Source organism: Tachypleus tridentatus, chromosome 6, assembly GCF_004210375.1.
Source record: "Tachypleus tridentatus isolate NWPU-2018 chromosome 6, ASM421037v1, whole genome shotgun sequence".
NCBI lineage: Eukaryota > Metazoa > Arthropoda > Merostomata > Xiphosura > Limulidae > Tachypleus > Tachypleus tridentatus.
The window spans coordinates 46982166-47104061 of NC_134830.1; the positions used below are offsets into that span (position 1 = coordinate 46982166).

General features: G+C 31.8%; 4 protein-coding genes and 1 non-coding gene across 32 annotated transcripts; 2 read left to right on the forward strand and 3 right to left on the reverse strand.

Annotated features, from left to right (window-relative positions):
- Positions 1-6267: 6267 nt before the first annotated feature.
- LOC143252402 (serine/threonine-protein kinase VRK1-like) lies at positions 6268-49857 on the reverse strand. Of its 11 annotated transcripts, none has more exons than XM_076504462.1 (14): positions 49779-49829; positions 41650-41734; positions 35155-35286; positions 34117-34257; positions 30980-31035; positions 29203-29272; positions 28436-28632; positions 26713-26811; positions 23942-24074; positions 16590-16710; positions 15301-15359; positions 12561-12730; positions 9582-10025; positions 6268-8287 (listed from the first exon to the last, which is right to left on the reverse strand). In XM_076504462.1, exons 3-14 carry the CDS (start codon positions 35204-35206, stop codon positions 8222-8224), a joined length of 1608 nt encoding a protein of 535 aa, XP_076360577.1. In that variant the 5' UTR covers positions 35207-35286; positions 41650-41734; positions 49779-49829; the 3' UTR covers positions 6268-8221. The 11 variants fall into 11 exon arrangements, with proteins under 11 accessions (XP_076360577.1, XP_076360570.1, XP_076360579.1 ...); XM_076504455.1 differs by having other exon boundaries at positions 34117-34260; positions 49779-49826; XM_076504464.1 differs by lacking the exon at positions 41650-41734 and adding an exon at positions 46197-46260 and having other exon boundaries at positions 49779-49817.
- A 5311-nt stretch (positions 49858-55168) lies between these two features.
- Positions 55169-75552, reverse strand: Polr3F (RNA polymerase III subunit F). 4 transcript variants are annotated; one of them, XM_076504469.1, is made up of 11 exons: positions 75065-75552; positions 71502-71599; positions 70717-70781; positions 70145-70262; positions 65452-65519; positions 62442-62509; positions 62176-62288; positions 58187-58330; positions 57442-57549; positions 55553-55741; positions 55169-55279 (listed from the first exon to the last, which is right to left on the reverse strand). In XM_076504469.1, the coding sequence occupies exons 3-11, from the start codon at positions 70767-70769 to the stop codon at positions 55202-55204; spliced, it is 939 nt and encodes a 312-aa protein (XP_076360584.1). In that variant the 5' UTR covers positions 70770-70781; positions 71502-71599; positions 75065-75552; the 3' UTR covers positions 55169-55201. The 4 variants fall into 4 exon arrangements, with proteins under 4 accessions (XP_076360584.1, XP_076360585.1, XP_076360581.1 ...); XM_076504470.1 differs by lacking the exon at positions 71502-71599 and having other exon boundaries at positions 75096-75552; XM_076504466.1 differs by lacking the exon at positions 71502-71599.
- Positions 75553-77055: 1503 nt separating this feature from the next.
- LOC143252405 (general transcription factor II-I repeat domain-containing protein 2A-like) lies at positions 77056-101418 on the forward strand. 15 transcript variants are annotated; one of them, XM_076504481.1, is made up of 7 exons: positions 77069-77177; positions 78486-81564; positions 82267-82438; positions 82868-83043; positions 85072-85135; positions 85776-85850; positions 100447-101418. In XM_076504481.1, exons 5-7 carry the CDS (start codon positions 85082-85084, stop codon positions 100540-100542), a joined length of 225 nt encoding a protein of 74 aa, XP_076360596.1. In that variant the 5' UTR covers positions 77069-77177; positions 78486-81564; positions 82267-82438; positions 82868-83043; positions 85072-85081; the 3' UTR covers positions 100543-101418. The 15 variants fall into 14 exon arrangements, 14 of the variants coding, with proteins under 14 accessions (XP_076360600.1, XP_076360588.1, XP_076360595.1 ...); XM_076504474.1 differs by lacking the exon at positions 100447-101418 and adding an exon at positions 88215-92715; XM_076504482.1 differs by lacking the exon at positions 82868-83043.
- Positions 84910-84973, forward strand: LOC143254664 (small nucleolar RNA SNORD61). The gene has a single exon (XR_013030316.1). It is a non-coding gene; the product is annotated as a small nucleolar RNA SNORD61 (small nucleolar RNA).
- On the reverse strand, positions 95806-110768 carry LOC143252404 (NADH dehydrogenase [ubiquinone] 1 alpha subcomplex assembly factor 3). The gene is made up of 5 exons (XM_076504471.1): positions 110610-110768; positions 102247-102454; positions 101547-101613; positions 99781-99884; positions 95806-97375 (listed from the first exon to the last, which is right to left on the reverse strand). Exons 1-5 carry the CDS (start codon positions 110729-110731, stop codon positions 97214-97216), a joined length of 663 nt encoding a protein of 220 aa, XP_076360586.1. The 5' UTR covers positions 110732-110768; the 3' UTR covers positions 95806-97213.
- Between the last annotated feature and the right edge of the window lie 11128 nt (positions 110769-121896).

A 121896-nucleotide genomic window follows, 5' to 3' on the forward strand; every position in this document is an offset into this window, starting at 1 on the left:
TTCTTGGATACACTGACATAATTTGACCTTGTGACAGTATGGAGGAGCACTGTCTTGCCGCATTTAAAAGCATGGGTTTCCCGTAACTGTTGCCTCTACAAAAAATAACAGACTAGTAATAATGTTATGGGTGATTGCTTCTCAGATCCTTACTTTCGTTTATGTATTCACTCGTTGAAAAAAAAAAAAAAAAGTGTTCAATGGCTTTCCCAGAATGATTTTTCAAATGTGTTTCAAAAATTCTCGAACACTTCATTGTTTTTCTTACATCTTAATGATATAATTTTTCGTGTATTGATTTATGTGTTGCTACACAAGAACTAATGTAGCCTCCATGCAGCAACTGTTGTTTTAAAGTCAGTTTCTGTAATGAGCAAAAGAAAAAGGTTGTTTACATTGTTTGTTTTTCAGCCGTAGCATAACGGTTCAGGCCCGCCATGGCCAGGTGGGCTAGAGTCTAGCCTCACACTGCTAACTCAGGGATGGCTAGCGCAGACAGCCCTTGTGAAGCCTTGCGCGAAATTCAAAAACAAACAAACTTACACCCTTTCGACTGATCTATTTGGCAACGCAAGGTCTTGTAGAATAATTTGTCTAATCCTCAAATGCCGTGACTATTCAGAATTTTCTTTTTTTATGTACCTGTATCAATTTTTCTCAAGGGCAAAAAGTACTTTAAAGATCATTGTAAGTATTATATAAGCTAAAGCCGAATAATAATTTTATTAATAAGCAGGAACAACAGTGGTGGATACAGGAGTTTTTGGTGGGGAGGATGATCGACTAAGTAACAGTGACTTAAACCCGACCCCAAGTAAACTTTACCTTGTTACCGCAATGTAAATTTCATGGAATTAATTTAGAAACAAAGAAAATAAACATATATGACTATGAACTCTAATTTATTGATTTTATTCTAAAATATTAAGTTACAAGTAATCGTACAGCACTATGCTGAATCACACAACATTGTGCATGTGACAATGAACTTTCATATATTCCTAAATAACATGTTACAAGTAAACATACAGCAAAAATATTCTAATTGAGATGATCAGTACTTTATATTTCTGATTTCCCATTAACCTACACAATCTTGGTATGACCAGTGAGGGGATGCATCCCCCCCTCTGTATCCATCCCCGAGGAACAAATAAAAAAAACTGAAGATAAAACCGACAGCTTTGAGTATCAGTTGCTAGATAGACTGATTTGTTCGCATATTCCTTCTTTGTCACAATTTTCTTGTACAATTATACAAATAATACCTTGTACGTTAAAAAGTGGGTTGCTTTCATAAGAATTAATAAATAACTGAGCAAAGCTTTACATTATTTTTTAATTATGTAATATGTTAAGCTAAATTATCTCACAACTTTTTGTGGGATATGAATTTGCACAATTAGAACAAATTTCGCAGGTTACCGATACGCGTTGGTTTTGGGGTAGAGCCCTCCCTATATTTCGGAGCTGGGTTCAAAATACATGCCATTCAATAATACATTACACGCACTCTAAGTTGTCGAAGCATTAAAAAATAACAATCAATGTCATAGTGTAATTTCCTTTGATGAATAATTAAGTATTAGTTATGTTGTAATGCTAAATAAGGAAGCACCAGAACGCGAAATGAACTGCATAACTGTTTAAGATGGGAATTTTCGAAACAGTGACTTTTCGATTAAAAAAATATAGACAAGTATTGCTCATGCGTTCCAGCCCTATTACACTTCTGCCAATATTTAGTTATAAGCTCTAGACAAGCAGCATGTACTAAATATTGATTGTTAGGTAAAAGTTTGTTTGGGAATTTCGCACAAAGCTACTCGAAGACTATCTGTGCTAGCCGTCCCTAATTTAGCAGTGTAAGATTAGAGGGAAGGCAGCTAGTCATCACCACCCACCGCCAAAGGTTAAAGTAAAATTATTAAAATTCATAAAAATAAATTATGATAAAACAAAAAAGTTAATTTTTGAATTAAAAAACATAAATAGCTTTAAATCAAATTTTTATGTGTAGTTTACAGCAGTAACAAAAAAACTATAGTAATACAAGTTGTAAAGGACTTTCTGTAGCATAATTGTAATTACCATAACTCGCCAGGATGACAAACGGGTAGTTCAAAAATCGGCGCTACTCACCTGAAGTTGGCCTTTCTAGTCCTGGTTTCGAGTTATTTGACGTTACGGCCATTTTCTAATTTCAAGTCGAACTAGATGTACTTTAATTATTAAAAGGGAATCACATTAAGAAAAGGTCTAATTTATATACTAAAAACTTAAATAGCATTAAAAAAGATTAATGGCCTTTAAAAAATTGAAAACATTTCTAGTTGGACAGTGTCACTATCGCCAATAACATTGTCTAACGTCATGGATAAACCTTGGGACAAAACATGTTTAAAATGGTACCGTAGATGAGAGTCATAATAAAGGCAAGATAGTAAAATGTGGCTTATTGTGACTTAAGTGTCACACAGACAACACATTGGTGCATCAGACCCAGGTAAAAGAAAACGACGAGTTAAAATACTGTGACCAGTGTGTAGTCTAGTTAGGACAACTTCCTATTTCCGATCCTTATGGAAGCAAGACGGCCGAAGTCCAATAGAGGGTATTATTTGGAAAAGCTTGTTTTCACGTTGCTCACTCCAAATCGATTGCCAGCTGGTACGGAGCCAAGCTTTGAATACAGGACGCATAGAACAGGCACAACAGTGATAGTGCCAGAGCAGACAGATTTAGCTGTGGTGTTTGCGAGCCCGTTCCCACGAATACCAACGTGGCTTAGATAGAAGTAAATGATAAAGAGAAATGGGCCAGTCGGTTTTGAATATTGGTTAGAACAGGGTGAGAACTAACGTGAAGTGATTCCACGGCCAGTCGAGAACCAGAGATGCCAACTATTTCAAATGACTGAGCGTAATGATTGTAGACAGAGCCCTTTCAGATTTGCCAGAAACAAGACAACCTGGTGAACGAAGCCTCTTTTTTTCCAACTTGTGAACGATTACATTGGTGTTTCTATGCCACTTGGAAAACGAGAAACACCCATCTACGTGAACGCTGATTGGCTGACAAGCACTAAAGACGTAACTATGGGTTCCCCCACGTACCCAGTATGGAGAAGCACCGCACTCAAACTATTGGTAGACGTCGGATATACAAATTTTTTATATTATTTCAAGCACAAACATGGTTATCGCAAGTAGCCATTTGAACTATGTCTTTTATTTATTATCAAAATTTATTTGTATCTCACTAGAAATTTTCTTTTCACCCCTCTCATGCCCTGGGGGAATAATTTATCACTTTATTGTATAGGCCTATATAATATATAATAATTTGGGAGTTGCAACAAGTGGTAATATTTGTCTGTATGAGCGTATAGTCGTAATGTATACACCAAAATCACAATGATTACGCTCAAATCGTAATGGTTGGCATCTCTGGAGAACTAAGCGTGTCAGTACAAATAGTGCAGTTTGAGTACTGCTTAGCTTCTGTGTGATCCAGGGTAAGAGAAATGGCGTACAGTTCAGCAGTAAACACAAAATTGTAGAGGGGATTCTGCTCACAATCACTCAACAACAACAAACCATGACGGAGCCCACAGCGTCATCTGATTTTAAACCATCCGTATAAATACGAATGGACGGATGGTTCGAAAGATGTTCAGCAAATAACAAACAGTGCTTCCAATCGAGAGTATCTGCTTTTCTCAGATGACTTGAAGATAGGTCACATTTGGAAACTGTAATAAGCCATGATGGGATGGGCTGACCAGTGGATATAGCAATGTTACTCAAGGACAGACCCAATTCATCCAACTGCACCTGGATATGAAGGCCAAATGAAACAATGGAAGATCTGTTCTGAACAAGCAGTACCAACCGAGGAAGGAAAACACAACCCCAGGTGGGATGCTTTGGTAAGGATCAAAGTATCGTAGCATACAGTAAAGACAGTTGCAAACAGGTGGAAAGGAGATTCATGAGACTCTGTGTATAAGCTCTGGACTGGGGAAGAGTGGAAAGTCCCAGTACAGATCTGAAGTCCGTGATGATGAATGGGGTCCAGCATCTTTAAGGCCAAGGTCCTGGCAGAGCCATAGACCAGTGACCTATAGTCTAGTTTTGATTGAATAAGAGCACAATATATCTTTAGCATAGAACATTGATCTGCTCCTCAAGTGGTGGAAGAGAAGATACAGAGGATGTTCAGTGCTCTTGTACATTTGATTCATAGTTGCTTGATGTGTGGTATAAAGGTCAGCTTATGGTCAAAGATAAGCCCCAAGAATTTTGTCTCAGGGACCACAGGTAACACAACTTCATTGACATGGAGTTCAGGATCAGGGTGAATATCCCATTGGCAGCAAAAGTGCATGCAAACGGTTTCAGAGAGAGAAGTTAAAACCATTTGCTATGGTCTGCTTCAGTAAACGATTGAGGACAATCTGTAGCTGCTGCTCATTATACCTCAAGTTCGACAACTTGCAAATGATATAAAAACAGAAAATTTACTTAGGATGTAAAATAATAAAAAATAATTAATAGAGCAATATTTAATGCATTATTTATTTGATTGAAGCACTCCAATTAGTTAATATGAACATATGAACTTTTTCGACAACTAAATTGTAAACTGGTCAAGTGGTGCACTATATGTACAAAAACCATAGAACTTTATAGTACCCACTAATCCTGTACTTGTGTTGGCTTTTCTATATATGTGTATAAATAAAACAAAAGTGTGACTGTATGTTGTGATAAACAGAGCAGTAGTTTCAAGAGAAAGATTTGAGGTATTTATTAAAACTTTTGTGTCTAAATATATGAAGTATGTTTTACAAATATATTAACATGTTCAAGTTAATTTCTGAGCACAAATTAACAAATCATCAGTTACTTTTTACTCAACTGTAAAAATCATTTTGTATATGGTATCAACAGCTATTTTTCTGATAAGATGACGTGTAAATAAATTATGTAGGTGTGAAGAAAAAGCATTTGAAATCAGTTGTTTAAATAATACCTTCAATTACAGAATTATTCTTTAATCCTATCATTTGAACAAGCAACCTAATATTTCATTTTTTGCATGTCACAAGCCATGTGCTACTTTGTTTCTTTTCTTATTGAACAAGGTTGTGATTAAAGTTGATTTTGATGCCCATTGTGTCTTAAGCCTAATATTTAAGAGATAATTAATCATAAGACTAACATTGAGTAAACAGTATTTTTTACTGTGATAGAACTATAAAATATTTATTTTTAGAACAGTTTAAAACTTTTCTCTATTCCAAAGGGACTTTTAATAAAAAAATGTGTGTAATTTGGTGACATTTCAAAATTACGGGACCAGATCTCTTATAAAAATTACAACTAAATGTGTATTATTTTAAAACATTCTTTGACCAAATTTAATAAACTACAGTCACACATGAAAAATTTAGCTAAAGAACAAAACATGGAATATTTTTAACTGCAGTATTTGAGCATTTTTATCAGCTCATCTAAAAAAACATAATTTATTATGTTTTAGTTGGTAAGTATATTTTATCAAACATCCAACAAAAGTATTCAACCTTCAATAAATTTACTTTGAAAGCTTTTTATACTTTCAAGATAAAAAATTGAAAATTTGTTGCTAAACATGATTTGTAGTATAAAAAAGGCTCCTGATGTATTTTTAGAACTGCAATTAAAAAAATGTTTATATTTTTTATAGTGTATAATTATCAGTGCTTAAAAATGTCTATCTTACTAGCATATAGCCAATCAAAAATTATGGGGTAAAACTACCAATCCTATACCATACTATACTCTGACTTCACATTTCATAACTGACTGAAACAAATGAATTTTGCAAAATTAAGAATAACCAATAAAGAGGAAGAAAAGCACTTCTTTGTGAACCAATAAAAATTATGATCATTCATGAAAAGAATTTGTAGTATATTCATATAACAATTACTGGTTTAAAAAAATCAAATGAACAACTTCTAATACATAAACACAGTGCTTTTTGGTAACACTTTCAACAGTGAATTGTATATCATTTCACTTTGAAACAAAAGTATAATCTAATACTATTATTAGTCTGTGTACTGAAAGTATAAACTGAAATGTATGGACAACAAAACTTTCTTAATTTAGAGTCTCTGTCCATTAAAGTGTTTTGTTTTTTATTAAAAATGTTGGTAATATAACAGAAAATAGCTTGATTTAATATAACAGAAAATAGCTTGATTCAGAAACTATACAAGTTTAATTGATTTTTATTACTTTCATGATAAATTTCATGCACTTGGATCCAGACTAGGTGATGCAATACTATGTATTAAGCTTTAGGCTAATTATACCAACACTCACTACACTTACATGGTTTCCAGTACCTCCCTCAAGACCCCATCACCAAAATAATAAGGGGTAGACCATAATTGAACAGTTCTATTTGGATAAATGCATTTTGGCTTTTATGACCCTTTCTATTTCAAAAAATCAAGTGTGATGTGACGCGCACACACACACTTGTTTTTATATAGGTAAGTTTAATTGTTGTGTGAATTATCACTACTGTCTGAAGTCAGGTTCTTCTTGTTCATTTCACATCTCAATATTCTCTACTTATTTCAATGATTTTGGAACATATGTCAAAGAATTATAATGAATATAAAATAAAACTTACGTTATGAAAGCAGTGTTTGAATTTGTTCAATTGCATAACAAAAACTGATGTCAAAATAATTCAAACAATTCAAGTGGCCATTGTTTAGTCTCATTTCCAAAGTAAACATTTTATAAAGAATAGGTAAGGCAAACAGTTCCTCAATTTGTTTAATATACTCCTACTTGACAATATTGATAATTTAAGACAAAATTGTGACTTCTTCAAACTAGAGTATAGAGGGATGAGTATGTTACATTAAAACAATTTTTAATATGCAAGTCACATGACAACCACAACTAATATATATACAGAATGTATCAGAACTACATTTTGACATTTGCTTTTCTTAGGTAGTGTGATGCCATTGAAAACTGGTCACTTTTGGGTAGGGTATATAACCCTTCTACTTAATAGTAATGAAAAACATGGGAATATGAATCAATTTGGAGCATCAACACCATCTACAAAAAAGCCTGTAACAAAGTGTGTCACTGTGTTCATATCTATAGTAAGCAAAGTGTAAAATCTTGTAACATATGAGAACACAAACACATGTCAGTGTAAAAAGCCATCCAAATTCTCCTTGCAACAGTACACAACACAATCAAAAAGTGTATTTCAGGGAAAATTAAGTAAGTCAGAAACTAGTAAGGAGTGGTTTTGTTTCAGACATGACATCCTTACAATAGAGCTTTTTGCAATGTTGCCAGTATAGTGGTAAAATATGGTGACATTGACTACAACATGGTGATGCTCCAAATTCATTTTAATGTAACATACTCAACACCAATATATATATTTATATGCTTGGAAATTAAATTTTAATAACTTTCACTAGTATTTAGATTTTTTAAAAGTTACTCTACTTTTAGAGTGAATTTCAAAAAAGCTAAGAATTTAAGCTGCATTTAATACAGAAGCAAAAAAATGAACTCAGTTTATTTCTAAGACACTTTTTATACAAACATCAGTCTTAAAAGTTGCTTGTAACCTGAATAATAGTTGTTTACAAGGTGGAAGAATCATTCACAAATGAGTTAAAAGTACTTTAGATAAACAGTCTCACATGCACAAAAATGACATTTACCTGAATGTACATCGAAATTTACGTGTGTATGTTTATACATGCTCATGGAAAGATGTTGATTAGAATTTACCAAAGAATAATCAACTTGGTTGGGGAAAAATGTAAAAAGTGTACACTAAACTTATACTGCGAGTTAAAAAAATGTTAATTGTAGCAGTAATTTGATTTAAAACAATTTTTACTTCCATTTTATTACTATGGTCTCATTCTACCTACCAAATTCATTTAAGTTAGGAAATTACTTCCCTTCATCACATTCACACTAATCTTTTGAACAATATTTTGGCATTTTAACTTATATTTAAAACAAGTTAATACAAAAGACATTAAAAAGTCGTGCTGAGAAAATTTTCATTCATGTAGCATATTTAAAGCTGAAATATGCAGAAATTTCACTGTACATTATGCCAAAAGACTACAATGTCAACAACATTACAATACCAGAGTACAAAAAAATGATTAATGGTGCTGTGGACGCTTGTGGTGATGTTTTGGAAGTGATCGCCATTTTCCAAGATTTAATTCCTATAACAAATAAACAATAGAAAGAAAAATGTTAAAGCTAATATCTTTTGTAAATACAACATAATTCAAGAAAAGTTCATTCTGGTTAATGATATTAAAAGTTAAATATATCTCAATATGTTACTCTTCTCTGATATCAACATTATTTGTAATATATTTTCAACTTTACACTTCTTTCCCACTATAAAACTTGAATGATTTTGTTTGTTTTATACCAATTATTTAGTAATAGTACCATATCATGTAGGTGTATTTGGAAAGTTAAAAATTATGTCCAGTTTGTAGAATATTAAACTTGAATTAATTCCAGAATCAAAAGGAATATAAATTTCATTTACTTCAATTTATTTTCAACAAAAATGCAGACACTTAGAATAAATGCTTCCTTATAACTGGATAAAAATGTAATAAGACAGATACAGAAAAATACTATTTAGTGTAATACCCAAATTTTTCTTACCACTCAACAGAATACAACAGAACTTTTCTACTCAATAATTTACCACATCCTTTCAAATTGAAAACTCATGTATATATGTAAAGTATTAGAAGTTTCATTCACCTGTTTGGGTTTTATACATCTAAAATTGTTATCACTCTTTATTTAGACCTTATGGAAACCTGCATCAGTTGAAGCATGTGCTCAAAGTTGAATTTTCCAAGATGAATTGCTAATCATATTCATCCATTTAATATTATTTATCTTACACCAGTTGTTAGTATTTTGCAGTCATAAATGAAATAACCTTATTTCTACACATTTATATCACCTTAATTCAAGTATTTTGGCCCAATTCACAAACATACACATTTAAAACAAGTAAATTAATACAAGATTTTATATTTTCATCTCATAAAATCAGCATGGAAAAATACTCAGATTTTAAAACATACAGTGTTAATAGTTTTATTAAAACTTCTGCTAATTTTGATGATTTAAACCAACAACCTGACTTTTAAAAAGATGGAAAGATGTACTCTTGGATGTTGTAAGACTGACTGTAGTTTAAATACAAAATCCAATTCTACTATGATAAATGCATCTGCTAAACAAAATCTAAGAATTTTCTAAAATGAAACTTCTCACTTACTCTTTTAAAAATTACACACTAAATACAAAGTTTTAAGAAATTAGTTTGCTTAACTTAATTAAATATTTTAACCTTCACAAAATTACACAGCATACATTTTTTGCTTTAAGTACAAGAGAAACAAATGAAATACACTTTTCTGAGTTTTTGAAAATAAAAATATCCTATACAAAATATATTCAAATAAAAGATTCCATTCTTACATCTTTACTGATATTCAGTTGGCTTGAGGTTTTAATTTTCTTTGCCTCTTTCTTCTGCTGTTCTAACTTTCGCTGCATTACCATCATCATGGCAGGGGTTGGATTATCTATTTCATTTTTAGGCTTTTTTTTCTGCATTACCATTACCATGGTAGGAGTTGCATTGTTTATTGTAGTTTTGGTTTCTTTCTGCTTTTGTTGCTGTTCCAATTTTCTTTGCATTACCATCAGCATAGCAGGTGTTGGGTTTTCTAAAATGTTTCTGCTTCCGTTGATATGATTTTCTGAAGGGGAACGTGACATCAATCCAGGTATGTCTGATGCTGCTTTCTTTGTTCTTGGTCTTTCAGTCACAACATCCTCCCCAAAATCTGAAGAAGCAATTCTCTGTGCTCGTTTCATTCTAGGGGAGGTTTCTTGCTTTTTATATCCTGCTAGTCTTTTCTACAAAATTAAAATTCCTAAAGTTATTATAGTCTTTCACTTACTTTTGTTATGACAGGCATACAGAAAATAATAATAAAAACATAATTATCCAATGGAAAATAAAGTAATTTGATGAATAGCCAAATGTATAGAATATTTATATATGTTTGTGTATCAAGCACACAATTACAAAACACTTAATATGACTTTCACTTGTTAGAAATGTTCAAAATACTCCTAGCAACATTCATTACAACCTTCAAAAGAACAAAAGTATGTTGCATAAATGACTAATTCATAAGTCAGTAGGTTAGAGTTAAACTAGTTATAAAATTACCACTACAATGGAAGATTCTTCTTCTGTTGAAGAAAAAGTAAGCTAGAAGTGTAATGCATTTACTAGATGTGTGAATGATCAAGAAAATGAGAAGTTATATTAATAATCTATCCTGAAAATACTAAATAGCTAACACATCAGTATGTAGAGCACCGATGTTTTACAAAATTACATCTATTTTCATAACAGGCTTCACAATTACGCACTGCAGTAACTTCCATGCTTAAAATTATGATAAAACTGACACTTAAAACTTTTATCATATTATATAATAGATTGATTTCTTTTTTCTTAAGTTACTATTTTTACATGATTATTATGGTTAAAATGTATGTATGTGTGTATGTATACGTTCATAAAACATGACTACAATATCATAATTTTTGTCATGATTCCTGCAATTTAGCATAATATTAAATACTTCAAGGTCTTTAAAAGATATATACCCCTTATACATTGCATAATCAGTAAATTGCAAATAAAATTACAACGTTTGCTTTCCAAAACCATTAATACAAGAAGCTGAAGTATGATCACTCAATATACAATGTTTACTTTAGAAGAGTTTAATACCCAATACTTTAATTTTATTATTCTATACATAAATATTGTAAACTTTATTTAACTGTTTTAAAACCCAGGGAAACTTGAGCAGAGATCACTGTAACTGTTCATTTTTATAAGTATGACAAAAATGAGACTTTATCATCTCATGTATGTATGTATATATGTAGTTTATAAAATTATTATATGCTCTTGCTGTGAGTTCAGTTAGTTACGAGCACAGTAGCATATTTCACATTTTATAAAAATAACCAGGTTGATACAATGCAAGTTTTCCATAATCAAACTATTGGGCCCACTGACTGTCAATGTGTTGAGACTCCTCACCATTACTGAGGATGTGTGGGGCACTTGATTGATTGTTGTGTGGCTGCACAACTTAGAGAGAACATTGATAAACAGCACTGTAATTCTGTAAAGACATTCAGTACCTGCGATATATAGACTTTATTTTGTAAGAAACCACACCTATTCATCCTCTAGTTGTGGCAGGGTACCATTTGTTTATGTACTGTTTGGTTGTCATACAAATTTCACATAATTATTTAGTTGCAACTTGATACTTTAATATGCAATTTTAGTTACTTTTAAGTATTTATTATATAAATACAGCAACAACATTGCATGAAAACATCATAAGTACCAATTCTTACAGTTGTATTCAGTTTTGCCTCCATGGTACACATATTGTACAGTATATGGAAGTGCTCATTTCTTTCACACAAATAAGACTGTGAAACAGAAACTATAAATGTTAAAACAGCAAATTGTTTGTGATTTGTATGTACCAATTCCTTGGTTTCCATCAACTTCTGTAAATTGAAACAAAATGCTATTATATAATGAACTAACTTGAATATCAGTTCAAATACCTAACTAAAGGTGCAACTAGAATTTTCACAATAGATAATAGACAGAAAATGCAATGCTTTCTCATTACATGATGGCATGGTAATTGTTCAATTTTATGAGTTATGTTTTCTGTTTTGTGGGACGTCTCTATACAGTGCCCTACGTGGCATAAACAGTAATGAAATATAGTGATGTCAGTGATAAACAAACACATACTGTCAATAACCAAAACATGAAACAGACTATCAAAAGAAAGTTTCAGTACCAAATGAAATGTAGGAAGCTATTTACAGGCAAGGGTTTTTCTTCTTTATAAGTAATTTTAACATTTTATCTTTTAAGAGTGTAATAAGTAATATGAACAGCCAACTAGGAAAGTATACGAGACCTGTTAAGGGAATCATCTAATCACCTAAATACTATAATCTTGGAATAATAATTTTAGACATATATTTTTATGTCATTTTTTACATTGTATGCAAAATATTGGCGATGAGCAACTTGACATTAAACTCTAAAAAAATAATAATTTGACTAACATGAATTTTTAATTTAGGGAAAGAACAAATCAAATGATTTAAGCAATAAATTAAAGTAGTGACTATAATGTTTATTTTATAGTAAAGAAAACCACCTTTTTAATAAGATACAAAACCAATAACCTCATTTTAAAGCCTATTTTGTAATTGAGTAGCATGGAAGTCTGTTTTTGAAATTAATAGAGAAATATTACCATAATATAAAATATGAATATCAATTATTTCAATTTGTAATGTTTTATTTTAAGCAGACAGAATTACCTTAAAAGATTTATTTGGTATAGATTTTGGAGAGGTAAAGTCAAGTTTCATATCATCCTTGTAGCCAGTTCTTCTGATTGACTGCCGAAGAATCTGCTTGCAGCGTTCATAATTTGGATCTGCTTCAAAATGAAGGCTTGCTACATACAGTATATATTCTTGGATTCCTTCTAAATACTCAGAAAAAACATATAAATACTAATTGAATATCAAAACAACACTAATAAATGACTAAAAAAAGGCTGCATTTTAAACATTAGTTTTATTTAAATATACTGTTCATTTAAAATAACGAATATTGAATGTTATTTCAATACCTTAAATAAATAAAATAGACATGTAAAAAGCTGACTTTAGGTAAAAATGAAAACTGCAAATTAAATTCATGATGTATATGCAGTTTAACCTATGGAGACAAGTATACAGTAGTCTCAAAATCAATCATTATACAGCCCAAGAGGTGGCTTAAATATGTTGATACATTTGTAAAATGGTAACATATTACAGCCTAGATTCATGAACCTAGGAAACATATGAATAGACATCCCAAAAATTAATTTACAATTAAAAAAAAAAACAAAAGAGAAAAGAAGATAAATTCCCATTTCTTACTGTAAAGGTCTGTCTGAATACATATAAAGGATATATAAACAACAGAAAGTCAAAAAGTATTTGGAAGCCATAGCACATAACAACTGCAATTAGTACAGTACATGCCAAACAACCGAAAGATCCAACAGAGAGGAGGAACACCACTTACAGCATTCTCTGTGAATATAGGTATTCCAATACACTGAAGAAACAAACAAACCAACATAACTCAAGACTACCAATCCATCTGCAATTACTCATCATGCCAGAGAATATAAACATACAATAAATCAGAATAACACTCATAAAATAGTAAACAAATGTGAGAAAAAGAATGCTAAAATAACTTCTTCTTAATGCAAAACACAATCAACCTAACACAGAAGCCAGTAAAAACTGAATTCTCCTTTTACAAACATTCAAGTTCTAATCGGAGAGAGCTTCAACTGGATTCCACCAAAAAGATCCAGGACTAAATTCCCAGCCATTACCAACACAGAGAATTGTCATTCTTGGGACTTCTCTAAATATAATTGCAATTAGCAACCAAATCAGATATTAAAGACTTGTTAGTATTTAGTATATAGCTCAATAAAAGTTAATAATTAGAACTTATGCCATTATACAGACTACTAATCACAACATATTTGTTGTTGGCAGAACAAAAGATTTTATTATCACACAATAAATTTTTATTTCAAGTAACAAAACTGGTAGAATTGTAATTACATTATCTCTTACAAACACAAAATATATGTTTTAGTTTTAATTTCAACATAAAACTTATTACAGTATACTTCAAAATTTTAACATGAAAGCTGTTTTCCTTATTTAAATAACATGTATACATAATATTAAGTTCGTTTGGTATTTTTTAAGTTATTGGGTCTTTAACCCTGCATTGAAACAACATGGGTAAGTTCATCACAAAGAGTAGTCTTAAATAAAATTTGAAGTTTTCATACAGTAGATCTCCCAATTTATGAAATATTTGGGATTTATGTTGTCTGATCAAGGGTAAAAATATGAAATTCAACCACAATATTTTCAATCATACCAGTAATTAACTACACAGGTTGAACATCACCAACTCTCTTGTTGTAATTCAGTTAGAATTTGGTGATTTGCAAGTGCAAATAGTGGATAAAAGTGACCCTTCTAGTAGGTTTGCATTATAGGACTTTTCATTGTAAAGCTCTCTTACATCGCAATTATAAAAACAAACAAAGCACATACTTCATTATCCTGTATACATTTAACCTAGTATCAAATACCATACACAGAGCACAAGAAGGCACAACTCCAGCAGAAAAATATAGTACTTTATGACCAGCTACTGGTCCCCACCCAAAGTAGAAGAAAAAGGTTCACACCTTCAGAAGGAACTTTCAAACACAGTGGCACAATGCAGTTAAACAAAAACCTCTATTGGAATTATAACCAAGATAAATTACACAGCTTCAAGTCTACAACAGTAACACACGTGCAGTGTTTACTTGCTTCTTTCAAATGAAAAATAATTGTCAAAAGCAGAAGTGCACGACATTTATCTTCGTGGCAAAAGACTTCAGCAGTGAAAACTGCAGAGCAGAACAATTCCAAATACCACAGAATATTAATGGTGGAGGAAGAAAGTGCTGTAAGATCTATCTTACCGTAGATCACATTCACCCTTCTTCAGAAAGGCTCAAACCTTTAACTGAATGATAGTTTCTTAAATTGAGATTTTTAACTTCTAAACCTAGATCTTTCCTTTTTCTGATGTTATAACGAGTGCCTAAAAAATTTCCATATGAAAAATAAAAAAGCATGGGAAGCGTACATTCACTGAACTGAAACAATTTAACTAAGTCTGCAATCCCCAATAAAATCATGTCACAGCTGTACTTGTTTGCTATTAATTTAAATCTGTACCAGACAAGGTGATGTATACTTTTAAAATAATTACATTAACTCAATGTGGAGCTACATTTTTATAGTGTTTCAAATTTCTTAGTAGATTTACCCCTTAAGATACATTAGTCACATCTGTGTCTAAGAAAAACTGTTAACTGGATAATACAAGCAAAAACAATGATGGAAAAATAATACTGGCTAATAGTCATTATTTACATTTATTATGGTTATGGAAAACAGATAAAATTCGTACCTGGACAATGATTGGTTCCAAAACATTTCTTCATGAACAATGGTATGTTTGACATGTACCTGCAAAATTAAGAATTAAAAAATTATGGCTGTCAGCATAATAGGTTTATTGCTTTTAAACAATAATGATTATTAACCTTATAGCTAGTAAATCAGGAGAGTTCAGACTATAGCTTCCTCCTAATCTATGCAGAAAAATACTTAAAATGTTTTAGTACTTTAATTACTGGAGAAAAACATAGCTAGCAGAACTACAGTTTCTGTGTACAGGAAAAAGTCTTAATGTTATTGTTTTTGTTTCGTTGTTGATTGTTAAGAACAAAGCTATACAATGAGCCACCTTTTACTTGCTCTTAAACAAACCTGAGAACCATAAACACCCCACCCCACCCCCAACCCACAAAAGACAACATTAAAGTGTTGGCTTTATAGATGGGTTATGCATGATATTCATGAGAAAATAGAATGAAGGTGAAATATACAACAACTGCCTCAATCAGGACAGAAACTGTTGAAAAGATAGTGTATGGCTTAAACTTTACAGAGCTAGCAAAAAAAGAGTGCCATCATAAAGAGAAAAGGTTGTCAAAACACCATTACCCTTCTTGTGATATATCTGTTGATTTTTAATAATCAAAGATCTTCTCTACAACTGTTGTCTTAAGCTAAACAACTGTTACCTATTTTACCTTCCCCTTTGTTTTATGATATTTTTTCCAATGATGTACACAATGTCTAAGATCCAAAACACAAAACAAAAAAGGGACTTAAACTTATCATTGAGTTTCCCAAATCTAGGTTGACCAATTATTGAATTGATGGCAAACATGCAATTCTAAGCTTATTCATGTATCTTATATTTGTAAAGTACAGCAAAAACTCATATTTTACTGTAATTTCCTAATTTCTGCTTTAAGGGTTTTTTTCACACATATTCATTTCTTTTGGGGTGGCAGTAAGGGGATAGTCTATGTTGCCCCTTTACATAACAAAAAGCTCTTAATGTTCACTTCCTAAATTCTGCAGTTTGCATTCCCAAAAGATACAGAGTGAATCAGTCGAGTTAATCACCAAGATCTATCAGCAAATGACTTGCACACTCTCTTCCACAGGTCTCGAGTTGGAACCTGTAATGTGAAGATGATCCATTGTCAAAGGATACTCAACTTGGATAAATCTGTTTTTGAACTAGATCTTATAAATATTCCCATATGCAACAGCTACACAAAATAAAATAAAATTACCATTCTTGTTGTTTAATTGGAGAGTTCACCTTATGTAATAACTTACCTAGACTTTTCTTTACCAACATACTCTGCATCTTTAAGATCATCTTCCCATGGTAGTCTCCTACAAAGCCATTGCAGCATATTATAGCCAAGAACTTCCAAATCACCCCGTCTAGAATGGGCTGTAACACAAATATCATTTATATTTAAGCGTTCTAATCATCACTTAAAGACAACTAAGTACAATCTGACAACTAAGTTGACAAGTGCTACTAGAAAAAGATAAACTTGGAAAAACTTGGACAAGTATCTCGTACATAAGAGATACAATAATAATCTGAACTAATTTAATGAAAATGTTTTTGCATCACCTTTATTGTCTCAACTTCATCTAGCTACTAATCTCATGTGGACACATTAAAAAAACAAAATAAAACAATAAGTTTTAACCCAAAACGTATCATTGTAAGTGAAACAACAAAGCAATTCTTTTTAAGATAAGACGTATAATAAACTTTATCACAATTTTACATACTTTTATTCTGTCAAATTATAACCACACATTGTACAATTAAAACAGCAGAAACTTAGGACAGAGTAAACATCAGTTCTTTGGTTGTATACATTTGTGCTTGTCTTGTGAATGAACAAATATAATAGTGTATTTGTTTCTATTACTTACTTCTATTAACTATTCATAATAAATACATAGCTACATAAACACTACATATTTGTTTAATCCTAAAGTTGTAACAGGATAGAGGTAAAGGTGTTGGAAAGTAAGATGAAGAGCTGCCATCAACTTTGCCACACTTATATTTTACACCTATCATTACTTTTGTTGGTAACAATATCCAGCAATTTGAAATTTTTGTTTTTTTTAATCAAAATTTAATGCCCATAAAGTCTAAATTGCAATATTTTATTCACATTGTAGTTACAATATGGTGTTTCTTTATCGCAAGGTAAAATTGTAAGTAGACAATTTCATTTGCTTACACATAACATGACAGTTAAACAAGTAACAAAATAATTAAACTTGCTCCTAGTTTTGAAAATTGGAAACAGAATTTCATTGTTGACAATGTTTTTGGCTTCAACTTTTTGAGCCATGACAGTCTCTGTAACTGCTGTCAAATTTCATACAATACTTCTATGAATTTCTTTGACAAATATTGAACTGAATACGAGGAAATACAAGAAGCAGTCAGAAATCCTTTATAAGACAAATTTAACCAAATGACATTAACACACCTAGCCTTCTTCTGCCACAGACTAGTCCTAACAAATACACTGGATATGATGGTCATGTTGTAGGATGTAAACATATGCTGCCATTTTATAACATTTAAAAAATGGGTTAGACTACTGATCAAAAGTAGCAAAAACACTAAAATGTGCTTGAAAGTTTTCTAATAAAAATAAATCTTGCAGAATATAAGAATTTTTTCCACAATTGGTTTTAACTGTGATTATACTTGCAATTAATGAAGGTTCTTTTATTCCACATAAGTTATAAATACTTCGAAGTTCAACTGTGTGTGGACTTGATACTGACCAATGTGCTAGAACATTTTAACTGGCTGGCTTTCTTCTGAACTGGCAAAATAGTAACTAAGAACAGTGCTATATCATTGTTTTTGGCTTAAGGTTTTCCAAAGAGTATGTATTGAAATATTATTCTACAGTGGAAGTGATAAGTTTTAACACCTATTGGTAGCTTTAATAGTCACCATTTTATTTGTGAACTAACAATATAAAGATGTATGCGGTTAACTGAAAACCAAAACAACTTGTTTTTGTTATTCACCAACAAACAGTTGGTGACAGTTAAAGCTGAGTTAAAGAACTATTAAGTTCAATATATGATAAAATGTGTGTCAAACTCTCACCCGCATGTCATATAACAGCGAAAGAGAGAATTCAAGAGAAGTATAAGGCCAAAGATACGTCATTTGTACAGATTAACACACTTAGTACTCCACCAATACTAAAAGGTTTATAAGTTGTCTCATGAAAGTATAAGCAAAAGATTTGACTTCAAGAACTACAGTATACTGATAAGAAAATAGTATTCATCAACTAAAATCTTTTTACTTGATACTTTAATGAAACTGGTTAAACTCAGAATAACTGCAATTAAACTGAATCAAAATGAAAAATGAAGAACAAAGACTTAAAACAGAAAGAAAGAAAATACACAAACCACTTGTTAGAATCTCTAGAGAAAATAATCCAAGTCCTTCTGTGTTGCACCTTCACTAATAATGGAGTTAACTGTTACACTTCATTATCTAAAGTAGGAATAACCACCTTTCTTCATGTGTATGATGGTATACAGGTTAAAGACAACTTCAACACAGTTGTAAACAGTAAAGTGATGAGCATTAGATTCCTGTGAACTACTTCTACCTTTGTTCTGGGTTTGAAGACAAAAATTCTCTTTGCAAGAGCAGGGGTCAAGGTATGACTGCCACAACATTTAATAGTGACATTAGGCTTCGGACATCAGGGTAATAAACTATTCATTTTACTGTACACTGTTAATTTAGTGATTGTTCATGGTAGAAGATATTAAATACCACGTACAATATACAAGAATATTGAATAAAAACTGCAGATACAATTTTGAAGGTTCTAAAGGTTATGTGAAAAAGCAAAAATCTGTAAGGTGGACATAAGTATTCTTCAGATGAACATCATGAACTGTTAGAGTTTATGTCAAAATTGACACTGGCAATTCACAAATTTACACTTGTCACAAATATTTGGGTAACACACAATTTTTCTCTGTACAAGAGACTTGAAGATTTTATTAAAAGATGCCAACATTTTGCACAGATACACAAATGAAATTCAGAATTATATTCAACATTCCTTCTTCAATACACTAAAGGTCCTCACCAGAACAATCTCATGCACATTCAGTGAATACACACAGGGATAATCTTAAACACATATTAAGCATATTAATATTTATCAAGTGCAAGATCCTCAATATATTGAGAAATCAAAACAAGGAGTTTAATTTTCACTATATTCACATCAGTTCAACCTAGTCTTAAATTAAGATATGGGTGGGAAAATTCACTAGCTGATGCACACAACTATCAACTTATTTGGCATAAACAGGATAATTATACGTATTTAGATATTATTCAGTATATTATAGTGTATACTATAATGTGAATAATGTAAGTACAAGCTCAAGGCTAGTGTGGCTCTGTTTTCACAAACCACACACTTGCATTTCATGATCACAAGAAACCCACTTGAAGTAAAAATGTATCCTTAAGATGGCTGGTATAGAAATTAAAACTTTAATTAAAATAAAGTACAGAAAAATGTTTTAACCTTCTTGATCTAAGAAGGAAGATAGACAACTCAAACTCTTGTGACGACTTACGGTGGATGGTTCACTCTTATCCATAACTTCTTCACAGGGTACCAACATCACATGAAGTCGGGATGCTGGCTCCCAATCAAAAGAGTGAATTGTAATTTTGTCATCTCAACTCCCACAGTTGGGTAAATGGTATCAAGAGGCAACATCAGTTAGTAAGGTGACGGCTCACTTCCAGTCATGATGTTAGAAAAACATGAAGGTTAAAGAAGTCTCAGAAGAAATGAATAAAAACCTTATTACCCAATTACATTAGAAAGGTGAAGTGTGTTTTTCTTATAGCAAAGCCACATCAGGCTATCTGCTGAGCCCACCGAGAGGAACTGAACCCCTGATTTTAGCGTTATAAGTCCGTTGACTTACTGCTGTACTAGCGGGGGGCTATAAAGGTGAACCTTTCTTCTTCAAGGGAAACTGTTCGTCCACATTTCGAAAGCACCAAATCATTATAGCCATCTTTTTTTGTGGAACACATTCAAGAGGTACAGGTGGCCAAAAGAGGGACAACTTGGTATACAGGCCCATGACAAAGGCCTCCACTTGGGAAGAACATCATGGATGACAAATTGATTAGTACATACCCAAACATCAAGGGAGGGAGGAAAACCAAGAATGGTTGGAAATCTTATTCAAGCAATAAGGAAGGATGGGGTGAATAAGATATGGTGAAAAGGGATAAAACATCACATACTTGAGAGACAAAATCAATAAAGACCAAATTAGGTCTAGATGATTCCTCAGGCTTTCAATGGAAAGGAATGGCAAACTGTGGAAGCAGAAAAAGACAAAATCTTCATCATTTTGTGCAGGCTTAGCCAATTCAGGAGGAGCCTGGGCAACATCTTGCGATGAAGGCTGGCTCATCTAATGTTCTATTTGTGTACTGCAAAAACAAATAAAAATCTACAAAACTAAACTGACTAACTGTTGTTCCACACTAATTTTCACAACTTTCAGATTTTTCCACTGGTTAATAAATTCCATCAACATTCATCTGCTTCACTGACTGATTCAATAACCAATCATCCATCTACTCTAGCCTATCTTGCATTTTGTACTGCTTAACTCTTTCTGTACATGTCATCTTATTTGTTGACTCAGATGCAAAATTTTATTAACCAACTACTTCATGAAAGTATGTCCTTAAGTTTGGTATCAAACTGTAAATTATAATTCAAATTTTCATATTATACATTATTTAATTTCTTAGTTTAAAAGTAAACACAAAAAACACAAACATTGATTTATGTATGCCATGTGATATGTTGAGCACTGGCTCAAATTAGATGTTTCTGATTTCAAAATAAAAAATCTATAGTTTTGTATGAATTAGGATCTCAAATCACCAATATTGAAAAATGAGAATAAGAAGTGAGAACTTCCTGACTTTTATATTTGTTTAGGATACTGCTTCTGTACTAAATCAAACACAATGACCCCACTCATTTGTTTCCATTTTAGGAAATGATCTCTTATATGCACTTACTTTTCTATATGACATGTGAACAACCAATCAAAAGCTCTGAATATCCCCAAAGTGGTTTTATCAGCCATTTTCAAATGTAACAACAGTGTCTTTTTCTTTCAAGACAAACCTTCGTGCTGGTAAGTTGAGTCTTTAGCCTGTTCAAACTTTCATATTTTTTTCAACCCAAACACAGCTCAGTTACTACTTGGTAAATTATAATGAAATTCAGTGGTATCAGTAGAGTAATTTACAGTTTTGAGATATTCAAATGTGTGTGTGTGTACAAATAAAATGTGTTTCACATCCTCCATGAGCAAAATTTCTTAAGGCTTACCAACCTATGACAAGCAGCAACCAAGTATAAAATTCATAACTAGAAGAGGTAATTGTTTGTTTTATATCATTACTTACTATTCTATTGTTAAGAAATATATGTTTAAAACTATATATACATGTATGTACATTATAACTGAAATTTGACTGTATTTTACAAAATACTAGCCCATTAAAACACAGACAGGACAGGTCACTTTAGAAAGATCAGTTTTATATTCTTGGATATGGTAACATGTGTGCATATGCACAATGTCATTGTAACTTCTGTGATGCCAGCTAGCAATGGCTGAAAGTCAAGATAATAAAAATAATAAATATATATAAATATATAATTTATGACATTTAAGCTATTGAGACTGTGTTCTCAAGTTATAATCTGTAGTCATTCTTGAAAGAAAAAGTAATAAATTATGCTTATTTTCCAATTTTGTTATGGTGGTTAGGGGATTGGTCAAATATATCAAACACATAGAGATTATGATTCAATAGCAAAAATTACATAGAATATAAAGTTTTTTTCTTAAAAAATATTTGTTGATGTTGTAAAGATTTCACTTGTGAAATTTGAAATTTTTCTGTTGCATATAAATATTTTTAACTTTAAAATGAAAATTACTCTGATGTTGGATAATCAACATTCTGAAAGAAAAAAATTACAATATTTGATTAAAATATCTTAAGAGTTAATTCAAAAACCTCACATTTTGTGTATGAAAGTCTTGCAATGTTTACTAATTATCTGCAAAAATTTGAAAAGATATGCATACATTACAAAAATTCATAGTTTAAAAACTTTCATGGATACTTTTGTTGTCACCTGATGGGTGGATTCTACCCAACACATAATGAAGGGGTTAAACTGTTCCAAAATTGTATAATATTCCAGACATTTTGCACATCCTTCAGCCAAACAACTATACATAAATCTGGAATTATCTACAACAGTTTGCATCAGTATAATGCTTTGTTACTTAGAGAAAGCTGTAATTTTATGTTTTTGTTGCTTAAGATATCACAGCAAATAGAAATTAAATTAAACATTCTCTGCCACCTTAGAATAATAAAAAAAAAAAAAAGACAACTGCAACTTCTAAACATAACCACATACAGAAGTTCTGAAACTCAAAACAAAATATTGTAGGGCTTATAAATACAGTGGAGCACCGTTAAGCCACGGTATTTGAGGGGTCAACCTGCTTAACCGCGGCTTAAGTGGTCCGTGGCTGAAACCTTTGTGACTGAAAAGCCGAAATCACCAACAGCTGCGCCGAGGAGCCTCATCCGGGCCATTGCGTGATCATTATAATATTAATGTATAGACTATTCAGATACAATTGACAAGTGCCATTTTAACACAAACGACCAATGCATTGTGATGGTTCGCTTTTCCCTGCAAAATTTCGTCTTCCCGTGTTACATGCAGGCGGCCATGTCAATATGATATGCTCACTATTAATTCAGAAACTGAAGTGATTTCTATTGGGTTTGTGGCCAATATTTATACAATTCCATAAAAATATCGGATTATTGAATTAAAAATAATACTTTAATTATTGATCACTTTTTTCATGGACCTACCACGGATTAACTTTAATGTATGGAGAGGTGTGATTCGGTAACAATGGCGGCCTCCATAAAGCTGACATAGAGAGCAGATAAGGTAGATTAACGGTCAATTTCTATTGTAACATATTTTATTTATTCCCCAAATTAAAGCAAATCCTTTTTAAATATCCCCTTGAAGTTATAAAGACAAGGAGAGCGTGAGAAACTTTAAAAAGCCAGGTAGTAGATTTAATACATCAAAAATTTTGGGACAAGACTTGCTACAGCGGCTTAAGCGATTTCACGGTTTACTGGTCTGCGGCTTAATGGCGCTCCACTGTATCACTGCAATGGCATGACTAAGCAAAAAAATTTACAAAAATACAACACTTTTTACCATTACTTAATAAGTAATGTATGCCATTTAGATTTAATCAAGTTTGAATTTGACAAATATTGGCTGATGTATCTGTTCAATGCACAGAGAAGACATGGTGGTGGTGGGAGGATGACAGATCCAACCCCTTCCCCATGTCATTCCCTGTGGGGCTTAAAAACACATGTCAGGTTTGGTGGCAATTGATCCAGAAGCTAAAAACATGCATGTACCAACATTTTTTAAATAGCATTTGGTGTCTTCTTAATGTGTAAACTTACATACCTCCAATGTGGGCATCTCGGCTAGTAAACTCGATAGTACCATCGTGAGCTTTACGAAGATCTTCCTTGTATTCTTTATGAGTTCCATCACTATTATTATATCTACAAGCTAGCCCATAATCTACAAGGTACACCTAGAATATGAAGAAAACACCAGCTGTTGTACAGATACACAATCAGAACATGCTTGCTATTCTGTGGCACCACAACATAAGGTTAATTTGTAGAAATGTATTACTATTACATTAATACTATTTTTTTTATGTGTATAAGTGTCACAGATTCCAGGTGTGATGATGTTAACATTATGAAAAGAATTTAATTATAAAATTTTAATTAGGATTGTTAATATAGATATTTTCAAGAAAAATAAAAAAGCAATTAATTCTTAATATAAACAACTGATCAGGCATATTGTATTTATTATGGAGTCAAATATTAGGTTTGAAAAACAAAACTAAGTTGCATTATGCTACTTAATCCACAGTGTAGATGTCTCTAATGCTTCCATTGTAATGCACACGTAATTCTTTTCTAAAGCACCACCATACACGAACACACAATAGTCTTTGATTTAGTCTCAAAGTGTAGTATTAACCACACCTAAGTCTAGAATTTTGTTCTACTTTGAAGAAAGCATATTCTCCTTCAAACTTACTCGTTTCAGGTTTTAGATAAACAAAGAAACATTAAAAAATTATTTTTGTTTTTGACTGTGTATCTAAAAGTAAACCTAGCACTCAGAAAGTTGTTTATCAGTGAACATTACAGTAAAAAGAGCTGATGTCAATGTGATGCTCAGACAACATCCTATCTAAATAAACAATAAATTTTGTTTAGGCTTGCTATAGATAAGTTACAATTAAAATTCTTGATGTACAAACTCAAGCTGTCCTGAAATGCACTGAATATCTTAAGATTTTCAAGATATTATTTTCACCAATAAGTGCCAAAAAACCTTTCAATTAGGGCTTAAAGAAGTGTATTTGGAGATTTTCGATTAAACTCTATTTAATCAGCTGAAATATGAAACCTATATTTCAAGTGAAATCGCATAAAAGCAAAATACAAAGTTGTCTCCTAACCAAATAAGTACTCTTATGAGCCATTGTCAAAGTTCTGCATTGTTTTATTCAAGAACTGTTGTGCCCATTCCTGTAAACTACAGAAAAAGGCTAAATCCTCGAGTAAGTCAAGTTATACTCTACTTAACATAAAATTAAGAATGTTCTAAATATACTAATCTTATTTTAAAAAATTGCTTATTTTTGTAATCAAGTGAATTGTGCATTTGTATTTCTTTAGTGAAGTTTTAAATGTTTTTATATTGTGAATCTTGTTTATGTTAAGGTTTAATGTAAATTACTTCAAGTTGGCAAACTTGTAATTGTGACAGGCTGTAATTTTAAATTAATACTATCTATAACAGTGGTTAAGACAATGCTCATTTCAAGCTGATGAATAAAAATAAATAGTTAATTTAATACCATGCCACTGAGGAAATTTTAATACTGCTTACAACTTTTACATTTTAGTGTTAAAAAATAGATTAACTGATTTTATTATTTATTTTCACTTACAATGCATTAAATATTGGTTGGTTTTCCTGCAAGTTTTAGCATGCTAGACTACAAGCTAGCTAGCACTTTCTCCAGTCCAATCAATGAGTAGTTGTAAAAACAAAAATTTCAAGATAAATCTTTACAAAAGCAATAAAATTGCACTTCCTAAGTATTTTGTATTTATAAAACAAAAAAAAATCAGTTTTTGTTTTATCACTTAGAAGTTCATGTAATGTACATTTTAATTATTGGTGTTACTATCAAAGCTAGTGTACAATGGTACCTTATGCCACACTAAAATTAACTAAAACTGTTATCAGTAATTATATTTCTTGTTTCATTCTGATAAAAACTTCTATAATATGCTAATGACAAAAATCACCCAGAAATGATCAAAACTCTACAGGTAGAAAATGAATTCCACATATTTAAATAAATAAAATTAGAATTTCAAATACTACTTCAGTTTAAAAACTTAACTTTTAACTAAACTATATCCAAACTAAACCACAAATCTAGACAGTGCCAGATTAACCTACCATGGGGCCTCAAAGCACAAAATGAAAATGTTTTGCATGGTAGTTGTGAATATCTTATGTGAAATCAGTAATGATTATTCTATTATCTTATGGATTGACTTTATCAATAACTGATAATATAAGCTATTTACATATAACAGATGAGATACTGAGACTTCACCTCAATTAGATGACTATAAAAAGTTTTATTTTTAATATTATTCAATAATTGTTTTTAAATATTTTTTTTTATTTTTAAGATACAAGCAAAATTTTTTGACACATCCAATTCTTATTCATTGCTACAGAAAAAGCTTTTATAGGCACAGTGCTTTATGGTGAAATTCACAATGTGCACTTGCTAATATGATGATCAAATTCTAAACTTCATAAGATCTCTTACTGAATGTTTATCATACATTTCATCATGATGTTAAAAGTAGTTTATTTTTTACTAAGTAATCTGCTTTCATCAGTTTAAATGTTTTGGTTCAATTTAATCAATTATATAATAATATGTAGTCATGAAAACACAGAGCCCTAGGCAATGGCATTGTGTGCCTTATATGTTAATCTGATCCTGTATTTAAGAATTACTAATAAAGCCATAAAAAAGAATTCAATACACAAAGATTCACACACCTATCTGTCCAATTTGAAAACATAATAAAAATAGTAATTCCTTTCAGTACCTGATTTTCCCTGCCCTTTCCATAACCTAGTAGCAGATTAGAAGCCTTAACGTCAGCGTGGATGTATCCAAAACTGTGAATGTACTCCAAAATGTCTAACTATGCAACAAAAAATTGTCAAGTGTGTTATAAACTTGTTCTCTATTAATACATTACAGCAAAGATATATAAACTTTCTTTGCACATACATTCAAATTACAACAGTAATACTATTTGTCACCACATAACTATTGTTACTGATAAACAGTGAATATAATATTGCAATTATCTGCTTTACTTTTAAAAGGATATTAAACAGCACTAAAACACATTAAGCTACATTACACTGAATTCAGAAACTGCATGAAGTTCCCAGCTAAACTGCTTTCAATTGTAGAGATTTTGGAACATAAGTTTTAGCTATTCTCAAAAAAAGGTCTGCTAGAAAGGAATTTTTTATTCATGCGGATGTTTAAAAGATTAGTATAATAACAAGACATTAAAACATACAAATAACATGTAAAAATGGAAATAAAACATACAGATGTGATCCATACAGCAAAGATATCCTAGTGTTAAATTATTATATAAATTTATATAATCTAGTGTCTCATATGAATTACAATTATTCAATTACAGTCACAATGTTCTTAGTACTAAAGTAATTGTTTGTAGTCAAAGCTTTTTGAAACATTATAACCTTTGCAAATGGGAAAACAAAGCCATATTTTACATGACACACCAACATAATTTATAAAATACAATGCAACAACTGTCATGACTTCTATATTGAAGAAACAAGCAGAAAAATGGAAACTAAATTCAAAGAACAAAAAAAACACACCTTCACACATTTTTGAACATGGCAAGTCAAATAAACACAACATAACCATAGCAAACACCCCGATATTAAGTTGGGAATCAAATATAAACAAACACAAAATTAAAGAAGCCCTACTTATACAGCAACTAAAACCAAAATTAAACCAATATAAAGGAACACCTAACTAACAACCTAACATCCAACTGCAATTCCCTCTACAATCCCATACCCACTTATACTGTCTTCCCTAAGATGTATATGGCAACGGTCAGCTGCAAACTCTCTTTGCTAACCTGAAGATGGCCTAGGAAGGTTGAAACATTGATCTCTGCTTACCAATAAGTGTTAATACCCATACCAACCTTTCTCAGATATGAAAACTGTTTTTGCCAAATGCCTGCAGCTGACAATACTTACAATCTTGTCATTAATACTATTTTTTCACTACAAATTCAAAGCATACTATATACAGATGCATAAAGATGGCTACACTGATACATCCACACACTCATATACAAATTGCTACTGATAACTAGATGAAGCAAACAATGAATTGTTGATAATTTTCTTTTTTATGAGTAACTAATCTAATTATTATAAAAATGATAGACATGAGTTTTACTCTTATTTTTGAAATTTCACAATTCTTTCTAATGATAATTATTATTACAAAGTTATCTTTAAATTGAATGAACAAATTCTCAGTTATTAAAAAGGGTGTTATAATATACAATATATCTTTTCCTGAGTACGTTTCACACACATACTCATTTTTTACAACATAAATACCCACTGCAATATACTAATTCTAATAATTAGATTCCAAAAATATCTTCATTAACTGTATTCAACTAGTGGCTCAGGTCTAGTCAAGAAAAAGCTTAATGTATCTGAAAACAAAACAGGAAGTTCACTACTTACAATTCTAATTCCTAATGTGTAAACAGTTTTTTCAGGAAACATTTTATTGCTTCTGTCAAGAATTTTTTGTAGGTCTTCTCCAAATCTTTCCATTACCATGAAACGATATTTGATCCCATGATATTCATGAGATCCTGACCCTATAAACCTTGGCATTCCTAGAAAATCTAAGTCCTTTTTCAAGACCCACTCATCAACTGTAAACAAAGAAAAATATTCCAAACAAATATTTCCCTGTAAACAAAAAAACTGTCTTTTTTGTAAACTTGGTTCAATATTAGCAGAAACAATGCCATCAGTAACACATCTCATGTTAAATATTCCATTACATTAATAACATATCTCATGTTAAATATTCCATTACATTAATAACATATCTCATGTTAAGTATTCCATTACATCAATAACACATCTCATGTTAAATATTCCATTACATCAATAACACATCTCATGTTAAATATTCCATTACATCAATAACATATCTCATGTTAAATATTCCATTACATTAATGAAACACATTTTACTATCACTCTACCAACACACACAGACATATATACATATGCATAAAATTAATATATATAACAATAGTATATCTTTTATAGTGGAGGTGTAACTGTAACTGCTACCTTCAAGTTTTGCTACAAATGACTATGTCACAGTGTTAGGATTTCGAAAAAACAACAACAGTTGTACAGAGAAAAGATTATTACAATTTGTTTTCTACACATTGTGTTAAAAAGGATTTTTTACATATGTATCAAACTTACTTTGTTCAGTTTTTGCCACACGATGATAGAAGTGCATCTCAGAAAAGAGTGGTCCATTCGTGTGATGTTCCTGCTCAATATTTACAAGAAGTGAAACATTAAGTACATTTACTTATGACAACATGAAACCTTCACAGATTTTATTCAGAAGGATGAAATGAGGCACGTAATTGCTTAAAAATCTACACCATATCAAGTGACAAAGAGAACCCATTGTTTTCACTGGTGTTGAAGAAATAACTTATAATTATAAGGGATACTTGTAGATCAGTGATTCATTTTTATTCAGTGAAATAGTTACTTGTTCAATCTGAATGAAAAAAAACAGTAAATATATGGTTTGTTTTTGCGTATTTTTTAACTCAACAATACATTTGATTTGTAGGAACAAACAATTTCCAAACTTTGCAAATATTAACAAATGTTTTACTTTGGTATTATTTCTAAGCATAATAGGAATTCTATGTAAATTTTAACTAAATTTTGTTGTAGTGTTACAGCATAACTTTCTTTTAACTGCACAAATATAACTTAAATTATTTGTGAAACTAAACATGAATTTACTTGTTCACTTTGAGTACAATTAACTTGCATCACGAAGCATGATGAAGTTATTTGACTCCCAGTGTCAGGGGTAATTTGAATTACAGACACATGGAACCAATTTGTAGACTTTACTCTCCCCACAAGTGAATTCAGGCTTTGCTAAGGCAAGCAGATACTGGAAAAAATTACATTCCTGTCCAGCTGGAAAAAGCTAACAATTTCCCAGAACAAGCTTAGTCCTGGCATGAAATACAAGTCTTAACAATTACCCTAAAACCTGCTGCATCAACATACGAAAAAACAGGATGCATGCATACACTTGTGCTCAACTTGTTCTGCCTGTGACCATCTAGATGCATCCTCAAACATATGTTACTGACTCAACTTGAGTCACTTGTGGTCAAACAACCTTAACATTAGGGAGTTTGACAAGTAAATGAAACCACAAGTCTTCTGAACCACCTGACAACTGTTGTACTCATAAGTGGGCTTCAGTACACCACACAATTTACCTCTATAGACAAAAATTAACACTGTGGGCAACAGCTACAGCAGCTGAAGTCACATCTTTCAGATGTTTACATGTTTAATTGTTGATGGTACTTTATGCACCTACTACACTTAACATAGGAAATGGTTGATTAGGAATCTGAAGAATAGCAACCAAAAACATAGGACATATTTGACATTTTGGAGAACTCTGATCAAGCTTTTCAGTTTTTCAAATATTTTCACACCAGACATGGCAGTGTAAAGGTTACTGTGCAACATCAGAAAAACTATAGACTGTTATACCTGAACACTTTAATCAGTATTAATTTTGACCAACTGAAGTGTGACATGTACTAAAATACAATTAGACTACCACAGTTTTCCATTAATTCAAATGTATAGCTCTTTTGCACTACTTGTAATTATGTTTAATGCTTAACCCCTTATCTGCTACTTGAATTTAATTAATGCGTTATATGTCTGTATAAGTGATACACTGTTGAATGGCCACACAATATTACTTTTTTATCTATACATAATTGTTTTTATTACACCTGTTAAAAAGAATCAGAATCCAACAAAAGTTAAAACAAAAATTTATCATGAAAATGATGATACGTTGCTACTGATAATTACTAACAAATATACCTATAAAACAAGCTAACAAATATGGCTTCCAATTTTAACAGTAAAGATCCCATTAAACCTTAAAACTAACAAAATTAAAAGAATCACTTACAACTTTAATAACATATGATGCTTCTGGTCCTACTGTTTTTGTAATGTTGTCTGAAGCTAAAAGATAAATAAATTGAAGGTTTAAAGACCAGCACATTTTACTTTATTTTAAAATTTCAAAATACCTTCCAGTGTTAGTATTCAATTTCTAGCCTCATTTTACATTATCAAAGAAAACAGCACTATGTTAGTTCTATTCATCGGCATAAAACCGTACTAAACAAACATGTTTAAGAGCTTAAAAGTCTGAGAAGATACATAATAACAATACACAACCGTAACATCTTTGTTTAATAATAGTACTAGAAGAAAAAATGCCTCATTAATAACGCACTCATTTGAAGCAAGTTTTTTTTTTAATGTTTAAAACATAAGACTACTGTCAATATTGCCACTGTTTTGTTAATTTGTTCATACAATATAATTTTACATAGCAAATTTCTGTCAACATAAACATAATCCAAATTTTCAAGCAGTGCATACAAGAATAAAAACTAAAATTATCACAAAACAAAATGCAATTATTACAACTATCCAGTAATCAATATTATGATTAAATCAATCATCATGAAAATAATTAATCAAAACTAATATTTCTGATTACACAATCTTGTAAAGTTGAACTTCATAAATATTGTTTTGGTTTTAAAAAATGGATTTGCCAAAATTTAGCTATGCAGATTTGGAAAATAATATTCTTTTTTTTTTCCCTATCACATAGATTTTTTTTACAAATAGTTAATAAAAAGAAAACTCTTACTTAGGTGAAATTATTTTTTTTACCACACTGAACAATATTTATTATTATTTGTTAAAAAACAACAAACAGACTAAGAAAAGGGAAGAACACTGATGTTAAATGAATATGTGTCCTTGTTCATCCTGATTTTTGTGTGAAACCCACATCTGTTAGTTTCAGAACTGTATGTTATGGTCTTTCTTTTATGTAATTGTGTATTGAACATGTATTTTTCAATGACCAGCAGTAATCAGTCATCATGCTAATGTTCCACCTTCCCTGATACATTCTCTCCATTTCCCTGATGTCTTAATAAAACCTTTCCCCTTGTTTTTTGCTGATGGCTCCAAGATTTTCAGGGAGATAGTCAATATGTGGGTGTAAGAAGTGAACTTTCAAGCTCATATTACAATCTAAGTCTTTAAGATTATCAAGTACATTTTTGACAATATTTTCATAATTTGGGTCCTTGTTGTTTCCTAAGAATTTGTCAATAACATCTTTAAAGGCAATCTGTGCCTCTTTTTTCAACTTTCTTCATTGTCCTTTTAAACTGTTTATCCAAAATAAATTTCCTTATCTGAGACCCAACAACAATTCCTCACAAAGATACTTGAAACAGTTGCCATTTCTGTCTGAGGCCTTTACAAACTGTTTCATCAAGTCCAGTTTTGTGTGAAATGGAGGTAATACGGCTCTTTCTGTTTTTTTCAGTAAACTTTTACATTCAATGTTTATTGATCCTGGTATCAGACTGACTCTGTGTGGCCATTACTTCCTTATCCAGTGCTGATTTTGTGCTCCACTGCCCCCTTCACACAGAAAACATGGAAACTGTATAACCAGATTGTTTACCCAACAATACACAAAGGACTTTTAAGTCTCCACAAAGTATCCAACCTCGTTCTTTCTATTTGACCTTATTAGAAGAAGTTAGATTTTTATACCTTTCCTTCAAGTGAACTTAGATGAGCAGTAGGAACAGACATATATTATGTTACTATTGTAAAGGAGAACAACTTTTAGACTTCTTTTAGAGGAATCAATGAACAATCTTGGTCCACAGACTGCAGCTCCTAGTGTTGGTATTAATTTAGCAATATTGTTAAAATAAACCAGTGAACCTTCTAGCAGAATGTATGGCTATAAACTCTTTCTTACAATTTCTGTACAAGTAAAATGATATCCCTGTAGAAAGTAAATTATTAGCCCAAAGTCTCGATTCTAAAATCTCTGAAGAATCCTTTGGAAGGCTCTAATCTTTCACCAAACCATTAAGTTCACCTTTTGTAAAAAGTTGTGGTTTACCAGACATTTCAGGTTGAAAACAATCTATATCATCATTTCTACTGATATCAGATTCAGAATCAAATGAAACTGCATCAACAGTCTAAGGTTGAGTAGGTGCAGATATACCAGGCTCATGACAACAGGTCTTATAAGACAATGAAGGTTAAAATAAAAAATTTCCTTTTTATTTCAAGTGTTGTAGCCTTGCACGTTACACAAGCAAAAACAGCAGTCATCTCCATGTTTTGTAGGTTTATGCTGGACCTCTGGAATTCCAAAAGGCAAAGCCATTTTCTTGGTTTTAGTCCACTGTCTCAACTCTTTGATACAAAGAGTCCAAATTTTGTGCAGAATCCATGATTTATCTTGATCCTCAAATTTAATTTCAAAATGTGCATAATATGTTTTTTGGGCAAATTCTGTAGTGTTTTCCTTTTGTTTCTTTACAACAAATATATCACAAATATAACTAAATATGTTTGGATCATTCACATAACTTTTTCTCGCTATCGTGAAAAATATATAATAAAGAAAAAAAAAGTCAGTGTACACACATACAAATACTATCAAGTAATGATACGTCATGCAGCCTGTTAACCGTTTATGTACTAGTGGTCTGTTTGTCCTGAATTCTAGAATGATCAATAAGACTCTCATGCCTGTAACTAGTGGTTGTCAACATGTTAAGCATAATCAAATATGATCCAATTTCAGTGAAAATGATTCACTTATGTAAAAGTACACATTTGTTGTTCTGGAAAAAAATCTGTTCATATGAAAAAAAATGGATATCATTTTTGGATTAAATGCACAGGTATCCCAGTAGAACATGTAAAAATTTCAAGATAATAAAACTATCACAAGTCTGTATCATTCTAATTAACCAGTAAGTTTCAGTACTGTTGCTTGCAGGCAGTACAATAAAGTGTGAAAACCTATACTCAAGATTTAATCCTGGAAGATCCAAATAAAAACTAATACTTCTATCTTGCTAATAAAGGAGTTTTCACATAGCAAAGTAACATATTCAAAGAACAAGAATGTTCATGTGAAATTACTAAGCATCAAACACATTTAAAACCTTTTAATACCTAAAAATATTCACACACCTAAGTATATTTCACCAAAGCCACCCAAACCCACTGAGCTTCCTAGTTTCCACTGTTTTTTCATAACATCAGTCAGCACTTCCCCTGGAGGAATAGGATCAGGCAGACGATGACCATTTGATGCAACTCGTGGTCGAATAACTGCTATAATACATGAAAAATAAAAATATTATTCACATTATATAGTGTCTAGTAGTAAGAAAATGGCACCCAATTGCACAATAATGTTTAAGAAATTGCTAATTACTATGTCAAAAGTTGATCATAACAAACCTACAACATATATAGAGAGAGCTGTATTTTTTTGTTACAATAAAGGGTATTAATAAGTACTCAATAATGTACTGTCAGTTTTTTCAAAGTATTTTTGCATAAATTTCACCTTTTCATGTTCCAATGTTTTTGTCAAAGTAGTTAGTACCGAGAAGTACTCTATATATCGTGTAAGAAATGTCTTGCCACAAATCAAATGGTTTCTTTTGTTGAAATTTTGGTAAAGTTACTCACTGGCAATCTGTGCTAACTGTCCCTAATTTTAAAGTGGTAAACAAAAGGGAAGGCAACTAGTCAACAGAGGCCCCCACTCACCCACATACAAAGAAAAGCCAAAAGTGAAAAATATGTTAAAAATAGTTAAATCTGAATAAAAATCTGAATGTGTGCATATGCAAACAGAAATTCAACAGTAATTATCTTTTATGATTCAAGGTTTATTTGTATGTTCACTTTTACACAAAGTTACTTATTGGTTATTTGTGCTAGCCATCACTTAGTTTGAAGTGATAGTACAGAAGGAATGCAGTTTGTCAATACCACTAACTCGTTATCAATATAATGCCCTCAAGGTTAAAAGTGTGACATTTTTGGTTGTATTTTACAATTCCACAACCCACAGATTGCAAATTGGGCACTCTAGGCCATGTGCAAGGTACATGTATTTGTTGTTTAAAACACTAATTTCAGATACATTATATACTTAAAAAACATAAACTGTTAATATTTATCAAAATGAAATTGACTGTTCTCATACTCCCATACCTTTCTTTTTCTCATCTGGCCCTTCATTCTCTCGGCTTCCTCGTTTGGGCATCTTCAATAAACTTACAAGGTACACTATTTGTAGCAAAGCCTCAACAGCTCATAAAAACTACTCCATAGACTTTATATGTTCTAGATGAAAATAAGTAAAAATCTAATATTTAAACAAGTACAAACTATGTCATAAAGTAGGCAAGACATCTTGAAAGCATGGAAATTCATCACAAAGAATAAATTCATGAAAAATATGTAACATTTCACTGCATGTATGAAAAAAAACAGATACAAATGTAGAAAAATATTGCACTCAACAGTGCAGAACTGAGCAATTATATTATTAGTCAAGTCAAATAATCAACTACTTTTTCATATTATTCTAGCTATTCAGTAATCAAAATTAATTTTCTGATTATTACTGTTTCTACTTTTTCCAATTAACCAATAATCAACATGTGATCAAAAATACTTTTGGGAAGGAAATAAAAAAAAGGCACATTCAAATAATGATTGACTAGGTGACTTAAAGGAATGAAATCACATGTGACAGCCAGGAATTTTAGAGCAAGTATCCATTAGTTAGCCATGCCACATTTTCTTGTTCAACTTGGAGAAAGATGGTGGTTAAAACAAAATACAAAGCCTAGCTAACTAATAAATGGATATCAATTCTTATCAATGCTTACATGTAGCTACCAGTTTAACTGAAATGCTCAATTCTTTTTTTGCCACATTTTTTTTTCTTCATCTAAATTGTTCCTTATTAGATATCATGACTTTCTGTAAATACACACCAACAAACCACAGCAAGAAAGTGATACTTGACAGTAACCAACATTACCTTTAAATTGCAAACTGATTATTTGGGACTGACCTATATAGAATCAACCAGATTCTTTATAAAATAGAGTGGTAGTTTTCCTCTCTAAAATAGTGTTAACTTCTTTTATAGTAACAACACTGAAAACAGATTAAAAGTTTCTTGTCATCTCCCACATGCACTCAGGTAGAGCTGTATCAAGTATCATTATTTATGATAATTTTGTGTGATGCTAAATGCTCTTTAATTAATAGTCTCATAATATTTAAGAAATTTGTGCTTAAAAGATGGCCATGAATAATACCTGTAGGATTCTTTTAAAAACTTGTTCCAGAAACTACGCATCTAGTTTACTTGTCCTATCCAATATTTATATATCTGCACGTTTTCACCCTATAGTTTTGCTGCTCTAAGTTAGCTGTCTTTAATCCAAATGCCAAAAACTAAAAATGTTCCAGTTTTTACCCTAAGATAAAGCTGCAGTAAAAATCTCAGGCAGATAGCTCATGACTTTTTGCATAGACATGTGCAAATATTCTGACCAAAACTAACCTGTTTTTGTCAAAAACCTTTGCAAATATTGCTTATATTTAGACTGCTTTCACACCTAAGTTATAAAACATCTATAAGTGTATTAAATTTGAAAAATCCATGAAAGTTAAGTGTTTTTCTATCAAGTAAACTTTTTGCATTTTTGATGCAAAGGAAAAAATGCAATTAAAACTGGAGACTTTATGTCTCGTGTATTCCTTAATGGATTGCCTTGAAATTTTGTATGTGAAGTAAAAATCCAATAGAGCACATCCAATTAAAAATTTATGATAGTTTGAATTACCACAGTCCAAGCTGAAGAAAGTGGAAAACTGCTAAACTATCACTCCTGCTCATCACATACACAAAGTTCTACAAGTTATTTTGGCCACTTAACATACACTTTACCTTGTGTCTTGATATTACCATTATAATTTTTCATTATTATTTTCAATTAATTCAAGTTTATTACATTTAATCAATTAATGTCAAAGTTCACATAAATAATAAACTAGCTAAAATCAGGGCTTTCAATTATTACTATTTTAAATTATTTCAACCATTCAAGTCATTGACGTTTTTCCATTCTGCTTGTTCTGATTAAGAAGTTAACACACAGGATCACACATAAAGGTTGTAGTGGTTTTCAAATGAGACCCAAAACTCAAGCTTTTTCAAATAGTTTACTATTATTCTTTGGGAGAATAAAGAGTGAATTATCCTTGTTTATTATTAAATTAAAAGCTGCAAAATATCCCATGTCCTATTCACTGAAGATATCAAAAGTATATTTATGGGGTTATAAACATTTTACAGACAACTCAAGAATGTGTTTTGTTTGTCAAATTTCAAAGCTACAAAAGTAGCTATCTGTACAAAACCTGGTTTTCAGTAATTATAAAATATAAGACTTATCACTGAGAGAATATTCTTCATTGTTTTTGTTTGTTCTGTGTATTTAAATAAATACAAAAATTGTTTAGCAAATTTCACTAATTCCAAACTCTATCTAAAAACAGGTTAAACATGAAAGTTACTACTATCTCAACTAAAGAAAGGACAGGATTTAACATTTTTCCAAAAAAAATTTATTAGAATAAATAATATAGGATATTTCATAAGTGCCATTTATTTACATAAAAAGTAAAGAATTATAAAGTGTCCTCAGTCTCAAGCTGATGAGACTCGATATCTGACTGAATAAAGCTTGTTTGGACAAAAATAAATAGGAAATACTCAGTAACAAGTATGGTACTCCACTGGCATTAGTATGTTACATGCACCTGCATGACATACTTCTGGTTTGTCTATGAAAAATGACAAAGAATCTTGTTACATTACTTAATTGGTACAAATCAATTTTAAACTCTAATCCACAAATGATTAAGGCACTGCTGTGAATATCAGTGAAAGATATCCCAGATGTGTCCTCTGATACTTACATTTTTTTGCTAGCCAATCCCCAACTCCTATGTTATTTGTTCTAGGCATTCCCTCAAAATACTGGCAGTATAACACCATGCAGTACCCTGCATCAAGTCAAATAATTTGACCCAGATATACCTACAAAAATGCTTACAACTACATTAACCAACAGTAAAGATACATTTTGGAAGCATAGTGCAACTAAGCAGTTGTTCAACAGTAGCATTATCTGACATGCCCCAGGCATGTAAAAGTTTGGCAAAAAGACATGAATAAGCTAACTTGTATCCTCAAGCCATGCACTTAAGTCTTCTGAACCCTAAATATTACATATTTAATCTACCATATTTGCACCCACATGCATTGTTTTTCATGATGCTGTTGGTAGTTCTACAGTAAAGATGGTATTGAAGGCATATAATATGTATCCAAAAGCCACATAAGTTCAGCAACAAGGAGTGATTAAATTGGACCATGTCTCCCAGATAAGACAGTCAACACAATAAAATTATTACTATCAGAGATACATTTTTGTACATCAACAAAAAATGTAGTCATACTTCTACTTAGAATCGAGATCATTTTACCCTTTTGTAATATGAATGTTTTGACAATTGTTTTAGAGAAAAAATAAAACTAAGTCACAGAGTTAATTACAGGATCCATTTCCAAATTCAAGATGCCAGAATGGTAAATGTGTGCACATTCTATGACTGTTAAAAGTTTTAAAAAAAAATCATAATGCACAATACAAAAAAATACTATAAAAGCAATCTTGTCATAATTGATGAGATGTACAGTTGATTGTTTAAAAAGTTATTTTTGCCATTAAAAGGTAAACAGATTCACTTTGAAGACAAGCCTATATGAATTTGTGGCCAATGTGAACAATTTCTTGGTCATAAATATAATATTTCTTCATTAACACCAAAACTCATCCTTGTTTACATCCTGACTTCTCTAATTTTCTATTCCCTACTTGGTTTCAAACTTTATAAGTAATTATAATGCTACAGTAATTAAAATGTGTATACAACAGAATAAACTAACATTGTTTTAACCTTCATATTTCTTTTAGATTACCTCAATATTAAATGATCAATAAAGATGAATCTAATAATAATAATGTTTTTCACAGAGAACGTCTCTTCCTTCATGAAAAAAATACTGAAATCTTGATTATGCAGCCAACTCTGAAGACATCAATACATGTTATATCATCATCATAAAAATAAAACATTACAGCAAGTACCATGGAGAAATTAAACACATTTGTTAATACAATAATATTATACTATCTGAATATGCTTTCTAGTTTTATTTCCTAATGTTTTTTCAGATTTTGAAAGATGGACATCACTATCAAGTTTTGCTTTAAAAATTATATGTTTAAATTTAGGTACTTGAATAATATTCAAAAACCTAGGTTTTTTAAAACTAAGCTTGCAATTGCCTGATAAATAAACAAAACTCATTTTGGCTATTTGTTTCTCTTGACTCTTTAAAAATCTGCTTTAGTATCCAAATAGTTATGAACATAACACTTGTGATCCAATATTCTTGTAAAAACTATATAATTATTAAAAGTTATACACTTTTAAAACCACAATTAGTTATTATTCCAAAATAGGTATTTGTGAAAATTATTTCTGGTTTACAAGGTGTAGTTTATTGATTAAATGCCATAAGATATACAAATAAATTAATCAAGATTAAATACATTTATGAAATTGTAAAATAAACTCAATTGTTTGAAATAACAGTAAAGAAAACTACATAATATTTTTTGTAACAAGTAATTACTAAATGAATGAATTTGTTAATTTTTTTCAAAAGTTCAATAATGCACATACTTAAAAGATTGTGGAAGTGTCCCTATTATTTAACATAAATATAAAAACTCTTTTCAATTTACAGCAACTAAGTAAAAAATTGAAACAAAGTCCATTCAAGAAAAGAGAACAAATTAATTTATTTCTTCAAAAATATTTGCTACAGGCTATATTCACTGGTAGGCCTAATTTCACAAATAATGTTTCACCAAAAATTCCAATACAAATACACACCTAAATTTCTTGTAAAATTTCCTCACTAATCACTTAACAAAAAACATGATGACTCATGTACCTTCCAGTTTGCTTAATTAATCACAAGTGGATATACAAATTCATTAACACATGAACAAACAAATCCACTATCATGGTCTAACTCACTAACTGACACTGAGCCTATCAACATAAACTCATTCAGTTTAGTTTTTTTTGTACGCTTGTTTGTTTTATTAGTTTTCTACAATTTACAGGAAGGTTTGAGATTCTACAAAGCTTGTACTTCACTAAAATTTACAGAATTCACCAACTATGAAAAAAAAAAAAAATAGTGAACAAAAACCATCAAAATAACAGCCCACAACACAATAAAATCCAAAAAATAACATTAACTGGCACACCAATTTGAAACTGTTAAAACTAGAAATTAAAGCAGTCATTCTCATTTAAAAAAAAAAATCACAAAAATGCTATAAGCCAGCTCTTCTTAAAACATTTATCATTAGAGCAGGGTAAGCAATTCAGAAGTCACTGGAATCATTTCAAGCACAAAAATGAGCAATTTAAATAAGGGTTAAATATGTTCAGTCCAAAATACCATGGTTTAGCATATCACTATCACACTAATATTAACAATGTAAATTGAAGTTCAGATGTTCTTTTGGGGTATATTAGTATAGTAATTTTGTAACATATTACTTATCAGGAATAAAAATAACACTGATAATCTTATTATTTATCTGTAGGCTTAAAATAATGAGCCATAAACAACACAATAAAATGTAAAAATAGTTATATACTTTGCTACAATCACTGACTGGTTCCTCAGTTGCTTACTTCAAAGGTAAGACTTTCCAATGTAATATACAAATACTGAACCTAGTATGGGATGTAGTAAAGCACCATGCTAGTTGCCTTTAAAACTAATCAAACTATAATGTACAAATGTTAAGTCTAGATCTGGCTCTAGTAAAATCCCATGCCAGTGGAACTTTAACTGGTTTAACTGTAATATATAAATATTTAGGTTAGTTTTGGATCTAGTAAAATCACATGCAAGCAGCCCTCTAACTGGTCAAATTGTAGCATACAAATAATTATGCTAGTTTTAAATCTCGTAGAATTCTGTACTAGTGGACCTCTAAAATTGTTAAAAGTAAAATGAATGAAGTCAAAATTTATTTCTTAAAACATATGCATCAGAAAACATTTTCAGATAGAATAAAGATCTTTCCAAGGAAAGTTTAATTTTACAGATTAGAGAAACCATACTGCAGTGTTTTCAAAGATACAAACAGTTTAAAACTGTAGAGTTTCTGTAGTTACTGCACAATGCAAAGTACTTATCTAGTAATAATCAATATTCTATTAATACACCTGACATTAAGTGATTTGTTTACTTTTACTACCTTTACAATGCAATGCCACAAAGTAACCGAGAATGTTTGAGCTACAAACAACATATAGCGTACGTGCCAATGTATGCCAAATAAAATACAATTTTTATAGTTTTGATGAAACAGATAGTAAATTCTATCCAACTAGTCGATACTCAATCATAAAACGTAATACCTTTGAAAAACAACATATGCTTAAATAACTAACAAACATAATTGAATATGAAGGTGATGAAACTTTGAGAATTTAGTTTTTAAACTATACATTTTTAGCTACCTCTTTTGAAACTTCAAGTTGCACTGTAAGGATGAAAGCCTTCATAACAGAACATTATATCCCTTGTGGAAAATTTTTGTTTGCCCTAAAATGAAACAATAAGGTTAACTATGATAATTTAATTATCAGTCTCCAATGATTGTACCTTTGCACACTTTAAAATATTCATTTTAACTAATAATAATGAGAAACATTTACTTCATCTTTCTTCTTACAAGGTGTTGTTTCAACTCGTGACTATTGCTATTAATGGAAAATCCAAAGTATAATCAAATCACAATAAAATATATATTTTTTGTATAATCACATTTGAGTAAGAACACCTCACCTCAGTTAATTGTTTGTAAATCACAAAGAAACTCATAGAAAAGGTTAAGTGGGTGGAAAATTGGCTTCATGATAGAAACTGTGTGTGACCAATGGAATCATCAATGGATCTGTTTTAGAACTATTTTTGGTACTTACATTAATGACATAGAATGCCTTTTGGACAGTTATATTATTCAATTAACTGATGACACAACCGAAGATACAATAATTAACTGTATTAAAAGTATTTCTACTAGACACAAGGTCATTAAATCATCAATTTAATGACTGTAGTAATATGCAAGAAAATTTCAATATTGGAAAAGTGATGCACTTGGAATATGTGACATTTTGAGAGGTCATACTTTTCAACTGAAAAAACACAGATATTGCTAAAAAAGCCTTTAACATAAGACCATTTGGTCTTTAAAGGCTGCTCCTGCACAACCCATAGGAAAGGAAAAAATTTAAAACCATCCTTTACTTTTCAGGATGTCAATTCTTCTCCTATACACTTGTTTTTAGTATTAGCCTCCATTATGCTGATGGTAACCTATTTCATAAGGAACAAAAATGTAATGAAACTGAAACTATCAAATACATTTTTCAGTGTAAACAAAGACAGAAAACAGGGATCAATCAGTTACCATTGGTTATTAAAATTAATGTTATTAAACATGGAGTTTAAAACAATATAAACTTTTGATTTCAGAAATTAATCTCTACACATTAATCTTCTTATTATAAAATCACATTTTATCCACAATTTTAAAATCTTTTTATAATTTTGATAAATTAATGTTCTATAAAATGTTACTCAAAAATTACTATTGTTTCGCATGTCTGGCAAAGTATATATTTATTCCTTGACAAAACATAGCCGAAATTGACCAAAAATTTTCAATAAGTACAAAGAATACCAAAAAAATGTGAGAGGTAATCTCAGCTCACAAGATGAAAATTTTTCTTTATTCAAACATAAATATGGCTCTAATGCAGCTTTGTACATTATTGATGCTTGTAGATATACTGATATTCTCTTACAGAATTACCAAGGTTTTCTTAGCACAAACAAACAAACTTATCATTGATCCTCACTGCAAAAAAAATTATTTCATTACAAAACACTAATTAGCTTTTGGTATAGAATTTGTCAATCTAAGATTTGAGTTAATAGTTTTTAAAAAATAAGTTTAATTTTGAAGTTACAAATATTTAGTTTTCAAATAGAAACATTTAAAACTGTTACAATGTTTACTATTCATACCTTATTTGGTAAAACACAATTTGTTCAACACAAGATTTCATGAACAAATTCACACATTTTTCACAAGTGAAGTTTCTTTTGAGGCTTTTTCAACACTTCATTAACTCACTCTTGAAGCAAATTCAGCTAACTTCTTATCAATTATAAGTGTTTTAAAGAATATCTCCTTGAAACCTTTATGTCTACAAATTTAGTTTAAGGTAGTAAAGACCCACTATAGCATACTGACCATTATTTACCTCTTCTTAGTGTAAGCTCTTAATATACTTAATACAAGCTATATAAAAGTCTCCTATATAGTACAACAGTATGTCATTAGTTAAGTCACATCAATATTATAAGGTAGTTATCAAAACTAAAGTTAAAATCACTATTTTTTTCTAAGGTCCCCGTGTGTCAGCCATAAGTTTACGGACTTATAATAATAAAATCTGAAATTTAATTCACCATAGTGGATACATCAAAATAACCTATTGGTAGCTTTGGGTCAAAAAACAACCACCATTTTTAAAGTCTTATTATTATTAAACTTTCTTGAATCCTATCAAATTTACTTTTTGACCACTACAGAGGATTAAACTTTTATTGCTCCATTACTCACATCATGTTTGATAAAATGACAAAGATTAAAAGTGAATCAGTTGTGTCAAGTACATCTTATCATATATTAATTATTTTTATTTCATTTCATTTCACTTAGATATACACATATTTTAACTACAAATTGTTGTTGTTATCTATTATACAATTAAGTTATATATTCATTTTGTATATTCACAAATGTTAGTTTTTGCCGTATGATCTGTACCGTTCTGCTATTCTACTTATACACTAAAATGTATTTTGTCTCATATGAAAGGCTACAGTTACACAAAAGTCACTTAATAGGCTTTCAGTGGTCAAAAACACTGTCAGAGAAGACTGTGTAAAGTTTTACTTGTACTTTTGTTTAAGTTCTTCAATGAACATTTGATAACGATATAACATGAAGCAAACCACCAGTATTTATGAGCTCCATATGCAAGATGTACTTTATTCATTATTCATGCTACTTTTACTACATTAATGGATGGAATGTTTACTTTTATTAATAATATTTTTTGGAGTGGCTATATACCTGGCAGCCAGAAATGATCTTTATATAACATACCCAGTAGTCCAAATATTTGAATACTGACAAACGAAAACAACAAGAATAACGATGATAATACTAATAGTAATTCAAAATAATTATCACACATTATATATATATATATATATATATACACACACACACTATTAAAAAAACAAAACTGTCAAAAATGAAAGGAAACTATTGTTGAATAAATAACAAAAATTAGAGAATCTAATTAAACTTTGTATCTCCAAAATGCACCTATTCTTTGCTTATTTCATGAGTCTCAAAGTAACTATATAATTCACCACATTTTTATTAAAAACTACACAGAAAAATGAAATGTTCTAATGTATAAAAGTACATGTGCTCTCTGAAAGAGACTTAAATACTACTTTTGGAGCTTTTCACTGTATTCTAGATCAGGTGGCAGAAAACGTATCACCAATGTTCCAACACAAATTTTCAACTCCTTCAACTTTACAAAGCATAAAAGACATTTTAATAAATAAATAATTTATAATAGTAATAAACTTTTATTTTTCATGTTTTTAAAGACCAAGTAGGTAATATATGTGTGTGACAATACCAACAAATCAATTAACATTTATTCACAACTTAAAGTTTTTTAAACACTGGCTATAATGTTAGTAATAGTAGGCCTATTTTTTGTCTAATTTAAGAAATAAATATAACATAAAACTTAGTTGAAACACTACTTCATTTTGGCTACAAATCAATGTCCTAAAACTTATAAAATAAGCAATTTTACTGTTATATCACAAAGTTATAAAAATTGCAGAATAAAAACAAACCTTTCTAACAAATCAACATGAATATTTAGCATGCACAATAAACACCACTGTTGGCCTAACATCAATAAGGTAATAGTTTGTTGCTATGTGATGATGTATATTGTTAAGCATTACTAAAAAAGGAGTGTGAAAGTATTCTCTACAGAGTGGCAAAGGGAATAAGCCTTTTATAGTTAGTGATATATTAATTATCATATTCCAAGCTTATCAATATTTATGATAATGAAATTACATAGTGTTAGGTACCTATTATTGTAAGGATCATGTTTATAGCAAACACACACATCAATAATTGCTAACAAAAGAGTGATGGTTAATATCTTTTCCAGTGCAAATGTTTTATTCATATCATTTTATCAAGCTTAAAGACAGCTCATAACTTACTATTATTAATATTTTAAGTCAAGCGAGTTCAACAACATCCCAATGTTTCGACTGCTGGGTATCCAGTACTTGAAACATTATTCCCAGCTACCAGGTATGTAGCCATTGGAAATTGTTTTGTATTATAAATATTTTGCTGCACTTCTACCTTATATAGATTCAGACAAATATAATTTTTTTATACTAGCCAAACCTTGCAATATATTACTAGGTCTATGGCCAAATGCAGCACTTACAAGAGTATCCAAATTATGAAACAATGCATTCTAATCTTCATAAGTAAAAATTTACCATATTTTTTTGTGTATAAGATGCACATTTTTTTTCCAAAAAAGGAGTCTCAAACCCTCCCTGCATCCTATACACCAAAGGTAAAAAATTGTATGCCTCCCTACACATACTGTACAAGTGTGTTCAATCTTCACACTTCCCTGGGTTTGTTTTCTTTCTCTCATAGGCTAAAGAAAATGGGTTATTATTGGAAACAACTGTAGAATAGTGTTCTATTAGGGAAACCTTTCTTTAATTTAAAATTAGATATCTTACTAACAATACTAGAGTTGTATCCACAAAGAACACAATAAAAACATGCAAGTTTTGAAAGTGATAGTAGTTGTGAGCACAAAACTCTATACAAACAGCTTATGTGAGCAATTACCTTAATAGCACCAAAGATGATATTGTTTGAGGACAAGTGACAGTGAACTTCCAGAACTTGTTTTCTGTGATCCAAAAGAAGATTTTGAAAGTTTTCAAAATGAATGAACAATGTTTTGATATAAATGTACAAAACAACCATATTTTATTTTATTATGGACACTACCTTTGAAGTATTCTAAAGAATAATAAAAGATTATGCTGTTGTTGAAGATACAGATAAATGATAACTGTGAAAAATAATTATTTCCTTAAAGATAACCTTGAAACCAGGGGAGCATCTCATACAAAGGTGCATCTTATACACTGAAAAATACTGTAGTTACATTCATTATCAAGTTTATTTTTAGTCTACATCTAAAACCTAGTGTTTCTCTTCCAAATATTTGTTTCCTCATCCTACTTTCTTCAAAATATAGCATAAACAAATCAGTAGCTTTTATTCTATCAATTCCTAAGATGAGATTGTAAGTAAAAAACAAGTTCTTTCCCTTCTTTTATCAATAAAAAGTTCTCAATATAACCCTACAACATTACCTTTCACCTGAATCATCATTGCACTTGGTATTTATCCCCTGAACCCTTTCAAATAGATAAAGCTTTCAAACACAAGGAGACCAAAACTACACACATTTTTCCAAGTTAGGCCTAAGTAGTGAGTTCTGTAGAGGTAATTACCTATTTAAGTTTCTTATCAGTAAATCTATTAATACATTTTAAAATTGTATTAGGTCAAGTACTAGCATCACTGTACTACAATTACAAGTCAACTGAGAACTGACCTAATTTCATTCTATTGTACTACAGTATCCTCAGTACACACAGTCTGAAATATCCAACAGTTTAATGTCATTAGCATCTTCACTAATTACACCTCTACCAATATTGCTAATCTAAATAACAAAAAACCAATGTTATAATCACTAGCCTTTGAGGAACTCCACTAATCACATGGGTCCAGTTTGACTAAACTCCATAACTTTTTCCTTTCTCTCATTCAACCATTCTGTTAACTTGTTTTCCACAACCCCTCCTACTGAAGTGAGCTTAACCTATGGTAACTCCTTATTAGAAAGCTTTTGAAAATACACACACATCAAGTTTTCACCTTTCCTCTCATCAGGTCACAAGTAACAACCTTAAAAATGTTACAGATTTCTATCTGGTGAATCCATGTTGATTTCTTTTCATGATACAAATGGTCTTGTAATGTTTCTTTTGTTAGACAGATGTTTTCTACTAAAGAAATAAAACTGACCCATAATTGTGAGAGTAACTCTTATTAAATTATCATTCACTTTAAGAATATGAGTAAAAATTACAACCCACCAATGCTGAAGCACCTCCCCACTGGTCACTGACCTACTATATATTCAAAGGTTCATACATCTAATCTTTCACCTCTTTCAAGACCCTGTATAGACCTCATGCTTTAATATCTACACACAAATTCCTTTCCCTGCTGAAATGGAATACTTTTTTTTTCTTTTTACACCATATTGAGATACCACAATTACAAGGAAAGACCTGGGTAAATTGATAAGTTAAACAACTGTTTAAACAAATAAATTAAAAGTGAAGCATTTGGGTTATAATAACTTAGTTGTACATTTAATACAGATAGGAAAATAGGCTCAATAGCATCACTAAGAATAAATGATTTAGCATTGCATACTAGCAATAGTAGTGTAACTCAACTCAAGCCATCAAGGCAGTGTTTTGTTGCTGTCAATAGGATTTTAGGGTGTAATCCCTTACAATTCCAGTGAAAAAAAAAAGTTATCAGCACATAGATCCCTGATTAAGTAGCCCTTGAAATGACGTGTATAGTTTGGGTTTCATTATCTACAAAATACCAACTAACCTGAAAGATTTTATAGGAGGAATAGTAAAATAGAGGGATGGGAGGGCTATCATGTAAGTTACAGAAACAAGTTACAAACCTATCTTTTTTTTTTTTATATACAAAAATGGGAAATAGGTTATCTTACTGAATATACAAAATATCAATCAGATAAAGACCTCCAATGACTTTATGCTTTATTCTAAAGACCACAAGGTAAGGGAAACCAAATCTAAAATTTGGAAAAGATAGACTAGGGTCCAGTTAAAACAGTTTTATTTCTTGCTTGTGGAATAAATTTGGCATTTATGGAATCCAGCACCTTACAAGCATTTAATAAGAGAATGAATTTGCATATCAGGACAGTTGGTATGGGTATTAACACTTTTACTAATAAAGCAAAGAACATTGTTTTGATGTAAGAAGGACAAAACATTCTCTGCTTTATTGGTGTTAATAATACATTTTTATTTCACGTGGGTTTCTTGTCATCACGAAGAGTATGAATTTCCTGTAAAATAAATAGGTTTAAAAGAACCAATGTATAAGATAAGCTTTAGAGATTTAAAATGGTTCCTTGGTGTCCATTTGTTATATGTTAAGTTGAATTCTTTTTTTTGGGGGTTACTGTCATTTAAATATTTTTCTATTTTTTAACATATTCCTACCAATGTTATATGTTTAGATAGTTATAATTTTTACTATTTGATAATTAAAAGTCCTCCAATCTTTTGTAATTTATATTTTTAAGTACAGAAGACATAAGTGTGAAATATGGAATACCCAAGTTCTAATTAAACCCACTGCCAGTGGTAGAAGTAAAGAATGGTACTTTGCAAGACTTAAGAGGGCAGTTAATGTTGTCTTTAAAAAATAAAGGGTAAGTTTAATTTTACTTCTTTTTTTTTTTTAGTTAAATGGAGTGTGATTAGCTAGTATGGAAATTCAAAAGTCCAGACAGTCGCCCTTCGTCCATATGTTTTTAATAAGTGAAACACTGAAGTTTAGACACTGTCTCAATATTAGTAACTCAACAAAAAACTTTTACTATCCAAGATCTTAATAGCAGCAGCATAATTTACTAATAATGTTATAATATTACTAGTGATTGATAATATTGATTACAAATTACTTCTACAATTATGCTTCACAAACTGTAGTTTGATTATTACCAATTTACACTATTGAAAGTGACAATAGTAACACTGAAAACACCAGTAACAGACTTTCTACAATGTAAGGATACTAGTAGTAGTAGCACTCCTGCTACTAAAACTAACATTTTTAGTAATAATATAACAATTAGTTAGTATGTTAGGCTTAAGATATGAGAAATACTAACTTATTTGTAGAGAATACTATAAAATACAGTGTATCGTGTAAGTAATAAAACATTAACGTGAAAATAAAGAACCAAGTGAAGACAATACTTTATTTTACGGGTAGATTATTGTGTTAATTTTGCAAGCTTAATATCAATGTTATTTCAATAATTAATAGTTGCTACACAGTCTAAAGCCAGATTTGCTAAGAGCTAGAACTAGAAGCAGTAGATGTTGCGTAATCTCGTCTGTTCCCATAACGATCAGAACAAATGGAAAAGTACTATTTCTGAACTTGTACTTTTTTACTTTTCGGGCTTGATACTAATATCTGCGTGTATAAAATATACCTGATAAATCTTCTTTTAAACAATCTCCATGAGAAATAAATAATTTCTGAATATATAATTCATCGTACCTCCTTTCTTCTCTACCGCCATTCATTCAAATAACCTTGTACTAAATATTCTCGAACCCCCTTTTTATGTCGGTGTTTGTCGTTAGAATAATAAATTATTTTCAAAGTTTAACAATAATATGTAGGATTTTTAAAATTTTCGAAAAAAAATTAAATCAAATCATAATAACTGTGAAATCAAACCGACTGATTTAAACATAAATAAATAGATACAAAATAGTTTTCGAAAAAGTACCAAACTAATCAGCTGATACGTTATGTTTATTACTGACAATTTATTTTTTAAAGATTACCAAATATTTAATTTTTTGTGGTATGAATAGATGCTAAGGTGTACTTGATACGATGGGACTAATGTTTAGTGTAAATGTTAGGATACACTTACAAAATCGAAGTTATCATGACTATATTTACTATTATAGCGTGTTTTGTTTTGGGACGAAGACCGTCAGTATTATTACAGAAAAACTTTCGAGCACTAAAAGTTAGAACTATACTGACTGTAAATTACAGTGTAAAAAAGTTTGTGACTTTTAATTTTCTCGTGGTGAGGAGTAACGTAAACTTTTAGTGTTGCATATTATTATTATTATTTATTAAAATTAAGTTATGCAGAAACAGGAATTTTCGAACATAACTTTGGTAACATTGGAAAGAAATTTTAAGATTTAGAAAACCAGTTGAGGCCCTGGTTTGCTTTCAGTTTTTATACGGTTTTGTTAAAAGTAAAAAAAGTTATTAATATTAAAAATTAACTCTGAACTCATATTCAAGGACCTGATTTTTAGATTAGGGATATGATAAGAAAATTAAAGTTTAGTCTGTGTATAAGGAAGAATAACTTAATTAGCATTGTGTAAACATGAATAACATTTGTTCTTATAAAAAGCATAAAAGATAAACTGAAATTATAATTATGAAAATTAAACCATAAAATAATTGATTTTTATGTTACTAAAATTTCAAGTTAGGCAAGAAAAAAAAAAGGAATTTGACTGGCAATAGGACGATACATAATTATTCCATACTGATATTGATAGGAAGTTTTATGTGAGAAATGCTGTATAACCATATTTACTTTTATATTCTTGAAATAAACAATATAATGAATTCTTCACCAAAGTTACTCATAGTTTTAATTTTTTGTTATTTGGTATATATCCTCCTCCTGTTTGTCTGATAAACTGTTCTTTCAAAACTTGTTGCTAAATAAATGAGTTTGTTGCTAAAAAAAAAAAGAGTTATTGTGGCAAAAACATGATGGGCCCCTAAATATGACATTACTGATGATAAAACAAGGGCCCATTGTTTCCTATGTCTGCCCTTAATGTTGTTTTTAACACATTTCTCAGGAGCCAAGGGGTGTCTTTATGCTACAATTTGTTAAATATTAAAAATAAGTTTAATTCAGAAACTTCCAAGGAGAGTAATTTTAGATGTATCTTCTCAACACAACTTCTTGTTTGTTAATATATAAATGTTTAGGTAAAATGCAGCATCCTTCAGTTTCTGTACTAGCTAGTACTATGATTTATCCACTTGGAGTAAATTCATTACATATTAATAAAGCCACATTCCTAGCATTATTAATTAAGCAATTACCAACCTTTTATGCTTCTGCTATCACCTTCTTATGTTTAGCTTGCAACTGAGACACAAATGATTTGGTAGGGAAGATTGAAACATCATGATAGTAAGCAGTAAAATAAGCAGACAGGAACACCTTGAAAGCAGCTACAAGCATAATACTGTACATGGTTTGCTGCACAATATCTATCAAGGAGGTTCTAAATAGTTATTGAACACCTCTATATGTCATTTGGAGACTTCCATGCTTATCATGTTTGACTGTTAAGCTTTTGATGTGCTGACAAATTTTGGTTACCTTACCATTTCAAATAACTTTTCCTAGACTTACTGCTAAAAGAATGTGAGAAATACCCTCTTTTTAGCTATTAGAAATGTACAGAAAATTTGAGTTCAAATAACAAACAACACCAACTGAATTAAAGTTTTTTTTTCAACAAAAATGTTTCCCACTGGTTGGTGTTTGCCTGTTGAAAATATCATCCTCTTTATATAGCAACAATATCTTAGTCATATGAAATTTCCAATTAATCATCTCAAGCATCTTGAAAGATACAAGTATAAAAATATTTAAAAACAACTATCTATTTGCTATTCTCCAATATTTTAATATCAGTTTCATCAAGGCTAGTTTATTTTAAAATTACTCTAGATTTTCCAAAACTTTTCCATGTTCACTTCATGAAAGTAGAATTTAAGGAAATCTTTTCACCATCTTTTAAAGAAATAAAATAGTGAATAAATCTCTTTATAAAAATGACAATATGGCTTCAGCAATGTCCTTCCTCAGGAATCACAACAGTCAGTATTTTCCTCTACTCTCTTCCTTTTTCTAAAGTAATGTAAGCATAAGAAGTGGAAGTAAGATAATATTTGATTAAAGGTAGCTTTTGTGGCCATTTACATAGTAACAATATTGATAAGGTTCATTTAATTTGAATATTTTGTAAGCCATAAATTGGCCTTTCTTTGAACAGTATTTTCTGTCAAAATTAAAAGATGTTTGATTCTTGCTCATCACTTGTCAGCATGCATAAAGAAATACTCAAGAATTTTCATCAGCAAATTTTACTAGTTTACTATGCAAACCTGTATGGTAGTAATAACAGTTCAGTTTTAGAATGTTAGGAGGGAGAAGATTCTTGATAGATAGAAGAACTCTTCAATTTACATGTTGTTTTTGTGGCATAACTTATCCATTTAGAGGTTCTAAGAATTCTAAGCACTTTATTTTGTTAGGTTCTATGTAGTTTCTGCTGTACGAGAGCTCAAACTTCTTAGTTTGAGTTTTAAATATATTTGTCATAGGATAAAATAGGTATCCTAGTATTATTATTTGAGTGATTTGAACCAAACAATTTCTTTAGTCACATTTCAGAATATATATATATATACACACACACATTCATTCATATATGTATGTATATAATTCTTAGTTTTTAAACTTTATATTAACCCTTTCGGCACTGAATAACAACTTTGAATGTTTGGCATGGTGCTGAATATATATATTTGATACTTCAACTAATTATGGTATCAGTACTAAAAGCATGATATCTTGGCAATAACTCAACAAAAGTCCCTGAAATATTCAGTGATTGTTCCCAATATTATATATGTTAAATTCAATACATAAGGAATAAAGGAAGGTCGCTTACCACGCTGAACCTTCAAGTCGACAGGTGTCGCCAAAAGGGTTAACCTAATTCCTTACATTATTTTCATCTTAATTGCTGAGACAAGCTATCTGCTTTAGACTTCATACTATGGTGATAGAAAATATATTTTCAAGTTTTATGACTAATAAGTATTTTACCTTTAAGCAAATTTTCCTAAATTTTTATCCTAGTGTTCACATAGTTCTGATTCCCTTATAAACTGCATATACAAATATCATTAGCTTACTAATCCTGTTTCTTAAAGGTTACATGTCTCGGTGATTTTTACACAAGACTTGTACTTTCTTAGTCCTCTATATATGTTTTGAACTTTATGAGTAAAACTGCTTTCAATCTAAGGGTCTTGTACAAGTTAGTAACAGTTGGGATTTACCTTCCTTAAATATGTTTAATGGGAAAAACTGTTGCTGTAGGCAATCTAAGGACAATGGGATACCACACTGAGGCTTTGGTGTGACAGTAAATGTGTTATCTCAATAATTGTTTATTTTATTAGTCATAACTGTGTTTGTTAACCATATATTCTAATTACAGCTGGTTAAAATTCATTGTGAATCAGATGCTTGTCAGTCAGTCACAAGTTACACTATATGTGTATAAAATTTTGTGTATTGGTTCATTTATGTTTGCATAAATTTCCTTACTGATAACTATTTTTTGGATATATTTCTAGAATACTTGAAACTATTTGTAAACTAGTGTGTTAATACATTAAAAATATCTACCAAAACAGTCATAACCACTTGCATGTTTTGTCATATGAATCAAAGTACACTGTTGAGTTTAATAGTTATTTATTTTATTCAGTGATTTAATATTTATGTATTACTTAATTTTCATAAAAATAGTGTTAAAATTTAATTATTTTAAAAATGATAGTTGTGAAAAGTTTTGTTTTATTGTTGTACTAGGCTTTAGTAACATTGTTGACATCATCTTTCTCCAAGCTTCCAAGTTTTTCTAGTCTTGTCTAATATTATTGCTACTAGAGGGCTGGAGATTTCTTGGTTATTCTGTTGCATGTTACAAATACGTGCAGATAAAGTAAGTTAAAAGTAAGAGATAAAAAGTGAAGTTTGACTTTGTGACTGTCAGTTTAGCTGTAATAGGCAATATCTAAAGTGAGCTTCACAGTATCTTTATAACAACCAAGATTGAGTAAGTGTCTTGTCAAAGGATGTTCTAAATTAATTGAAACCACCTGTGTGAACTCTTGACAAAAAGGAGACAACTGTTTAAAGCCCTGGATACAACTGTGGTAACCTACAGGGTAATGTAAGAAAATTCATCACTGATTTGATTTGACAAAGAGAGAGATAGAAGAATAACTGGTCTTGTCAGTTGGGTTCTAAAACAACTGAACCAGTCTGTGTGGGTTTTTGTCAAGAAAATAATTATTTAAAGCTTTAGATACAACTGTAATAAGCAATAGCATAATGATTTTTGTACATACATGACTTGCTTTGAATGCATATTATATATGTATTATTTTAAAATGTGGATTGTGTGCTGTCTATTTATTGTTCAAATTTATTGCTAACAAGTCACAGACACCTATGTAAACCTGAGATATATTGTTGGAAAAAAAACATCCATGTTTAAAATGTCTTAAAACAATGTTAAAAATTTTTTTCATTAGTGAATTCTGTGCAAAGCTACTCCAAGACTATCTTATTTAGTCATCCTAACTAAGAGGGAAGACACTTAATGAACACAACACACCGCAAACTCTTTGGTTACACTTGTCAGAACGAATAGTGAGATTTAACCATCACCATTACAATGCATCATAGCCTCACAGTGCAGAATGTAATTTCTATTACACAATAATGGACCATGGAGCCTCGGATCTAATGCCTTATCCCAAAGATATCACAACTTTTCTGTATGTAGTTAGTAATGTTTAGATGATATATTACACTCTGTAACATCTACTTTTCCTGGATTATTCAAATGGACACTTAAAGACTTTGTTTTACACAGCTTACTAAACAGCTGTTCTAGTTTGAAACGGGTGTGATATATTAAAATGTTTAAAACCAAGTTCTAGAATATAAATTTTTCAAAGTCACTAATAATTCAGAAGTTTATGATGGATTACTTTTATACAGTAAACACAATCACTTTGAATATGTACAATTTTTTTATTTCATTTCATCAGTAATCTAACCATTCCTTCATGTATAGACAATTAGATGGTGAAATGGCTCCTCCTTCCTGACATTCTTCCATTACCTGAAAGATAAAAATGTTACAACATTAGTTAAACAGACTTACAATAAAAATATTTATGTTAATAAAATTAACTGAAATATCATATTGTGTAATTAATTGTCATATTTTGTACAGATACATTTATAAACTTTCTTTTCATGTAAAAAAATGTAGATATTGGTTTTCTTGATAACAGCTACAATACTCGACTTTAAAATTATCACAACCTTAGAGAATATTTGCCGTTTCATTGAAGACTTAGATATTATTCACGAGACAATGTAAATTACTCACTGGACACACTCCACAGGGTAGTCGCATCAAGCCAGTACTTTCTATTAAAGGTTCTACAGCTCGATATAACCTTGTCATTCCAGCAGTTGAACCTGATGTGACCTGAGATGCAACAACTGTTTTCTCTACTTTACCATCATATATTAATGTGTCCAAGATAGCTTCAATGTCCTCTGCACTCAGTGTTACCTGTAACAGATTAAAATGTGTCTTTGTTGCAAAAATAGAATACAGAATATGCCACTTTTCCCCAGGTTCACTGCAACGTTTCATACATTATTTGTCTAAAATTCCAAAAGTTTTTTTTTTAAGTTAAATGTCTCAGTTAAATATTTTCTTACATAACTAAGAACTTGTAAAATGATAAAAGTTTTGAATAAAATAAGAAACAGGGTCTGATTTTGATGTAGTTTTGGCAGGTGGAATCAAGTAACTAACAAGCATCGGTTCTGCCTGGTTATTAATATTTTTCTACATTTATAGGAAATTTGTTAATTAAAATGATTGAATATTTATTTTCTACCTATTTTTTCTTACTATCCAGTTTTGCTTTGTGTTCAGTAAAGAGAACAATGTCACAATTACCAAAGATGTACTATAGTAATATATCTAGCAAACAAAAAATTCCTGCTATAATGGTTAATTCATAACTATTACTATTAACATGCATTGTTTCTACAATGAGATTATAAGTAAGTAAAATGGAGTTAAAAGTTGTGACATTTGTGATAACTATAACAAACATGAATGCACATTGTGTGCATATATAAAGGCTGCAGCTGCACACAAAAAAGTGTATTTCTAATTTCAAAACTTGTAACAAATAAACTTAAGATTTTAACTTAGAAATACGTACACTGAAGTCATATTTAAATCTTTCCCTCTAAACAAGTTCCTCAATACGTTAAACACTCAAAACAAAGTAAAATATTGATTGTTTGGAATTAAGCACAAAGCTACACAATAGGCTATCTGTGCTCTGCCCATCCTGAGTATGAAAACCCGGTTTCTAGCAGTGCAAGTCTGCAGACATACCACTGTGCCACTGAGTAGGGTCACTGTAAAATAATGAACACTCTTTATTAATCCTGTGCACACATGTGGGATCAAAATATGCCTACCACGATTTTTACAGAATGCCATTCAACATGGTGTTATATATTTCATATCAGAGTTAATATCCATTCATTTCACTCTACACTGCTGATTTAGTAACAGTTTGTAGTAGAGTAAATACCAGACACAATATACAGGGATAATACAGAAACTTTATATATGCATTTCAAAGGTTCTACACATTGTGCAAATGCAAAATGCAAGCTTTACAATGGACAAAAGTATGTGTTCTTGATATGAACATCACTTTGAGTCACACTGACATTATCAATTCACAGACATATCTTGAGTACAAACACTTCTGTAACATCAGATGTTTTGTGTACAATTTACTAAAACTTGTAAAATTTTAAGTAGATGCAAATAGTAATTTTGGAATTATAGTCGATTTATATTTTCTAATGGAGAATAACTACAAATGAACCAATCTTGTGCACATATGGTTAAAAAAAAGTTTTTTTTATATTAATCATTTTAAAGTTGTGACTTGCTGGCCTGTAATACATAAAACCTTAGATTACTTAATACACCTGGTTACAGACAATTAATCTGGTAACCCACTTATTTTACATGATACAACTGCAATAAAAAACGTAACCCAAAACCTAAATTTTAAATACATTCAAGAATCTAGTGTTATAAAAACTTTCTAGTAAGGTGGTGCCAAACAGTACTGCACACATATATTTTAAATTTGTAAAAAAGGTAAAGAGATTTAATAAGATTGCAAGTTGCAATCTTTATACAAGAGATGACACTGAAGTCACAGATACCTTGCTAATACCAAGTTCATTGATGAATTTCCAAATATCTTTAGAAGAAGCATATGAAGCATTTCTCTCAGAAATTGGGTCATTGGTTGTCTCTCTAGCTGTCATCAGCTGTAAAAAATATGGTACCTTTTAAAAATACTAAGAAAAAACTTCCAAATAGACTTAAATCTATTCAACAACAACAAAATTACATTCAGATAATTTTGAATTAAACTGAAAGTAAATGAGTAAGATATATTTTCAGTAAAAAAAACTTATTACCAGAAACTATGAAAAAACAAACAAATGTGAAATGTTTATGTACACTCTTTGTAAATGAAAAGCCTTGTTCAAGATGGTAAAAAAAAAATTAATTGTTGGGTAACTTTTTATCTTATTGCAAGAATATTTATCAATATGTATTAGTTCAAGATTATTTTATTATTTGGCATTTCCTGACAATCCTGTGAAACAGACAGCACAAGTATAATAGCTTGACATGCCTAAATGGTTGGACAACATACCAAGGAAAAGAATATATAAAAAAGAAATTTAATCAAACAAATCAAGTATTATAGTAATAACAGTTGATGTTATCCCACTGATCTCCAATACCAACACCCAAATCACTAATATATACCTAAATCAGTGGTTATTAGTAATGTTAGGCATCATGAGTTTGCAAGATATTACCCTGCACCATCTATTTTCCTATAAAATTCTGGGTGAATAAATAAGCCACTGGTAGTAAAAGCCTTTGACACACCTTTTGTTGAAGAAATTTAAAACACTGCTGGTTCAAAACCTCAACAAACTCAGATTCAAAGTCTTGGTCACTGTACCAAGCCCCACCAGTGATAGAACGATCTGGCTCAAGGTTATACAACATGTACACTTTTTTCTTGGAAGCCTGAAAACAAATATAATGCTTTATTAAATTAAGCATATGAAAACTATTACATCTTAATAAATTAATACATCATGACAATAATCAATTTAAAAACCTCCCCCTTCATATTTCAAAGACAAAGCAAAACATTAAAACTTCCTACCAATTATTAGGCCTATGTTATCATTTCAAACTTACAAACTTTCAGATTTTTCAGAAAGTCCATCATCAGGTATTATAACTTACAAGAGTCTAAATGTGTATATTAATAATACATAGAAAACTTTTGTTCATACTTCACAAGCATAAATTAGCTATTGAACATATTTCAATGGGTTGATGTCTTACCCTGTTCATTATCTTTCTATAAGTTAATTTCTTTCTTTAAAATTCTGACTGTCATATTAAAATGATGGCAAAACAGGAATGAACCCCTTAGCAACCCTAACTAATGCACATTAAACTTGTATGCAAAAACTAACTATAGCAATATATGTTTATAAGGACAGATCCAGCCAAACCAGGGGTAAATTATGTGCATTTGCACAGGGTACTAGGTTTTTGGGAGCATAATTGTGTTGAATTCTTAGGATTTCAAAAGTGTGAATGGGTGGTAAATTCAGCATTTGTACAGGGCACTAAAACATTTCCAGCTGGTCCTATATATAGGAGATTATATTATAATTATAATTATAGGAGATTATAATTTGTTAATTAAGAGTTTAAAGAAATTAATAACACAATGTTGTAGAATGAAGATGATCAGTTGGTTAAGAATCACATTCAGATGATGAGATTAATATATTGTACATGTGATTCTATATCTCATACCCCTCTTTACAAGTGAAATATGGTTGCAAAATTTTTGGTATCAGTATTTTGTAGGATACTGGCAAATGCTCAGTCATCAGTTAAATTGATGCAAATATTTATGAATAATGTTTGACTGATTTCCAGTTATATTTATCTCATTCCAATTTCTGGTAAGTCATAGTTTCACCACATTTTTATCACTTTGAAAACTATGGCCTTTTCTTCCACATGCCAATAACCTGGTAAAATATATCCAGATCTAAACATGTTGTAGTCCATTACAATAAAAAACACAATTTTTAAGCATGCTCGTGTAATATAACCACAAACTAGAAAAAAACAAAAAACAAATTTTTACATAGATAATAGACAAAACAGTGAGATTACAAACACTGAGCTTACTATATATTTTGAACAGATTTTTCTATCTACAACTAAGTTTCAAAAATTGTCTCATACATATATATTTTGTTTTTAAAAAAAACTTTTGTCACAACTATTATAATTGTGCCAGTATCTCCCATCAAAAAGTTTTAAATGTTATTACAAGCTAGTTTGTTTCAAGATATTGTTGTGATTTTACTAAATAAATATTTGTTGCTTTTAATTTTCAAACTAAACGTGTATTTCCTGCACCATTAATAAAGAAAGAAGACCATGCTTGACCTAATCCTAGAGATAAAAAAAGTTCACATCTCCAACTATATATAGTAGATCAGTATCTACAAAATATGTAGTAAACTCACATGTACATTATTCTATCAATAATGCTGCATAAGAAAAATCAGAAATACAAAGCATTTAAATAAGATAAATGTGTTGTAACATCCAACAGTCAGTTAGTTATAGTCAGGAGGAAGATTGAATTTGTGTGAATAAAAGCTTGTGCTAAGTTAATCTCAGAAACAGTTTTACAACTAACAGAATATTTTTAATGCAGCTAAACATGTTTCCTCTCTGTGTGTATGTGTCTGTCCATCTCTCCCTCTCTCTCTCTCTCTCTGTGTGTGTGTATCTGTCACACGATACAAGCTATCTAAATGATAATGCTTGCATTAAACACAAACTTCGTGGTCTTAAGCACAAAAAGCTTCACGTCACAAAAATAGAACTATAAAATTATTATGAGTTTGAGATTTAAACATTTTTGTAGGCTCTTACTTTCATTCAAGAAAAGAGCTGAAAGTTGTAGTAATCTTAAATCTCCCTGAAACTTACTCGCTAAACGAGGAAGTGTGACTCGCAAGCAGTATCAATTCACAAACTTATGCTATCAAAACTCACATAAAAGTTTTCTATCTCTGATAGCGCACAGGCTACAGATTTTTGTTAACGAATATTTGCCATATCCTGATATTTGTGATTAAGAACATCAGTGATAAAAGACAAGATGGCTTTATATATCTCTCCAGGACAGGCTCCACATACTGATTAACTACTTAAAAACAATTGTTTAACCTATATTTATTGCAAAATTGCTATCAGATTTAATCTATTTTTTGAGACATTTTGTAGGAGGGCATGCTTCCAGACCTCACAGAATCAGATTTTGATCTCATTAATTAAAAAAACCACAATCTGTGTACATAATTGTGTGTAATTACATGAAAATTAGGATTCATAAGAGTTTTGTTTTTGAATTTCGCACAAAGCTACTCGAGGGCTATCTGTGCTAGCCGTCCGTAATTTAGCAATGTAAGACTAGAGAGAAGGCACCTAGTCATCACCACCAACCGCTGACTCTTGGGCTACTCCTTTACCAACGAATCGTGAGATTGACCGTCACATTATAACGCCCCCACGGCTGAGAGGGCGAGCATGTTTGGCACGACGGGGATGCGAACCCACGACCCTCAGATTACGAGTCGCATGCCTTATCACGCTTGGCCATGCCGGGCCAGATTCATAAGAGACTGCTGATAAAAGAAAGGGTTACTTTAAGTATGAAAGTTCACTGCTACAAAGAATAAACACTTAACATACTAACATGCAAGATATTAAAATGCACATAAATGATGTACAGGTACATAGTACATGATAAAACATATAAACTAAATTAAACATTATTCCATCTTTGAATATTTTATCCAAATGATTTGATGGGCTATTTTTCTTTTTTACTAACCCAGAGATGTTACTGAGATATACTAGTAATGAAATCTGATAGATGTGTGTAAGATTTAATTTCACATTTTATATATAACTTTTTCATTATTCAGAAACAGAACTGACAGATAGAGCACGTATTCTGAACAACACTAGGGTAGGTTTTCAAAAAAAAAAAAAACACACTAAATACATGTAATAATCCATAATGACATGAACCTCACAATGATCGAAACGTTGTTCACTCCTCTATTGGTGCTTTCTCTATCCATACCAGCCATTTTCAATTATTTCATACGTAAATATGTATTCTGAACAACAGTACAGTAGTTCTTGAAACATTACTTACATGTAAAGATATATTCTGAAAAATAGTAGGGTAGTTCTTCAAAAACAAAAGAAACACTAAATACATGTAATAATCCATAATGACATGATCCTGACGATGATCAAAGAAGGTCAAAACGTTGTTTGCTCCTCTACTGGTACTTTCTCTACCCATACCAACCTTTTTTTAAATATACTAAATACATGTAAAGATGTATTCTGAACAACAGTACGGTAGTTCTTCAAAAACAAAAGAAACACTAAATACATGTAAAGATGTATTCTGAACAACAGTATGGTCATTCTTGCAACACTATTTACTTCTAAAAATGTACTGTGAACAACAGTACAGTAGTTCTTGAAACACTATTTACATGTAAAAATGTATTGTGAACAACAGTACAGTAGTTCTTCAAAAACAAAAGAAACACTAAATACATGTAAAGATGTATTCTGAAGAACAGTACGGTAGTTTTTCAAAAACAAAAGAAACACTAAATCTTATCTGTTTTAAGGCAGCAAAATACTCAAGTAGAAAGTTTGGATAATCATTACTTCACAATTAACATATCAAGAAATAAAACACATGACTAAATTAAAAACAATTTCTGAAGACCTACTGATACAGATTTAACAGCTTTGATCAGCTTCTTCCCTTCTAGACTTTTCAGAACCTTGTTTACTTGGGTGAGAAGTAAATTACTTTTAAACCTGATGTCTCGAATCCAGATTCCTAGTTTAAAAAGAACAGAAAGTGGAGTTCTTAATCCACAAGTTAAACATCTTTCAAGTTACTAAAAACTCCTACTTTACTCTTGGAAATTATTAACATTTAGTATTAAAGCTTTTTACAACTAAAAAACAATTAACTTTAAACAATAACCACCTTTATTTCCAGCATCTTCAATAATCTGAAACACGATCTTCTCTTCATTGTCCGCTCCCTTAACTTTCCTGTTAAAAACATCAGAAAAAGACCCATTGTTGTTGTTGTTGTGTGAGCATAAATTTACACAATGGACACTGTTTATAATAGGGAACTTTACTCCATGTTTAGTCATTGTAAGTCCATATATTCACTGCTAATCCACCAGAAAATGTTTGTTTCCTTGAATTTCATATAAATCTACTCGAGGGTTACCTGTAACAGCCATCCTTAATTTTGAAGTAATAGAATTGAGTGAAAGCAGCTAGTAAATATCATCCACCACCAATTCTTTGGCTATTCTTTACCAGTGAATAAAGGAATTAACAACCACACTGTAATGTCCTCACAGCGAAAACTGTTTCAATCCCATGATACAAAGATTGTGAAATGAGAGCCCTAAACACCAGGCAATGCTAGGTCTTCTGTGGTACTTATACACTGCTGGCCAAAATCTTAAGGCCAATAAACATGAAGAAAAAATATGCATTTTGCATTGTTAGACTCAACCACTTACTTGAGTGGAGCTCTGAAAGATGAAAATAAGAAAAGGGAAAATAAAAATAAAAACCTTTTTTAGCATTTAATAGGGAAAATGTAAACACTATGAAATTTGCCTAAATACTAGCTGGTCAAAAGTTTAAGATCATACTGAAACGAAGCATTAATCAGTAAGCACGTAACGAAATTTAGTCACTTGTGTTCAAGCATTAGCATTGTCAACATCTCCCATAAACATCTCCTGTATTACATTGGGTAAAAACATGGCAAAGACTAAAAAGTTGACAGAGTTTGAACGTGGCAGAATTGTCGAGCTGCAAAAGCAAGGTCTCTCTCAACATGCCATCGCTGGTAAGATTGGGCACAGTAAAACTGCTGTTGCAAATTTCTTAAAAGACCCTGAGGGATACAAATGAGAATTTTATGTGGTCGGCTTAAGAACATTTCGTCGATGTTGAGCAGGAAGATTCGACGGGTTGTCCGGCAAGACACCAGCCAACTGTTGAACCAGATTAAGGCCCTTACGGATGAGAATGCAGCTGAAGAACAATAAAATAGCATCTTCGAGAGAAAGGCTTTAAAAACCGTAAATGTCTTCAAAGGCCACATCTCCTTCCACACCATGAAACAGCTCGGTTAAACCTTGCTGAGAAGCACCAAACATGGGACACAGAAAAGTGAAAGAAGGTTTTGTTCTCTGATCAGAAAAAGTTTAAACTGGATAGTCCAGATGGCTTCCAACGTTACTGGCAAGATAAGGATATCCCACCGGAGACATTTTCTACACAACACAGTGGAGGAGGTTCCATCATGATCTGGGGTGCTTTCTCCTTCCATGGAACAATAGAGCTTCAGGTTATACAGGGGCATCAAACAGCAGCTGGCTACATTGGCATGTTGGAGAGAGCATCCTCATTGACTGAAGGCCCTCGCTTGTGTGTAAATGACTGGATCTTTCAGCAGGACAAAGCTGCAATCCACAATGTTCGAAGAACAAAGGACTTTTTCATGGCGAATAACGTGATTCTTTTGGACCATCCAGTGTGTTCACCCAAACTGAACCCCATTGAAAATGTTTGGGGGTGGATGGCAAGGGAAATCTATAGAAATGGACGTCAATTCCAAACAGTGCATGATCTTTGTGAAGTCATCTTCACCACTTGGAATAACATTCCAGCCAGCCTTCTGCAAATACTTATATCGACCATGCCAAAGCAAATATTTGCAGTTATTTGCAATGACAGCCGTGCAACTCACTACTGAGACCTCTTGTTGGGCATTTCCTAACCTGTTTAGGACTTCTTTTTGGTGTGGTCTTAAACTTTTGACCAGCTAGTGTTTAGGCAATTTCATAATGTTCACATTTTCCCTATTAAATGCTAAAAAAAGTTTTTTATTTTTATTATCCCTTTTCTTATTTTCATCTTTCAAAGCTCTACTCAAATAAGTGGTTGAGTCTAACAATGCAAAATGCATATTTTTGCTTTATCTTCATTGGCCTCAAGATTTTGGCCACCAGTGTATGTAAATAACATCATAGATGTATTAAATGTAAAGAGGACAAAGATCTCTGAAAGAAAATTTCATGATACAAAATATTTCTCAATTTAAATAACTTAGAAGTACCATATGTGTGTTTTCATTTGGTAAATGTGTATTTCATTAAACACTGAAACTATGTCACCTGCAGGTGGTTTGAAAACAACAACCTTTCTGAGCATGCATATGTGATGATTTGTTGCTTTTACACAAATTGTTAGGATTAAGATATATCCATTTATTTTATTACTTACTTTAATAAAAAACATTAGGAATATTTATAGCATTTAATATACGCAATTGTTACAACTTTAGTTCACACTGAACAGTAAAAGTTATATTTATATGCAAAAACGGCTCATTTGGGTTGAGAAAATATTTTACATAGAAGAGCGAACAACGTTTCGACCTTCTTTGGTCATCGAACCTGACCGAAGAAGGTCGAAACGTTGTTCGCTCTTCTACATAAAATATTTTCTCAACCCAAACGAACCGTTTCTGCATATATATTTTTCTACAAGTGGGTTTTCTCAACATCACTAAGTAAAAGTTATATTTGAATATTTCATTAAGAGTAATCAACTTCAATGAGCCACTCAATAAACCTTCCATACTCTGATCATTTCACATTTATAATACTGAATTATTACTATGATCCATTATCTTCATGGTGGAAAACAGATTAGAAGATGTGAAAATTTATTAAACAATAGCTGTTTACTTCACTTTATTGAACACAATGACTTATATGTATACATAAAACAAAAAACATGGATTAATAGAATCTGGTTATAAATTAAAGATATACATAGAAACAAAGCACTCACTGAAACATAATAAATATCAAAAAGATCTGTTAAAAAAACAAAACAAAAAAGTCACATAATTTCCCACACATCACATTAGTAATTCATGAGGAATGTTAACTTACTGAGAGCTATCAGAAGTCTTTAGGCGATAAAGCAATTGTTTACCTTGCTTCAGAACTTCTAAACGATCCTAAAAACAAAAGGATGTGTGAAGCAAGAAGCAATAACAATTTTATTCAACTTACTCAAAAATGTTTTTTATAAGCCACCAATAATGGGTGATCAATTACAATTCAAGGTAAAGTATGGAAACAGTTTCTACAATAATAAAATTAACAGTAAGGTAATATTACGACAAATACAAGGTATAACTAATCAAATCAAAAGTGTAATAAAAAATTTACTCCTGTATTTAAACCATTTAATAAAACTGAAAGCTATAATTTTCCTACATTGAAAATGTATTTTGTCAGGTACTTCTGCTCCCATACAGAGCTATTCTTGTTCAGTGCTGCCCTCTATTGGTATAAATATTTTTGCATGCCACAAGCCTTTCACTACCATGCACCCCTCAATTCACATCATTGAACTGATCCTCACATGCATATTATCATGCTGAAAACCTCTACAAACAGTAGCTGCACACCAAAATGGCTCACCGACCTAACTATAACTTTGAGTTTAGGCAGAAACATAAGAACAGGTTGACAATTGGGAGAAAGGGTGGGAAGTGTGAGAATAAGTACCTATTGGAAATACATTTTCAACATAGTAAAATTAAAACTTCCAACAAGATAACTTACTTCCACTTGTACACAGAGCCAGAATCCTACATTGAATATGAGGAGGGACAGGTGTGAGAAAGGAAATAAAAGTATCTTTCAAAAAGATCTGAAGGACACCATAACAAGGAAATTTTCTGATAAATTGATTATATGTGGGCAACCACACCACTTCTGTACCAGGTATACTCTTTGCTCAGATGTAGTGTTATGAATTCAGGCAGAAAACTGTGAAAAGCACACCCCAATGGGAAAGAAAATGATTAGACAGTGATCCTAACCACAATATAATTTAAATCTCCCTGATGAACATAAGGTGGGTAAAGTAAGGGCTGTGCTCCAAAGTGTAGATCAATTCGAGCATGATGGACTGTACACTGCACATTGGACTGCTGCAAGTGCCAGGGTGTTAACATAGTAAGAACTTTCATCTGTAGACTATTGTTCTAAAGCCTTCTGCTGATTGACCTATGATACCCAACTTTGGAGATGGCCGTCAGAGAACAGAAACAAATCCTGATGAGATGGAAGAATTGGTAAACCCAATGACATGGAAAATATGACCAACACAAATGCATATAGTTAAAGAAAGAAAGAAAAAAAAGAGAAAAATTAAGAGAAGAATCCAAAGGAACCCATCATGAGACCATTGGTTGTGTAGCATTTCCTAAAAAAGGCACAAATGTGCTAAACCCAAAGGGAGAAGTTCTGCCATAGAAGCCACATACCCCAAAGCATAAGAGCCTCGTTAGCTGCAAGATAGTGAACTGTAATGGTATGGATAATAGAAAATTACATCAAATGAATTTAAGGAGGGGAAAGAATGGTCTTGATGTAGGGGGTGATTGAAAAGGCAGTCCCTAAGTAGCTGAGATTAAGTAAGTGACAGGAAAAAATTTATCCCCCTAGAAAATCCAACCACCCAAGAAACAGATGAGTATGTTATGACCAACCCCATTTGGAAGGAGCTAACCAAAGCCAGACATTAAAGTAGTGGTGTTAGTAAAATCCCCCAAAAAGCAGAAGTCCAGTAAAACACAGACCACCTGATAAAACGACATACACAACTAAAATACATCCGAAGGGCAAACCATAAAACTGGTATTAAATAACGTGGTGAAAAAAACCTAAGATAGCATTAGAGAAATGAAAAATAAATACTTGTACTGTGAAAATGTTCAGTCCTGCATAACGTTAAATAACAGAAGTATCCCCAAAAATAAATGGGTGGAAAAAAAGAAAAGTGTTTCACTCCAGAAGATCCCAAAAGCCACGTGCGAAAGGAAAGAACTGAATATGACAAATGCTTCAACATGGAGGGAAGGAGGTGTAAGGTAGACATTTCTTGTAGGAGAATCAATAGTGTAAGACAAAGCTGTAAAACTTGTGGGGGATAAAATGGATAGGATTAACAGAGACTGCCTCTCCATACAGGTGTCAGAGATTCTAAGTACATAAAATCAAGGAGAAAATCTGTCTGATATTATGCTAAGGCAGACTTAACCAAAAATGTATTCTCAAGATGGCTGATATTAGCACTTTAATTAAAGTACAGAACAACGTTTAGAGCTTCTTAGGTTATCTTCAGGTTTCTCGTCATCACAAGAAATTGAACCAAAGCTTCTGAAAGGTGAGACATGCAAGTACCCTCTCCCATAAAAAAAAAGAAAAAATGCTCATCATGAAATACTCTCTGGAGAAGAAAGAAATAATTACACTTTGAAATGTGTCTAGAAAAGGCTGAAACCCATAATCAGTTACAGGAAAACTAATAAAATCTATATCATTCTAAACAGGTTTGGCAGTTGTCGAAGAAGGTAGGGCAGGGATACTGACAAACTCAATTGTAAGCATAAATTATAAAGAATTATGGAAATAGTCAATATAATTTAGAATGAAGTAAGTTTGTAGTGAAATAAGCATATGTAAAAGATGTTATGTGTTGCACTTCAACTTGAAGAAAAAATATTTAACTTGATTACCAAATTACTTGCAAGATGAACTACAGGTAAAGTGAAAATAACAGATATCCATTAAACTTAAACTATGTAGGACAAAATACAGAATTAAGCTCAAATTTAAAAACATTAACTTAACAATAATGTGTATAATACAGGGAGAAGTTTATGCAGACACCACCACCAGGAGTCCACACAAAAAAAGATTAATAAAAAGAACTATAAAAGACAAATAATAAAGAAAATGAAACACATATTATGCTGTAAAAATTAAATTTGTATTTACAATAACACATGAGATGTGATGTTTTGAAGTAAATAAATACAGTTAAACAAATTTATGATATACCAGTAAAATGGATTAAAGAAAATTCTAAAATATCAGACCCATGTCAAGATTAACATAATGTTACAAGACAAAGTTTTCAACTAAGCCCTGAACTACGAGCACTGACCAAACTAAACTTATGTTATTGAATCTAACAGCAGATAGAATCAACATCAAAAGTATTCAAAAACCCTAACACATGAAACACATTATCTTTCCAAAGTCAGTGGACCACATTTTAAAATGTATGGGCCCTCAAACTCAAGTCAAGGCCCAATAAAGGTCACCTCGTCAGATGATCACTCACCTAGTGAAGTAAAATAAATAATTTCCTGGTCAAGGACCACCACCTGAAACCTGTGAAAATGTACTGAAAGAAGAAATAATTTCTAAAGTGGGAACTGAGTATTCAGAAATTAAAATGCAAAAATTAATAATCAAACACAACCATGTTGGCAAAATAAAATAAAAATCAGAAAAAAAATTGAAATGAAGTATTGTATTTCATAACTGCATAGAAATATCAAATAATTCCATTTCAGAATAAGTTATAAATATCACCGTTGTGTAATAGTTGTAAACTTGAGACAATCTGATTTAAAAATATGAAAAAAAAAATCCTGTAGAGAACAGGAACTAAATGCCAGAACAGAACACACACACTACCAAAGGAGAAGTTACAGTTAGGTTGAATAGCAAAGGGGTAGTCACATGGGTGCATGGCACTACTATTGGTGGGGGTTTGTTGCATGATAACTTGCATGCAAAAATTAGTTGAACCATGTGAATCAAGAGGTGTGTTGAGTGAAAGGCTTATGGCATGCAAAATTGTTTTTGCAACTAGAGGACAGTTGAACAGGAATAGCTATATACATGAAGAGAAGTAAAGCACCTTGTTGGAGTAATACTTACTAGCACAAAGATATTTCAGAAAAATAAAAGGTATCATAATAGTTATTTACATAATAATAAGAATTTCTCCTCCTGCTAAACACATTGTTAAAACATGTCATTCAATACACAGGTACCAAACAGTAAAATTAAATTAACCTAATATTTAAAGTGAATTGAATATTCGAGGATCATTAGAAATTGTGATGTAAATTAAATAGTTCTTGTTAGGTAGTGATAATGTAAATGTTTGGAAAGAAATACTGACATCTTATGCACAACACTGATATCACCCTCGTATGTTACATGTTCAACCTTTTTCTTATAAAACCACCCACTTGTCACACAGGGTTTTACTGTTGATAAAGGGAGAATAGAGCTACCAAAAATATGTAGTTTTTTTATTTCAGCCACCAGCCAAATAAAATTTTACTGTGCATTTTAAATGTTGATGCTGTTTTTAATTTTGAAGTATTATTTAAGTTTAAATTTTAACGAGGTAAATCAAACTGATCACAGTTTTTGTATAATTTACAAAGAGCAATACAAAATAGATACCCTTAAACTAAAGAATTTCCACACTACTTCATAAAAAATCATCAATTTATGAAACCTATTACTGGAGATATTGTAATGGCAACATTCTTTAGAAGTTCAAAATTAAAATGGAAAGGTAAATAAAACACAACCTTACATATTTTATAGAAGACATTATTATGACAAGCACATAATGAATTGTTTCACATAGCTAGGATGAAAGCAAATCAAGACAATGACATGTTAACAGATAAAACTACACCCAGGCTTACTTTACAACAATCACTGTATCATAATAGAATGTACATAGAGTGCTAACTTGAGACAGCAACCGGTTCAGCCCATGTGCCCTTTCTTTAACAGTGGTGCCTGGTATTTCAGCTTGCATAAGCTTATCTGTAATTCCATTGGGATTTTGCTGGCACAACTGGATGATCCTAAGATGGATTAAAAATTTAAAAGTTTCACTAATACTCTTAATGAATAAAACTCCCTATGTTAACAACTGCCAAATAACTTATTACAAATTCATACTAACAAATGTATTAATTTTAAATCTTTTAACTTTCACTACCATCCTGAGAACAATAAAACCACTTTGAGCACTTTTATATTTCATTATGTAGAAGAAAATATTTATTATTTTCTGCATGATTTAATATGTAGGATAATGTGGCAAGTGTACTGATATCCTGGCACAAATGATCATGAAATTTCTTTAAAAGTAAAACACCAAATGTTCTCTAAGTGCTTCTTCATTTCTTACTCTAATTGTACTTAACCTTATTAACAGTTAATTAGTAAGATATGAATCATAGCCAAGAGAAATTATAATTATAATAAACATATTTAATATAGTCATGATTTTGAATAAAACTGTAACCCTCCTACCGTGTTTCCAAGTCAATTTCTGCCACAGAAACTTCTTTTCCACTTGCACTCATATTGTTTTTAACCTGTAATCAAAATATATTCTATAAATTCCTTTTTACAATGACACTTCCAGTCACTGATAAAAGTTTGATTTTTTTTTTCAGGGCATCTCAATTCCATGCAGATGGCTGTACCTGTACATGGGTACCTCAGGTAAATTCTCCAAGGATGAGAACATTATTTTACCAGAGTATGCAGATCCAGTACCTTAAGTAATTCAGTATTAAACTGCATTTTAAAACTTAAAAATGAAAAAAATAAAATTCAACATACTTCATACATCACATTGTGAAATATTTTTTTTAACAATCTTGGTACACTGTATACTAATACACAGTTGCTTTGCTTTTTGCCCCTCGCTAGTGCAGCAGTAAGTCTACAGATTTACACAATGCTAAAATTAGGGGTTTGATTCCCCTCAGTGAGCTCAGCAGATAGTCGAATGTGGCTTTGCTATAAGAAAACACACACACTCTGCTTTTTAAAGAAATATTTTTCCCAGAAATGTTTATGGTTCAAATTTATTTTTCATAACTCATGAAATTAGCTGTTTAGCAAACATAATTTGGTTAAACTTTTTTTTTTAATTAAAACTAGCAATTCATTATTTCCTGGAACTACCTGTATGTAACACCAAATGAGAGGTCTGAACATAACCTACAGAAAAAAAAAAAAAAGGACCATTTAATCCTTTGATGATGTCCTTTCACACACCCCTGGGAAAAGTAAAAATTTAAACTTACACTTAAATTTCTAGGAAATAACCAATTCCTTTCTTAAACTATGGTAATATGCTGGCCACCACTACTGCCACAAGCAACTCCTTCCATAAGTCAACCACCTTATAAAAAAATAAAAATGTTTTAACAGAAGTACAGCCTATTTTTTTTTCAAATCTTAAGCTTTTGTCTTCTCTGTCCACCATACAGTTTTATAAACTACAAAGCTTTTAACTTTCTTTTATTAAGATAGAATAAGTTAAGAGATCTTAACCTATCCTTAAAAGACAACCCTTCCATTCAGTACTCCTAGTATACCTGCTGTGAAACCTTAACAAAAAAAAGTTGCAACTTTTTATGAATAAGGAGACCAAAATTAAAAAGTATTCCACTCAAGGTTTAACTAAGGATTTGTAAAAATAAATAAATTGCTTTTTACATGCAATACACTTCTCTGCAACTCATAACATTTTATTAGCTTTATTTCTAGCAATAAAGTAGTACTACTTCAGTCGAATGACTTATTCATCACTGAGATCAAAACTGTTTTCTTCCATCAACTATGTGGGTTCTCATCTATATGAGAAATGTAATTCAATTGTATTACTTTCCATTTTTTTATAATTATTTCTTATTTTCCAAGTACTCATTCACTTTACCATTTCATTCCACAATATTTTAACATCCTCATTCTATTTATCAATTTATTCTGCAATACCTGAACATCCTAAATCCAATATCCCAGTGTCGTCAAAATATTTAAAATACCCAAAAGTTTAATATTTATGTCGTTGTGAATATCATTAAGTCTAAATATGAAGAAATAAAGGTTTAAACACTGAATCTTGAGATTACCCAACTGGTAACATCATCCAGTTTGACCAGACTCAGTTAATAACATTTTGTTTTCTATCATTCTACCACCCTAATATACAATTAACTACTCTTCCACAGACCTACCTGATGCATTGTTTCTAAAATGCTTTTTGCCAATCTAAATCCACCAAATTCATACCATCCTTTGTCCAAATAACCAGTAATGTTCATGAAGAAGATAATAGAATAGTAAAGCAAAATGTGGTTTTAATTTATGATATTTCTCTAAATTATTTTGTAAAAGTTCTTTTATTAGACTAGAAATTTTCCCACTACAGAAGACTAAAGGCCTATAATTTCCAAGTCATCTCTTCACACCCCATTTAAAAATAAAATAACATGACTCAAACCTCAAGCATATGCCCACAGTACATTGACCAAACAAAAAATGTTTGATCTCATTTAAAGCTATGGAAAAACCACACCTGACACTGAAGCTTTATTTTTAATCTTTCAATTTTCCTACTTATTGTCAAGGCATTGATTAATACTTATATGACTCAAGCAAACTCTAATATTTCCCACACAATTCTCAGAATCAAGCACACTACAAGTAATTTTCTTACATAAAACAAAAGAGAACATTTACAAGCTAAACCATTTTATCGTCTTAATTAAAATTTCTGTGATATCAATTTCAACATCTCCTTCACCTAAAACATACTTATTAATTTTAATGTTATTAACCAGCTATATTTCATAAATCCTTTTAGATTTCTCAATTTGTTTTCAATCAAATCCCTAGCCTTCCTATAGTTCTGTAAATATTCTAACCTAGCAATCAACTTTAACTTGTGTCATTTATTGTCAGTTTTCTTCATGTGATTAGTTTACCAATTAAATATAATAATCTTATAAACAAGTAATATTATTAAGGATAACAAGGAACTTGTTGGTCCATCGATGTTATTCCATCCACAAAAACAAAACAAACTCAAAATTAGCACTTGTAAGTTAAATATTTATCAAGTCTTCCCTTGAATTTTCTGCTTCCACCATATCTGAAGACAACCCATTTGGAAGACCAACCACCCTCTCAGAAAAATAAAACCTTATCTGAAAATGATTCTTTCCCTGCCAAAATTTATATGCAAATCTCTTTGTTCTATTCTTTTAACCATTAAGTATGAAAAACAATTGATGGGTGCAATAATCAAAAACAGTAATAACTGGAAACAACAATTTTAATTAGCTAATTATTTATGAGTTGTGACACAATTAAACTGAACTTTGAATTAATCAAAAATAAGAGAAATCATAATGACAATATTTCAATGCTTTGGAAAGTTACAATAAATAAAACAGGTAATTTTAAATTAACTGACTTTCTCATTACTAACCTGTTTAACCATAGTTTTGAGTGATTTACACAACACTATTTCATATTATCTATGCTTTAAGCAATCAAGTACAGACACCAGAAGCACTTCCACAAGGTACCCAAAAGTATTCTGTTGAATTTTTCACGATAAAATAAAATCAACATTAAAAAATAACAAACATTCTTTTTCCTTGAAGTTCCCATGCCATGCTATCTTGTAGTCTATAAAGTGCATAATTCTTTTTGTGATTTATGGTATGTGCACATTTTACAGACATCATAACAACAGAAACTGCAATATTAAGCATCATTTATGCTATGTAATTTTTCGTGTCAACTGACTGACTGACATAACATTACAGGTGACCAATAATTCAAGCAGTTTTTGAACCCCTTTTGGAGAAATTAATCAAGATCTACTTAACAGCTCTACTTTAAAGTTTTCCAGTCAAATAATAGAGCCATACTCTCTCTAAAAGATATCTGACACTATGAAATAATTTCTAACCAGAAACTGAATTATTTTGATAATTCACTAATAAATCTGAGGAACAACTCCACAGTGCAACATAAAAAATATATATATCTTGGCACATTAATTAGGCCTAAAGTTTTTTTTTCTCACCCTAGAAGGAATACCGATTTATTGGAATATGATAAGAGGATGGTTGCTAGGATGATTCTGGAATTAAATGGTTATTTTACATGGATAATTTAAGATCTCTTTATTCTTTAAAAAAAAAAAAAAGAGTAAAAGATTTTTTGTGTAATCAAAAAGATAAAGGACTTGGACATCTTCAATTCACGCTATATTTTATAAACAATAGCATAAGAGGATAGAAACTTAAGATTTGATATAGACAGAATGGACAACAGTTACATGTTTTATTTATTTTTTTTAACTGGGTAATTGACCAATGGAATAACTTCAATAAGTTACCATTTATTTATATTGGTGGAAGTTGCTACTTGTCAATTAAATTTAAAGGGTTTAAAAGGAAAATCTATAATTCAAGAAGAATAAATGATAGGTTTAAGTGTGTGTGTAGTCTTTGAAGACCAAATGGTCTTTCGTTGTTCATGTTATCCTACTTATAATTCATATTAACAATCACCAAATCTAATTTAGTAAAAATGTATTCTCAAAACAATTATTCTGTACTTTATTTTAATTAAAGTGTTAATACTCATACTAATCGTTTTGAAAATACATTCTTCCTTCAAGTACGTTTCTCGTAATAACAGTAATTAAGTACCACTTTCAACTATTCCCATTGCATTAGCTTTTTCTATTTTCATTTTGAACAGGTGTAGTTCCTTGAATTACATTCATCCATTTTGTACTGACGCTGTACTAACAGTAACATCAAAATTATACTACTTATCTTACCTATAAACTTAGCACTTATTACTTAATTTACTATGCACTCCGTTTTTTTTTATCCTATCAGAGTATTTAAAGCTCCTTCATCAATGAAAAACGTAATTTAAATTCAACGCAAAAGCCGTTTCTTCACGATGTCTTGACCGTTCCACGACGTGGGGGTATTTGTAGTTGAATCAAATGCTTTTAACTTCAAAAGTTAAATTCGCTAACAATTGTAATACTAATAGCATTAAATTAGTGATTATTGTGCTCCAGGTTTAGGAAATTATAACTATAGCATGAGTAATAATATTAATAACGCAACTGACAAGTAACATAATAATTTAGTTCAACAGACTACGTAAATCTTATTTGTATTATCTCTCAAAATATGTTTTATTATCGTTTCGTTTATATAATATTACGCGCAATTACTAAAACCCAAATAAAAACTGCATGAAAATAAATTAACGTTCTCCTCCTCTCAAGTTCAAACTTATTGTTTTTCAAGCAAAATGGCTCTCTAAATTTTAAAATTAAATACGACATAATGTGTCGGAAAATAACATTACCTAAAAATAAAATTAGGAAGCTTTCAAGCAAAATCGCAAATATTTTAAACCTTAGTATTCATTAGATTAGATCTTTTTACATTATTTATTGCATTTAATGTATTAAGTTGTCCAGAAATAAATTTCGAAATTCTCATGATGGCATTCAGAAGCTGAATACAGAGTAACTTATTGTTGGTTTTGTCGCTTACAATGTGTCTTAAATGCCTACTGTTTCAGCTCTACTCATAGTAAGTTATGCAACCCCCAAAACAGCATGGATAAGAAGGACTTTCGTCTTATTTTCCTCTACGACTTCAAACTTTAACGAAAAACTACCGAAACTACAAGAAACATCAAGCAGGCATTCGGTCACGGATCTGTTCCCGAATGTCAGGTCAACGTTGGTTCCAAAAGTTTCGATATGGAGATGAAAGTCTTGAAGACCACGAAGGTCATGGAAGGAAGCCATCCTTAGATGAAAACACATTAAGGGAAGCAGTTGAGACAGACTCTCGCACAACAGTACTTGAGCTTGCAGAAAAGCTAGGCACAAGCAAATCAAGCATTGCCAACCACCTGAGTGCGATTGGAAAGACGAAAAAGTTGGATAAGTGGGTACCACATGAGCTGACTGCAGATCGACAAAATCTGCGTTATGAGGCTTGTCAAGGATGACGCTCCAAAAATTGAACGAAATGGGAATCGAGGTTCTGCTTCATCCACCTTGTTTCCCAGACATTTTCCCTACGGATTTTTATTTCTCAAGCACTTTCACAACTTTTTGAACAATAAACGTTTTCAACATCAGGCGGCTTCAGAACAGGCCGGCTGCAAAAGAAGCGCCCGGCATGGCCAGGTGGATTAAGGCGTTCGACTCGTAATCTGAGGGTTGCTGGTTCGAATCCCCATTGCACTAAACATGCTCGCCCTTTCAGCCGTGGGGGCGTTATAATGTGACAGTCAATCCCGCTATTCGTTGGTAAAAGAGTAGCCCAAGAGTTGGGGGTGGGTGGTGATGACTAGCTGCCTTCCCTTTTGAATTAGGGACAGCTAGCGCAGATAGCCGTCGAGGAGCTTTGCGCAAAATTTAAAAAAAAAGCAGAAGAAGCTCTCAGGGAATTCATTGACCATAGAAACTGATTTATACAGTAGGGGCATAAACAGCATCGCTACACGTTAGCAAAAGTGTGTTGAAGCAAATGGTGCTTAGTTTGATTAAAGCATTTTTTACAGCTCTGGTTTATTCTTTTCGAAACTTCGCAGTTAAAAAACAACATTTATTTCTGGACAACCTAATATTTCAAGTTGCTCTTGTTGATTCACAATATTTTTCTTGAATTTGAATATCAATTACATATTTAAAATGGAATGAGAAGAAAAGAAATATTTTATTATTTTATAATGCCGCTTAAATGAGCAAAGGCAAAATAGTCTCTGAAAAATAAATTATTAAAAAGCTCAGATGGCAGCACCGTATGATCGTGAAAACAGCCATAATCTTAGTTCGAAAGTTTGTTGTTTATTCTTGTAGTGCAAATCTGATTTCATCAGCAAATGAAATGTTGTTATATTTCTATAAATAAGTAAGTGTTTTTTAAAAGTACTTTTGTAAGTTTTACAACTGTTTTTAATTTGTTTTTAGTGAAAAACGTGCACGTGAGGTTGTTAGAAAGTGCAGACAAATTAAGTTAAGGTTACTACATTGAGTCACCAAGAATTTGTTAAACTTAGACTAAAGACAAACAGATAAAGTTTAGAGTAAAGCATAAAGGATAAAGTCAAATGTAATATACTGTGGGTTTAAGCAGAAAAATAAATGAAACATTTACTAGTCGAAACATTAAGAAATCGAAAGTAGCTTAAAAGTTTGAAGAAATAGGTGTATACAACTAACAACAAGGTTAAACAATAAAGAATTTTTTAATTGTGTGGCTCCCTCCGAAGGCAGAGTTTTTGTGGAACTGGCATGCTGAGTTTTTAAACGTTTCAAGTTGTATGTTTGTACAAGAAAAAGTAACACTAAGAATATTCTTGTATCTGAGTATTGTAACCTTGGGTTATGGTCTGTTTGTTTTGAGAAAGAGAGGAAATCAGGAAATATTTAAACAATCGATGAAAAACAGTAATCAGGTAATACTGGTTTAAAAACAAATTGAACTTAAATATCTGTCATGGAACTGATTGATTGATCATACCAACACAAAGTTGAAACTTAAATGATAAACTCTTGCTGTTATTATCTTGATGTTTAATAGCACAGTAACAAGTAAATCAGTAAGTGAATGAGCTGCTTTATAAATTGCATTTATATAACTTGTATATTTAACTCTTACATTTAGTATTAAATAAATACATTTGTAACTGTTATTTAGATCAGTAAGTTATTGAATACAGTTTCAAAGTATGAAGCTATTTTGTTCCAAGCTGGAGAATAGAAATTCTTGGATTCAAAGTGACAAATAAGCTCATTATGAGTTTTGAGATGAAAGGGTTGAGCATACTGTAATGGAAGTAGTATTACTTTGTTTTATTTAAACTTGCTTGAATATTTTTAAATGTGAGTAAACTTTTGCTGTCAAGCATTTATATTTAGGAGAAATTAATTATAATTTCTACTATCTAAAGATTTTAGAATATTTTATGAAATTTACAAAATTGTAAGAGTGGGAACTTTGCTAAATGCAAATCCCATGAATGTTATGTTCAATGATCAGAACAACTACATAGTTGTGTATATACTCTTTCTGTCCTCCTGTTTCTCTTATACCATAGGTTAGTTTTTAAATCAAATTGATATAGACACCAGTAATATTAAAACTAAGCAAAAACTTGTTGCTATAAATTCAATATTCAATTTTTAAATGACATCCATTTTTCCAAATTGATCGTAGTTGGGGTAATTCGACAGAGTGTAAGCTGTTCCTTATATGAATAGATTCCATAGAGATTGAGCACAGCCAATATCAATTGCAGAAAAGTGTGACAAAGTAGTAACCTGATACTTGGACAACAAACTCCACTTGTACAGCAGAGGAACGTGCACTCGTGACAGTTTTATGACCATTATAGAAACTAAGATTGATCTGACTAATAAGGATATTAATCCCTTGATGTTAAGTTTTCTCTAGTGTCTTATTAAAAGTTAACTAGCAGGGGGATCAAGTTGAACATCAGATAAACAAGTTTTTTTTTTTTCATTTTTGGTTGGCAAATAGAAGTAAACAGGTGCTTGAAGTTGAAGATTGAGTTGATGTTTCTACTACTTTTAACAGTTGTCTAGGAAATATATGGGCCAGTTGTACTTTAGTTGAAAAAGGTAGTGATGAAAGTTATGCTAATTCATTTGGTTAAATTTTTAAAGTCAACATGGATTCCTACTATAAAGTATGAGTCAGCACCGTGCTGATAGGGACAAGAAACAAGCATCATTAATTTTACTCCATTTTGCTAATGTGTGGGTCAACAACTTCTCCATGTATTGATGAGACAGTGCAGTTGATAATTTGACAACCAGACAATAGTATATGAATGATAATTGAAGAATTTGCACTGCAGTAATGTGTTTGGTTGATCTTTATAAATTGTATTTACAGAGCTTTACTCGTTCTGCTCCTTTGTGTAAGTGTTGATCACATTACCAGGCAAAATGACATGACTGTTTTTATGCTGACCTTTAGAATGTTAAGTTCCGTGTGTGTTGTCAGTTTAGTGTTTACTAACTGACAACACACCACTGTATATGTTATGTTTCAGGCCTTATCTTGTCTGTGTATATTATTGGTTTTTAAACCTAAGTTTTTAAGACTTGATAAAAATGTTTAAATGTCAAGCATGTTCCTTATTTTAGAGCTTTTTAGGATAAAGGCTCTGATCCAATACACTATATCGTTAAGACAAGTATATTTGGCCAATCGATTTTTGGAATGAGCCGTTAGCAACAATATGAAAGCAGCAGTAATCTTGCAAGACTGTGAAAAGGGTATTGATTAGTTCCTGAAAAGTAAAAGTATATTTAATTTTTTATTTTGTGAAAGAATGACTTTAAATGTATTACTATGACTTAAATTGTAAGTAGATGTGCAATGTGTGAAAGTTCTTTGAGTGAAACCAGTTGTTGAAGTAGTTTTATGTATTTTTAGAAAAAAATAAGAAATTTTGATTTTTTTCTACTATTTATGATAAAATGATCATTGTTTAATGTTATGCACTCAGAACACTATGTAACAGTTTGTTCCTGGATGGTACAGGTAAACATCGATATAAAACGCATCGATAAAGCGCGATAATCAGTTGGGCGTGATGGGGTCTTAGGCCATGACATTTTATTATCTGGTAATTATTTGACTTCAGTTTGTACTTAGATTTTAATAATTAGTAAATAAATTATCAAAATTAATTACTATATGTATTAACTTTTAAAATTGAACTAATTTTAATCAGCGTCTAATCGTAAAAACGATCACATGATTGCTCTGACGGAACTACTTTTAGAATATCGGCCCCCATCAAAGTAATGAATTCGATAGATTTCTTTAGAATTCTTCTTTTTACATTTAATTTCAGTCTTAAAATTGAGTTTAATAAATAAAAATAAATAAAAAAAATGCTATATCATTGGTGTAAGTAGTTTTGTTTGTTTTTCTTTATTTCACTACAAAACGCGTAAATTTTGCATTATCGCTCACCCCGATGGTCAAAAAAATATATAATCAAATCGGTATAAGGCACAATCAGATACAACGTGGTCGAATTTTTTGGACCCCAACTAGCGCCTTATATCGATGTTTGACTGTATATGTTATTTCTTAATTGCTTGTGTTGTAAAAGTACAGAAAATGATCATTATTCCCCTCAAACTTTGCTTTTGTGAGCTGGATAATGAAATTTAGAAATTGACCTATTTTCTGTGTAAACACAGACAAATTTGCAGATTTTTATTTACATAAAGTCTGAATAAAACAACATATGAATCAAGGTTTACATGTCTTTGTACTAAAGTTATACAAAAATGTTTAGAAGTGAGTAGTTTTTGAGATTTGCGACTGTAATGTAAATCACTTTCACATATCAGCCCCCAAATATAGTTTCCTATCATGTTTTCATTATATGCTCCCAGGTCACAAAAGCAAAGTTTGAAGAGAAAAATCTGTCTTTTCCATTTACTTTAGGCATAAGTAATTGGGAAATAACACTTTCTGCCCAAGAACAAGAAAAAGTAAAAATTTTGTTGCATAGTGGAATCAGAATAGTTCATTTGAAAGAGGAATTTGGATAACTTATTTTCAGCAGCTTTTCCCAGCATAATATTCACCATCTTCAATGCAGCTGGTTTTATGAGCTCTTCACCAATGGTGTGTGGTTTGCCCTGCTTTGCGATCAAGTACGCAACTTTGTACGATGCTGTGAGGATCGGTTTGTTAATGGGTACAAAGCTGAGAACAGGCAAAGTAGCCTTTTCATCGAACCTGGCTCTTTACCTTGAATTCAGCAGGTGTTGTGTTATTGTATTTCCCATCTCCATGCAACTTTAGGGAGTGTTCTCTTAGTTTTGCTGGTGCTAGACTAGAATTGCTCAACTTGGCATTACAAATCATGCATTGAGGACGCTGAATTCCATCATGTTCTATTATACACGTGAATCTATATTGTACATATTTGTCCAACCACTTTCTGTTTTTGCTTGAGATAGTATGAAGGGATTGAAAGATTAGGAAAAAATCACAAATGGCGCACAATTACTACAGTCAAAAGTCGACTGCTAAGTGCACAAAGTTCCCTGCAGCACAGATATTAAGGCCAAGTGATGTGATGTGATCAGCCACAGCCAACGATGGCCAAGTGGAGCATGATGTCACGAATCATACGAGTGGGGTGAATGGAACGGACACACAAACACACAGTGTGTGTGTCTTGACCTCCGCCGAACCCCTGGGGTTTGATTGAACCCAGGTTAAGAACCTCTGTTTTAAGGTGATGTTTTAATTAATTTTTAAAGAAACTTGATGTTTAATGAGTATTCTTTATTTTAATTTGTGCACTGACTGCCATCAAGTGTTTAGTGGTTTTGTGCTATCTAACTTCAAAGAATGCCATACTTAAGTTTATGAAGTTGTTACTGTTTTGTATTTTAATGTCTACTGTATGGTGTTTTAACAGTGTAAATGAAATTACTGTCATTACTATCACTAATTTACTTTTTCCTTACAGATGAGTATTAATATATGAAATTACTGTTACAACCTGTAGAAATGACAAGCTTTCTTTTTTGAATATTGTTTAATGTGTGCATGTGTATATTTTACCCATTGATGAACATTACCAGACAATGATTCATTATATTGCAAATTTATGTAATTGTCGAGTTTTAAAGCTTGAAGTTTTGTACAAAATATATTACTTAACTCTCAAAATAAGAATTATCAAAAAAATAAAACATTTACAAATAAGCACTAGATTCAAAATATATTTAGGGTGATATTTCTCTTTCTAGATTTACATCTTGAATTTAGTACTTCATGTTTCAAAGGTCCACTGATAATAGAGCTGTTTTAAAATGTTAGTTAAAAATAAACATTTTGTACTTAATTTTCATAACTTTACAGAATTCTCAAGTTTATGAAACCCATAAATTTGATGTTTAATCAGCAAAAATCCATCATGTTTTATTCACAGGATGAGAGAGAAAAAGCAGGATACAGGTTTTTGATGTCATTAGAGGGAAACATGTTTCACTGGAACATTGGTGAAAGGCTAGCTCAGTATTTCTAAAATTAAAATGTCTGAGGAATTGGATGAGTTTCTGTTACTGCTATAAACAATTATTTCATCCCCTGCTAGGACAGTGGTAAGTCTTTCAGATTTATGATGCTAAACTCAGGAGTTTGATTCACTTTGGTGGATACATCAGATAGCCCATTGTGGCTCTGCTAAAATATGTCAGTTATTTCTGCATAATTTGATAAAATACAAACAAATATGTTTGGGGTAGAACCCTCTATCAGTTGGTGTTTTTTCTCACTTTTATATTAAATTCCGACAGTACTGAACTCTGTGCTTTAAAACAGTCTAGGGTAAATGTTCATTGAATGAAACAGGATGCTGTGTTGGGCCAGTTCATTTGTCTTTTGTTTTTCACTTGTGTCTACTTTCTGTGAAATCTTTCGCATCTCAGGAAAAATACATTACCATTATAGGTGTTACTACATGTCACTTTCTTGTGGCATTTAATAATTGGGTTTGGGATTTGACTATAATCAGTGCTTTTATTCTTTAGAAGACAGACCAGTCAGCTGGAATTATCACAGAACTTCAGGATGGAACTGGTCACTTCTCATTGAACCTCCACTTCAGAGCAGTCCTGGTCCTTTTGGTATTCCATTTACAACATCTGCACAGGACTCTCTTCTGAGACGTACTCTTGACAGACATTTTCCAATACTTGTTAAACAGGTAAAAAGAAAGATGCAGGCTATGCATTTCTGTGTGAAACACTGCAGAGTATCATACCAGTGATACTCTTCAAAGAAGTTAATCTTTTACTTAACCACTCCTGCTCCCCTCGGTGTTGATTCCTGTGCATGGTGAGGGGACCTCCCAGGGAAGGTCCTGTATTCAAATCTTGGCTCCATGCCAGTTTGCAGTTGACTTGGAGTGAGCAGTTTGAAAATAAGCTTTTCCAAATAAAACCCTCTATTGGACTTTGGCCATCTAGCTTCCTTAAGGATTGGAAAGAGGAAGTTGTTCTAACTAGACTACACATTGGTCAGTTTTTTAACTCATTGTTTTCATTTACATGGGACTGATGCATCAGTGTGTTGTCTGTGTAACACTCAGGTCACAATAAGCCACATTTTACTGTTGCTATGACTTTAATAGACAGTGCTATTTTAAACATGTTACAGATAAATCTTGGGACAGAACGAAAGGCAGTGTTACTGGTGAGGGTGACACTGTCCACCTTAGAAATGTTCTTAGTTTTTTAAAGGCCATTAATCTTTTTAATGCTATTTAAGTTTTTAATTTATACATAAGATCTTTTTTTAATGTGGTTCCCTTTTAAGAATCAAAGTAATCTAGTTTGATTTGAAATTAGAAAATGGCCATAATATCAAATAACTCAACCAGGACTGGAAAAAGCAATTTCAGGTATCTAACGCTGCTGTTTGAACTACCTGTTGGTTATCCTGTCAAGTTATAACTACAAATTTGCAATAAGTCTTCCAAAACTTTTATTACTTCCTGAAAATGGCCATGATGTCAACTAATCCAGAACTGGAAAGGCCATTTTCATGTGACTAATGGTTTTTTAACTTACCTCTTAGTCTTCCTGGCAGGTTATGACAATTACATTTATGCTACAAAGTCTTATAACTTGTATTATTGTAGTTTTTCTCTTACTGCTATAGACTAGATGTAAAAATTGATTTAATGCTTTTTGTTTTACCTTAATTTCTTTTTATGAATTTTAACAATTTTACTCAAGTTTTAACCTTTTACCAGATGTTTGGCACAGATAGCTTAGTTCTTTGCACCATAAAATACCAAACCAACCAATACTGGTGAATTATCAAAGCTGATTTTTTTTTGCTTGTTATAAGGACATTAAAAATAAATCTGCTTATGAAAGTTTCACTGAAGTATTGTGTATGTATGAGGTGTCTGCACTAAGTTTTTTTCTCTAAAACTAACAAATATTTTAGACAGTAGTATCTTCAGTCTTATTTTACTTGAATGTATGACTATATTGTTTTTTTTGGGATGTTTTTGCATAAAATATTGTTATTCATACATTTGTATGTATGAAACTTCGTTTTCATTTCTTTAGTTTTTTTCTGGGCAAAGTATATGTATATTTCCTGAACGTTCTTCATTCTCAACTATTTGTATATGATTCTGTGTATCAGAAGTTAACATCCATATTTTTTATTTATTTATGACAGCTGTCATGTGCATTTTCTAAAATGTGTGTCTGTATGTTCGTTATAACCAAAAAACAAGCTGAAACAAAAATAAATTGCTGGACTAATTGAAAAACTTGTACCCTTGGAGTTTTTCAATTGATGCAGCATATTTTGTTCATTATTTTTTAGTTTATTTTTTGGTTCAGCTTGTTTTTAGGTTACAACAAACTAATACAAGTCAGAGGTTTAGATTTGCTGTTTTTAACAGTCCTGCCACATATATGAAATATATAGACTTGCATTTGTTTTTAATTTTTTATTTTTTTTACAACTTTGTTTTCTGAAAGTTGTTCACAATCTTGAACAGTTGTATACTTTGTATAAGACATGTAAGGATTGTGTAACTTGTATGTCTGTTATGATGATTCTGACTGTCCTGATGTGAAGTGAATTTTAATCCTCTAAGAAGAACTGAACAGACCTACATCTTGAATAAAGTTTACACTTTTATGTACACTTTAATTACATGGTTTTACAATAACTATGGAATCAACACATTTGTATTTATTTAATTTAGAGAGGAGTCAATGCTGAAGACTGTAAGCAGTTTCCAGAAGTTATACACAGTTACAACCTGTGATGTAAGAATAAAGTTTTGAATTTTAGTTAGTGTTGAACTAAGAAGTATTATAAGCTTAAACTTAAATTGTTAGTCAGAACAGCTGTGATATGTGTATGTTGTGGCAAAATTAATATACCTTCAATGAGTTATACTTGGGTAGAATTTACAATATTTTGTTCAGCTATATTTGTTTTCTGATCCCACTTAACTAGCTGGTATCCAGTGTGGAATGTTTTTTTTTTTTAGTACATCAGAATTTTAGTAATTGAGGAGATTTGTCAATATTTATAACATTGTGTTGCACAATTTTTTGCTTTTCTCAGCAATCTGTGATCTATGTGCTTGAAAATCTCTAGATTTAAAATTGAATTTTGAATTATTCAAAATTGGGAAATAATGATATGAAATTCACCTCTCCTACTAACAGTGTGAAAGTCAATAATACTTGAGAATTAACTTTCTACAGACATATCCTTGTATTTTGTGTATTAAGTGTCTGTTATGATGATCATAAGTCTCCTGATGTAAAATGAAGGTGAAATCTCTAAGAAGAACTGAACAGACATTTTGAACATAGTTTACACTTTAATTACAAAGTGTCATGATAATTATTGAAACCCACACAATATACATATGTACATAACATTTATTTTTCACAGAAGTCAACAAAACAGAAGATTGTATGCAGATACCTGAAAAAGCAATACAAGGTTACAACCAGGGATGAATCTAATGTAAGCATAAGTTTCAGTTTAGTTACTACTGAAGTGTTAAGTTTATGCACACTAATTAACTTCCATTATCAATCACATTATCATGTGTATATATTATGGTGAAATTATATATCCAGCTTTGTATATTCACATAAAACATTTAACTTTCTACACAGTTTAGCTGTATCTCTTTTGTCTTCTTACCTATATAGTTAGTACTCAAGGTAGAACTTGCTTTTTTCTGTCTTATATTTTTGTCTAGCATAGCAAGACACCTGGTATTGATGACATTTGTGTTTATGTACATGACATCTATATTTGATGATTGTCTTGTTTTTCTTGGAAATATATATGGTGTGACAAGAGGGTGCTTGATCCCATTTTCTTTAATAGTATCAGCCAAGAGGTGTTTGCCCCATGAATTGCTTGTTCGTGGTGGATACTGTTATGCATTATAAGATCAAGTTGCATAAAACTGAGTTAAATTGTAATTTAGGTTCAGAAGTTAAATATATGTTGACATGCATCCAATTTATGATGCTTGCCAATAATACTGATATACAGTTTCTTGTTTTGTAATATAAATATTTTAATATACAAACATTACAATTTACAGTAACAGTTATTACAAATAATGATCTGTATACAAAAGTTTTACAAACACTATCAAAACTTCTTTCTGCTTTGGAACTTATTTGATGGTTTATGATTAACAAGTTAACTTCAAGTTTATGAAGGTACAATTTACTTAACAGAGAGCTACCTAGCTCTGTATTCTTTGGTCTTTGCCACTGACAAAGTTATGTAATATATTCCCAAAATACTGAAGTTTGATGTGAATCTGTTTAAGTTAAATGGTTTGTAATGTTTGAAGTTTGTATACTTTGCTGGTCAAATATCTGAAGTTCCTAATTAATAAGTGTTAATCACAGTTATAATTTCTAAAGTTTGTAGCAAACCAATAATATACAGTCTTTTGGCATAGCACACTGGATATATTTGAACATGTAAGGAGAGTCTCTTGAAGAAACTGCAGCTTTTGCAAGGATATAGGTGATAAACTAGTGTTTATGTACACATGTATTGTTGAATCTTCTATAGTTTTAGTGAACAGGTGGGAGTGTTGCAATATAGATTTAATAGTATAACTTGTGTACATATTTTGAAGTGTATTTTATCTTAAACAAACATTGATATTAAAATAAAATATAGAAAATTTATTACAGTTAAAATCGCATGCCTAATCAGGTGAACTTTAAGTTAAAATAGAAATGGGCAGTACGGGACAAATGCCAGCTAGAGGTCTTGCAGACAACATTATGATGGGACAACTGTAACAAATTATGCCACAGAGTTCTTGTGGACTTCTACACTTCACCTCATTTATTTGACATGTTACTATTGGAACCCATGTTTGTGGAACATGCAGGAAAGACTGCATTTCCCACAAGAATTGCATAAAACAAGTCTACAATTTTATTTTTATATTGCAACCCTGACATCTGTGAAATAGCTAGCAAACTTGACATTTGTACTGTTTCCATTTTCTACTTTATTAGTATGACAACTTTGAAAAGAAGAGGGAAGGATATTGAAGTTACAAAACCTCAGTTAATTGTGGACTTCAAGTTTATGGGAAGGGAACCTGAATGACCAACACACAAACTATTGTTCTATTGGACAGAGAACAATATAATGGTATAAGAAACTTTTACACTTGCAAATTGTGAATGCTTGCTTACTATACAAAATGGAAACCAACCAGCTTGCATTGCCCCAGAAGTCCTTCAGAATGAACCTGATCACTGCTCTTGTTCAACCTTTACTTTAAAGGAGACCAGGTCCTTCTGATATATTAAGAACGTTAGATTATTCTTAATGTATAAAACTCACTCTTGGTACTTCAGACATCAAAAGAAGAGATTGAGACTGCATGAAACTAAATAGGGTACATGTGCAATATAAAACTTTGTAATGAGTTTCTGTGTATGAATATCATCACACTAGTGCTGCTCTTTATTAGAAGCTAAACTTATTATGTAATCAGCACTGTTGCAGTTACCATACTCGATTTATTTTCCATGTTTGTACATCATAAAATTTGTCAAATTAATTTAAGTTTCTAAAGTATTGTTTGTGTTTGGTAAATGTTTGAATTATTTGTTTTCCTTCTGAAGTTTCTCCAAAAAAAGCATCTTAGTAGCATCTCCCTATTTGTAATTATTTTTTGTATTATCTGTACACTTGGATATACATTAGTGATGCTTCTTTCATTTGTGAAGAGCATTTTTATGATTGTGTGTAATCAAGTAGATTTTCAGTTTTTAAAAGGTTTCATTCAATATATATGTATTTGTTGATTCATGGTTCATGTTTTTCTTCTAGAAATGGAATTTCAAACATTGTAAACCAAAGCAAGAGAGTTGATGGGGAGGTCTCAATGAAGAAGTTTTTTCTGAATGTGTTTTTCTTGTGTGATGAAGAAGATATTTTGTCAGAAGAATCTGATGATGATGAATTTTCTGCTAATGTTTCAGTCCATCTGACAAATTTTCTACAAAACCAGATAGCAATGAAACCTAGAGCCAGCTCTTATTGATTCTGTCTTATGGACATATCAAGAAGTAGCTGGTGAAAGATAATCAGTTGAGGATGTAGAATCATCCAGGCCAGATATGTCAATACAGCTCTCACCACCATCACAGAAAAGAGGAACAAGGGAAGGAAGGGGTAGAGCAGAGGTGCACAAAGTCTGGCCCGCGATGTCCAACAGGAAAGTCAAACATAGAGAGTTCGCGCCTGCTCAAAGATTAAGTGCAATAGAAGAATATGCATTAGATTAGATACTGGATGGTTCCATATTTGTATTGAGCAATAAAGAAAATTTAATAAGCAGATCTCTTTAATGCATAGGCATTTAATCATTGGTGCAATGATGTAATATTCTCGTAATTATGAAATCTCGCGTGTTCCAATTGTTCTTCGAGTTTTACTTACGAGCCCTATTTTGATATTATTTCATAACAAAAATGGCAGATAATCGTAAAAGAAAAGTTGACGAAAACCGGCAGTTTTATACTGATTGGACTGCTCAATATTGTTTTGTTCAACAACAGAAGAATGTGATTTGTCTGCTGTGTCATTCAACACTAGCAGTGGCAAAGGTATCCAATATAAAGCGTCATTATCAGTCGAAGCATAAAGATTTTCACATGTTGGTGATGAACGAACAGCTCGAATTGAATTACTGCGGCAGTCACTGAAACACCAGCAGAACGTTTTCTCAAAGCAGTCAGCAGATTTAGGTGCAGCATGTGAAGTCTGTTACGATATTTCATTGATGATAGTGAAATATGGCCAACCATTCACTGATGTTAATTTTGTCAAGCAATGTATGATTACTGCATCAGAAAAGTTGTGTCCAAAAGCAATTCGCAAGCTACAGATAGTGGCTTTGAATTGTATGACAGTTAAACAAAGAATTTCGCACCTCTCAGCAGATGTGACAAGGCAGCTTACAAATAAAACAGCCAACTTTGCCTACTTCTCTTTGACAGCAGACGAGTCCCATGACATCAATTCAACAGCACAGCTACTAGTTTTTGTTCATGGTGCATCGTCATCGTTTGATATTACAGAGGAACTAATCGGCACGGGTTCCATGAAGGGTCAGACAACTGAGTGTGCTCTATTCAAGGAGACAGTATGACTGTGTAGTAGTGTTTCATTGATTTTCACGAAATTGGTAAATGTGACAACTGATGGAGTACCAGCCAAGATTGGAGAAAGTTGCGGGCTGGTAGCACTTTTGATGAAGCATCGAGGAAAGCAGAACAGACAGTTGGTGAAGTTGCACTGTGTTACTCACCAACAGAACCTGTGCAGTAAAGAACTTGGTTTTCAGCCACTGATGGCATTAGTGATGAAAACCATTAATTTCATCAAATCATGAGAGCTCAATCACCGTCAGTTTCGAAGTCTTCTTGAAGAAATTGATTCAGGCTGTGGTGACTTTGTGTATCACTGTGAAGTATGCTGGCTGAGTTGAAGGAAATGCTCAGAAGATTCTGGGAGTTGATTGATGAGATGATAGAATTCCTCAGAAGCAAGAACAAAGACAGAAGTGATTTCCATGACTGATCCATGACAAGCTGATTTTACCTTTCTGGTCGACATGACACAACACTTGAATGATCTGAATTTGAAGTTGCAAGGCAAAAAATCAGCTTGTCTGTCAGTTTGCAAATCACGTCTCAGCTTTCAGGACAAAGTTGCAGTTGTTCTGGCAGCAAGCAGCATCAGGCAACTTCATGCACTGTCCCACTTTTCAGTCACAGCTACACAAGAATCAGGATATTGACACACAAGTTTATGTTGGGAAGCTAGATACCTTGATCCAATCCTTCAACTCATGGTATCATGACTTTGACCAATGCAGATTGTTGATGAAACATTTTGCTTATCTGTTCAGTGTGTCAGTGGATGACTTGTCAGCAGAATATCAGCTCGAACTTACTGATCTCCAGGCATCTGATGAACTGTGTGCTATTTACCGAAAAAACAGTTTGCTTGACTTCTACAAAACGTTGCGTGATACATTTGATAATCTGAAAGAGAATGCACTTGTCCACACCAGCATGTACTGCTGCGAACAGGCTTTCTCACATATGAAACTGAACACAAACAACACTCGCAATCAGCTGACTGATGATCATCTGGAAGCAGTCTTGCGTCTTTCAACGTCAAACATCAAGCCGGACATTTCTAAGCTCATAGATGACATGCAGCACCATCCATCGCACTGACTTTGTGATAGTTGACTTATCAAAACATTTCTTAGAATAAGGTGCAAACTCTTTGATGTAATTGCTATTTTTGTGTTCTTAAATGCGATGTCCATCTTGTGTGAAACAACTGTGGGATGATTTTAATTTTCACTTTTTTGTGGTCCCCAACAGTTACGAGAGAAGTCTGTTTGTGGTCCCTGACTCCAAGTTTGTGCAGCACTGGGGTAGAGTAATAGTATCTTCTAAGACTGCTTATTTTCAGCAGGAAATGCCTTTCACTTACAGTAACAATGGAGCCTGGGTGCATATGACTGATGGGTAACCTTAACAAATACAGTTTTTGAAATGTTTGAACTTTTGAAATTGTGATATTGTTATAAAAAAAGAGTTCAGTTTAAACAGCCATGGCAGGAAGGTGAATCCCCCACTTACAAAAACTGTAAAATAGACCCAGGAAGATATTTTAGCATGTTATGGTTCACTTAGCTTCCTTTCCACACTTTTTGTCCTTTAACATCTCCATGGGGAGGTTTTTATTTGTCCATACTAACTTACAATGCAATAACAGAATTAATGCTTTTCTAACAACTGGCAGCTTTTTAAGGATAGACCTATTGTGGGACATCTAAACTCTTTTACTGTAGAATACTAACCTGATGATGAATTAACCATAGAGAAACAGATATTTGGCACAAAATACCAAATGTTTCTCCAATATTTGTCAAAAAAAAACAACCCTGTCAAGTGGGGTATCAAGTTATGGGTCCTAACAGAAGCTGCAAGTGGATACTATCTGAAGTTTAAATCTACACAGAAAAAGAACAAATGCAGCTGAATGTTTAGCAGACAATGTTTTGATGGAACTAATGGACAAGTACAACAGATTAGGGCACTGGGTTTTCATAGACAACTTTTATACTTCTAATTCATTTTACAAACTACTGAGTGTGGGAACCTATGCTTCTGGGGCATGCAGGAAAGATGGACTGCATTTCCCACAGCAACTGGTTTCTACGAACTTACAGAGAGAGGAAGTATGATTTGTTAAATGTGGAACTCTTGACAGCTCTAAAGTGGACTGACTAATGAAATGTTTACACGTTTAACTATACCCTCTAGTACTATGACAACCGTGACAAGAAGAGGGGGGTTTACTGAGGTTACAAAACCTTAGCTGATTGTGGGCTACATTAAGTTATGAGAATAGTGGACCTAAATGACCAACGTTTAATTGCTCATAGATAACATAGGCTATGAAACTGATAACTATGTCTAAATAAACTTTATGCTTATGAAGTATTTGAAGCATTCCAAATGCTTCAAGTATTGAGCAAATATATGCAGTGAAGAGAATTGATATATACTTTCACAAAGGCATAAAAATTATTATAATGGTGATTGACTAAGCGAGATATGTTGACAAACATTCTTGTTTGTGCAAACTACAACAATGCTATCGAGGTTGTGAGAAGGGTTATGGAAGCCTCTTAAAAGAGACTGAAAATTAGATTATCTACAGGCTGGTGCCACTACAGCAGTGAGAAAGCTACAAAAGTCCTAAGAAAGGAAATAAGTCAGATCTTTGTAGTATCCATTTCAAAAGAGCATATGGATACAAGTAAAAAGGCTGCTGATTTATTGGCTTTATCTGTAACCAATGGACAAATGGTTTTGAGAATTGTGAAATGATAAAAAAAAAAAATCAACCAATTTAGTGTCAGATCTATATGAGGGTAATTGTGTACACTGTTTGGAAGATTGTTAGAATGCCAGAAAGAGTTTGTATATACCCATATTTGAAGTTCAAAAGTCAGTTTTGGAAAAGAGCTAAAAATTCGAAGTCATTGCCAGCAGAATTTCCAAGGTCAATAGAAGAATTATGATTACCATTATGGTGAATTCACTTGCCTCAGCTCTGTAAAGAACTTACTGCCATATTTCCCAGCATTGAATAACATGGTTAAAATATAGTTGATGAAATGGAATAATGATTTAGAATGTTATCAAAAGCATATTTAAAAACATTTGTTAGATTATTCTACCACTTGATTGTAACAGCAAATGTTGTGAAAAGCATATTAAAAGTGTGTTAGTTTGAATCTTTGTTTTAGTGTCAGATTCTTTACTTTAACTGTGAACTTCCTAAAGTTATTACTTGTGGGCTCCACTTACCACTGCATTCCTCAATTAACTATAAATAATTTGTGATTAGTAGTAAGAGTCAAAACTGACAGCTAGCCCACTGGCCTGCCTGTCACATTAAGGAATGAGGTTATAACCAAATTCCTTTACTTTTCACTTTTTATATATAAAGTTTTTCTTGATAGTTTTGGTATTTTATTGTTGTTACAAGTTTTTAAGTAACCTGTACGTTCACAATGAATGTTAGTGTACAATAAGAAGTGCTTAAGTTTGTTTTGATGTGAAGAATAAATGTTCAGAAAGTGTAGCTACAAGTATTGCTGTGGTCTTGACATTCATAGCCTGATTACAGAATAAGACAGAAAAATTCTCAAAGTAAAGATGTACACGTATCACTTTAAATTATTATAAAAAAATACACGCGCTATATTTGAATTAGGTGAAACAGTGTACTTTTGCATAGATGTAATTAAAGCAGTATATGTTTAGGTATAATTACTTTTGTTTAGTGAAAGTAATAAAAATGGTATTGGTTAATTCCACTAGTAGTTTATTTTCAAACAAAAGGAGAATTAATGGAGATGCAAGATGTTGACCTGTGCTTATGTATCAAGGAAGCACTGCAAAAATTAACTGAATATTATAAAAACTAGATAAATGTTAAAAGTGAACTCGTAATGACTTACGGTCTTCAATCAAACTGAAAAATTTAAGTGTTGTAAAATGTTGTAAAGAAGTATGAGCAGCAGAACAAAAACAGTAGGCTTGGAATAATATTTATACAGCTGACTAAATTTTGAAAGAATAACAAAGTACACACAACAGTTATTTTACTGTTGTACTTTCTTACAAATTAGTAATATTTTATAATGGTCCAGAAAGGGTATAGTATAGATAAAACTACAACAGATACTTGTATACATTTATAAGATAATGTATAAACATGAAGATGGTTATTCAAATTAAATTGCAATTTGGGTTGTTTTGGAGTAAAACTTGTTTGTCTCAAGACATGGCATACAAGAACAGGATTATCTAGGTGGAAAACAAGCTCTCAAAGGCTTCCCCTTCCTACTCCAAATGAATGTTTTTCACAGAAATCCCCCTTTTTTGCAGGAAAATTTTGGGAATGGGAGTTGATAGTTGCCTCCTGCTCTGGTCTGGCTAAAGCTAATATCCTAAGATGAAAAATGTCTTAAACACAAAGTTGATCACTGTTAAGTGTCATGAGAGGTTAAAAAAATTATGAAAATTGCAGACAACCCCAAAAGTCTATTAGTAATAACATTAATAAATGGCATACTTAATAAATTTTAGTATACAGCTTATTATTCACAGTGGCTTGTTTTAGCATAAAGCTACACAATGATGAGCTATCTGTACTTTATCCACTGCAGGGTATGAAACCTGGATTTTAATGTTGAAAGTTCATGAACTTATCAGGAGTGAAGTAACACATTAGTTCATTCCTTTGTGTTGTTCCCCTGAAAGAACTTAATATTAAATTTACAGTGAGAAAAGAAGTGCAGTGATAATTTCCAGAAATTTTTTGTTTGTTTGTTTTTATGTTTACTGTAAACATAACATAACTTCATGTTAGCCATCCATCTTGATCTAATTTTCTGTAGTAACACCAGATGTATCAAAATTCTTCATGGATGGATATGTGTCCTCATGGTTATGCACAAACTCAGATTATCTGGTAAACAAACATATAAGACAGCAGCATTGAATCATGTTTCAATAAAATAGTAAAGTACATGAGATGAGTGTTGTATCCTTTTCTACATACCTGAAGTAAGAATTTGATTTGCATCTATCATAGTGAAAACAACAGGAAATTCTTTAATTTCTTCCAGTGGTTTTGTGTTAACTTATTTTGTTTCAATATAAAAAAAACCTTCCACTGTTCATGTGATGCAGTGTAAAATTGTCCAGCATGGAATGATCTTTGAAAAGATACAAAAATATATATCTCCTGCTTTAATAAAGAAAAATAGACATGAATTTAGTTATTTTTCTTTCTCATAAAAAAAAAAAAATGTTGATTGCTGAAAGTTGCTTGGCTCAGTTTACTGTGTTTGTCAGAAATTGGTGTTGTTTAACACTACTAACAGTGTTAAATTATTAACCTATTTCTAGGAATGGAATTCAGTTTAATCTAGCTAGAATGAAAGCACTAAAAATGGAAAAAAAAAAGACTTTTGCCACATGTGACTTAAATACTTCTCACATAGTACAGTAATTTTTAAGTTTTTTTTAGTTGGATTCTCAGCATGTTTTAATAATTTTAATGTCTTCTTTCTGAACTTCCACCCATATTAATCAATCAGGTTATGTTTTTATACTAATTTACATGTATGTTTAAAGTTGACATTTTTCATTCTGAGGAAAGAATTTAAAAAAATTAAAATGTTGGTAATCAGATATTTTTTGGTATTAATGCGATTGTAGTATTTCTTGTAACACTTAGATTTTTACCTCATGAATCAGTTAACTGAAAAGAAGTAATCTTGTATTATCAATAGCTTTCACAAATATTAAATATACTTTGTTTTTCTATGATAGGTGTGAATTTATTTCACTAAATGATATATATTGTACACAGTAATAAACATTGTTATTATATCTTAAAATCCATGGTGGATAATTATTTTTAACAAAATTAGTTGTACTGTAGTAGTAGTGTATGGAGAAACTCATGGAATAATATTAATATTTGTTACAGGTTTTTACCAGATCATGGATATGATACATTTTCATGTCATAACTTTGGATGATAAAATGTAACTTAACCCTAAATTGTTGTACCTCCTGATGTAAATTATACTGAATGAAGGGTAGTTTAAAAAATTGTCTTAAAAAACAAGATTGGTCTATTAAGGCAGAATGCTGGTTGATTTGTAAGCTCAATGATTAATTGATTAGCAATTCATGTAATGATACAACCTTAACAATGGGCTTGCTAGTCCGTGAGTAACGTTACCTTACGTACAAGCATATTCTTCCGCCAATACGTGGTTATTAAAAGGAAGAGCACTGAAAGAAGGGAAGTAGAAATCAGATTTATCAACAATCTTTGCCTAGTTAAGTTACAAACTTAAGGCTAACATAACATGAATAGAAAACTATTAAACATTTTGAGAAAAAAAGTGATTAAAGAAAATATATAAATTACGTTTGTAACTATTTTGCTAGAATTCATTTACATCAAATGTTTCCTAGTTTGCCTTTTCATTTTTTTAACACTTTTCCTCTTTCTTTACTCATAAGTCAGTGATGCAGTTTTATGGTAATGTACGTCACTCACTTATGAGTGACACAATGTCTTGTTAAATCCATGTCACAGTATTTTAAGTTTATAAGGGGCTATTTGAGTTTGGTTTATAATACTTGTTCTCAAGCTTTTGTTACAGTTTTAAAATAATATTCAGGCAGAAAAAACTTTTACACGTGTTATATCTCAATGTAAAAAGTAATTGTATATATTACAAAACAAACAGAATTGCAAATCTTTGTTTTCAACTTGGTTACTTACTACAAAATTAAAATATACTGCTTGTTAAGACGAAAACAACATGAATGACATGGTCCTACAGGTCCATACCAATTTTTTAATTTAACAAAAACCATATTTATACCAAATAACCCTAAATCTAGCAAAAAATTACTATTTGTTATATAAAAAAGTTGGGCCAAAATGAAATTCCATAAATCTGACCTGTGTTAAAAAATGATGTACGTAGAGTAAAGAGAATTTTATGTACTGTTCTCAGAACAGTTGCTTTAGTTTTTGTGTAAAGTCATAATAGTGTTAATGAATACAAGGGTTCAATGAAATGTTTAGTCAAAGGATGATTGGTTAAAGTTTATTACTTTTTCTTCCTTGTGAGAAACTGAATAACCGTATTGTGAAGAACATAAGAAAAGGGAAAACATACTTTTAATATCTCACTGGTAAATTTAATTTGTGTTTTTTTGTAACATTCCTAACCCTTAAATGACACTGGGAAATAACCAACCAGTAAGACAGGTTTGGTTTGAATTTCATGCAAAGTTACACGAGGGCTATCTGCACTAGCCGTCCCTAATTTAGGACTGTATGATAAGAGGATAGGCAGCTAGGCATCACCACCCACTGCCAACTTATGGGCTACTCTTTTACCAATGAATAGTGGGATTGATCATAACTTATAATGCCCCCATGGTTGAAAGGGTGAAGATGTTTGTTGTGACACAGACTCTCACCCACGACCCTCAGATTATGAGTCCAGTGGCTTAACCACCTGGCCATGCCAGGCCAAGTAAGATATAAACCAATAAATTATACTAAAAACTTCAATAACCAGTATTATAGCTTGTATTAACTTAGAAATAAATAATCACAAAATTTTATCTGGCTGAATTCTAATATTTGTTATTTTATGTACTGAGCTATTCTACATTAAAAACTAGTTATTTAAATATATCATCTTCTGTTTCATAAATTGATTTCAATCTGGCCTGTGTTTCAACTACATCATCTTCAGTGTACTCTACTGTCTCTGGGGGTATTAGAGCTGCAGCAACAGAACGATGTTCAGCATTCAAGAAGTTAAAGGTTGAACATGCTTGATGCTGTAAAAAAAGAAAGTCATTGTACATACAGTTTTGCTTAAGTGTTATATTTTGAGAGAAGGGTAGAAAAGATACAAATTTTGCCATATCTGTTTACATATACTGTGTGTTCATCTTATTTTTAAAATATTGGAACCACAAAAATTACCACATATCACTTCTAATATTTTTCATTATTCAGCTATAACAGTGTCATGTTTTATATACTGTGCACACTAAGTGTTCACATCCCACCTTACATATTTACAATGACCAATCCATTGGCAGTGTCATCACTGATTGTCATAGTAAAAGCTTTCCCTTAGGCCATTTGAGTCCCTGGACCTACATTACTGATACTATATGTGCACAACACCCCACTGATCTTGGATGTGCATTACAAAGGTAATATCCATCTAGTATAGATGGTTCACTCTTATTGTTATTTCAGAATCAGAAAATGCACTTGAAACATGGTAAGATTGAACCTTTGCAGAAGGTAGACTGTCCATTTCACTGCTTACCAACACATACAGACTGTCTTCGAATAGATGTTGTTGTGTGTCTTAATGCTTGTTTAAACTCGTATATGTCCACATCATCCAGGAACTTTGGATATTTCAAAGCTGCATTTTCCACTACATTTTTTTTTTCTGTCAATCTATTTTTGTGCCAAATCTTCAGATTTACAACCTGTTGGAAATTGAGTTGTTTTACTGGTTCAAACATGCATTATGTGACATTAGAATAATCTTCAATGTTTTGTATGAGAGTAAGCCAGCAGCAGATACAAGGAGCACTGACAGTTTTCCCAACAAAAAGAAGCTACTGGCTGATGAAATACCATTTCTGGTATCTTACACTTTTTATGTGACCACTTATCTTCTCCTGCCAAGCAATTTTGTGACAAGCCTTAACCCAATTAGCCCTGAGCTCCACAGTAAAAATGCATAAAAACACGTGTCACAGAAATGGATTACATAAAAACTATTACACATAAACACAAAATTTGAGGATATTATCTGTTAATAGGTTTACCTTTAATCTAGTACCGATACTGGACCTTGGCATGCCAGTCTTCCCAGCATATTGATCCACATTTGATACAGAGATATTTCTTGCAGAGGGAGCACCAAATTGAGTTCTTGACCAGTTTGAAAGGCATGTCCATATATGGTGTTCCAGGATGGTTTCTTCCATATATGAGTTGTATATATATCTTACATTCTATGTTAACCATGTGTTGGTGAAGTGCTACACAAATTTTTACAACTTCATTGCAGTTATTTTGTGTTGTAATTGCTTCTACACAAAAGTTTTGAAAGAAATTATCCTATGATTTAAATAATAGGATTTAAATGCTGTGAAATACCACACAAGATGAACAATTTCATGAAAAAATATGCAGTGCCATCTTTAATAATATTTTAATATTCATCACATAATGATAAACAGTGTATCAAAGACTGAAACTATTTCAAAATGGATACAATGTACATTAAATTAACTTACGCTGCACCAATTCAAAACACAAGGCAAGAATAACTGACAACCAACAAGTTCATCCCAGTGGTAAATGGTAGATATTTTCTAGCTACCATTTATGTAATTAAAATTCCTTTCTTATCGATCCTTGTATTTTAACACTATCAATACAAATGCCATCACTGTAAAAGTGTATGAGATAACTATTAATATAAACAGATGACACTCTTAATAGAAACATAGTTTTGGACTTTTCATTATATTTGGTGGTTGGTTTGGTGTTTTACAGCACAAAGCAGCTAGGCTATCTGCACCAAACATCTGGTAAAAAGTTAAAATTAAAGTGAATTTAGTAAAATTCATAAAAGGAAATTAAGGTAAAATAAAACAAAGTTAAAAAACACAAATAGCATAAAACCAATGTTTACATCTAGCCTACAGCATTAAGAGAAAAACTACAGTGATACAAGTTGTAAAGGATTTTCTGTAGCATAACGGGATTTGATAGATTAAAATTTGACAAATCAAAAGTTCCTTCTAAAAAAACTTTATCGGAGTGTATCAGAGACACGTAGAGCAATTTACCTAAAGACACTAAGTATGTTGTAACAATACCTTAAAGACTGTCTGTAGTTATTAAAGCAAAAGGTGACACACAAAATATTAACTGTGTGCTGAACTCAAGCACTTCTGCTAAGTTTCTGTTGTACTAAAGATGAAGATAAATAAAATCTTGATGTTACACCTCTAATTTACCTTCAACTGTTCTTTAAAAATAGCCTGAAATCTAATTTTCGACTGTCTTAACATTTTTGCACAGTATTGTACATGTTGCAGATTCTAAGTAATAATCATATAGACTATTTCTCTAAAATATAAACTTGATAACTAGTTTTTTTATATTGTGATACTTTAACAGAATTCTATTTCTAAAAACTTACCGTTGGAAGAATTTCCATATTAATCTTCTTCGATGCCATGAATTTTATGACACTATAATCAATTTTGTTGGATCGAACACCTCCAGTTCCAACAATTAATAAATCTAGAATAATAATAATAAATGTTCAGAATGATAAGTGTTTTTATGAAACGTTTGGTAACTACATTATGTTATGCTGTCTAACACTTTCAATACATGGTAAGTTAATAAAAACAAATTTGATCTGAGCAAATACTTTTTTGGAAATTGTGTCCTATTCTAGCATTTGTCAAAAAAAGATGAAGTAGTTTTATTTAGCACATTGCATAAACAAAATTGTGATATGTGATTTATTCACATATAGCCTTGAGATGCAGTAAAGCAATATGAAATAAACACACAACAAATTTCTTACAATATTTTTAGATCAAAGAGTGAATTGTAAATCTGAGAAAAACTTTTTTTTGTGAGAGAATTTCATGAAAAAAAACAATTTCCTCTAAAAAACTGATTAAAAGAAATATTTCAAAGATATGAGCATGAGTGAAAAATAGCATACAGAGAGGAACATGTTTTAGCATGTTTATTTTTAGCTTTTAAATATATTAATATATGTATAATTTCATTGTAACATTTTGAATAAATTGTTTTGAATTGATTAACTCCCCTTTGATACCTCTTGTAGAAATGCCAACTGTCAAAAAGCACTCAGAAGAGTCCCTGTGTCCACTTAGCAAACCTGAGTATTCTATTTGCTGGATGCACCCATTGTGTTGAATGAAAATGTTTTTGAGAACAATGCACTGCAGTCAGTATTCTTTGTTTAAAAACAAATATATTTCTTCTTATTGACATAACCTGAGAAATAACAGTAGACAGTCATAAATGGTCCACTAAAAATCATAGTGTATACACACCCTAATCCAAGTGTCTGTGTTGATTGCATATTTTAAATTTATTCCCTTCAACTTCTAGGGTAATTACCATTAAACAGTTTCAGTGAGCATCTGCTAGTGTTAATATAATATACTAAATCCTCTGGATATTTATAACAAAAGCAAACAAATTGAACAGCATCGAAATTTTAAGAAAACAACTAGAAAAAAAATATTTGCTGTTTCTAATATTACACAGAAGACCTGGTGGGGTTCAAAAACTAATTAGAATCATCTTCTTGTTATGATTTGTATGTACAACTAGTTCAGTATGTTTATGTTGAACATTTATTATGTAAAATATTTCATCAAACACTGAGATTTCAAAGTTCAAGGAAAATGCTCTAATTAGTACTACAAATGTTAAGAGAAATATTGATAGTTTCTACCTACTCATATGTTTCTAAAATACTGTTTAAAATATATTCCACAACTAATGTAGTTTTCTAAACAAGTTAACCCTGCTTCAACTCAAAAAGAATAGCTAAGTTAGAAATATCAACAATATTGGTTTTAAAGCACAAAATAAAAAGTCATTGTGTAAGATTCTTAAAAAAGAAACAACTTTCTTACAAGTCTTTAATGAAATAAACAAAGTGCACAAAGACTGACATGTGAATATGTCAAAATCAATCTTGTATTGGAAGTTGTTTTATCTCCATTCTATTTTAGTTGATGTTAACAATGAACACCAATCGACCAGTTCAGCTCAGTAGCTGCAAATACCAGTTTTAGGCATGTTCATTGCAGAAAGATATTAAGATACAGTTAGTAATTTTCACTAGTTATCACTTGAACTCTTAGGAACACACAACTGCTTTATATCTCAAATTAAAAAACAAAAACTTACCAATCTTAGGTTCCAAAAGGTAAAACAAGGAAAGAGAATCTGGATGAATATCTTCAACATTTTTTACCTGTATTAAAAATCTTAAATTCACAAAAAGCCAAATAACACATTACAAAATGATAATGAAGATATATATAAACATATATTAAAACCTTTCAACCACTGATCCCAAATTGCACTGATCAGCACTGAGATTGTAAGGCCTGAAATGATTACTACATAGACCTTGGATATAATCTTTATTATTTAAATTTTGATATAGAGAGATTTTAGATCCTTCCCATCTAATAAAGGTCAATAAAGACTAATACTTACAATTATAACACATTATTCTGTATAAAATTGGCTCTTAACTCATATATACTAACTGGATGACTTATCAGGACTCTCAGTTGTTGTGTTTGTAGAACGTTCAATGATATAACACTAAATGGAAATACACAGCATCAGTTTTGTTATGTTTTTGTACAATTTTCAGTGGTATAACAATGATATATAATGTAGTTGATGAGTACAGATGTGAGTTAAACCATCAGCAATGAAAATAATAATCAACAGAATCAAAAGTTTTCACATTTTAATCATTAAGACACTTTCAACCATAAAATTTGATGACAGATGTTAAGAGCTAAATAAAACTATACATTATAATCATATATATGAAAGTTACTGAGCACAGGAAATGACACACAGTACTTACATTCCACTGTAAAACAGATCGAGGAAATACTGCCATTGGCCCAAATACAAATAAACCATTATTTAGTCTAAAGCCTATGGTGCTGTAGCTGTTGATTAAAATCCCTTCTTGTTCTTCTGTGTTCAAAATTGTAACTGTTGTTTTACCATCACCTTCGTAACTGTAATGTCTGGATGCAGTTAAAATGCCAACGGATGATTCCAATTTGCTATATATATATAAAAAAATTTTTAAATGAAATTTGGTGCTTTTATTTACCTCAAAGCAAGCCATTATAAAAATAACTGCAAAACTGTTTTCATATGCTTACAAATTGGATCCAAAATGCATCACTTGATCGAAGGAAAAATGTAGACACACCTGATTCTAAATAACATTCATTACATTCATTAATGCAGTGAACTGTTACCAAGTTATATTTCTACAATGCATTTACAGTTCTCAAAGGGGCAAATTTTTCTTTCACTTACTTTTGATGTACAATTTTTTGATAAGTAATACCATCAGTCATTAAACATATCTGGACTTTAATGACTGGTTATCAATCATATTAAATTTCATAGAATTTGTTTGTCACTAAGAAGTTAATTTAGCAAACCCACAATATTTTAAAATATCAATTATAATGCATTCTTATTTCAAATCCTCATAAATATTAGAAAAAAAACTTGTGCAATGCCTCTATAAATGTAGTTAAAATAAGGTATTCTTAGGTGAAGAGGCAACGTGGCTGACAGCTCAAGGCTGGCTTGCATCATACTGTTGTGTTTCAGCAAGGTACTTTACCCCCACTTGTTTCACCAGCTATATGATGGATACCACTAGTTAGCTGGGGGTTAATCTCTGATGGATTAACATTTCAACCAAGACAAACGAATACTGTTCCCATCTTATGACACTTACAACTGGAGTATAAATGTATCAGCAATACGTGCTTTGCAAAAGTATGACTTAGATTTTAAGTTGTTTTTTAAATTATTCTCAGTTGAAAGTGATTCCCACAAGAGTATTAGATAGGTTTATTTTGTCAGAAGGGTGAACAGGAAAATTACAAAGTGAATCTATGTCTAAGTAAACAACTGAATTTAAACCAAGAAAATACACAGACTTGAAGTGTAATATGAGGAGAAACAGTTTTTACTTTTGCAAATCAAAGAAATACAATGTGTACACTTGCTTTAACACTGGACATTTGACTAACAGAACCAATCAGTCAGTCAGCAGCTTTTATCTCTCAAAATGGTTTCCTGTCAATTACTTCATATCAGAAACATGGTAGAACTTGTATTAATCCAATGTTCTATACAACCAACAATTTTCCAATAATGATGCAAGCTACTACATGACTGGTCATTTTCAGACAATGAAGGTTGTAACCTCCAGTAATTATCTACTCAGCCAATGAAGAACACAGCTGTTCACTTTTTCTACACAATGTGCAAAGCTGTCACAATATTTTTATGGGCAAAGTTGATATTATTTGCTAGAGTACAGTAAAAATAACTGAAAAAAAATAACTTGGTGTTTTTCTGAAGTACAAAAAATACATAGAATCAAACTACATGATACATTTTGGAAATTACTATATAAAAAAAAAAAGAAAGTATAAAACACATAGTATGCCTGCACACCACAAAAGTAATTTCTCAGAAAAAGTGGGACAGTTTTTGCTGAAACTAGGTGGTTTGAAAATTTATCACCTTCTCACCATTTTACTACATGCTATTTGGAGAAACAAGTCTTTCACAATATAAACATCATATGATAAGGTTTAAAACTAAAATTGTTAAAAATATTACCACAAATTTTTCAAGTTAACAGAACATACTATATAATAAAATACTTATTTTTAAAATGTTTCTTAAACATAATTTGATTGTCAGGTGATATGAAGTGAAAATGCTTTTTTCTTGTATTTATAATTTCTGTTTTGTACCAGCTGTTAATTTAATATTTTATTATATGATAGTTAAAAATAAAATTTAACCTAAGGTGAAAGGGGCGTTGTGATGCTCTTAGCTTATAAACTCTGATTTAACTCTTTAAATCCAAGCAGACACTGTCAAAGTCAGACTGAAAATCCTGATTACCCATAAGACAGTGACGGCATCAAACAACATTTGTCTCTTTGGCTCAAAACTAAACCAAATTTATCTCCAAAATTAAGAAAAATGAAGTTTCATGAGGTGTTGTAATAATTATTAAGAAATCATAAAAACAATTCAGATACAACTCACAAATCCTTACAGGTTTAAAGAGCTACTAATGCCTGTGTTAACAGTAATAAAAAAAAAACAACAACTAATAAAACAGTAATAGTAGACCTTTAAGAGATTTAAACTGCAACCTTCATGTTGAGAAGAAGTACATGGATTAAGTGTTAACTAATTCTGATAGAATATTTTTCTGAAGATGTTGATAATGAGATAGTTGTTTCGTTTGGTATTTTATGATAAACACCAAATGGCTATTTACACCAAACATCCAATAAAAACTTAAAATTAAAGTAAATTTATTAAAATTCGTCAAAGGAAATGGAGGGAACACAAAGTTTAATTTTCGAATTAAAAACATAAGTAGCATTAAATCCAATTTTTTATATCTAGTTTACAGCAGTAAGAGAAAAACTATAGTAATACAAGTTGTAAGAAACTTTATGTAGCATAATTTTAATTATTATAACTCGCCAGAATGACTAACGGGTACTTCAAACATCAGCGTTAGACACCTGAAGTTGGCCTTTCCAGTCCTGGTTTCAAGTATTTGACATTACTGCCATTTACTAATTTTTAAATCAAACTAGATGTACTTTAATTTTTAAAACGAAATCACATTAATAAAAGGTCTAATTTATAAATGAAAAACTTAAATAACATTTAAAAGATTAATGGCCTTTAAAAAACTAAAAATGACACTGTCTAACATCATGGATAAAGCATGGGACAAAACATGTTTAAAATAGTACCATCGTTAAGAGTCATAATGATAGCAAGATAGTAAAATGTGGCTTATTGTGACTTGAGTGTCACACACCCAACACATTGGTGCATCAGTCTCAGGTAAAAGAAAACAATGAATTAAAAACTGTGTCCAATGTGTAGTCTAGTTAAAACAACTTTCTATTTCTGATCCTTAGAGAAGCAAGACGGCCAAAGTCTGATGGAGAGTTTTATTTGAAAAAGCTTAGTTTCATGTTGTTCACTCCAAGTCAACTGTCACCTGGCATGGAGCAGAGCTTTGAATACAGGACCAAAGTCTGTGTATGGAAACAGGCACAGCAGAACAGACAGATTTAGCTATGGTGTCGGTGAGCCCATTCCCGTGAATACCAACATGGCCTGGTATACAGAAAAACTGGATAGAAGTAGATTTTAAAAAGAAATGGGCCAGTTCACTTTCAATATCAGGAAAAACAGGATGAGAACTAATGTGAAGAGATTCCAGGGCCAGTGGAGAACTAAGCAAGTCAGTATAAATAGTGCAGTTTAGCTTCTATGTGATCCAGAACAAGAGAAATGGTGTACAGTTCAGCAGTAAACACAAAAACTGTAGAGGGGATTCTTTTCGCAACCACTCAACCACAACAAACCACAGCAGAGCCAACAGTCACCGGATTTCGAACCATCCATATAAACAGAAATGGAAGGATGGTACAATAGATGTTCAGCAAATAACAGGCGGTATTTCCAATCGGGAGCATCTGTTTTTCTCAGATTACTTAAAGGTAGGTCACATCGGGACTATAAGAAACCATGGTGGGATGGGCTAACCAGTAGATACAGCAGTGTTATCAAAGAACAGACCCAATTCATACAACTGCACCTGGATACAAAGGCCAAAAGGAACAATGGCAGATCATCTGTTCTAAAAAAGCATGGCCCACTATGGAAAAAAAACACAACCCCAGGTGGGATGTTGTGGTAAGGATCAAGGTTTCGAAGCATACAGTAAAGACAGTTGCAAACAGAAGAGGTGTAGAGGAGGTACATGACACTCTGTGTATAAGCTCTGGACTGGAGAAGTGCAAAATTCCCTGGTGCAGAGCCAAAGTTCCTGATGATGAACAGGGTCCAGCATCTTCTAGGCCAAGGTCCTGGCAGAGCCATAGACCAGTGACTCATAGTCTAGTTTTGACAGAATAATAGCACGATATATTTTTAGCATAAAACATCGATCTGTTCCCCATGTGGTGGAAGAGAGAACACTGAGGATGTTCAATGCTCTTGTACATTTGACTCATTGCTGCTTGATGTGTGGTATAAAGGTCAGATTATGGTCCAAGAAAAGTCCCAAGAACTTTGTCTCAAGGACCACAGGTAGCACAACATCAGTGTTATGGAGTTCAGTATCAGGGTAAATAACCCATTGGTGATAAACATGCATGCAAACAATTTTAGGGAGAGAGAAGTTAAAACTGTTTAGTGTGGTCCACTTCAGTAAGCAATGAGGGCAGTCTGTAGGTGCTGTTCAACATACCTCATGTTCAACGACTGATGAGATGTGAAAGTCATTAACATAGAGCCCATTTGTAACAGTAAGAGGGAGTTGTCCAGTGATGGCATTAATCTTTATACTGACAAGTGTGACACTCAAAACACAGCCCTGAGGGTCTCCAAGTTCCTGTAGAAAAAAAACGGGAAAGTGTCAAACCTACAGAAACTTGGAATCATCTGCCCATTGACAAACTTTTAACAAACAAGTGCAAATGACCACATAACCAATAAAAATAGAGGTCTCACAAAATGCCATACCTCCATGTAGTACAGCACCATAAGCTCTTGTCAAGGTCAAAGAGTATTGATACAAGATGTATTTTGAGAAAGGCTTTTCCGATTGATGTTTCAAATCGAATCAGGTGGTCTACACTCTATGGAGCAACCCTTCCAATCAATATCAGTACCTCCCCAGAGGGGATTATGTCCTTTAAGGTCTCCCAGGATTAATAAGGGAAATAGCAATTGTCAAAGAGAGCATCAAGATCTGATTGATCATGGATCTCTTCAGAAGACAGGTATAGAAACCAAACAACGATGGTGTGACCAAAGGAAACACGGATGGCTAAGGCCTCCAAGGGTATATTGAGTGGCAAAGACAGGGTGGACACATGCTGATCAACCAACATTGCCAACCCTCCATGCATTCATCCATCAAACAGCCTATCATTTCTGTACAAAAAAAACTGCCAAAAAGTTACAGTATTGGCAGGTTTCAGAAATGTTTCCTGTAAGGAAAGACACATAGGATGGTAGGAAGCAATGAATGTCTTGATGTCATCCAGATTAGAACGTAAATCTCGACAGTTCCATTGTATCAAGGTGGCCATTTTTATTTATGTACAGGAGAATTGGGTGGATAACCCTTCTGTTTTACGACCACGTCTTTTTTTCTTTACTGTCTTTATTCAAAGGAGGTCTATCAACCTCCATGGATCCTGCCCTGGGTCAATTGAGCAGGTCTTTGTTGTTGGAAGAGGATTCCAATGACTGAAGACAAAAAAAATGATCATTTTGCATCTTGGGGTAAGAGAAGAAGATGCACCCAAGAAAATGCCCATACCCAGAACAAAAGGGAGTGGATCTTGGGGTTTACTGGAATGAATATTAGGGACAGAGATGGGTGTTGATGCTGATTTGTCAACTTTTTTAACCATGTAGGTCAAAAGGCTTTTCATATGGTTTGATAACAATTCTTTTGGAGGCACATAGAGACCCATCTGCACTTCCACTGTAATAATGGAATGAAGTGCAGCAGCATACATCCGAGATGAAGTGGTAGACAGCAACTATTGAGCCTCAGGGTAAATAATGTTTTGAACCATCTTCAAATGCTGCACTTCTTTTTCTTCCAACCATTCAGGGCAAGAATGAAAGTAGGATGGGTGAGAGCCATTGCAATTAATGCAATGAGGGTCTGTTTCACACTCACAGGCATAGTGGTCCTTGTCACCTTAAAGATCACACGTCAAGAAACCATGATATGATATCTTTGAGTGGCTGAATTGCTGACACTGGAAACATCTGAGAAGGTTTGGAATGTATTGCCATACCTTATAATTGAGATAACCTGCCTTGATGGTGGCAGGTGGACCGGGTGATGTAAATGTTAAAATGGAGACACTCATTGGCATCATTATTCTATCTTTGCAGAGTGGAGATATGCCTCAGTGCAGAAACTCCTTGAGTGGAGAAACCAGTGAGAATCTCTGACTTAGGGATGTTCTTCAAATCTCTCTCAACAATAACTCCTCGTAAAGAATTCAATGTAGTATGAAGCGTAACCTCAACAGATAACCAATCAACTTTGAATGCAAGAGGACTTTGAGAAATCTAACATGGCACTAAAGTGGCAAAAATGAGTCACCACACACAAAATTAGTGGTCAAAAATTGATTACCTCTAGTAAAATCTAACCTTTTTTAACATGTTAATTCAATAATATGGATAGCTGTATTACACATGCAATAAAATTTCTAAATTTCCTGATAGTACTAAACTACTGAGTAAGGTTTATTTGTTGACATATGCTTTTTTTTTTAAATGAAAAAACTATGACTTGGAGATGTAATATTGAAGGAAATAACGTTAAGGAAGAAAAAATTAACCACTTTTTCACACTATCTAAGAAATGCTTTATTGCTAGTGGTAGTACAAATAGGATTTTAGGCTGTGTCTATAAAAATATTGAATATAAGTCTAAATTTCATTGAATATGTCACTTGTAATGCCACATCTGAAATATTGTATTTAATCTTTAGTGCTTTATCTTTGGAAAAGAAGAATAAATTGTTGGAAAGGGCTCAGAAGCATACACTAGAATAATATTTAGAAAGGAAAAGTTAAGATATCTGAAACTGTTTGTTGTTGATGAAATTACAAATTAAGAAGTGATTTGTTTGAGATGTTCGAGATTGTTAAAGGAAGTGATAATGTTGATGAATCATATTTTTTTTCACACTTAACAGTGAGAATAGTTGGTCTATGGGCACAAATGTAAAATTTGGAAGGGTAGGGGTCATTTTCATCTAAAACAATGCTGTTTCTAACAGGATGGTTGATCATTTAGATTTGGTGGACAATTTAATTCAAGAGTAATTAAAGGAGGGCTAGATGAGGACTGGCTCAAAGTTTTGCATTTTATTTTAAAGTGTAGTTTAGTGGATAGTATGGCCTAGCTGGACCAACACATTCTGAAATTAAACTACTTTTTAGTAAGGACTATGTAATATAGGGTAAAGAAATAACAAGCTCAGTTATAAAATACTAAGCAATAAGATGTTGCTTTATAATAAAAGTTTATAATTTCATACTTTGATGAATTTTTTACTTCTCTACCTTTTAATTATGCAAAACCTAATTCACTTCTCAGGAAATATAGCCCCAGCCAGACCTCTGAGTTAGTTACACACCCCATAAGCATATAATGTGTTTTAAAAAATATTAAGTGTGGTATATATTAATGGAAGTAAACCAAAAGAAATAATTCAAGTTTGAGTCAGCAACATACTGACATTGAGTGTTGGCAAGTGGAATATGTTGATTAAATGAGTCAATTCTCCAGGTATAGGATTTAAGATGTTCTTGTGTATCACCAGAAATATCTCTGTCCATATAAGCTCATGGGTAAAGAATTATGGTTTATGGGTGCCTTCAGGAAGGGGCAAAAAAGGCATTAAAAGTCCTCCCTTATATTTCACAAAAACTTGCACACATTATGATTTAAACTTAATATCACAGTTATATTAAATACTTTTAGAAATGTTTATTAAAATTGTAAATCTGTGTTTGTGTTCAAGCATACATAACATATTCTTTTAGCCTGTTGACTTGCACTTTAAAAGATGGTCCCCTAAATACAATTTTAACCCCCAAGAAAATATTTCTGTAAGTACCCATGCCACTGTTATAATACGTGTTATTATGAAACTTTCTCAGTTTGGCACTGTAAACATCAACTGTGAAAGACCTTATCATTGTAAGAATAAGAAAATAGCAGAGATGTAATGTTTCACAGTTACAACATTGCAGACATTACAATACAATCAAAATCACAGGTTCCAAAATAAGTTTGTACGTTATGGCAAAGCAACTGATACCTTAAGCATGTCACAGTCAGCAATTAAAAGCATTATACATATTATGTGGTGTTACATCAAGGTTTGTGCTAATAATATTAGTATAGTCTATTGTTCCGAAGGTTTTCGTTTTCTTTTAGCATTATATACCATATACTACTAGTAGTGGTAAAGTACTACTATTAGTCCTATTGTATATTGGTAGTAGCATTTTTTTAAATATTAATTAATATTACTTCTAAACATTTAATAATTCCTACATAATTTAAGGCAAGTACAATATTAACCTCACCTTTTTATTGAACATTTGTTATTTGTAAAACAACTCCCATATCGACACTCTTTTAATCTTACTGAATAACAAAATATTTGCCACCTAATTTTCAAACCGAACCTACTCAAGCAAGTACTCATTTTATCATAACATACATATCGCCCTCTCTATTTGCTGCAATTTTGCTGGATAAATAGTTATAATAATATCTTTATAATAATAATAAACGATTAAACATTAGTGGGATGTATGTAATGATCTGATGTTTAGCTTGGTTTGTTTGGTATTCTTTATCCACTTCGGCATCAAACCCCGACTTTTAGAGTTACAAACCCACAAATTTGCCACTGAATCACCAGACAAAGGGTACAATGATAAAATGAAATGCTCAAAATAAATCAAGTGATAATATAAATCATTCAATAAATCCAGAAACATCGAAACTGCGTGCCCCCAATTCAGAAAACTGCTTATTTTTCTTTCTATATAACTAAATTTAAATAATATAAAACTCGATATTTATTTATAAACGGTATTGGAAGATTGTCTCTTTTTAATGGTGTAGTATATCATCCAGTAAAACTAGAAACACAGTAATTAACAAATAATACAGAGCGTTCATTGTATTTCCTGAGAACAAATCGAGTGTTTTAATATAGTATGTGTCAAAACAGCTGTGAGCCGCAGTAGCTGAGGGACTTATTTAGCAACTATATATTTGGCTCATCGTTAATTCCCGAGTATTTAATGGTGTAAGACCGCAATGTTAGAATTATGCCAGGGAGATATAGCACAGTCATTTCCAAGGAAGATCTTCGTTTATGGCATTTTAAAACGATATAAAACCAAATAACTCGATATTTTGAATAGGGGAGCATTCAAGTTTTACTATGAAAGAATAGAAATTAGCGCTTTAAAGTGTTTAGGACAGCAATGCGTCCTACAACCTTAACCTAAACCTGCTGAGAAGTTAGAACAACACTTTTTCCGTCAAGTTAAGGCTGTGGATACAAAAGAAAATTATTTGTTCCCAAACGCTATTGTACGAGTTAGACGTACACTGATTTTCGGAAATTTTATTGCGTTATTTGACCACCATTGTATTTGAAATGTTAGATTCACTAGTAAACATAGCTTTTAACAAACATTATTCACTTATTGAAGAAATTAATCAATTTGTTAACGTTATGTACACTGGAATTCGTTTTATTCTTGTCAAATATTAACCAATTAACTTGTCCAAATGATAGGACACATTATATCAGTTGCACAATAAAAAATTTGGAAATTATATTGGTAAATGTACAAATTAAACCGGTAACAAATCTTTCTGGGCTTGCCCAGTAATTCTAACCTAAGACGCAAGATTCTATAAAATACAGAGTAGAAGAACCTATTGATAGTTTACACTTCTTTCTATTGCTGCTGTCATCTGTGGCTACATGACATTCCTGGACAACTCCAACTACGTCACCGCCAAATTAAATTCCATAATTTAGATAACTAGTTCTATAGCATCATCCAGTTGAAAACTGATAGAATATGAAGAAAGATACCATGGAAGGCATATCAGGCTCAATTCAAAATTGTTTCTAGAATGATGAGGTAGCATTGTGAAAAACAAACTATTTGTTTAGCTACCCATTTAATTATATTGATTAAAAGGACTAATTTTGTAGCAGCTGTCTTGTCTAACACGTTTAAAATGACATACCAGAATGAAGTACCCAAAGAAAGGTTTCAAAGCAGGGTACAGAGGAAAGGAGAAAACTTAGTGAAATCTGTAAAAGATTTGGAAAGGCTCTCCCAGTTACATTACTCAAATGCTCCACGGAAAATGATGTATACGTTTGCATGTAATCGGTTGGTTTACAGATGCTGTAATAGATGAGTATATGATACTTTGGCTAAAGTAAAGCAGGTGTACATCTTAGAACTCTCCAGTAGAAGGTGAAACTTGAATGCATTAAAATCGTAGATAAACAATTAAAAATACCATCTATAAGTTATGGAGTCATCGGGTCAAGTAGTAATGAACCATGAAGATGATAATGCACTATCCCCAAGGTACTGTAAACATTAGTACAATGGATATGACAGGGAGGACGATACTCGTCACAAGCAGTATTTACTTGATACAAGATTATACAGTAGATGACATACAGAATGCCAAATCGCGTGAAATATAAGAAATTCAGGCAAAGATTGGGCATGTCACAATATACTTGAAATGTATTACATTATACATGTGAGTACACGTATCCTTGGCTGTTGAGGAGTTTTCTTTATTTATTACATCAATGACACATGTTTTAGTACAATATCAAGTACTCTTAACAGATCCAACAACTTTGACAAGTTGAGCTACTGATCTATTTCAGGTTGATTTTTCATGCATTTCTAACTATTTTGATTACATGAAAACCAGGAGTTAATGCGGAAGTCATGTATTGCCTTTCTGGTTCCAGGGAGGGAATGAAGTTTGGCTGTGATGTGTTGACAAGGACTGAACAATGGTTGGATGAGAACTGGACAAAGACTAACTTATGGCTGCTCTAGACCAACTTTTATAAGGTGAATCCTTGATATTGTGAAAATTCCATAACTCTATCACGTGCTTCATTATTAAGAAATAACTCGAGGATACTATGCTTTTGTAATAATTATTTCTCTTCTGTTATTGCACCACTTCAAGGACACGGGTACGTCTGTTCCTGGTTTAACCTTAAACAAGAAGTAGAAATCCAACACGTCCTTCACTAATGTCAGTATCTAAACTCTAACGGCTCTTGTTTCATTTTCAACTAGCTGCTAATTACCTTATTTATGTTTATAGGTTTTGTCCAAGGTAGTTTTAAATTTCACATTTTGCACATCAATGTGGATCATTTAATAAAACCTTTTCTACATAACGGTTAAGTAACAGTTATTATTGCGATAAAAATTTCATGATGATAACTATATGCCTTCCTTGTAGAAAGTATAACACCTTCTAATAACATTCCAAGTAACCCCGAAGTCTAACATGATTTGTTCTTCATATGTGGCATGTTCATGTATTTAACCTTTCCTGCGGTTTCGTAAGTTGCAGTGTTCTTGATGAAACATTGCAAGAAATATCAACCTCAGGCAAGACTCCCGCAGTATTCTTAATACTAGCTATTCCTCTAAGTATATGCTTTATATGAAAAGAGGGTTGCTCAGGATAATAGAGTTAGTCAAACTAAAGGTGCCAGAGCATGAGCCGTTATTGGACATTCTCAAATAATAACGATGAACTAATGTGGTCAAATATGCTTGTTGAAAAGTTACGAGTCTTAAGTCGTCTAATTGTCCCTGAATGGCACAGAATGACTCTCATGGCACAAACAGTTACAAAATGAAACTTGTTATGCCTATGATAAGTTTTTAAATAATAAATGGGAAGAGAGTGTAAAGAAATTTACAAATCTGTATATCATTTCACCGCAACTAAAGTAAGAAACATGATACTACTTTCATAATCACGCAATAGCTCAACACTTAAATGTTAAGTGGACACCAGCTTGGTTGATACTGTGAAGTAGCATATGAATGATGGAATGTGATATGCATGATAATGCTTATAAAGGAAATAACTTGGACATCTATAGCAGTGTTGTATCGAAACACCTCTTGAGAAAGTTGCTGTAAATGTGTTTAATCTTCTGCCTCAATAGTGAGAATAAATACAGTTTGGTATTGATGGTTATTTCACTGAACAACTAGAATAATATACTGTTCTTGACCAGGAAGCAGAAATTTTCAATGAACGAGTTTCAATATTTAGGTCGCTAATGGAACTTTGAAATTTTTTTGAATGATATAGAGTTCAATAGTAGACTTCTAAATCAGTTAGTGATTTTGTTAATAAACATCAGGGAATATGTAATAAACCTAATCAGTTATTGCACAAAAAAATGAAGTTCCACACATCACATCAGCATTAATGATGTTTGCAAGAGGAATGAAGTAACATTAGTTCTTCTGAACTCAAATTACGAGGACCATTACCCAACAATCTCAACAAAATAATTAGTGGGACTAGACAATATCCTTGATAACATACATGACTCTATCTGAGAAAACAGCTAGTGAAAAGCCGAAAAGTCTATGGTGTAAATGCTAACAAGACTGGTGGCATGTTATAGCTATACAGTCAATGTCACAAGGGAAAACAATCTATAAAGTTAAGTAAATATTGGGGAAAACCCTATGCCGTAATAAACAGGGTCAATGATGGGAGTTAATGATAAAGAAGGACAATGACAAATGGTTCAAAACAAAAGCCATCTACCATTATTAGCTTTGAAAGTATTTTATCAAGACAAGAGGCAACGTAAAACTAATTAACTCCAAAGAACCAGATATTTCTAGGAGAATACTTCCAATGAATTACCAAAGTGGAACACCATAGGATTTCACTCGACTACCTACTGCATAAAAATACACCAGTGATGGTGATGACAAAAAACAAGAAACAATCCCTTCTTAATACCATAAGTAAACCACAGAAAATAAGTTGATAAAATAATTGGTGACTGAACTGTAAAGCAAGATATTTTTCAGTTAATCAAAAATTTTACTACACTCATTTTACTTACTTATGAAATGATTTAATATCTGTATTGTTTATGAACATTACTGTCAATAAATATTTTATTCTATACTATGAAAGTTTGAGCTTGATGTACCATTGTTTTTATTTGTTTGATGTTAAGGACAAAGCTATATAATGGGCTATCACCACCGTTATCTGCCCACCACTGTTATCTAAAACTGGTTTCCAGCGTTGTAAGTCCGCAAATATATCGCCGTGCCACTGGGGAACATCATGGATTTTAAAACAGGATCGTCCAAAAGACTTCGCAATCCAGGAGAAGAGCCATTGTTGTTTGTTGTGTTATTCATCTAGACGTGCCTTGAAGCTTTTATTGTTGATTGGCTGGAAGAAGTTTAAAGTATGATGGTAGTTGAGGCTTAATGTTTGAAATCTTATTCAGTATTTTAGATAAGTTTTCGCAATATAAAACGAGCTAAAACAGAGTACAAAGATAATTATTTTAGAGTCTTTTAGTATCTCACATCTTGTCCGAAGTAGAGGATCATTATTTCACTGAGTTTGCCATTCAATTTTGGGATAATAAGATTATGTTGTTGACGATGTGATAAGAGATATGCTGTACTTTGCGTAGACTGCAAGGAGCTGCTAAGCAAGTGAATCTGTTCCAATTCAATGCTAATTAAGTAAGTTTGTAAAACTTGTACTTGAAGAAATAAAACAATTCTGTTATCTTCAGGCAAACTGAATCTTGTATTCTTATCTAAATTGAAAATCTATAAGAACCTTTCTCACAAAGGAAAACGTTGCAACAAGTTGTTGTCATGTTAGTTACAAACAGCATGATTTGTATTTTCATGAACAAACGATTCATTTAGTTTCCTCTATTTAGTTTATCATTTCGTCTTATGTCAAATCACATTACTGTAGACAAAGATATGAAATATTATGTTAACTATCCGGGTAATCAAAAAGCGGGTGTTGTTTTTATTATGAATGTGATTTTGCAAAACTAAATTAATTGTTTGAACTACTACTGAAAAAGACAGTACATAGAATGAGTATGTGACCAGTAACATATCTTTCTGCGCGCGCCTAGTAATTACAATCTAATACACAAGTGAACATAAAATATAGAGTAGGTGAACCTATGGATAGTTGAATAAATGAATACCAATAACATTTTGCTAAATAAGGGAAAACGATCATTCTTTACAAGAATACCAAGAATACTAAATAATGTTCTATCAATAGGTTCTTAAATTATTCATTTTAACATCATATTTCATAAATTAGTTATTTGGCTATTATATATTAGGTCCTTTTTAATGTAAATTGTTACAATACTTAATTGCTAATGTTGCACAATCACCACCTCCACAATACTGTGCAATATTATTGCTACAAAGTCTTCTTAGGTTTATAATATTGTTAGAGGAAAGTATATGTTAATAGAAAACAAATACACAAGCAGGTAAAATAAACAAACAAGAATGATGAGGCCTGAATCAAACACTTATTTTTTGACTTATAATTTTTCATCGTTGATAAATATACAAAATAAAATGACATTAAACGTCTGCTATTGCTTTATTTTAAGTATTTATTTAACAAAATATGAAGTACTCATGCCATGATTTTACATCTGAGTTATAAAATTCTAGATTTGTTTTTTGGAATATGTTCTTAAATAATGAAAAGTGATTGCTTGTCATGCAGGTTTCAAAGAAACATGCACAACAGAACCATCTGGATGAACTAGGTGTTGGGGTGGATTACGTAGGTGCTAAATAAGTAAAGCATGACATGTTGCTTTTTAATGTAAAGCTAATGTAAATCCTTTCTTTTTTTCTGAACCTAAAATCGGACATTACTTAATGGATGACCTGATAAATACTGTTTCTGGACCAAAACTATTTCAAATTATTTCAGTAATCATGTGTAACAAGCTCTAGTTTATGATAATCAAATTTCTCTGTGTCCATTACTCTATAACTTACAAAGTCCCTCACTGGGAAAAGCAGTAACTTTACAAACTCATGACAATAAAATCTGAGGTATGATTCCACATGACTGACAGAGTGCAGATAGCCTATGATTGGTTGCTGTTAAGCACAAAGCCATGCAATGGGTTATCGTGATTTAACTTTGTATTTAACAAAATGTTAAATACAAATAATGGCCTGGCATGGCCAAGCGCGTAAGGCGTGCGACTCGTAATTCGCGGGTTTGCGCCCGCGTCGCGCCAAACATGCTCGCCCTCCCAGCCGTGGGGGCGTTATAATGTTACAATCAATCCCACTTAATCACACTGGCCTTAGCCAGTATTTAATAGTACGTAACTGGCGCCCATTCAAAAACATGTTGGTTGCTGGCAAGACAGATGACAAATTTAAACAGTTATTCGTTGGTAAAAGAGTAGTCCAAGAGTTGGGGGTGGGTGGAGATGACTAGCTGCCTTCCCTCTAGTCTTACACTACTAAATTAGGGACGGTTCGGTGCAGTGGGCTAACAACCTACTCACTTAAATACCTGTTGAAGAATCCGCAAGCGATTGCGGCCCTATGTTCCTAGATGGAATCTAATGGCGATAACTAAGTAAACTAACTAAATACAAATAAAGGTACAATGAGTATATACAACAATGTTATTTAACATGGTATCTAACAAAATGTGAAATACAAATAAAGGTACAATAGGCATATAGAAGGCGGAGTAGCAGCCTAAATACTGGCCTTATCCAGTATTTAATAGTATGTCACTGGCGCCCATTCAAAAACATGTTGGTTGCAGGCGATACAGATGACGAACTTAAACAGTTATTATGTAATGGAACGTAAAGGCCAGGTGACTGGGAACGGGGACCAGCACGTGATACAATAAGGTCTTGGCCGAAATCGAAGGGACACGGAAGAGGGGATCTACCTTCTTCCATATATCATTCGACGTCAGGCAGAGGACCAACACGTGTATGACAGACTCCACCCGAGCATGACACAATGGACATGACTCGGTAGTTCTGATGTTTGAGGGGTACAAATGTTCTCTCACTGGTAAGATGTAATGAACGTCGCGCCAATTAAAAGCCTGAATGTAACTATCAACATGGCGCATCACTACCCGGCCCCAAATAATGTCCTACGGAAGAGTAGGGTGGTGTTGCTATATCCTGTAAGTACATTCCGAGGCAAGTCCGTCGAAAAGCCACTTGACTTGGCGTGACAGTGTCTGATTGCCGCAACAGCATCAGTATACCAGTTGGGAGAATAAAAACACATTGGTTCGCTCAGGCCTGATGAAACACTAAACTGCCTGAGCTCTGTGTCGATGAAGAAACGAGTAAGTTGGCTATAGGGATAATCCTCCCAAGACAAAGAACGGACAGTTGTGGACAAGTAAAGAGAAAGACACTTGGTCCGGACACATGGGATGCACAGTCCTCTCTTGTGGGGTGGCTTAATTAAAGACAACCGAGACACTGCCTAAGACTTACCACTCCACAGAAAGGTGTAGATATGACGCTCGACAGCTCGTGCACTACAGTTATTCAGAGGAATAATAGCCCCAAGATACCATTTCAATATCACATCAGCCCTGCCAAACAAGTTAGCAGGGCTGTAGCATAATCTTGAACTGCCAAACTGACACATTGTACCACCTCTTTCCAGGCAGCCTCGGGTTCAGCTAGGAAGCAGATCCCAAACCATTTGACTGGAGAGGAAGTTCATGCCAATCCAAATGGGGTGTCAGCAGATTAGATCCATTTGCACAACCACCGAGCCCTAAACTTGATGTAGTTGAGCTGGGCTGGACTGGGTTGAGAATACTTACTGACAAATGGCCCAGCATGGCCAGGTGGGTTAAAGCATTTCACTCGTAATCTGAGGGTCGCAGGTTTGAATCCCCATTACATAAAACATGCTAACCCTTTAAGCCATGGGGACATTATAATGTGATGGTCAATTTCACTATTCGTTGATAAGAGAGCAGCCCAAGAGTTGGCGGTGGGGGTGATGACTAGCTGCCTTCCCTCTAGTCTTACACTGTTAAATTAGGGATGGCTAGCACAGATAGCCCTCATGTAGCTTTGTGCAAAATTCCAAAACAAACAAACAAAATTACCGATGATCGCAAGTGCTGCACCCAATGATGTCATGTTTGCTAAAAAGAATTTCACATCATCCCTGTGGCTAACATACTTAATTGACACCCCTCCTAGCAACTGAAGGCTATGCACCAAAATCGAGAGACATAGGTAAGAGAGCAGACACTCTGTCATCAATATATAAAGAGATGGCAACAATGGACATCCTTGGCGAGCACTCTGACAGATATTAAAAGGAGCCATCAAGTATCCATTTACTGAGACCCTGCTCAATGAATACATACAGAAGGTTTGTACATACCACACAAACACTGGAGGAAAACCAAATCTCTCCAGAACGTGCCACAAAAACTTGTGATGGACTCGATCAAAGTGCTTACTCTGATTGAGCAACACAAAAATTGTGATTTGTTATGCTAAAGACAATTTCTTTATAATTTTGGATTGTTGGATCAAAGACTATTTACTGTAAGATTGTAATTTGTTGGATAAAAGACTGTTGATTTTAAGAATGTGATTTGTTGGATTAAAAACAGTTTGTTTACAGTGAGATTGTGATTTATTGGAGTAAAAAGTTTGTTTATTTTAAGATTGTCATTTGCTGGTTTCAAGAAAGCTTGTATAATTTAAAATTGTGAGTTGTTGGACTAAAGAGATTTTATAAACTTTGAGATTGTGATTTGTTGGATTAAAGGCAATTTCTTCACTTTGAGATTGAGATTTGTTGGATTAAAGACAGTTTGTTTACTTTGAAATTGTTATTTGTTGGATTAAAGACAGTGTGTTTATTCTGAAATTGTGATTTGTTGGCTTAAAGACAATTTCTTTTCTCTAAGACTGTAATTTGTTGGATTATAGACTGTTTACTTTAAAATGTGCTTTGTCAGAGTAAAGACTTCTTGTACTTTAAGATTGTGATTTGTTGGATTAAAAACAGTTTGTTTACTTCAAGATTGTGATTTGCTGGCTAAAAGAAAGTGCTTTTACTTTGAGATTGTGATTCGTTGTATTACAGCCAGCTTGCTTACTTTGATATTGTAATTTGTTGGATTAAAGACTGTTTATTCTAAGATGTAAATTGCTGGATGAAAGTTAATTTCTATAAGATTGTAATTTGTTGGTTTAAAGACAATTTATTTGCTTTAAGATTGTAATTTACTATACTAAGTATAATTTGATTATTTAATATTGTAATATTTTTGGATTAAAGACAGTTTGTTCATTTTGAGACAAATTTGTTGGATAACAGATAGTTTCTTCACTGTGAGATTGTGATTTATTGATTAAAGGCATTATGTTTAATTTGAGATTACCATTTTTTTGATTAAAGACAGTTTGTTTATTTTAAGATTGTGGATTGTTGGCTAAAAGCCAGTTTGTTTACTTTGAGATGGCGATTTGGTGGATTAAAGACAATTTGTTTACTTGTAAAATTGTGATTTGTTGGACTGAAAACTGTTTTACTCTAAGATTGTAATTTGTTGCATAAAAGTTAATTTCGTTACTTTAAGAGTGTGATTTGTTCTAATAGGAAAGTTGTTTACTTTTTAGATTGTGATTTGTTGGATTAAAACTATTTGTTCACTTTGAGAATGTGATTTATTAGATTAAAGATAGTTTATTTACTTTCATATTGTTATTTGTCAGATTTAAAATAGTTTGTATACTTTTAGATTGTGATTTGTTGGACTAAAGAATGTGTGTTTACTTTGAGATTGTAATTTGTTGGATGAAAGACACTTTGTTGGTTTTAAGATTATGATTTGTTAGATTAAAAACGGTTTGTTTACTATAAATTAATAATTTTTTTGGATTAAAGTCAGTTTGTTTATTTTAAAATTGTGATTTGTTGGATTAAAGGCAAGTTGTTTACTTTGAGATTGTGATTTGTTGCACTAAAGACTTTGTTTATTTTAAGATTGAGGATTGTTGGATTAAAAACAGTTTGTTTATTTTATGATTTTGATTTATTAGGATAAAGGTAATTTCTTTTAGTTTGTAATTTGTTGGATTAAAAACTGTTTATTTGTTATAAATTTGATGATTTACTAGAATAAAGAAAGATTGTTTATTTTAAAATTGTTGTTTGTTGGTTTTAAAGACAGCTTCTGTATTTTAAAATTTTAAGTTGTTGGACTAAGGATATTTTATGAATTTTGAGATTGTGATATTTTGAATTATAGACATTCTGTGTATTCTGAGATTGTGATTTGTTGGATTAAAGACAGTTTCTTTTATTTAAAATTTTAATTTGGTGGAATAAAGACTGTTTTTGTGCTTTACAATTGCAATTTGTTGGATGAAAGACTTTACTTTAAAATTGTGATTTGTTGGATTACAGACAGTGTGTTTAATTTAAGATTGTGGTCTGGTAGATTAAAGACAGTTTGTTTACTTTGAGATTGTGATTTGTTGGATTAAAGACAGTTTGTTCACTTTGAGATGTTATTTGTTGGATAAAAGACAGTTTGTTCACTTTGAGATTGTGATTTGTTTGATTAAAGATAGTTTGTTTACTTTGAGACTGTGGGTTGGTGGACTAAAGATAGTTTGTTTACTTTAAGTTTGTGTTAGATAACTTGTTTTTGTGTGTTGTTAAATGTTTTTTTTTTAAAAAAAAG

What these genes read in the sequence shown, in the direction of transcription:
- LOC143252402 (XM_076504454.1), bottom strand. Translation starts at nt 35,206, where the DNA reads ATGCCCAAACGAGGAAGCCGAGAGAATGAAGGGCCAGATGAGAAAAAG. An exon ending in CATCATATGTTATTAAAGTT is followed by an intron (nt 29,273 to 30,979) that starts GTAAGTGATTCT and finishes AATATTGAGCAG; the next exon opens with GAACATCACACGAATGGACC. An exon ending in TGGAACCAATCATTGTCCAG is followed by an intron (nt 12,731 to 15,300) that starts GTACGAATTTTA and finishes CTGAGTATTTAG; the next exon opens with AAGGAATCCAAGAATATATA.
- Polr3F (XM_076504470.1), bottom strand. Translation starts at nt 70,769, where the DNA reads ATGAGTGCAAGTGGAAAAGAAGTTTCTGTGGCAGAAATTGACTTGGAA. An exon ending in TTAAATTTCTTCAACAAAAG is followed by an intron (nt 57,550 to 58,186) that starts GTGTGTCAAAGG and finishes TATTTTTTACAG; the next exon opens with CTGATGACAGCTAGAGAGAC. An exon ending in TACCCTGTGGAGTGTGTCCA is followed by an intron (nt 55,280 to 55,552) that starts GTGAGTAATTTA and finishes TTTATCTTTCAG; the next exon opens with GTAATGGAAGAATGTCAGGA.
- LOC143252405 (XM_076504473.1), top strand. Translation starts at nt 90,140, where the DNA reads ATGCACTGTCCCACTTTTCAGTCACAGCTACACAAGAATCAGGATATT.
- LOC143252404 (XM_076504471.1), bottom strand. Translation starts at nt 110,731, where the DNA reads ATGAGTACTTGCTTGAGTAGGTTCGGTTTGAAAATTAGGTGGCAAATA. An exon ending in AACAAATGTTCAATAAAAAG is followed by an intron (nt 102,455 to 110,609) that starts GTGAGGTTAATA and finishes ATATATATATAG; the next exon opens with CAAATTGGAATCATCCGTTG. An exon ending in ATATGGAAATTCTTCCAACG is followed by an intron (nt 97,376 to 99,780) that starts GTAAGTTTTTAG and finishes CTTTTTTTACAG; the next exon opens with CATCAAGCATGTTCAACCTT.